Source organism: Brienomyrus brachyistius, chromosome 23 (genome assembly GCF_023856365.1).
Source record: "Brienomyrus brachyistius isolate T26 chromosome 23, BBRACH_0.4, whole genome shotgun sequence".
NCBI classification, from domain to species: Eukaryota; Metazoa; Chordata; class Actinopteri; order Osteoglossiformes; family Mormyridae; genus Brienomyrus; species Brienomyrus brachyistius.
The window spans coordinates 17310477-17432372 of NC_064555.1; the positions used below are offsets into that span (position 1 = coordinate 17310477).

Below are 121896 nucleotides of genomic sequence, written 5' to 3' on the forward strand. Positions count from 1 at the left end.
AGGGGCCCTCACTTCCGCTAAGAACGGCATCTGCTGGGGCCCTTGTTCCCACAGGCTGTCCGCTGCTTGCTCTTCCTGCCCATTCTTGGAGAACATAGCCGAGCTGGGAGCTGGTCTGGTGCTCCAGGTATGAATCAGCTGCTGATTGAAAGGCATGACTACGTCTGGCCTAACTGCCCCCAGACACGGCAGCTGTGGGCTGCCCCGCACCCCCCCTGGCATTGCCTCCAAGCCAGCATGACATCGCAACCTCTGATGCACAGTCCATAGACCTTGACAGCTCTGCGTCTTTACGACAGCGTGGAGGCTGGGACGGAGCCTTGGACTCCTGTGGGGGGGCGGGAGGCTGGCTGGCATCAGGCTTCGCACGCGTAGGTTGAGGGGGTGCCCGTGCGGTCCGTCTGTCAACGTACGTGCCATCCGACAGGCGGGCATCTGTGCCTTTGATCTCAGAGGGCCTGCTAGCGGGGCAGACTCTGACAAAACTTTATTAATAACACAGCGTGATGGTAATTAGTCGCCACAAGGCAGAAAAAAAAGAAAAAAAAGCCAGGACCTAGATTATTATTGTCAGAGATCACAGATAACAACAAAATAATTATCTACACTGCTACACAAGAGCTATTAGCATTTGTATGCATGTGTGCGAGTGTCTTGACAGTATGCAGGGCTCAAAGTTAGGAGGCGAGATGAAAAAGACTAGCGAGGAAACTTTCAGTGGTGGCTGGGTGCGTGTCCTGTCTGTGAACCTGGGAATCGCAAATCCCATTTCTGGTTTAGAGAGGAGAGAAGGGAACTGGGGGAAGGGATTGGGGGTCTGGCGGTTTAAAGGGGGGGGGGGGGGGCTGTGGATCAAGGATAATCTCAAATTGCTCTGAATCTCCCAGAAGATGTTTGCAGAGAGTGCATATTTGTGCCAGTTCGAAATTTACTGATTGAAAATAGGGTATAAACTGCAGTGGCTATGGCCCTGTAGGAGTGAGATGCTTGAGTGTGTGTTTACGTGTGTGTTTTTGCTGGTGTGTGTATGCATTTTTTGTGCTTATGTGTGTGTGTGTGTGTGTGTGTGTGTGTGTGTGTGTGTGTGTGTGTGTGTTTACATGTGTGTTTTTGCTGGTGTGTGTATGCATTTTTTGTGTTTATGTGTGTGTGTGTGAGTATGTGTGTGTGTGTGTGAGTATGTGTGTGTGTGTGTGTGAGTATGTGTGTGCCTGCTTTGAAGTGAGTTGACTAGCCATTTCAATACTCTGTTCATTTTTTACGAATTCACCCACTCAGTGTACCTATCATGGTTCCACAAAGCAGTACAAGCTGTAAACGAGTGTGTAGGATGAATTTTAAAAAGGCCACATAATTTATAAACAAGAAGTATATTTTGACGGTGTTTGAAAATGGTAGTTGTCATATAATGTGTTGGTAAGTCTGACGCCTGCAGTGGGCAGATAATGTCAGCGATGATGATGATTATGGTGGTGATGATGATGGTGATGATGGTGATGATGATGGTGATGCTGATGAAAGTGATGTGATGGTGATGATGATGATGATGATGATGGTGATGATGATGGTGATGATGATAGTGATATGGTGATGATGAAGATGGTGATTATGGTGTTGCTGATAATGGTGATGATGGTGATGATGGTGATGATGATGGTGATGCTGATGAAAGTGATGTGATGGTGATGATGGTGATGATGGTGATGATGATGATGATGATGATGGTGATGGTGATGGTGGGTTCAGTGGGTTTCCCACTGGGAACAGTTTGGATCTTCACCTTTACTGGACCTGAAATGCTCGCTTGGCCTCTCAGAACCACCCCTTAGCCGTTCACCCTGACCTCGCTGGTCGGATGGGAGAAGCCAGTTCCGAAAGGGGGACTTTCGTTAGCCGAGGTATCCCATGAGGAGGCCGCAGGACTAATGACCAATTAGAGTACCGCTGGTCTGGGGCCTGGCCCTGGGGACTGAGCGTGCTCAGTGAGCACTGGACCCTTCCAGACTGTGTTAAATAAGGAGTGTGGTTTAATCTAATGCCCTGTCGCTTGCAGGGATTGCGCGTCACTTTTGTCAGCTAATTATAAAATAGCCACACGGTATACTGACTTGTTCTTTCTCCCCCGTTATGGAGGACGAGCAGAACCTACAACTCTGCATTAATCTGTATGACTAATCCAAGCGGTCCTGGTATCTTCTGAAGGCTTTCAGCTCTATTTCTTCAAAGGACCTTTCTTTCTTTATGCCTGATGTTTTCTCCCTGTCTTCTCCATTATGGGCACTTTTCAGTAGGTTGGTCACAAGTCCCTTTCCCCAAAGCATTGTGGTGGGTGTAGCGTGGATCGCGGCGGGGTGGGCCCGCGCGGTCATGCTGCGGTCAGCGCAGGGGGCTCTGTGTTGGCTGCACCAGTCGGCATGGGGGGGGGGCACAGTGTCAGAGTAACACACTGTGGCCTGGACTCAACCATTGCTGGACATGAGGGGGAATCTGAGAGTCACACACTGAGGGCTGGACTCTATCATTCTTAGAACTTGGGGGGGGGGGTGTCAGAGAGTTACACACTGTGATCTGGACTCTTCTATTACCAGAGATGGCAGGGGGAGAAGTGTCAACAGCGACACACTGAGGGCTGGACTCATCCATTGCTGGGGATGGGGGTTGTCAGAGAGTCACACTAACGGCTGCTGCAAAACTTTGTGTTTGTTTGAAACCCTGTTTTTCTCTCGGGCTGCTCCTGGGGGAGGTGCGGCAGAGAGCTGTGAGTTGAGGCTGATGGGAGATCGCCCCTCTTCTCCTTCACTTTGTCTCATTCCCATCCCCAGCTTGTCACAGCCAAGATATAAGGCTGGGGGGGGGAGCTTGGCGCTGCAGATCTCTCCCCACCCTGGGCCCTCAGGCTGCGGCCCCCGTTCCTCATGTCTTTTCTAGGAGATGAGAGAAGTCTCTCTGGGATTCAGGCTATAGGCCTACATGTGAGCCGTGTTCAGGTTCAGCTCCTAGCTGCAGGGATTTAGCGGCTCCCACGTCTCCGACTCTCTGCCGCTTCTCTCTGTCTCCATGTCCTGCCTTTCTGTCTGTCTCTCGGCGACTCGCCTCGCTTTATTACGGAATCTTCACTATCGCCGAAGCCAGGCACGCCGTAATATAACAAGGCATCAGACCAACATCACGTTCAAACACCGAAAAGAATAAACATGAAATAAAGAAATAGCACTGGATTCCCGGATGTGGGACATGGGGAGTGGGATTCATCGCTCCCTTAAAGCTGATTCCTGATTATGAATTACGCTGGAGGAGACAGTCCTTTATCAGCAGCTCTGCCCTGATCCGGCGTGAGCCTGGATTGCCTGGCCCTTCCTTGTTTGTAGTCAGGGGCTGCATTGGCTTACCATTCATTCCTGTAATGGACACTGCTGCTTTGTGCGTGGTGTTAATGAGAAGCCTTAAGGCAGTGGTGAACTGTCTGTCTCTGTGTTTGTGTGAGTATATGTGTGTCTGTCTCTGTGTTTGTGTGAGTATATGTGTGTCTGTCTCTGTGTTTGTGTGAGTATATGTCTGTCTGTCTCGGTGTTTGTGTGAGTATATGTCTGTCTGTCTCTGTGTTTGTGTGAGTATATGTCTGTCTGTCTCGGTGTTTGTGTGAGTATATGTCTGTCTGTCTCTGTGTTTGTGTGAGTATATGTCTGTCTGTCTCTGTGTTTGTGTGAGTATATGTCTGTCTGTCTCGGTGTTTGTGTGAGTATATGTCTGTCTGTCTCTGTGTTTGTGTGAGCATATGTCCATCGGTCTCTCTGTGTTTGTGTGAGTATATGTCTGTCTCTCTCTGTGTTTGTGTGAGTATATGTCTGTCTGTCTCGGTGTTTGTGTGAGCATATGTCCATCGGTCTCTCTGTGTTTGTGTGAGTATATGTCTGTCTGTCTCTGTGGTTGTGTGAATATATGTCTGTCTGTCTCTGTGTTTGTGTGAGTATATGTCTGTCTGTCTCTGTGTTTGTGTGAGTATATGTCTGTCTGTCTCTGTGTTTGTGTGAGTATATGTGTGTCTGTCTCGGTGTTTGTGTGAGTATATGTCTGTCTGTCTCTGTGTTTGTGTGAGCATATGTCCATCGGTCTCTCTGTGTTTGTGTGAGTATATGTCTGTCTCTCTCTGTGTTTGTGTGAGTATATGTCTGTCTGTCTCGGTGTTTGTGTGAGCATATGTCCATCGGTCTCTCTGTGTTTGTGTGAGTATATGTCTGTCTGTCTCTGTGGTTGTGTGAATATATGTCTGTCTGTCTCTGTGTTTGTGTGAGTATATGTCTGTCTGTCTCTGTGTTTGTGTGAGTATATGTCTGTCTGTCTCTGTGTTTGTGTGAGTATATGTGTGTCTGTCTCTGTGTTTGTGTGAGTATATGTCTGTCTGTCTCTGTGTTTGTGTGAGCATATGTCCATCGGTCTCTCTGTGTTTGTGTGAGTATATGTCTGTCTGTCTCTGTGGTTGTGTGAGTATATGTCTGTCTGTCTCGGTGTTTGTGTGAGTATATGTCTGTCTGTCTGTGTTTGTGTGAGTATATGTCTGTCTGTCTCTGTGGTTGTGAGAGTATATGTCTGTCTGTCTCTGTGTTTGTGTGAGTATATGTGTGTCTGTCTGTGTTTGTGTGAGTATATGTCTGTCTGTCTCTGTGTTTGTGTGTGTATATGTCTGTCTGTCTGTGTTTGTGTGAGTATATGTCTGTCTGTCTCTGTGTTTGTGTGAGTATATGTCTGTCTGTCTCTGTGGTTGTGAAAGTATATGTCTGTCTATCTCGGTGTTTGTGTGAGTATATGTCTGTCTGTCTGTGTTTGTGTGAGTATATGTCTGTCTGTTTCTGTGTTTGTGTGTGTATATGTCTGTCTGTCTCTGTGTTTGTGTGAGTATATGTGTGTCTGTCTCTGTGTTTGTGTGAGTATATGTCTATCAGTCTCTCTGTGTTTGTGTGAGTATATGTCTGTCTGTGTTGGTGTTTGTGTGAGTATATGTCTGTCTGTCTCTGTGTTTGTGTGAGTATATGTCTGTCTGTGTTGGTGTTTGTGTGAGTATATGTCTGTCTGTCTCCGTGTTTGTGTGAGTATATGTCTGTCTGTCTCTGTGGTTGTGTGAGTATATGTCTGTCTGTCTCTGTGTTTGTGTGAGTATATGTCTGTCTGTCTGTCTCTCTGTTTTTGTTTGCATATGTCTTTTTGCTTGTTTCTTTGTCACTCTGGGCATGTCCTTGGGTCTCTGTCTCCATCCCTTTCTTCTGGCTGTTTATGTCATGAAAAATACACCATCCACAAAGAAATAAAGATGTATGCTGCTGTACCCGCACATGTGTATACACAATAACACACGGGCATTTGCATACGTTGAAGCATGTAGTTGAACACGTGCATTCAGACATGCAGAGGAATACAGCTCAATAAACAGAGCCATCCATCGACATGCACAGACACAGACATCTTTGCATACACAAGCACATACATACACACAAACACACACACACACACACATGTGTGTATGCACGCACGAGATGCCAGATAACATCCCTCTGGGATTGGATAACATCGCACATGGGATTGGATCAGATGCTGCAGGCTGCCCCTGGTGTTCAGCAAGATGTGAAATTGCATTTACTGCCGGAGATGGAGATGGAGGCTGATGTGTTGGAGTTCCTGCTGGTCAGCATGTGTGTCAGGCCCGCCAGAGGCGAACTCCTCACTACTTGTAGGGAAGAGGGATACGTCCTGTCTGCGGGGGCCGGGAGGAAAGACACGGAACAATGCCGGTGTGCACCCCAACACCCCTGAGCGGGTAATCTCATCTCGCGGGTGAAAGCGGGAGCGACAGGAGAGGGATTGGAGATGGTCATGGGGTCATGGTTGTGACCCTGACACACACACAATCCATAGGCATGGATGAGATTCTCTGTGAGAAAGCAGAGGTGCAGACAAACTGCAAAGCACAGGAGAGTCAGGCGAGGGCAGAAAGTTTATTGCAAGCTTCACAAGTGGGAGGGATGCAGATTGCCACCCTCTGATTGCTATGTAGTGTTTCATTGTCTTTCTTCAGATGCTTGAAAGTTTCAACATGATTCACTTCATTCTCATCTTAGTTTCCATTGTATCAGATCTTCACAAAGTAGCTTTCTTCTCCATTAACTGGAGTTGAATTAAGTTGCAAAGTTCTGCCGGTGGTTTGAACAGGTTAATGATTTGGTCTGCAGTAGGTGTCGCTCTGCAGAGTCACATTGTTTTACATCTGCTTGACTGTGATTCATCAGCCTCGTCATTCCACTGTTGTTTTCTGTTAATCATTGCTCCAGATAATGGCATTGATTAATCTTGCTTTCTTTCCGGATGTCTTTGTGTCAAGATATTTTGGTCAAATCAAACAAATAAAACTGAAAAATATTAGGAATCACCAGAGGTCTGCTAGAAGGGGGGTGGTGTGTGGTTCAGCAGGTTAGGACTACGTGCCTGTGATCAGAAGATTGTTGGTTCAAATCCCATAGCCAGCAGAGTGATGTCACAGTTGAGGCCTTGAGCCAGGCTCTTAACCACCCCCCTCCCACTACACAAAGGACTGGTTCACCCTGATTTTTTTGCAAATGTAGAAGCACACCATGAATGGAAATATCCTGTTTGTTAATCTCCAGCAGGCCTGTTCTCATCGTACTCCACCCTATCACCCACCACCAGCAGAATTTCCCGGTCAAGGTCTCCCAGCCGGGCAGCCCCTCCCACTTTGTAATTGCGCTTCTTGGTAGCGATCCAGAACAGAGAGTCATGCGGCTTTGGGCCAAGGACGACACGGCAGCTGAGTGACACATAAATCAGATCAGAAGAAGTGACGCCTCTTGCTTGGAAAAGACGCTCAGAAAATGTGACAGGAACCAGATAAATAAGCGGGAGGTGACTGCACGTGATTATTTGGACAATCAAACGGCTAGTGCTGTTATTTCTCTGTGAGGAAGGACATCCTGACCCTCTATCACACTTATCTTCTGGATTTCTGCTAAAACGGATCACTGTTATTCGCTGATGGGGGCACCCTCATTGACAACCTAGTGCCCTCACCACCCCCTCCCTGCTGGGGATATTGACTCCTGATCTAAAGGTTTGTGCTTCTTGATATGAACTAATAGAACTTTTTGAATTCCAGTAGTTGCACTGGTCTTATTGGGCAGCTGTCAACAATTTGTTTTATTTATCAACAGGCACAAACCCAAAGAAAACGCACGTATTACATTGTTCATGTTTTTACAGAAGACATTTCACTTGAGTGTCCGTCTCATCAGACTTCCTGTTGTGGCATGAGGCCAATCAATCATCTGGTGTTAGCACTGAGCTCACTAAAACACTGCCCATGATAAGTAGGAACAGTCTGCAGGAAATGCATGTAGAGGTTGATGCAGGCCATCACATGTAGCATGTTATCTAGGTTTTCTTTTTAGATGTCACATCTTTTAAGATCTGCACTGGCAGTAGCTGGGATGCATCGCAGACCCGTGGACCAGTGTTTCCCAACACAGTCCTCTGGGACCCCCAGACAAGGTAAAGCCGCCAAAAGTAGCCCGTCAGCTTGGCCCTGGGTGTAATCGCTATCGGCAGCTCTAATTGCTACGCTGATGATAAACAAAAATAATCCAGCCTCTTCCGGAATTGGGTCCCAATTGGGGCTGGTGAGACAGACACTAACTAACCCCTGTAGCACTGCTCAAGTGCGTAGTTTGTTTAGTCTGGTGTGTTACCAGCTTGCTTGTTAAGGCAGCAACACCGGAGACAGTATATGAAACTGAGCAGGAGACTGACAGTTATAATGAATGAGAGTTACAGAAAGTCTTGCACCTGCCTCTCAGCAACTCCTTCTCCGGGTTCTCATCACCTGTTTAAGCGTTTGTGTCGATTCCCCTGCTCAGGCCGGTGAGCAGAGTCTACCTCCATGCTGCTGTTGCAGTTGATCCTGTGCCTCTGAATGCCAGGCTGTGACTGAGGCACGTGCCGCTCGGATCCGCTGCCGTTTGGCCTCCTCGGCGCGCCATCCCCGCACTGTCACTGTTGAAAGGAGCTCAGCACCAAATACCAGCCACCTCCACTAGTCTCAGGAACCTCGGCATGCAAAGTTCGCCTGTCTACATGCCCGCAAATCCCCTCATTTTCTCCATCCCACTCCTTTTTCTGTGCATTTTGATGTCACTAGAACGAAGTCATGGTTCTCATGCCTTTGAACTCAAAGGTTTCATCTCCTCCTGTCCCTCTGCCCATCCACCTCTCACTCTCCCCCCCCTCTCCTCTGCCCATCCGTCTCTCACTCTTCCTCCCCTCTCTTCTTCCCATCTGTCTCTCACTCTTCCTCCCCTCTCTTCTGCCATGCTGTTGCTGTCTCCATGAAGGAGAGGGCATGGAGAGGAGTTTTCAGAGTTTTTCCTCTGCGCCCCCTTACCCTATGCCCTGAGTTTGCAGGCCCGTCGAAGCAAATCCTGGGATGGGGGCATTATATCTCTGTTTCATGTTGCCCCAAACCCTGTTTGGTAGGAGAAAAAAAAACAAGAAGAAAAAACCCAGTAAAACAAGGTAACAAAGGCTCAGCGCTGAGCAGCTTAAGAGCTTAGCTAGCATTAGAGATGCCCAATTTCCACAGGAACAGCTCCGCTGCATTGAGCAGACGAGATTTAAGTGGTGCACCCCGAAACAAAGCGGTGTCTGTTTGCTTTTTTTCATTTCTCCTCTTCAGTGTCAAAGCCATGTCCTCCCCTCCTCCAGAGCAGTTTCTTGGGCTGCTCCATCTCTCTGTTCCGGTCCCACGCACGTGACGCACTGTCTGTCACTCTCAGTCACTCTCACTCACCTATTATCTCACTCGCCGGGTCCCTCCCGCGAGAAACAAAGACACGCCATGTGTCATCGCCGGCGCCATGAAAAGGCCGTTGTCTCCTGTGCGCCCCCCCTATTGTGCCGCAACGCCCCCTGGCTCCTTTGTGCGTGGGTCTTTATTATGGGTATCATGCCGGAGGGGAGGCTTTGAGTAGTAGTTGTTTCGTCCTTGAGGTGTGATGGTTGGAAGAACAAAGCCCTGGATGAGAGGAGACGAAATTATAGGAGGAGAAGAAGAGATAGGTACAAGGGTGCGGAGCAGGTGGCAAGGCGGAGGCACTCGGAGAAGGAAGGAGGCCGGAGCAGTGAGGAGGGAGGCAAGCAGGGGAGACAGAAGGAAAGAGAGGGGAGCAGGAAAGGGAGCAGGAAAGTGAAGGAGGTGGGAAGGGGAGTGGCCAAGATGGCAGGAAAGAGAGGGTGGGAGAATGGGGAGCACGAGAGACAGTGGAAAAGGGAGGGAGGCAGGAACTGGAGCACGAGAGATGGCAGGAAAGACAGGGAGGCAGGAAGAGAAGCAGGAGAGACAGTGGAAAGTGGAGGGAGGTGGGAAGGGAAGCAGGAGAGATGGCAGGAATAAGGGAGGTAGGAAGGAGAGTGGGAGAGATGGCCGGAAAAGGAGGGAAGAAAGATGGGGAGCAGGACAGACGGCAGCAAAGAGGGGCTGGCAGAAAGCAGCGTGGCTGAAACAGTGAGAAAGAGAGGGAGGCGATAGGGGAGCCTAAGTCTAGGCGTGTGAAATGGAGGAAGTTCACGGAGAAGTCAAGGGAGGTGAGACAAAGGAGCAGGATGAGCGCCATGGCGGCAGACCAAGGAGCCGGTGCTTATACGCCTGGAACAGATCTCCCTTTGAGACGGCTTAAGCAGTTATCTCCTGTGCTTCACCACACCATTCGTGCCTTTATGCTAAAGGATGTTTCCTAACCTGCCGTTGCCTCATGCTTCCCCCTCCCGCCGCCCTGCCCCTAGCAATATAGTTACAAACATTAAAACAAAGTGAGCGAGAGGCATATAAATCAGCAAACACCGCCACCACCCTCCTGCTGGAGCAGATGTTTCACTGACTGGGGAGGTTTTCAATCTGTTTTTATGGCTTCAGATACCTTGGCGGTGGTTACCGTTTAACCCCCAGCGGCTTGCGCATTACCTCGGGGAGGGGTCACAGCCTCATGACTGTGTCCTTGGCCGCTCTCCGCTTCTCAGTACCAACATCACGACACCATTCTCTGACCTCTGACCGCGGGGTGAGCTGTCAGTGGCGGAAAGTTTCATTCACTTCATTACACGCTGAAGTCTTCAATAGCCTTGTTTGGCTCCCTCTATATCCTGCTGATTTTCGCATCCCAAATCCCCCCGACACCCCACCAGCCACGGGTATGTTTTCATTGCGCCTGTCACATTTGCAGTAAGCTCGTGGATGAGCATAACTCTTGGAATGGGGGGTCGGCGTAGTGTGTGGGACGTGTTGGCAGAGAGCTAATCCCGTTTTGCTGACAAACTGGGTTCCTATCAGCCCAGGAGGTGTCTGCATGCCTGCCTGTGTGTGAGGCTCTCAGATCCTGTGCAATCTGACTACACTGTTTGCAGAAGAACTGTAGGCATTGTTTTTGTAGCTAATGACTCGGTGTGTATCACTGCAGTTTCATGCCTGCAGGGCTGTGGGTTTGATTCCCCACCCCAGCTATGTGTGTGTGTGTGTGTTCGCAGTTTGCATGTTCCCTTTGTATTCTATGCTAGTTTTCTCCTGCGGCCCAAAAACATGCAATTAATTGAAGCATGTTCATTGGTGCACCCTTGTTGAACCCCCCCCCCCCCACCCCCCAGAAAGTGCCTTATGATTTCTGGGACAGGCTCCAGGCTTGGCGTGACCCCACCCAGAATAAGCGGTGGCAAGAAATGTATGGATGGCCATTACAGTCTTTTAGTACTAAGAGTATGACTGCCTGCAAAGTACTTTATTAAATCTTACATGTGTAATTACTCATCAGTGTCAAACTGTAGCTGCATGTGATTTGGGTTGTTTGTGTGGCTTGTCCTGAGCTCGTCTTGCGCACTTCCACACCGACAGAGCATCAACATCATTCTGGTTAATGGATTTCCATGGTTAGCTAGACAGTTATGTGTGTTTTGATAGTTTGTTCTAGAAGGAGGGTGTTTCGTAACGCCGCAGACTCCCATGCGGGTTGTCTGTCTATGGCTGGCCGTGTTTAGTGACCTCCTTGCAGCATAGGACCGGGATGTGATCTCTGCGACTGTGAGCATCACGGCATTGCCCCTTGGCCCTGCGCCTGCGTGCTTATGGAGGCCGTGTATATGTACGTGTGTCAGGTTGTGTGATTACAGCTCAGCTCGTCTTTCCTGGTACTAGGGGGGGGGGGGTGAGGGAGAGAGGAAGATACAGGATTTAGCTGCAGCCGTCCCGGAAGATTAATAAAGCGTCCTCGTTAGAAGAGGTCTGGCTAATTAGTCTCGCGCTCGCTAATATCGTGAGGAAGCCCTGTGAAGTGCAAGACTGACTCTTCCATGAACTCTGGTGAGCTCCTGGGGAGGAGGCTAGGTGACGGAGCCGCAGCCCCCAATGAGTAGGGACAGGCTGCCCCCGGGGCCCTCACTACACCGCATCGTCCCACCTGTTCACCGGGCGGCGGAGGAAAGCGAGTAGACAGACTCGCAGACGTGGTCAATAAAGCGAGCGCGTCGGCACCGAGCCCTACAAGTCTGCATCTGAGGGGTCTGTCCAGAGCGGAAAAACTTTACGTAGTTTGTCTGTGCCTGCCCCCCCACCGCTCACAGCGGGAGCTGTATAATCATAGCGGGAAAAGCATTGATTAAGTGCTATGCTGTACGCGTAATTCGCACAGCCTGGGGATTCTGCCCTGCGCCGCCATTATTCACGGTGCGACGTGTTGCCCACGCTCCGGTGTTTTTCCTGCGTTTGAGCCAATCGATGATGAAGGATGATCCGTCTGGCTGGGGCCTTTTTACGACACGGGGATCCCGTACCAGGTGGGCATGGCCTGCTGTGTTCTTTTTGGGGCTCTAGCTACACTTTTGCATTCATATTCAGATTTTTGATTTGACGTTATTATTCCTTCTTGCTAAACGGCCAGATTTACACTGATGCTGATTGGGGAGCAGCAGCGGAGATTTTCACTCAGACCCAGGACTTGGGCATTTGATCGACTGCTTCACTTAAGGATCCCAATTCCCCTAATTGGGCTCATTTAACTTTCTTACACTAGGAAGCATGAAATGAAGACTGGCATAAATGCCACTGGAGGAATGGGAGTGGTGTCCACAAGGGGGCGCTTGTGAGGTCCTCTGTAAACTGTGGACCTCCCCCCCCCCCAGGACTAGGAGCTCAGATATGGCCTGGGACCAGACTGCTTGTAGCTCCTCAGTGCTTTCCTAGTTATTCACAACGACGTGGCAGGACCACATGTGACTGGCCTGCATTAATGAGTGGATCTACAGCGTGATCCTATTAATGGCACACCGCTGGAGGAGGCTGCAGTTGGCTGCAGTTGGCTGGCGGAGCACGCTGCTCCACGGTGTTCGGGAGGACTTCACTGGCCCGGATTAAGGGTTATAATCGGCGGCGTGTCTTTCACAGCAGCTACCTGGCAGATGTTCTTTGAAGTTCTGTGCTGGAAAACATCTGTTAAAGACTCAGCTGAGAATAACTAGCAGACTTATGCATGTAGCTGTTTACAGGAAAGTAAGTTTTTGGATAAAGAAAGATTACAGTTTTTTTTTTTTTTTTTTGCATTAATCGTGGTTTGTTGAGTCTCGCCCCTAACGTGCTAATAAACTGCTAATGAGGCTCGTTTGCTACTAATCTGCAATGTAAACCTGTCAGACATAATCTGCTGCTCACACATCGACTCTGAGGGTCTCAGTTAGTGTCTGTTTGTGTGTGTGTATGTGTGTCTGTGTGTGTGTCTGTATGTGTGTGTGTATGTATGTGTGTCTGTGCGTGTGTCTGTATGTGTGTTTTTGTGTGTCTATATATGTCTCTGTGTGTCTGTCTGTGTACGCCTGTATGTGTGCCTGTGTGTCTGTGTTTGTCTGTGCCTGTATGTGTGTCTGTCTGCATGTATGTCTGTCTGTGTGTCTGTGTCTCTATGTGTGTTTATGTCTGTGTGTGTGTCTGTGCAGGTGACTGTGTGTTTTCATGGGGGGTCAAATTGTGTGGGAGTGTATTTGCGTGTGGGGTGTAGATTAGTCTGTGGGTGTGTGTGATGGGGTGCGAGGTGTGTGAAGCCCCCCGGTTGTGCATAGCCATCCGGTAAGCCAAATGCCCCCCCACCCCCACCCCCACAGCGTGCATGTGAGCTGCCCCTCCCCCCCTGCATAGACGGCTCTTCGTGTTAAACGGTGTTTGAAGGGTCAGTTTCCCACATGGCGGCTTGCCAGTGGAGCTCAGCGCTGGCCGTCATTAATTCTACTGGCGTCCCTGCAGCCATGCCGGCGCTTGCGAGGATAAAGGCAGCTCTCTCCTCCTACTCCTCCTTTTTTATGGTTGCTTTTCAACTTCCCATGGCCTGACTGCATGGCTGTTTATCTGCTCCTTCTTTCTTTTCTCAAAAAACCCCCTCCTGTTTGCGCCCCTCCCAGTTTGTGGGGGCTCAGAGAGCCCATGCCCTCTTCCTTTCTGTACCCCCCAGGTCGATGGATGCCCTCCGGGAACGAACACCCTGAATCTTCTCAGGTGAGCGGGGCTACACGTGGGCACAGGCTGATCTATGATCTGCAAGTGTGTACACCACCCACAGGCTTCTTTGGCTGATTGGTATACCAGGTACACACACACACACACACACATAGTCGCACATACAGACTCGTTTGTGTCTGTACTGTCTATGGCCGTTGATATACCAGGTACACGCACACACACACATAGTCGCTCATACAGACTCGTTTGTGTCTGTACTGTCTATGGCCGTTGATATAGCAGGTACACGCACACACACACATAGTCGCTCATACAAAGTCGTTTGTGTCTGTACTGTCTATGGCCGTTGATATACCAGGTACACGCACACACACACATAGTCGCTCATACAGAGTCGTTTGTGTCTGTACTGTCTATGGCCGTTGATATACCAGGTACACGCACACACACACATAGTCGCTCATACAAAGTCGTTTGTGTCTGTACTGTCTATGGCCGTTGATATACCAGGTACACGCACACACACACATAGTCGCTCATACAGAGTCGTTTGTGTCTGTACTGTCTATGGCCGTTGATATACCAGGTACACGCACACACACACATAGTCGCACATACAGACTCGTTTGTGTCTGTACTGTCTATGGGCGTTGATATACCAGGTACACGCACACACACACATAGTCGCTCATACAGACTTGTTTGTGTCTGTACTGTCTATGGCCGTTGATATACCAGGTACACGCACACACACACATAGTCGCTCATACAGAGTCGTTTGTGTCTGTACTGTCTATGGCCGTTGATATACCAGGTACACGCACACACACACATAGTCGCTCATACAGAGTCGTTTGTGTCTGTACTGTCTATGGCCGTTGATATACCAGATACACGCACACACACATAGTCGCACATACAGACTTGTTTGTGTCTGTACTGTACATAGCTGTTGGTATACCAGGAACACACACAAACACACACACACATACACACACACATACACATAGTCACACATAAAGACTGGTTTATGTCTATACTGTATATACCTGTTGGTATACCAGGAACATGCGCACATGCATTGTCACACATAAAGACTCTCTCTACCCCAGCAGCATGTGCCTCTGTCTCCATATGACCAGGCCTGTGGAATGTTAGAGGAATGTTACCAAAGTGCATGCGGGACTCTTAACGAGGTCTTAACGGGAAGATGGTGCCGTTGCTGTTGCAGACACGCAATAAAAAGTGTGACGACATGCTGACAAATATGCTGCCGTCGTCGCACAAGAAGCACAAACACACTCAGACGAATGTGTCTGCTGAATACTCCAGCATTAGTGAGGGACAGATTGCCAAAGAGGTCTTCATCCCGCCCCTGCAAGCACGTAGCCTGTACTCAGCCTGCCGCACGGCCCTGTGTCTCGGATGCGTCTGCTAGTGCCCAGAGGGATGTCTCTGATGAAGACTGAGAGGGAACGGCTCATCAACGGCTCAGCTGATAGCGTAGGTAATAGTCGTAATGAGGGCAATGAAGCGTAGGGGCCATCACCGCATCCTGCCTCGGGGGACACGATTTCAGGGTGTAAGAAGGAGACAGAACGAGGGGCTGGAGACAGGGATGGGGACGTGGTAGATGTCCCATCCTTTAATCCACGGAGCTGAGCCATAACCTCAGCAGTGCCTCAGCTTTTGTCGTAAGCAGGCATGACATCCTTTGACAGGCGACCTTTGCGTGATCCTGCAGAGGCAGAGAGCCGTTTCCACGGTGACAGTGTGACAGTGCTGACAGGTAAGGATTGATGGCTTGGGGCCTGATCACAGAGACAGACGGGCCGTGCTGAAGGGAAGCAGTGCGCCCCCTGGCTGTGACTGCCATTACTACAGTTATTACCCCTGCTACCAGTCTAGCCACATATTAGCAGAATGGGAATTATATTTTCCTTACCTTCTTCACGCTGTTTTCTTCAGGCTTTTGTGAGGATGTTCTCTTTGGGTGTTTCAAGACGTGTTCGCGATACAGCAGGCTACAGCATGCAGCTGGCTAGTGAGGACAGGGTACTTACTCACCATGGCTTTATCAGAGCTAATCTGGTCACTAGACCTTTTTATTCAGTGGTTTCTATAACAGAAAGCAAGCCAGTTTTCAGTTTGTTTTTAAATGAATCCTTTTGGCATTTTTTTGACCACTTTAAGAGGAATAATTTGAAATATTAATAAATATGATCATATTAGCACATATTTAATTGGTGGGGCGTTTCTAGTGGATTTCTTAACCCCTGCTCCCTCTACTGGCCTACTGTGGCATCAACATCCTGCCGTGTTTCTATGCTATTTCGGATGCCTTAGTGGCAGATATAGCTGTCAGTTAAGCTTATACAGAGAGAAAGAAAAAGAAGAATACAACAAAAATGTGTGTGTGTATTTGAGGGTTTGTATTTACTACATTGTGGGGACCAAATGTCCCCTAAATCTGGTAAAACATGTTTTTAGCTTGTGGGGACATTTTTCAGGTCTCCACAGTGCAAAACTCATTTTTATAAAAATCTGTGACTGCAGCCAATAAACTAAAGTAGCCAAAAGTGTTTGAATACTCTTCGTTAAGGATAGATCTGACAGGGGTTAGGGTTATCATAGGGTTATGCCCATAGAAGTTAATGGAGAGTCTTCTCAATGATAGGAATATGAACTGTGTATATGTGTTATAGGGCAGTGGGTAGCTGAGGCCAAGGTGCTGAAGGTTGCACTTGCTGTATTGAGTGTAGTTTTAGTCTATATAAGCTCCGCCTCTACTGGCTGAACATGGTTCATCCAGTCGAGATGGGACTCTATTTGGGGATCAGTGGGTGAGGTGGAATGGAAATGCAGTTTCACATAAGCGGCCTATAAATAAGGCCATTTATGCTGGAATCCTGGGTATGTGACTGGCAAATGGGTACGGGAGGTGTGTGTGTGTGTGTGCGTGTGTTTGTGTGATTGCACGCACCTGTGCATTTTTACATGTCAGTATGCAGATTTTTGTCTGTGTGTCTTTGCATTTGTACTTAACTTCTTGTACTTAATTTCAGTGTGGCATGTGAGTGTATGATCCAGTGAGTACCGTGCAGTGAGTGTGTGTGTGTCTGTGTGTGTAGCTTTGGCAGAGATCCATATAGCAGCAAGCAGATGACACTGGGAAGGCCTGGTCTGAACCCAGCTGGCCGATGGGCCTGGCGATAGGAGCACCCTGAATCTCTCACACACACACACACACACACACACACACACGCACACACACACACACGGCAAGAGAGGGAGCAAGGAGATGTCAGGTATATGTCAGGATGACTGCAATGAGGACTATTGATTTTCTTATTTTACTTTATTTTAGCAGTCTGTTATCTATAATATCTCTTTTAATTATAATATGTCTATACTATTCGGTTCCCTAAATCTGTCTTTAAGTAAAATTTGTAGGCAAGTCAGAAAAATAATAACACAGTAATGTGCATTAATAATAGAAGTGACTACATAGGGTACTGCACTGTACACTGAGCCAACAAACCACTGAAGCCGTGCAGTGTTTTCTCAAGCTTCATAAAGTTGTGCGTGCATTCTTATTGAACCTGGTTTTTTAATATAATAGACTTTATGTCAGTCTGTTCGTTAGTACGATTAGTCTGTGAGTCAGACGTTCTTAGCACAGGGACAGCCTGTATGTGTATTTTGTCTGTAGTTTTGTTTTGAGGCTGAGCAGAATCACTGTAACTTCTCCATGCAATCATGCAGACATCAACATTGTGGGATGTGTGTAATACAGGAGGAGAGAGATAGGAGTTAGGAAATGAGTGAGTGAGTGAGTGAGTGAGTGACTGAGCGAGCGAAAAGGGGGGTATGTAGAAATGGGGTCCTGTCCTGGCCTGGTTAGGGGCAAGTGGCTCGCTGAGCATCTCAGCTCTAAGCGTCCTATTATTGGGCCTTGCTGGTGACCTCATGTGTGTATCTGTGTGTCTCTCTAACCCCAGCTGTCCAGGCACGAGTCTCGGATCGTTCACTCATCCGATAAACCCCACGCAGGAAGTACAGCCTGAAAATGGCAGTCATGTGAGCAGAGAGTCCCTCCGTCAGAGTCGTGCGTTTCACGGGAACAGATGGCCCTTTCGTGACAGTTGCCCCTCCTCTTGGAGGGTGCGATCTCCAGAAGGGGCACTGCTGTTGTACCTTGAGGCGACTGTCCTGAATGGCTTCAAAAAATAACTGGCTAACATAAACCGGAAAATATTATGACGTATTAGGGACATTTTCCCCATAACTATTTAAAAATGCCATAATAATAGAGACATATTTTTGCTGTAGTTATAGGATCTCTGTGCCATCCAGGCCTCGTTTGGCACACGGGCGAGATGCATATTCCTGATATGGACGCCAGGGGTGCCCGCTGTGCCCTGTGGACAGGATGCTGTCAGGTCCGGGTTCTGGCCGGGCCGGTGTGACACGGCGCAGAGCGCTGCCATTCCCGCTCGCCCAGAGAGCCGGCGTGCCACGTAATCGCATCAGGCGGGCAAGCCGGCGCAGCAGCGGGCAGCAAATCGCATTGCAGCGCGGCCATTCGGCGCACGTACGTGTTTCATTTGGGTTTCATCAATGGAGATTCATGTTGACTGTCAAGCCGTAATGCAGTCACTCCCCATCACAGTGGTGATGTCATTCCTCCGGAGGGAGCTCCGACTCGCACCGTGTTTCGGGTCCTACCTGTAATGGGCTGACTGGCATTTCCACGTCATTAATGTTTGAAGAGCTTCCCCCCAGCCTCCCAATCAGCCTAACCTACAATGCCACTTCGGGGGGGGGGGGGGGGGGGGGCATAACACATCGGTGTGTGGAAGCTGCATTTACAGACACGTATGAGGAATATGCAGAGAGACAAGTGTGTAGAAACGGTTGCACCAAGTTTGGGAGACACCTAGATGGGTGCACACACACTCACACACACTCACACACACACACCCTCTCTGTCTCCGTCTAGCACACATGTACTCTCACACACACACACACACAACACACCCTCTTTCTGTCGCTTTTTCTCTCTGTCACACACATACACACACACAAACGCACACATACACACCCTCTCTGTCTCTGTCAAGCACTCATCTGCTCTCAGACACACACACACACACTCACACTGCTCTCGACTTTGTTTCATACTTACTTTTCTTTTCTCGCTGGCATGTCAGTCCTGGCCTCCCCGTGAATCTCCCACTGTGTTCCTCCTTCCCAGAGCCTCCTGGTCGTCTGTATCCAGCACTCTGCCTGCCTGCCCGCAAAAAAGAGAATTACTAATCAATCTGATGAAACCACTTCTGCTTCTCAGATGTCTGTGTAATTAACTTCATGTCCTCCTTGTAGAAACGGGCTCTAAAAACACATCTGTGTGTCTGTTTCTGTCTGTCTGTGTGTCTGTCTGCATATGTGTGTGCGTGTGTATGTGCGCTCCTGTCTGTGTTTCTGTGTGTGTGTGTGTCTACACACCTGTCTCTCTGCATCTATGTGCACGCCTCAATTCGTGGGTTAGGGGAAAGAGCAAATAATAACTGAATTAATTGGAAGCGATGCTGCTGGAGGGGGATTCTGAGGTGGGTGGGGTGGGTTGGGTTGGGGGTGCAGGTTTAATTTCCTCTGATATTCCACAGTGACTGAGCTTGCACATGTGAGCATGTGTGTGTGAGAATGGATTCTGCAGACAATAGAAGCAAACTGACTTTCCCGCTACCGTACCTTTGAGTCTAGCTCTGTGCATTTGCATACAAGTGCCAACCCCAGTGACGACTGTCCCCTTTCCGTGCCCCCCCCCCCCCACCACTGTCTAGGGCATCATTAGTGCTCCCATCTGCTTTGCTGCCAACCCACCCCCCCCCCCCCGCCCCAGAGGTGTTTCGGCCTCTACTACATCGTGCACTTCATACTATTGATTTCATAATCCAACAAATATTTTCCCCCCCTCCCCCTTTCCTGCTGCTTGTCCCGCTGAGAGATTCTGTCAGTTTTTCCGCGGCCTGCTCAGCTGCAGGTCGGCATCGTATGGGATTTCACTGCTGTCTGTCAAAAAAAATTTCCTTTGAAGTGAAGTAGCGTTTCATTTAAATACCAGGCCCAGGTCTGCGCCTGACCTTTTCCAGTCGAACTTTTTGTAAACAACCACTTCAACAAATTACACAAGTTTGCCTCCTGCTGCACCGTGATGGTTTTTGTTTCACAGCCATAATGCTGCATATTTAATGGGAAAGGAATCAGTGAAGTTCAGCCAAAACTGGCAAAGCGTTATTTTCTTTCCCATGCCTCAAGAAATCCCCATGAAGGCGCGCTTCACTATCATGAATATTCCCCCCTGATTTGCATGCGTTTAGCACGGCTTCTGCCTCTGCCCCCTCACCTCTTGTTATTCATGCATCTTTCATGACTCCGCCCCTCAGCAGCATCACTCCAGGAGAGATGCCAGTTCATTGGCTGATCACTGGCTCACTGGCACCGGTTGAGGATTGGTTAGACCTGAATCCCTGCATTTTATGAAAAAGAGCGTGTCGATTAAACTCTACGATAATCCAGCTCCTGCAGCTGTTTGCGACGCATTTCGCTGCTTCTGGGGATGATTTCTCCCCACAAGAAAACATACGCAGTTTTCCTTTGAAGAGATCTGAGAGCCTTTTTCGTGATGCTCCTATTGTTTGTCCAGCTGTACTTCATTCTCTTCTGCTTGGAAAAGGGCAAAAGGGCTCCCACATGCAAACTGAATTCATTGTAATTATTACAAATTTTTTGTAATGAAGTTTGCAATGAAAATGAATTTGTTATTATGGGCCAGAAACTCTGTACTTGACGCACAGATGGAGGATGGATGGATGGATGGATTATCATTATGGATTTCTTATGTTTACGTGCGGCTGATGATGGTCCATCCGTCTTCCAACCTCCTTTCAAGAACAGGGTCGTGGGGGGGATGGGAGCCAGTCGAAGGCAGGACAGAGTGCAGGGCAGCGGAACCTTCTACATGAGACCATTTAGAAATACCAGTTTACTTAAATGAGTGGGACTGCACGAGTAAGCCAGAGCACCCGGAGGAGTCCCCTGTGACACGGGGGAACACCAAACGACGGAGTCCCCTGTGACACGGGGGGGACACCAAACGACATGCAAACAGATGGGAGCCGGGACTCCAGCCCCAACCCGGGGCTACCTTATATTATTGTTAGATTATTATGATAATTATTCTCCTACAGCACGCACACGGCATGTTTTTGCCTTTATTAGAGCCTGTCAGCTCCCTCCATCACTGAATAGTAATTGGGGGGGGGGGGTGAAGCCAGCACCTCCAAAAGGCCATTATGCACACATGTAAGAGGCTGAGCCTCATCATATCAGGTTGGGGCATTGACAGGGGGAATGGGTTATATCGTGTGGGGGGGCCATGGCAGGGGTGCCCAGGGGCCCCTGCTTTGGTCCGACGCGTCGCTCACACAAGCGCTTTGTAAGACACTCCTGGTTGAACATGAAAGGGATAGCGAGTGGATTATTGTACGTGCTTCTTTATTCTGTCTGTTCCAAACCCAGCCTCCAGGGACGGCCGTCCTTCGCCTGACCACTGCGAGAGCGGACCTCGTCGTCTCGGCAACTTTGTGTTTGTCAGGCCCGCATTAATGTCACCGTGGGATAGCTTTGTCAAATGCGTTTGAGTTTTATTAATTGCCAAACATGAAGACCAAAGGAAACTGGGACGAGCAGCATGACAGGATGTGGCAGGTTTAAAAGGCGGGACAGGCTTGTGCACCGGCTGGTCGTCAGGTTCCGTCCCTTCAGAGGAACCAAATCCATTGTATTGTTTCATGTTAAAAATGCCTCTATATACTTATGACCCTCTTTCTGTCACCATTCGCGTTGTTTTTTTAAAATTTGTACACATTTACATGGTAGAAATATATGCGTTTAGGCATTAAATGTAAAATAAAAAAAGACAGGAATAAATGGAATATTAACAAAAATAATTGGTCAAAGTAATTGCTGTCCGTTTATCTCGTTCCCCAGTGTGTCTCCTCCACTCTTTTTGTTTTCTCTCTTTCTCTCTCTCTCATGTCTTCACCTTCTGTCATTTTCGCTCCATCTCCGTAGAGCCAAACCTCAGTGTGGTCAGCTGACGTGACCTGGTTCTAAGCCCCCGGTTATGGCTGCAGTGTGTGTGTGTGTGTGTGTGTGTGCGGAGACAGCGTCAAATAACCAAGAATGCAAGTATCTCACTCCTGATGAAACGGAGGTGAAACTTCAGACCGGATGCCAAAGGACCAGGAGGCTCAATGGGAGGGGGCACACCCCCCCCCCCCAGCAGCCACTGTGAAGGTCACAGTTTTAATCCTCCCCTGACTGTGCCTGAGCCTTGGGACAGACTGCTTCAGAAGCACAATAGTACAGCGATGAAACAACTGAAGGTTGCTGGTTCACGTCCTGTGAGACTCTTCCTATTGGTATCCTGCACAAAAGGGTTTTTTTTTCCAAAGCTATAAGCCAGTTTAGATAAAAGTGTTGACTAAGCAACAAAAATAATATTGTATAGCACAAAGCAGCGCCACACTGTACCGAAATATGCATAGAAACACGCAGTGACACTCACCCACACACATACGCAGATACCGCCTTCACGCGTATATCCCGTCACAGCGGTGCGCATTCATTCACGCACACACACACACGCACAAACAGATTCTCACCAACACTCTCCCACGGTGTTGTCTCGTTTTCGGAAACACACGCGCACACACACACACACACACACACACACACACACACACACACACACACACACTTGTTTGTATTCAAATCTTCAAACCAACAATGCCAACAGCCTTAATGCCAACAATGACACCCTTAACCCCTACCCAGCCCTAACCTTAACCATAACACAGACAAACAAAATACAAGGAATTTTTTGGTTTTTGATTGCAGTCACAGATTTTTATAAAATTGAACTTCCTCTTGTGGGGACCGAAAAAAGGGTCCCCACAATATCAAAACGACAGGTTTTTATCATGTTGCGGAATGTAATATATACATGACACACACACACACACACACACACACACACACACACACACAGACACACAGACACAGACACAGAGGCTCTAACGCCCAGTGGGGGTGAGAGAGAGAGAGAGTGGACCATTGTAACATCACAATTTGTCTTTCATGATAAATTCTCATTGGTGTCTCGTGCCCATGCTGGTCCGTCACCACATTTTTCACTCGGGCTCCGGCTGACTCTCGTCTTCTCAGCCCCCTGTCTCCTTCACTCTCAGTGAAGCTTCCCAGTCCTGAACTCTGAACTCCACCTTTGGATGTGGCTTCTGCCACTCGTCATCCCGTCATCGTCCGAAGCAGGTGCCCTGGGTGCCATGCAGCCGCACCTCGTCCCAGGGCCTTGAAAGCTCCAGTACAGCAGGGCCCTTCCCATTCCTCCCATTTCTGTGCCCCGTAACGTGGAAATACAGCAATTCCGTGCTGTGTGGGTGTAGAGGATTCGTCTGCTTGTGAGATCAAGCGTCTCTCTGGAGAGCTGTAACACCTGACCACTACGTAGAAACATTATTCAAATTTATTAAAGTGTTCGCATTAAAAAGGATCAGTTATTATGGATCAATGTGAAACCATTTACCTCGACTGATGAAGCCTAATGCTCTTTGGCTCTGCTGGGGCTTGTGTTCTGATGGATGAATGTCGTCTGACAGCTTTAAATGCCCAGGGAGAGAGAGGTGCTGTATTTGTTTGTGCAGGTGGAGGTGGTGCAATGGCCCCTCATTGATTTTTATGGAAATGAATCTGGTGTTGGAGGGGCTTGGGGGGGAGGGGGTGGGGGGCAGTGCCTCTCTGCTGTCTCCCGGCCCAGCGGAAGTCAGCTTGACACACTGGTCCCAGTGCCGCCCAGTAATCCTTTGTCCCCTGCGCGTCTTCCGTCGGCAGCTGATAAATGCCCTGGGACATTTAAATAGGAAAAAGTGCAGCTCACCTCCAAACAAACCTCGCCTTTCAATATAATCCTTTTCCTATAAAAGAGAAAAACTGAAAATAGAAAGCGGTCCCTCCCGGTCCACCCTCCCCCAGTCTCCATTGATATTTTTAAAAAGTTGATATTTCACGGGAATCTTCCAGTTCGGGATATCGTTTGGATTACATTCCCCGTGGGGCAGTCTCGGCCGCGGCACGTCAGGACGTGCTTTTTCAGCAAACGGAACATCCCGGAAAGTGCCCACAAAGGCCACGCTTATTCTTGCCGATTATTTAGTCACGCGGCTTATCTGCAAACTGCCACATGGCTACTTCACTGGGCGTAATTCGCTCCTTCCTTCTCTCTTTCTTCGCCTTTTTCTCTGCAGGTCCTTTTCCTTTTTTCTGCGCTCCGTCTCTCTCCCTGTGCATTGTTCAGACGGTTGGTCTCAGAGGGAGTGGGGTGAGCGTAAGGCTGTGTGTGCGCGTGAGAAATGCATGAAGCAGCGCGTCATGGTGTGTGTGTGCGCGTGTGTGTGTGAAGCAGGCGTGAGAGGTATTTTCACGCCGCAACTGTGTGTTGTGCCACCCCGCCGGGTCCCTGTGCTTCTGCACTGGGTCTGAGACAGCAGCTCAGGACTGGCTGGTGTCCATTACATATATCGACGTCCATGTGTAGGCCGGCAGTGACCTCTGAAGTCCGCACACCTCAGTCTATTAGCGATTGCTGCAACTCGTCAACCAATGAAATCTCAAGCCCTTCAGAGTGTATGGTGTCCCATGATGCATTTGTCATTAGTATGTCTGGTTCTGCATAGGTATTTCTATGCGGGGGCTCTGTCTGCCTCATCACCCTTATGAAATCTGTATGCCTGCCTGTAATTAACGCCCCCGGACGCCATCGTCCCCTCTGCCCAAGCTGACCTGCGCTGCAGCTTATAATGTGTCGCTTTGTTGGCCAGTAGCTCTCCTCCTCATTGTATATTCACGACCCTACATCCTTACTGCTTGTTAATCTCCTTGGGGGATAAGCGCTATATGACCCTGCTATCCTGAAAGCACAGCTTTCCTCACATTACGCGCAGGCATAATAAGAATTAATAAAAGGCGAGGTAAGCTGCCGGATTGAACGTCGCACCTCAGATTGTATAAGACGGGTTATACACTCCTCACCCTGTGCCCTGAGTAAGTACCATTTGTGTAACCAGTGGCGTGGACTTTCACTGTCCCCACTTGACATTGTGTGCTGGATGCCATTATTCCGCTCTGTGTAAAACATTGACTGATCAGATAAGTGCAGTTGATTTCAGGCATACCACACACTAGCCCCGCCCCCAGCACTGCACCTGGGAGGCCACGCCCAGGAAGTTACTGTTCAGATATAATGGTCAAACCCCCCCCACCCCTCCCCCAACTCATCACGCCCCCGGTTAAATCCATCCCAGTAAACACCACAAAGCATGGAAGATGTCTGAGAAATTGATTTCTGCTGAAACAACTGTCCTTCAGACTGTGAAGATTCATGGTGCGTGCACATTAATGCTTTTCAAAGGGCCGTACTATGGGTGCACATTTTTGGGGCAATAAAAAGCAGGCTTTATGATAGCCCCCTACCCCCCCCACACACACACACCCCTACGCAAACGTACTCCAGATTCTGATCCTGTGTTCTCTTCTGCCGACAACAAAATAACAACCCCTTATACAGTATTTCTTGATGCAAGGTCTGCGCTGCCAGTTGATAATAATAAAAATGTTTCTGAAGAGCATCTTGAACTAGGATTTCATGTTTGTTTCCTTATACTTGAATGGCTGCCAAAATAACCACAGAACAAAAGGTCAAGTGGCAGCTGTCTTACCCCTTGCCGTCATATTAAAGAATGCGGATGGATGATGTGCAGAATTAACCTAGCATGAAATGCGGCAGTGAGTCTTAAAGGATGAGGCGACGTGGCTTAACTTGGAGACGGGGGAAAATGACATGTCCATGGAACAGAGTTTTGCCTGGCTTCTTATTCCATGTGTTCTGTATCTTTTCGAGACAGGGAACACCTGAATCCAGCAGCCTAAGGTTTCTGATTAACTTTTTCATTGAGAACTACATTATGCTGATTACTTTAACCATATTGTATGCACAGCTATATAACTTAATGTCGTCTACATATGATTTGGTGATGAATTCTCATTCTTTCGATCTGTGCTGCGATGTAAGCGCTTGTATGTTTGTCCACCCGAGTGGTTCATTTTTGATTTGTTCTCCTTCCGTACTTCTGGGGGTCGGGGGCATGTGTTGACATGAAAACTTTATTACTGCCTACATTTTCTTCTTAATCCACACACGGGTCGAAGTTTAATCCTCCACAATAAGTCTAGTCGTTGTTATGATTTGCATTCTGATTGTATATTTGTATCTCACTTGTTTTTTTTTTGTTAGATATTTGCATAATATTTTGCTTTGCTACTCTTGCTTTCTTGTCCTTTCTGTCCCAATTTTACCTTTTACCTTTTCCTTATCTGCTAGCACAGGTGCTCATGCATTTGTACATTTATTTATTGTTATTTATGTGCTTCAGTGTCCCTTTTTGTATTCAAAACAAATTGCATGGGGAGTCGTGTCACTTCGCATACAATAAAAGCATTCATTTACGTTACATGTGTTTATTTAGCAGATGCCTATGTCCGAAGTGGCGTACAGACGGATAGCAAGCATGCAGCGTTCAAGGAATCAGATTTACATCCAAGCGTTGTTTGGTTCAGCTTACAACCAGAAACTAATACAAATCAGCACTGGAGCGAGACATACAGAAAAACAACAACAACAAAAAAAACACCACGAGGACTAGGTTCCTATGTGTAAAATCCAGGAAAAACGTGTTGCCAAGATACAATAACCATGAACGAGTCAGAGAAGACAGCAGTTCGACGGTAGGATGAGTTCCCAGAAGACACGGGTTTTGAGAGATTTCTTAGCAAGAGGAAGCAACCAAAAAGTTAGGAATGAAGTGCATTTTCGATAATGAATCGCTTTTAAATTTAAACATCGTTACTTTAAAATTTGTCATATGTTCATTTCTCAGTTTTCCGTGAATTGTGACGTCACGGATTGTAGGCGATTACACGTCCGAATCATTCTAATTCCGGCAGCGCTTCATGTATTACCTTGGAAACTTATTCTATGAGTGTGTGTTTTGGATCAGTGAACCAGTTCATCCCAATCGCCATCGAGGTCATTTCATTCACTTATATGATTATTTTAAAAAGAGCGACTGGAACTCACGTTATTTCACTCTGCTGGTGGTGGGTACCTTAAATATTTTTATGTTAATATTTTATAAAACGCAACAAATTGGAAACATTAACCATGTAAAATAGACCATGGTTTCAAGTGACCATACATTTAGACCCATTGGACGAAATGGAAGACGATTCACTGAGTGAACTAAATTAATTTACTTAAGCCTCAGTTCAGATGAAAAAGAACCAGAGTTCTTTTTCACGCAAATCCAGTGTACATTCGTTGCTCCTTTATGGTGCTTGTAATTGTTGGTGTGTGTGAGTGTAGGCCTGCGTCTTCTTGGAGAATTAAGTCACTTAGCATGGACGGCTCACATCTTTTCCCAATCAACTATCAACTCAACGACTAAAACATTCGCTTAGTTACGTGACAGACATTTTTAATCAACAGATGTTATGATGATTTCACAGTTATTCCATCGGATTTTTAGTAGACCCGAGACGATAGACCTTGTTTAAGACACATTCGATTTTTCGGATTCGATCCTTAACCTCGATCTATTCAAGTGTTAATTTTTCCGTTGTATTCAACAACAGCCCAGGAATGATATATGCCTACTAAAGCAAGCAAGGGAACTGCACGAACAGCAAGCTGATTTCAGTGGCTAAAGATTATTCACTGTTTACTCGTTATGTGTCAGATCAGGCGTCAATGTATTTGCATAATTCTTTTTTTTTTTTTACAGACAAAACATGTAACACATTCAAACTGTTAAAATGACCTTTCAGCTGACATTTAATGTGTGATTGAGATAATATATGTTTGTGTATGCCGTTCTTTTGACGACGGTGATAATTGTAATATTTTTGCGGGAAAAGATCAGGACGGAATTACTGTTTCAAAATTCACACGTCCAAGGAAACGAAGATGCGAAAAATACATCTGGATCACTCCTAAAGGTTTCACATGACTGTCAGACATTTTTTCGGTGTTGTCACCCCGCGGGGTGGTTGTTTTTATTGACATTAAGGGAAAATGAGCTAATCGCCTGAAACCATCTCGCGATTAGAGGTAAATTGGCATGTCACCAGATCCTCCGTGGCGCAATTTTTCAGCCTCAAGAAATCTCGTGTGATGCATTTTGCGGCCATTTGACTGCAATAACACGCTGTTAAATGAAAGTTTTCTTTCTGGTAAGGTGGCTGAATAAAATTGTAACATAACTAAAATCTATATTGCTCATTTAAAAATGGAGGGTGTGTGGATCGCACGAAATTAAATATATACAGATTTTCATTGTATAAAGACATTTCTCAAGCCAGTAGCAGTTTGCAAAATGCTGACTAGGTTTCTGTAACTCTGACTGCGCCAGTGCGCAATTTTTGGCAATGGGTATAGTCTCCAAAGTTATCTAGATCCGAACGGGTAGCAGAGTGAATGCGGCAAAAAGAAAAAAAAACAGTCGACGTATAAAAAATAGTGTGTAACACGTGTCTAACGAGTGTGTCAGGTAGTTGTGCGCGTAGAGGACTGTTTTAATGAAGAATGTATTACATATGGTTAAATCGGAATACGTGTATCAAGATAAACCCAAAACGTCTGTAGCACATCTCCGGTCATCACATACTGAACGTGAAGCACATCAGACTTAACATTTTTGAGAACGCAAACTATTTCTTTTCTCGATCTTAACATTGTCCTTGTACTGCGGTTCTCCATTCAATTGATTACGTCCGACTGAAAGCGCACGTGCCCGCAAGGTGCTGCGCGTGCCGCCGGAAAACGATCGAGTATTAATTTTGAGCAGTTATCAGCGCTCGCGACTGGCAACACAAGGCTTGTCGCCTTGGGGTGTTGTAGTTCATTTCTCGATTGCCTGAGTGTACGCATAACACCCCCCCCCCACTACAATCTATGCCAAAAAAGAAGCTCATTAAATTAAAGAGGCTCAAGATAATGGGAAAATATCGAGCGAAAACGCTTCGTTGTTCGCGCTGTGCTGTCTTACTTGACTTTAGTCTTTTGGTTTATCAAGCTGAAATAAAGTAACGTCGTAGTAAGGTGTTACAGTGGAAATGCATTCTATCTGGAAGCTTTGTGCCGGGTACCAGTTATATCAATTGCATATCTAAAATAGTCCTTGTGTCCTGTAGCCTATTTCAAATTAAGTTAACTATTTTACGGGATACGCTTTTGAAATGGAATGTATTTGAATTTTAATACTTGGCGTACTGACGCGCGCCTGTCATCCCCTTTACTCGTTAATGCGGTGCGAGATCCACTATTCAACAAACTTCCAAGTACTCTCGGTCCTTATGACAAAAGCTACAATGGAATGAATCCCCCCGCTTTTGGAGGGCGTTTTGCGCGGTGTAACACCTGGTCATTTAGCATAACTCTAAGCGTTCTGATTGGCGACCTTCCTATACCCTCGCACCGAATTCGATGTTCATTGCACTGTCACGACGTCAATCAAAGCGCTGCGCGCCCTCCCCCGAGATATGGAATAAGGCACGTTTGCCTTTGCTCCACAAGCCAGGACAGCTACTTCCCAGCGCTGTGCTGTATCAACATGACAAGAGCTCCGCGATCCTGGCTAGGGAAACATGGAGCTGTTTAAAACACTAACTCTCATGCTTTGGATATTACTGCTACAAAGGAGGCACGGCTGCCTCGCAGAAGAAGGTACGTTTACGCGTCAACGGCATTTTGGCAGCGTTTTTTTTCCCTAAATGATTTTTTCCTCCTCGGTTCGAGAGTTTACTTGCAGGTGCAAGCGCGGTTTCCGAGGGTATGACAGTTATGAAGTTGAAATTGACCGGGGTATGAATGGGTCGTAATGGGTTTTTCTTCTCCATAAAAGTCGGCGTATGAGACGCTATATTGCACTATTTACCAGCGCGTGACGGTATTTTTTAACGGCACAGATGGAGTTTCGGTGACTGGCGACGGTCACGGGTTACGCAGGATGAATGACGGAATTACCCTCGCCAGCCCTCCCTGTTTTATTTACTCGTAAAGCAGCTGCTGTGTCACTTTTATTCGGACAAATGGGTTTCTGTCAAGCCGACTTTTCTGCCCTAAGTATGACAGGAAGGCGTATTTACTTGACAAGGCGCTCTCCCTGTGTCATTTGACCATCATCCAGCTGCGATCTGCGTAACGTGCTCGTTTCAGTTGTTCTTTCAGCTGAAATTCTGACCTTTTTCCTAAACATTTTAACTGAATATTTTTACTGAGAATTTTAAGTGAGAATATAAAACTGTGAGTTGGCGGATATTTAGTGTATTATTAGTTTATCTTCAAATATCTTTATTTTTTTTAGATGCAAGATGCCGATTCCATTCCCCTGTATGCTAAGATTATTAGATTAGTACAGGCAGAGTGAAGAATATCACAGACTGTGATATCAGCAGGTATCTTTGAGGAGGTGTGGATTACACCTTGGGAAAAGCTCATCTGTTCCCTGACTTATTTCTGAGGCCAGGTTTTCAAGGTTTGTGGGGGGGGGGGTTGTAGTGACCGCAGCAGCCTGTTGTAACGTTACCGTAGCCTGCCCACAGACCATTGCCTTTGTTTCATGCGTGGGATCTTCGTGTGGCTCGTCTGTTCCACGGCACGATGGGTTATTGGTAAGGGGGTTGGGGCACTAGTGAGAGCGGGTCATGCCAGGCTCTTTCTTGCTCTCCCTCTCTGTCTTGCCCTCTCTCTCCCTCCCTTGTCATTCCTGGGGGTGTTGTGAGGCACCGGGCTTTGGGCGGTCATCATTGAGTCTCAGGTGAGAGCATCAAAGCGTCCTAATCAGAGCGGCGGCTCAGAAGGGAACAAGCGGATAATCCGCGGGATCCTGGTGGCGGCTGCTTCAGCGCGGCTCTCGTGGAGCTGGGACACGGCCGAGATTGCAACCGCAAACACAGACACACGCATGCAAACAGGATACACACAGCCTGTGTGTGTGGGTGTGTGTGTGTGTGTGTGTGTGTGTGTGTGTGTGCGCGTGTGTGTGTGTGTGTGTGCACACCCCAATTCTCTCACGGAGACCTTATGAATGAACGCCGTTTTCTCTCTGTCAGGACTTTGTCTGAGGCAGCTTGGTGCTCCAGGTACCGCTCAGATTAAATAGCCACGTACTGTAACCTGCTTTGTTTCACAGCTGGCTATCCAGCTGCGGCCCCTGCTCTGGGAGTTTGCCTCCCCAGGTGTGGATGGAAGGCCGGGTCCGAGTGTGGAGTTGGCCACATGTCTGGGTGCGTTGTTTGTGTCTTTTTTGTTGGGTTGTGTGTTAGGATTGATGTGCCGGGACATTGTTTGAACTTTTTGGTGTGCAATGGTCTTTGACTGGACCGCCTCTCCCTCAGCAGCCGCCAGCTCCCCCAAGCCCATGTGACATCTTTGCGTGGTTTTAAGACCCCCTGAACCGTAGTCCTTGTGCTTGCCCCATGGGCAGTATGCTTCCCAGCCTTGGTGACTCACCATTGGTCCATCTTTCTGCTGTTTTCTGCACATTTTACTGACCCCTGGATAGCCAGAACAGTCCAGCCCCTTCTGAAATGCACGGGGCTCTTCTTCTTTTTGGCAGAGTAATACCAGCCGGCTAGTACCGCTGAAAGAGGTACAAACGTTCACTTAATCTAGCTAAAGACGGATGAGTTGCTCTGCTGTGTTCTGTGTCCCCGTTGTGTTCACTGTCTCTGCTTTCCCCCCCTGTCCCTGCTGCCACTGCCGCTTGGCACAACGGCCTTGAGATGAGGAGGTGGCGTCTCCGCTGGGCGCAAAAGGTCACAGCGATTTGTGCGACCGGCGGTGTGACAGGCGTGTCGGACTGGGAGCGCGGCAGTGGTGGCAGGTAGCCGGGCCGCCGCCCACCTCTTCACGCTTTTCTGTCCATTGTGGGGGGGATGGGGGGGTGAGACCCAGCAGACTGAAAAAGGTGGAAAAGCAGGGGATGGATTTGGATTTTATCCATCTGGAATTCGAATGGGCCATGGGACCGTATGTAACGGAGCTGAGACTTTTGGATGGATAGCAACACACTAGTTGTGTGTGTGTGTGTGTGTGTGTGTGTGTGTGTGTGTGTGTGTGTGTGTGTGTGTGTGTGGGGGGGGGCTCACGTGGGGCTGTCCGCTGAGAGATTGCAGTGCCTTGCTGCTTTTCGCGGTCTGTGCTGGTTGGCGTGGATGGTCATTAGGGATTAAGTGATTAAGTGTTTATTTAAGTTTTACTTAGTAGAAAAATCTGCGGCTTGTTATTTACGGTTATGCCATTTCTAAATGTTGATTGTAGTTTTTGCCCATTTTTCATGTGACTTTTTGTGCCATTTCTAGTTCGGAAAGAAATTAATGATGAGGTTGAGCTCTGCTCCATGCCGGTCGATATTAATGAAGCAGGCATAAGCATGGAGGCCCATGCTGGCACACTGACGTGGTCGTCTGTGTGACCTGTCTCCTCAGTGTTCTTCACTGGGGCCTGTATCAGTCCTTCCTGCCATGGGTTAAGCCGTATGCTTTGGCTCCATGCTCAACTGGGGGGTGACACCCCCCCCCCCCATCTCGCTGAACGTGTGGAACAATAGACTATCCCCTATAGGCCTGTCCAGTGACCTGGAAACTTGTTTGACCTTCCAACTTCCTGTTCGTGTAGAGGGGAGGGGGGGAATTAATAACTGACCCTTTTTCACGCTCAACCCGTCCTCAACCCTTTGGTCTGGTCCTGTGTCTTCTGCAGTGTTGAGCTTTAGGGTCAAGACTGAATCCAGCGTCTGATTAGCAAAGCAACGGCAGGGTTAGCTCAGGGGTCATGCAGCAATCGACTGTCAAATGTATGGTTAAATAAGAGCAGCGCAGGAGGTGTTGGTTAAGGACACGGAACGGAAGGTCATAGCCTGTGGTCCCAGAGAGGGTTCTGCTGTAGTACCCTCAAGGAAGGAATTAAACTGGAATCGCTTGGTGCTCCCATAAAATATCTGCCAGAGAAGATGGGTGAAAACATCAGGTAAAAGCATTGACAAGCAATAAATTACATGGGAAAAAATGCAGGTTCTCTAACTTGGAAATGCGCGGCCGGTTCCAGGCTGCCGGCCTTGTGGTTCTGCTAATCCTCTGGGCCTCCATGTCCCGCTGGCTCCTGTCCAGTCTGTTTTTCTTGGGCAGCTCCATGTTAAAACTTGGCTCCTCGGTTACTGTCTGGGCACTCTTCTCCTTGCTTTTGTCTCCGAGCTCCCTGAGCTGTGTGCGAATCCGATTCTTCCGCAGCCTTGGCGTCTGGCGTCCATCTCAGGAAAGCATCCTGATGTGTTTTCCTTCCCTGCCGATGATGCTGCACCTGAAAGGCATCGCAGATAGAATGACGTGCCTCACAGGGGGGTTCCTGCTCTCAGGGACCCAACTTTAGTTTTTCTGTGTCCCTGGAATAGTTGGGGGTTAAGGGTCTTGCTCAAGGGCCCAATGGTGACATCATCCTGCCAACCTTGGGATTTGAACCAGCGGCCGTCCGATCACAGGCGTGGTGCCCTAACCCACTGAGCCACAAACTGCCCCTGTTGCGTTGTGTTGTGTGTGGGCAGCGGAAGGACGTTGAAGATTGAACTTCCTAGCAGAGGAAAGGACAAATATGTCACATGGCATTCCTTAAAATGCAGTGGGCGGGGGTGGGGGGGGTGCTAGGTTTTTGGACAATAAGGAGAGCTGATTTCCAGGGTTTGGAGGGGTTGTATTTAGTGTGAATGAAATAGATAAGATTAGGTGTGGATTGATGGGCTGGCCCCCCATCCTGGGTTGTTCCCTGCCTCATGCCCATTGCTTCCGGGATAGGCTCTGAACCCCCCGCGGCCCAGTAGGATAAGCGGTTTGGAAAATGGATGGATGGATGGATAGGTGTGGATTGAGATTTGGGGACTAATTCTGTGTAGCAATGTCTGTGAGCAGAGCTCCTCTATAGGATCTTGAGGTAGCAGGCCACCAGCTCACTGCCCTGATTGTGGCCTGGAAAGCCGCAGTCCATTTCCATGCGGGTTTCGATCCTATACACGCTGCTGGGTGGGGTGGGGGATGGAGGGTCTGGGATGGAGAGCATGTGTCAGAAGTGAATTTGAACATGATTGAGCAAGATAGAGGGCTGTGTGATTCTGGGGGGGGGGGACGCAGTGAGCCGTCAAAGGGATCTCCTCACCACCGACTGCTGCTGGAATCGCAATGAGCTACTGCTCCATCACTGATCAGCCAGAGGGGCTCTGACAGTGTGCTCCAAGCAGGTAATGTCTTTTTTCTTTGCTTTTTTCCTTAGACTCTGCCTGGAGCGTGTGGCTCAGCTCTGACCCGTTACTGTGCCCCAGAAGAACATTACCATTTATTATTATTTCATATTCAGCTGCCAGTTTTATCCAGACTGAGCAGTTAGGTGAAGTACCCACTCTAGGGTCTAACAGCATGCCCTCGTGGGTCTTTAATGGACAAACCTTCAGGTTATGTGTTTGTCCTTAACCCCAGTGTTCTACCTGATACTCCTGGATGCATATATCATGTCCCATTAAGTGGGATGGAAAGCTTTCTGGACGGCCCCAGCAACCGGAACAGGGGGGAGGGCCGAGGTCGTGAAGAATCTGGCATCGCATCACGTGGGGGGGGGGCGCTCTCGATCCAAGTGGGCGGCTGGGAGGGGGGCGTGGTTCCTTTTGGCCACTTTCCTGTCTGTGTGTGAGGCCGGCAGCTCTGTTCTGAGCATCCAATCGGTGTCCAGAGATGTTTCGGCGTGGTGTGAGCGAGTAAGCTGATTGGAGCGCTCCCCGGCTCTGTTTGCGCAGACCGAGCTGGACCGGCGCCACGGCGGTGCTTCTGGTCCTGCTGGTCTCGGAGCTGAGCTGGGCCAAGCTGGCAGTGTGGTGCGGGTGCGTGCTGGCCAGCTCCGGGCTTGGCACCGCCCTGCGGTCCATTGGGCTGTTTAATAGTACTGTGCTTTTATGAATGACCCTGATGTCACGACCGCGTCCCTCCTGTCGGGGCCAATCCGGCGGCAGATCAGGCCCCAGCGCCGGCGGCCCGGAAGTGCGCTAGCGTTCAGGCCGGCTCTGGCTGCTGGGGTCTGGCTTGGCGCCGGCCGTGACTCGTATCGGCGGTAATGTGGATGACTGTGTCTTTCTGCAGCTTGTGTGGGCGAGTCAGGCCATGCCGCGCTGACGGTTCTGTTGCCCATCCGGGTCGGCTCGTAAGTGTTGGCAAAACCGGATCCGCTGCCCAAGAACTTTCGGAATCCAGAGCTGCTAATTATGGACGCTTTGCCTGGTTAAATAAAACCCCCATATGATGCTTACATAACACAGCACCGCCCCGTCTCTCGCAGCTGTTTCCTGTGGGTGTGCGTGTGTTTAGATGTGCAGCCCCGTTACACACCCACACACACACACACACACACACACACACACACACACACACACGTAGACACACACACAGCTGCGCACACATCTGGGTTTCATACCCAAGACACGCCCTCCATGAGAGGCCATAGTGGCACCAGGCTGAGTGCGTTTGCACCCTCAGAAACCTGCCCCTGATTTAGTGCCACCCCCACCCACATTTATGATCTCTCGGGGGGGCTCCTGTACACAGTGCGTAAGAAAGATCCCATCAGCCTGCTCTTTCTCTCAGCCTTTTTACTCAACTCTATCCTTCTCCTCCTGCCCGCGGACATCCGGCGTTCCGAATCCCGCCCAGAGCCGAGCGCGCCAGCCTTCCGCACGCTGCCGGAAAGACCCGCCAGCGAGAAGAGCCTCATTTGCATTTTAATGCATATTCAATCACAAGAGTTCTTTGTTTTGACAAAACTTGCCTTATACTTGACGGTTCTTTTTCCCCCCTTTTTCTATTCTGTGACGCAGCCACTCCAAAACACACCCTTCCATCCCAATCTGCTGCCTCCCTGGCCGGGGAATCGGGATGAGGTCCTGCTGGCGTGCAGCGCGGCAGCCCTGCTGGTCTCTAAGCCTCCTTCTCGCGGGACTACAGCACGCTACACGCTTTCCGCGTGTTCCTGGGCCTCTCCGCGTGCTGCTCGCCTGCTCGTTTGGTTACAGTTCTCAGTGAACAGACGGAGACGCAGGCGGTGCAGGGATTGATGTTTCAGGCTCGCAGCCAGTGGGTTGCTGGTTCACATCCCGCTAAGGGGGCCATCGTTGTAGCCTTTAGCTTCATTCTCAGCTTGACTTGTTCCAGGGAATAAGCAGATGCGCCTAATAACCTGAATACAATAGAGCTCTGATGTGACAGGCATGTGATGTGATAGGCAGCGATGTGGCACGGTGTCTGATGAGGCTCTGCCCTCCCACCCCACTGGGGGTAGCAGCAAAGAAACCTCTGTAGCATTTCGCTATGTCGCAAATGTGAGTGCAGAGTGGCGCCACATGCAGTGGCAGAGGTGTAATTAGGATGCATAATTAAATCCAAACGAACCGACGGGAGACATCACCACTCGCATTTGCATAATTAGCCAAATTTGCCATTTTAAACAATGAGTTAACAGATTAGTGCTCTACCATTATCAAGTCAAATAAGTAAATAAACAGGGGTCTGAGGGAAGGTCCAGCTGCGCGGCAGTGAGGGTGCGGGGGATGGGGGATCCTCGGCCGGCCAGCGGCCGGGAGAGGTGTCGCCTGGTATGGTGGGCGAGGGTGGAGGAGGTCGGAGGTGGAGGCATGAATGGGAAAAGGGCCTCATTTCCCACTAGAATTCTGCTTTGATGCTGTTAATTACTGGCGTGTTCACACAGCGCCGCGCAATCTGAATTTCAGATTGTCTGCACCGTTTGTTTATTGCTTTGGTTTGATGAGTAGTACAATTGCTGAGGTCTGTGTGTGTTTGGTGGGGGAGGTGTTTTTCTACATTATGTATGTATATATATATAATATATTAGGGTTTTGCCCATAGAAATGAATGGATGGTCCTCACAACAAAATGCATGCAGGTCTGTGTGTGTGTGTGCTTTGCCTTTTCTGTTTGAGACCCTGCTGTTCTCATATGCTGTCATTTCATATCGTTTATCATTTCTTGATTTTATTATGTGGACTATTATTTAGTCGCACATTGGTTCAGAATGTCAATAATACGTCTATCAGAATTGTCACCAGCAGGACTTGACCCCAGCACACACTCTCGCTGTCTTTGCAGGCAGGAGTGTGTTTATCCGAAGCCAGCAGCTGTGCTCTTGCGCTGGAGGCCAGGCAGCCCGCGCGGGATCCGCAGTGTCGGTCGAGTGTTTCTCGGCGTGTCTGTTTCGGAGCTGCCGTTCCATTTGTGCACTGGTGGATGGATGGCCGTCCTCGTCCATCGACCACAGGGCCTCTGCGCTGCTGACGGATGGCCGTGTTGGCCACTGATTGATCGTCCATGCCGCCTATCGACCTGGGGGCCGCCGGGACGTGCTGATGGATGGCAGGTCCGGTCCATGCCGACAAGCCCGGCGCCGCCTTTAGTTGCCCAGCATCGGCATGTCTGGAGCAGTTGCCCGCTGGGAGCGTGATTGTGCGGGGGTGCCGTGGCCTCTCAGAGCGCCCGTTCTCTGTGATGGCAGCGTTTGGATGCTGCGTCTGTCCGTGTGTGGATACGCACCACCGGGGGGGTGTACCGGGTCTGATTGGGCGCCAGAGTGCTCCTCCCCATTACTCACAGATTTCAAACATATAATTGGCAAACGGGTACCTCATCTGTATAAATTATGGCCCCTCTTATGACCCCCACCTCAGAAAATCCTAGAATCACCCCTGCATGCCATCTTGAGCCTCCTCCATCTCTCTCACTCTCTCATTATCCCTTCTCTTTTTCCATCCTGTCATTTCTCTCTCCCTTCTTTCACTCCCTCTGGTCCTCCTCCCTTCCCTGGAACTTGCAGCCAACTGAGACAGGCAGAGTGTCTCTGTCCTCCCCCCACCACACGTTGTTATTATTGGTGTCAAATGCTAATGCACTAATGTGTGTGAATATCAGTTACGGCCCTTTTTATGGCTGCGGTAACGAGACGCCGCCGCTGCCAGTTCTGAGCGCGTGATGGAGCGGCTCTGATCTCCTATGACTGTGAGGCGCGTTGTGAGTGACAGCTATCAGTACCAGGCCGGCTCCGCGTGCCTGCAGTGGTTTGGCTGGCCTTTCTTTCTCTGCCTCTCTTTCTCTCTCTCTGTCTGTTTTTACCATGTTCTGTTCACTCATTTTAAATCCCAGCCTGCTTTTTTTTCCAGGTAACAACACGATTTTGGTGACAGCTGTCAAAATAGTAGCTGACCTTTTGTGGGTCCTTGGAATCATACACAGCAGGTCTAATTGTTGGATGATTAATGTTATTGACAGCAGGAGTCTGCGCGTTTGTTGATAATGCAGTCAGCTAGCAGCTGATCAGAGCTGTGTCCCTGTTTGTACAGTTTGCAGGCTCTCTACAAGTTGTGTGGCTTTCTTCCTGGTTTTTCTGCAGTTCAGAGAACTGTGTGTGCAGTTGGGTGAATTGGTGTCTCTGAATTGCCAGTAGTGTGTGAATTGCCAGTAGTGTGCCCAGTGCCCTCTGACGGACTGGCATCCTGTCAAGAGTGTCCCCTGCCCTGTGCCCTGTGATGGACTGGCCTCCTGTCCAGGGTGTCCCCTGGCCTGTGCCCTGTGATGGACTGGCCTCCTGTCCAGGGTGTCCCCTCCCCTGTGATGGACTGGCCTCCTGTCCAGGGTGTCCCCTCCCCTGTGATGGACTGGTCTCACGTCCAGGGTGTCCCTATCCCCTCCCCTATGATGGACTGGCATCCCATCCTGTCCCCTGTCTGGCACCAGGTATATGCTAGAGTGCAGTATGTACAAAGCCTCATGGTGAAGTGTCCACTCCATGAGGGGTCGGACAACCTTATGAGAGCTTTCAGGCAGGGTGCAGGACTGTTTCCTCTTCTCGAGGATCCTCTCCAGTAACATCATGGGCAGAGGGGACGAAGCTCGACCTGAAAGTGAAATGCTGACATCAGAAGCTGATCCATTACTGAAGGCGGAGCGAATAATTCAGTCACCCAGACTGGTCATCTGACACCCGACCGTATGGTCGGCCGTCCAATCACCTGTTTTGTGCCATTTGAAAACACGACACAGGACACAATGTTTGCTCTCAAACGTTTGAGTAGGTTTGAGTTTTTATCGCGCGCAACTCGCTTTTCTATTTCCGCTCTGGTCTTCTCCCAGTTGCAGTCTAATGTAAGTCTGTATTGTCTTTTTGCTTGAGTGCCTCGTGATGTCTGAGAGCAGAGTCTCTCTGAAACAGACAGCGTAGGTGGATGTGTCTGCTGGGGGGGCGGGCTTTTATTGGGACAGTTGGGGAAAGCAGTGGGGCAAAGAACCTGTGGTTTGTGCGGCTCGTTAATGAGCGTGTTTAATGCTGTGATAAAACTGGCAGGCGTGCATACATGTGTGTGTTTTTGTTGTGGTCTGTATATGTGTCTGTTTCATGTGTGTTTGAATACTGTTACGTTGCACTTTTTTTGCTATGTTGAACAGTTTTTATAAATTATTACTGTATTGGCTCGAATATAAGACGACCCCCCCCCAGTTTTTGGCAAGTATTTTTAGACAAAACGTTTTTGGAATACCTAATACTGCCTTCATAAGGAAAGCATTTTATTTGACGAGACCATGTAATAAATTAACCAGCAACTACAGCTTAAAAAGCAACCAAAGGTAATTGGATTACAATAAGTGTATTAAACAGCAAACATGCCAAAAGACAGATGTATCATTTTTTTTTGGGGGGGGGGGGGGTAGATAAGAGGTGTTACAAACTCCACAGCCCTTGAGGGTGCAGATGTATTTGATGCAAGAGACCCACATGAAGAGGGTAGAAAAAAATATATTTTGGTGGGAGGTTCATCTATATTAATAAATGATATGACGGCTCGTTTAAAATGGAAGTTGCTGTCGTTAACAGCCACTATCGGTTTAATACTAGTAACCGCGCAGCCGGGGAAACCACGACACTCAGGGATACACGCTGAACACAAGCTTTGCCAGCGTTGCCAACTCTCACGCATCTGGCGTGACACTCATGCTAGAAATCTTACAGCAGATCTATATTATGGTAAGGCAGAACACTTTACAAAATATCATGTTTGGCTCCTTCTATTCCCTTCTTGTCTAGACCCCGAATATAAGATGACACCACTTTTTCAGACATATTTTAAAGAAACGAGCCCCGTTTTGTATGTGGCCAGGACAGTACTTTGGTAATAGTTGTATATGTGTAGCTGTGTAGCTCCTGCTCTAGTCCTGCTTACACTTGTACCTTCGCATTCATTGGAAGCTCAGCCTAGCTGCACTTGTGCCTAGTCGGCTCTCTGACAGCTGTGTGTTTGTAACCTGCTATTTGCCTCACTTGTAGAGGGGTCATAATTCATAAATTAAAGCGAAAGCGTCTGCTAAATGTAAATGTTTTTGTCTGTGTGTTTGCGTGTGACTCTGCTCGTCTCCAGGCATGTCGGGATCCACAAGGACACCTTGTGAACTCGCACTCCTGCACCGTTCTCCGATGTATGATGCATCCCTGGCTTTGTCTTGGGTATTATCCGAACGACACGGTCTCCTTTTCCTGAGTCACGCTGTCTCATTTGGGTGGTGAATATTTAAAGGTGATTCCTGGTGAGGCGTCGGGAGCGCTCGGCGGTGTGGCCTGTTTGTGTGCCGGCGTGTGACACTGCATGCTCCAGTGACCCGGGTCACTGTGTCCGCACTCCATCCCCCCCCGACATGCTTCCTGTGGCGCCGCCTTACGTAACTGCTGGCCCGCGGCGTGTGGACGTCACACTCATCCGGCACACGGTCAGACCAGACCGCTTCCTCGACGCGATTCCGCCTGCGGGAGGTGGATGCTGACGTGGGTGCTGAAGCCGGCTGCTTATTCTCATCTGTCAGCCCCCCCCCCACGTCTGCGTGCGTGTGTGTCTGTGTGTGTGTGTGTGTCTGTGTGTGTGTGTGTGCCAGTGCATCGATGGGCGTGCGCGTGTGCGTTCTGCCCTGTCTCTCTTCCGCCTCTCTGCCTGGACATCGGCCCATCGCCTTTTGATGGCCGGGCCCTTTTGTATCGCATGTTACCTGAAACCTAACCTGGAATTACGGACAATAGCTCTGCAGAGCCTTGACAGGCTGCTCTCTGTCTCTAACCCGCCCGCTTCTTCGCCGCCTTGCACTCTCTGCCTCTGTTATTAACGCACATGGAGGCCGGCTGAGTGCTTTACTGCCATGGGGTGCCAGCACACAGACGGCCCCCCAGCGACCGGCCATCCCTCGCCAGGCTGGCCGCAGTCGCTCCTCACATCTTAGTCGAACCCTTCATCTTTCTGTCTCCTCCTGGTCTCCCTCCATCGATTATCAGCTGGAGATCATATGAAGCTGGAGACCTCGGTTCTGCTGTGGAGACATCTCCGCGGCATCGCTCATTAAAGTCCTCCTGCCTGCTAAGGTCACTGTGTTTTCCTATATCTGGTCGTTAGACAGCTCCACACCTGAAAGGTCGAGAGGCGCGATGCTGTCTGCTTTTGACCTTCACCCCTCTGTGGTGGTGGGGGGGGGGGCGCCTTCCCCCGAACCCCTCTGGACTTGCTGGAATTCATCATGTCAGACAGGCTCTCGGCCTCAGATCACGGTCCTGCTGATATCTGTTGGCTTCCGCTTACTTCCCATTGTGTGGGCGGTGGTTCCTAACGTTTATGGTTTTGTTTGTATATTCAGCATGTAATTGTACCGTTTTGTACTGTCGGTTTGTTTTTATGTAGCTCCTTCCATAACACAGTTGCCCTAAGGCACTTAACAGGAGTATGTGACAAACCATTATTGTTTTATTATTCTATTATTAGTACATGTACAATAAACTGTTTATTATACAAGATGAAATAGGAAAATGCCAGAAGATGACAGAGTAGAGGAACGAAAACCTCCATATCGAGAAGTAGGCAGCTCTGGGGGCTCAGCCCCTTCAGGGCGAGCTCACGTTATGTATTCTGAAGAAAATCTTTCTGCTTTTATATAAATAGATTGTAATGCGTTTATTTCACACTGATAGCAGCAAACACGCAGGACTAGCTGGTAAAGTGCTCGTGTTGATGATCTTAAAGTATGGCAGGTGATAAATACGCATTAATGTCAGACAAAGGTTTGGTGTGTGTGTGTGTGTGTGTGTGTGTGTACACGTGTTGCACCTCCCCCCACCTCTCTGCCCGCCCATCCGCTTACTCGTCCGCTCGGCCCGGTGACTGAAAGCCACTTACATCACTCGCTTGTGATTTTTTTTCTTTTTTCAGGACCTAAAAATGATAAGTTGGCTTGCTTAGAGCCCTGCAGGCGCCGCGTTTCAGGACGGCAATTAATTCCAGCAGAGCGTGAGGGATCCTCTCCGTCACGGTGAGAAATGAAGAGATATTCAGAGGATAAGACAGCAGGGTGACAGCGAAGGGCCCTTGCACAGGTGACGCAGATGCCCGAATCGCGGGAGAGTGCTACCGGCACTCAGTTCCCAGCTGGGATTTCGCATCCCTGATGGCCAGCGGGGCGCGCAAGGCCCACGCTCCCACATGCGGGCGGATGGTCAGACCAAGCAGGGGCAGAATGTTCTGGAGTTTCCTTCTGAGCCCCTGAGCGGGGTCTTCCTTCACGGAGTGTGATGCAGTACTAGCATGCGACTCTCAGCTAAGAGGTCACTGTGCTTGCGGGCTGGCTGGTGTTTAGGGGGGGCGAAGGGCATCCCTGGCATCACGTGTCCTCCATCTTCACAGACGGGGGCTTAGTGGCCCCTTTGATGTGTGTGCGTGGGCATGGGGCTGGGATGGAATCAAGCCTTTTAAAAAATACTGCTCGTTAGTGTAGATTGCATTGCCCTCCCCCACGTCACTGTGGATGGAAAAGTGGAGTGTGTTTGTGAGAGATTTGTTTTTGTTAGTCATTGAGGGTAGAATATCAAACCTGGGAGTGAGCAACTGTGGGGTCGACGGCAGGTGTCGCTCCAGACACCCCCCCCCCCACCTCTCTTAGTGCTGAGACCCCTGAGCATCACCCTGCTGTATTAATGCTGACTAGGAAGGAAGGAAGAACCCCCCTGGGCTGCGGATCACGTGACATGTGTTTGCTGTACAATCCCAGGAAGTTTGTAAGTTTAGATAAGCATTTTGCTTCATACTTAATTACATCAATAGCTAGCGGTCTAAATTGCTATAGAGCTGAATTTGTGTTTTGTATGTTTTTTTTTGTCAATGTGTACTTTAGAGTTTTGTTAGAGAGACACTAAACATTTGTGTTATTTTATGCTTTGTATTTAAAACTTATTTTTGCCTTTGATATTTTTGTTTGCTCTTTCATCTTTCAGTGTTTCGCAGTGGTTCTCAACATTTTTTACCGTGCCAGCTCAGTTATGACCTTATATCAAGTATAGGTTTAAATTCACGCTATGATCAAGCACGCAGTGCACTCTGAGGTTTTTGCTAATCAACGCCTATCGCACAAATCCGATTGGATGTGCCAGTGAATTTTAAATGAACTGTCTGTGGTTTGGTGTCTTGGATTGGTTGAGTGTCCTCTAGTTTTGCGCTAAGCATTTGCAAATCCAAGACCATTTTCCATCCATCCATTTTCCAAACCTGTTATCCTACTGGGTCGCGGGAGGCCAAAACCATTTTATATAGGTTAATTCTAGGATTGAGGCTGGGAAATTTGATCGTGGATCAGCATAGGACTCTGGTTTTAAAATGCTTATTTCCAACTCTGCCTTAGAACTTTCTATAACCCAAATTTGGGTCGCGACCCACAGGTTGAGAAATGCTGCAGTAACGGAACAATAAAATGTTTTATGTAAGTGGGGTCATTGTCTGCCAATGAACTGGCTCACTGCAGATTGCAGTGATGTTCCACTGCTATTTGCATTGCACCTCGCTATGCTGAGGGCTGTACGATGACCCCCCCACCCCGGTTGTGCCCTTGTACTAGTACCCCAACCCTGTCTTGAGTCTCTGTGCACTATGTGCAGTAGTTCTGGGGTATCTGGCCTGTGTGTACATGCACATGTGCGTGTGTGTATGTGTGTGATCCCTGCGCTTATCCTACCACGTGCTCTTTGGAGTGTGTGAGCCGCGTTGGCCAGTGAATGTTTCTGAAATACCCCAGTTCTGGCAGGGAGCTCTGGGTGTGTATCAACGGGAGCTGAACACACAGCCGGCAGCATTTTAAAGCGGGGGCCGTATCAGCAAGACCCCCCCTCCCCCCAGGCTGATGTCCTGAGTCCTGTGTCAGCCGTCGATTTCTTGACTGGGAGTTAAGCCAGCCTGCCGGCGTGTCGAGCTGAGAAAAGTGTGTTTGAGGCTGAAGCGGGAGGGGGGGGGCGTTTCAGATTAACTGGGAATTTGCATCCTGGGTTTAGGTTGGCTTACGAGTGACCTGCCTCTTGACTTGATTTAGTTTAAATGCAGGCAGCTTGGAGCTTGGGGTCCTGGAGCGAGTGAAACTGCTGCCCCTGTGTGCCAGGTTCACCCCTGTACCTTCACTGGAGCCGCACTCTTTATTGTTCTGGAATCAGGGCTTTAGCAGTGACTATGTAAGGCGCTGCCTTTCCTGTCACCTACCTGTCACACATCAGCCTCAGGCAGCTCTCCTGCTACCATCGTGGGGCCGTCCCCAGAGTGGGGGCCGCCGCAGAATGGAGGAGCTGATGCTGCTATGATTATGCAGGAAGCCGGGAGCTGAGAGAGGAGCAAGAGCTTGCGGGGGGGATTTGGCGTCTCCTGTCTCTGGTTCTGAAGTTGGGAGGCCTAGATGATGATATAATAACGCAGCTGCTGCCCCTGGTGCTGAAGCTGGAGAGACCTGGATGATGATGATGTAATTATGCAGTTGCTGTTCCTGGTTCTGAAGCTGGAGTGGCCTGGATGATGATGTAATTATGCAGCTGCTGTCCCTGGTTCTGAAGCCGGGAGGCCTGCCGATGAAGTAATTTATGCGCATACTATTCCTGGTGCTGAAACCTGGAGAGTTTGAGTTGATGTAATTTTGTAACTGCTGTCTGTGGTTCTGAGGCCGTGTTGGTATAATTTTGCAGCCGCTGTCCCTAGTTTTGAGGCCTGCTTGATGATATAATTGTGCCGGTTCAGTCCCAGGTGCTGTAACTGAGGTTGTGGTGTGGGAGCCCTTATGCTGATGAGCTTGCGGGGGCTGCTGTTCTCCATCCGGACACAGCCTTATATGATGGTTCTGTGCTGTCCCGAGCACAGGCAGGACCTCCTGGCCCCAGGGGAAGTGGGGCATTGATCGGCAGCTGGGGATTTTGAGGTGCCGTCACAGCATCAAGTTCTGCTCCTGATCCACAGATTCGTAACTGCCACTCGCTATGTGGCATGAGTTGGCCGACCTGTCCTGACCCGTGCACGAGCACCCGGCGTGACAAATGTGTTTGAAGTGTGACAGCCGTGCGTGGCGGTGTGAAGGAGTGCCCTGTGGGGTCACGGCGGTGCCCCCGCCGGTTCTGTTTGTCTTGTGCCCCCAGCACCCCCTAACTACACTCTGCTTTCTCATTCCCTCCAGTTGTCCTGCTCAACTCAAAGGAATCCCAGGCAGAGCTGGGTTGGACGTCTTACCCCGCAAATGGGGTGAGTATTACACACAGCCTCTGTATTGTCACATTGCCTGTGTGTGTGTGTGTGTGTGTGTGTGTGTGTGTGTGTGTGTGTGTGTTTGTGTGGTGCATTTCATGAATACAGTAAATTTATTTCCAGGGTACTTTCATATTTTAACCTTATTTTGAGGAAGGTCAGGTTTTCAGTTTCGTTTGAATCGGGGTGCCCTTTATCGCACTGTATTGTATCTCTCCTGCTGCTTTCTCATCCTGCCACCACATCGATCCCCTGCATGTCCAGCGCATGCATACTTGCATGAGCCTCAGCTGCATTCTGCATGCCTGCGGCTGCTTGTGCTCTCGGTCCGCATGTGGCTTTGTGCGGTCGTGTGACCTTGCAGCCGAGAGCCGACCCACTTAATGGCTTGGGCTCAGTTCCAGCGCGTCCTCCCCCCGGGATAAGCCCAGACCCCTCCCCTCCCAGATACACCCATGGCGTTAATGAACAGCCGAGGTAATCCCTGGGATTGCATCATAGATCATACAGTGGATGTCAGAGCTCGGGACAGAAAGCACCCCCGATCTGGATCAGAGGGCTGCAGGTGGATAACCATGCGGTTCCATTGCGCCCCTCCTTTACGTATCGGCCACGCCGCTGCTCCCATTATACTGTGGACCTGCTGCTGCCGCGCTTTTTCACTTTCTGCAAGCTGTTATTTATTTGCCTTCTTAATTCAGGACGCGGTGCTGATTAAATTCAGGACGCCGAATTCCCCAGCTGCTGTGACTGCAGCTGTGAGCTTTTGCTTTCGGTGCGGGGGCAGCCTACACGTACCCTCGCCTCCTGTAGAGACAGGCGCCTCCTGTGGGGCACCCCCCCCCCCACAAGTGCCGCATGCTACTAATAACCCACCTGAAGGTCTTCCTGAAATTCCTGTTGTCTCCGTAGAGGCACTTGTGTGAGATGCAAACCATCACATGCTCCTTCCAGAATAAAGTGTGACGTCCCCATGTCTCTGCTGGTCTGAACCCTTTACCTCCTGTCCTCCATCCATCCCGTGGTTCGGCCTCTTCGCACTACTATCTATTTAACCTCAGATTCTTGTGGCTTTTCACATTTTGCTGCATTTCTCCTCCTGACCTCTTTCCTCTCCCTCTATCCTCTCATTACCATGACTCCCCATCCCCTCTTCCCTCTCTCACTGCATTTCTCCTCCTGATGCCTTTCCTCTCTCTCCATCCTTCCGTCATTGCGACTCCCCGTCCGCCCTTCTCTCTCCATCTCTGCGTTTCTCCCCTTTTTCCCTCCTGTCCTCCTCCTCCCTCCATCTGTCAGTGGGAAGAGATCAGCGGTGTGGACGAGAAGTACAAGCCCATCAGGACGTACCAGGTGTGCAACGTGATGGAGCCCAACCAGAACAACTGGCTGCAGACGGGTTGGATCAGGCGCCAGGGTGGCCAGCGCATCTTCATTGAGCTGCAGTTTACGCTGCGTGACTGCAACAGCATCCCGGGGGTGGCCGGCACCTGCAAGGAGACCTTCAACCTGCTGTATGCCGAGTCTGACCTGGACCTGGGTCAGGTGACCCGCGAGGACCGCTACACCAAGATCGACACCATCGCCGCCGACGAGAGCTTTACACAGGGCGACTTGGGCGAGCGAAAGATGAAACTCAACACGGAGGTGCGGGAGATCTGGCAGCTCAGCCGGCGCGGCTTCCACTTGGCCTTCCAGGACGTGGGCGCCTGTGTGGCCCTGGTGGCTGTTCGCGTGTACTACAAGCGCTGCCCGTCCACCGTGCAGAGCCTGGCCGTGTTCCCCGATACGGTGGCGGAGGCAGCGTTCGCCACGCTGGTCGAAGTGCGTGGCGTCTGTGTCAACAACTCGGAGGTGGACCCCGACAGTGCTCCCAGGATGCACTGCAGCGCCGAGGGCGAGTGGCTCGTCCCCATCGGAAAGTGCAGCTGCAGCGCTGGGTTCGAGGAGGGCCACAGCAGCTGCGAGGGTAAGGGCCTCGTTTGTGGAAAGTGCTGGATATAGCAGTTATGCGGCAGATACTGAGCATAATTTAGTTTCTCTGATAAAGATGCTGCTCCAGTTTGCAGCATGAATGACATCGTCACTGCCCGTCGTCCTGCTCAGATATGGCCCCCCTGTGACGTGGCAGGATCAGGGTCCGGGGGGGGCACTGAACTCGCAGTGGAGATCCTTGGTTGCTACTCTGCTAGGGCTGTGGGGGGTGTTGTCGTGGGAAAAGGGAAGCAGCGTGGCTGAGTGGTCATTACAGGCATTACAGGCTGACGCACACAGACACCTGCTCACTGTACAGGAGGAGAAGGTAGGAATTAAAACCCACAGTGTGTCGCCCACACACTGGATTACAGAGGGAAACGGTGGGCGATGGACAGGCTTCACACAGGAATGACAAACACAGCTGCCCCTGACTGCCTCCCCCCCACACCCCCTGAACACGTGGCTGCCCATGATCGCCCCCCCCACACCCCCTGAACACGTGGCTGCCCATGATCGCCCCCCCCACACCCCCCTGAACACACGGCTGCCCATGATCGCCCCCCCCCCCCCACACCCCCCTGAACACGCGGCTGCCCATGATCGCCCCCCCCACACCCCCCTGAACACGCGGCTGCCCATGATCGCCCCCCCCCACACCCCCCTGAACACGCGGCTGCCCATGATCGCCCCCCCCCACACCCCCCTGAACACACGGCTGCCCATGATCGCCCCCCCCACACCCCCCTGAACACACGGCTGCCCATGATCGCCCCCCCCCACACCCCCCTGAACACACGGCTGCCCATGATCGCCCCACACCCCCCTGAACACGTGGCCGCCCATGATCGCCCCCCCCCCCCACACCCCCCTGAACACGCGGCTGCCCATGATCGCCCCCAACCCCACATACTGAACACATGGCCACCCCTGACCACCCCCCACACACCCTGAACATGCAGGTGCCCCTGACCCCTGAACACACATCACCTTTTCACTCAGGCCCCCCGGTCGGCGCCTCTGTCCAGTAGCTCGCAGTACTCGCTGCGCTGGGCCCCGTGTTTCTGACCACTGCGTTGTCCTCAGATAGCCTCATTAGGAGCTGGATTAAGTGACATTCATCTCTGTATTATTACGCTGTTGCTTGGCTTGAGACTTCATTTCAGTCTCGGGGGATGATGTGATGGATGGATTGGACCGCTGGGAGGGCTTGGGGGGGCCTGCAGCCACAGCAGCACCAGCACCCCTCTATTCCTGTCTCTCTCCCTCTCTCCATGTCTCTGCCACTTTATCCCTCACTCTCCCCCCTCTTCATCCTTCCTCTGTCCCTCTTTCCCTCTCTTCAGATCTGCCACTGTATGTCTCTCTCCCTTTATTTCCCCCTCTTTCTATCTGTGTTTCCTTCTCCCTTCCTCTTTCCCCATCTTTCCCTGCTTCCCCCCCTCTCTCCTGCTTATGCCTTTCTTCACCTCTACTTCTCCCTCTCTCCTCATCTCTCCTCCTGCTGTCCTCTCCCTCTCTCTCTCCCTCCTGATTTATCCCTCTCCACCTCTGTCTCTTTCTCTCCCTTTCTCTCTCCTGCTCTATCCCTCTTTTTCTCCCTCTCTCCTCCGCTCTCTCTCTCTCTCCTGCTCTATCCCTTTTTCTCTCCCTCTCTCCCCATCTCTCCCCCGCTTTCCCTCTCTCTCTCTCTGTCCTGCTCTATCCCTCTTTCTCTCCCTCTCTCTTTGTTTTTCCCCCGCTCTCCCTCTCTCTCTCCAGCTTTATCTGTCTCTCTCTCTCCCCTTCTATCGCCCCCTGCCTCCCATGCTCTCCCCCCTTTCTGTGTTAGGGCTGCCTCCACCGTGGTGACATGCATATGCGGCAGCAGGCCAGTCTCTCCCGAGCTGTGTCGCTATCGATCAGCGGTAATGCTCCGCTAAACTGTGGCATTAGACAGGACTCAGACTGCTCCCTCCCTGCGGAGGCCAGCGTACACGGCTCGTGTGTCTAACTACACGTGTAGGAGTCTGTCTGTCTGCGCCTGGCAGCTTAGGTGCTTGTCACTCAGTCAGACTCTTTACGCTCCGCTTTTGCACCCTTAATGTAACGAACTAGACCAGAAGATTTCTCTTTGAGAAGGAGGAGTTCATCTCCAAGTGATGCTCTCTGATGCAGCAGATGTATCACGAACAGCGTTCTCAACCTCCTACTAATTTGTGTGTGATACTGGCCTTTTTACAGAGTCTAAGGCAATTGGTCAGTCGGAAACCACAAGATGATAATTCAAGAACCAGGTGACAACTTGATTTCTTGATAACTTTGCCTTTTTGAGCCCTTGCTGGCCGCTAGTGTGTCGGTGTGCTGTAGTGCTTTGGCTTTGGTAGTGCTGGGGTGACAGTCATTCCCTGATTATCATAATTGTCATTTGCTTGGTAACAGGAGGTCACATGCATTCTGTGCTACATTCTGTGCTACAATGCTGTGTGTGTTGTGCAAGTATGTGTGTGTGTATGTGTGTGTGTGCGTGTCTGCTTTCTGTAGTAGGTCTCTGAGTATGTATGAGTGTGGGGCTGTCTGCCCATGCGTTTCGATAAACCCCCCCTGGATCACAGGTTGCGAAATCGGCACTTTGTAAATGCAGGTTGTTCCATCCGCTGAAATGAGAGGCCAGGGGGGCGGAGCCAGTGACCCTATAGAGCCCGTTAATGTGTGCTGAGTCATATGCCCCTTGCATACACTCACCCCAGGCTGCTGCTCCCAGCTTCTCGCCGCCTCCTACTGGCCGTGTCTCACCATTCCCCTTTATGGTGACATGATGCGGCAGAGCGCTCCGGTGTTATTGGTTGGCTGATGACGGGATCAGAGAGCTGTGTTTCCGCTCTGGGTTTGGTTTGTTCTTCTTTGAGGGTGTGATTAGGTTTACCTTGAAGTCTGGGTGGCATGACAGTGCATCTGGTTCGTCAGGAAACACCGGGTCCGTCCTCTGTCCTGGAATCTAGAGCTGGGCACTGGAGCGGGAAAGAGGGAATGAGGGAGAGAGAGAGGAAAAGGGAGAGAGAGAGGGAGGAAGGGGGAGAAAGAGAAAGGATGGAGGGGGAGAAGTGGAGAGAGAGAATGGGGAGAGAGTGAAGGAGAGAGAGAGAGAGAGAGAGAGAGAGAGCATGAAGCTCGCTGGTATCAGTCTGAGTGGTAGACATCTGTCTCATCGGAGTCAGGCTGTCCTGTGACGCCTCTCTTGCGGTGGGGGGGGTGCTGCAGAAGCATGTGTGAAATGAGTGTTTTCACCTGCTCGTTCTCATTTGTAACCACGTGTGGAGCATTTTACACTCTGCATCCTGCCTTGGAGCCTCACCGCCATATGTGCAACTCCCCGGCGGCGGCGGCGCATGGGGGGGTGTTCCGACCCCCATGCCGCACTGCCAGGCCGGCCGCCTTCCCGCCTTTTTAATTAAAGGTGACGACATGGCTTGCTGTGCTTTAATTATAGGCAGGCCGTTCCCTGCCAGCGCGAGGAGGGAGGCCCCTGTCCTCGTTCGTGCTCAGTGGCCCCGTTCCCTGTGCTGCCTGCCCTTTATGCGGGCCCCCTCACATGCATTGCCCAGGCCCCTGGGAAGGGACTCTAACCCTGGAGGGGAGGTTGCTTATGCTCAGTCCCATTTCATTGTTCCTGCTGGCTTGACTAGTTGTTTGGGTCTCCCTGATGTTACTCTTCCTCTTTTTGTTCTCCTCCTCTTCCTCGTCTCCCTTACCCATCCTCTACCTGTAGACCCCTCCCTATGCAACAAGCCTCCTTATCTCTTGTGTGCCCTGGAGACGGCGAGCTTGTGTCCCAGCCAGTGCCGAGAGCTGTAATGTACTCATCTGTGCCTCCTCTGAGTCGGGACATGGACTCCCCTGTGCTTTCAGGGAAATGCAGGAGGGTCAGGCCTGAGAGGAACCCCATCCCTTGTGCTGTCAAGGGAGTGGGAGTTTGCCACACTGGGTGAAATGCAGGAGGGTCAGGCCTGAGAGAAACCTCATCCCCTGTGCTGTCAAGGGAGTGGGAGTTTGCAGGAGGGTCATAACAGGATCAAAGACCTGTTATTTTGACATTTTCAGTCTCCATAAGGGGAAACTTGATTTTATAAAAAAGTTTTTTTTCATTGCAGTGATACAAACAATGTCAGTCTTGTATTTTATTTGGTTACTTATGGTTAAAGATAGGGCTGGCTAAGTTGTTCTTGTTAGGATTAGAAATAGAATGGATGGTCCCCAAAGTGATAGGAATATATGAACTGTGTGTGTGTGCGAGGGTACAGCAGTCTTCAGACACTATTGGTCAGAGAGACCGGTAAGGAGAAAGTGTGTGGCATGACAGTAGCTGGCCAGCGGAAGGGGAGGGGCAGGTGCAGGGCGGGGCCCTCCTTTGCAGGTAAGCAGGGGAGGGGTCACCACAGGGCAGCCCTAAACAGGAAACCAGAAAAGCCGATTCAGCAGACAGAAATGGGGCGTCTGGGGTGAAATAGACTAAATGGCCGGGCTGCCTGCTGGGATCGGCTTCTGGGTCACGGTCCACTGTCCCGGCGCAGAAATGAAGCAGAACACAGCAATTTATCCAGGCAGCGAGGGAGAGCAGAGACTAATCAGCAGCACAAACAGCCGCACCTGAGTCTCCAGCCGCAAGGCGGATGTGAGGTGCACTCTCTGCCCTGCAGATAGAGGCAGACGGACTCAGAGCAGACCTGGCTGCCCGGAGACCCTCCTGGTGACATGATGGTGTCACGGTGATGTCACAGCGCTGCGGAACGTGCACTATAAATCCAGAGGGAAAGTATGGCCGTCTGAAAGCACACGCATGGAGGGTGATTACGTTGAGGATGATAGATCTCACGCACACACCTCGATGGCTCCTCTATCCTCCTCAGCCTTATTTATTTTTCCTAGCCATGGATACGGGCCGATGGTCATGGTGTGTTTATGGAGCTGGTGACAGCGCACCCCCACGGGGCACCTGTGTCCCTGAGCGAGGCGGAGAGTCCAGAGGCTGCTGTCTGTTAGTGCCGGGGTACCAAGGTTGTGGGGCCTCACCGGTTGACATGGTCATGCAACCATGGAGAGTCTGGCCATTAGAAATCAGTGTCCGAGCACAGCGGCCTCCACGGCGCCCCCCTGTGGACTGGTTAAGTAAGCCATGTGCGTTGGTGTGCTGCTTCTATTTGGGCCTGGTCACTGGACTGAGAACCTGTAAATGTAGCAATACGCATCATTCTTGATAGCGCTGTTAGCAAAGCTCGTCGTTCGTTTCTACCTGCGTCTGTTATTACCTGCCCATTCTGGGCAGATGACGCAGAGGCCCACGATGGGCATTGATTACGGCTAAAACACCGGAACACACATCACTTTCTATCGCGTTTATGTAGCTTGGGGGGGTGGTCCGGAGCAGGGGGATGGTGGCATTACAGACGCCCAGGGTGATGTTTCACCTGCTGTGAGTCTCGGCCCCTCCGAGGCGCTGATGCTGGCTTTCTGCTTTTTCCTTCTCTGCTCATCCGGAGAACTTTCCCTGGCCAGTGTGGAACGGTCAGTCCTGCAGAGGGCCCACGGTTTATTACGTGCACGTCAGGGCTGTGACACCTGTCAGTTATTGATGGTTATCTCCTTTTCCTTATTGTCTGTTTGGTTTTGAAGCATCACCTTTCTTTTGCTGTTATTTCTCGGCTTGCATTAGATGACCAGCTATGGATTATAAACCGACGCCCACCGTGTTATTGATAAACTGGCCTCTCCCATAGCAGAGAGACCGCTGTTGCAAATTGGGGTCTTTCAATGGGGGCTCTCGTCCATGCTGCAGAGACAGACCGCTGCTGCAGATTGGTGCCTTTTAATGCAAGCTCTCGTCCATGCTGCAGAGAGAGACCGCTGCTGCAGATCGGCACCTTTTAATGTCAGTTTTCATTCACATTGTAGAGACAGATCGGCGCTGCAGATCAGAGCCTTTTAATGTGAGCTCTCGGCCTCGCTGCAGAGAGGAACCGGCGCTGCAGATTAGCGCCTTTTAATGCGAGCTCTCTGCGTTGCTGCAGAGAGAGACCGCTGCTGCAGAAAGGCCCCTTTTAATGCATGCTCTCGTCCATGCTGCAGAGAGGGACTATCGCTGCAGATCAGCGCCTTTTGATGCGAGTTCTCGGCCTCGCTGCAGAGAGGGACTGCTGCTGCAGATTGGCACCTTTTGATGCGAGCTCTCAGCCTCAATGGAGAAAGGGACTGCTGCTGCAGATCGGCACCTTTTGATGCGAGCTCTCAGCCTCGCTGGAGAGAGGGACTGCTGCTGCAGATCGGCACCCTTTATTGCTAGCTTTCTTCCATGCTGCAGGACGGCAGGTACGCATGTCGTTCGCCAGTTGCTGGAGCCGAGCTGTCAGAGTCGGGGAAGGAAGTGCAGAGTGAATGTTATCAGCCCACGGTTAAGTGGAACCCAGCCTCAAAGTGATGCAGTAAGGATCCAGGGGGGCCCAGTTGGACTCAGCCACCACTCACGTCCACTGGGGGGAGGGGATTTTAGTCTAGGTTGCCTGCTGGGGGCTTAGTGTCCTTTGAATGTTCTGCCCATGTAAAATAGATCTTCCAATACATTTCGATTTGAGTTAAGATGTCGCCAATAAACTTTTAAAGCTGCATTGGTCTCTCATCTAGCACCACTCTGCAAAAGAAGAAACTTCTGGCAAAGCATGTCCCACCACCCCCCCCTTTCACCGGGTCTGCAGGGTTCCGGCAGGATTCGGCTAGGATGCTGTGTACTAGCATTGAATTGTTCCTTCCCCCCTCACAGACAGACGTCACCACTGGGGGGAATACATTTTCGGTGACGCTTTGGAGCAGGAGAATCAATTCCCTTTGACACCTCAGATAAGGCCTCATGTGAGCTTGAAGACTGTAAATTCCAGCCCTGCCGGAATATATTACCCTTGACGGCGAGGTGGAACAGGCGGCTCTGACCTTCACGGGCCACCATTTGCATGTTATCAGGAGATGGTGCCGGGTGCTCCGAGCACGCGCTGGCGGGGCCGTCCCCAGGATCTCATCTCACATTCCTCGACCGCAATGTGAGATGTGATTACCGGCCCTAATGCGGTAATCTTAAAAGCACACACGCGTGTGAATTACACAAACACGCAGTAAAACAGTCCGGCACCCGCACCTCTGATTGCATAGGTGCTGCTGTGGGCAGGAGGCGGAGCTCGTCAGGGGGTTAGCTGCTGTTTTTTCGTGAAATGTGGCCGTTCTCATTTTAATAACGTTCCCTGGCAGGAGATACGCTTCCCCAAAGAGTACAGGAGGGGGCGGGGCACATATTTGCAGAATGAGGAATTTGCTGAAGCTGCTCTGGAGCTGGCCGATTCTCTCCGGGGAGGTGTAGAGATTCCCTCGGGGCTGACAGAGAGTCTGCTTCTTCCACGTTTTTGCAGAAAGCCCATTAATTGTGCGATTGGCATGTAGGTGTGCGCTGAGAGGTGCTGTTGCGAATGTCACATGGGGGTGACTCTTGTCATTGTCTTCCATTGATGCTGCGCCGGGGGGTGGGGCGCCGCGTGCTGGTTGAACTCTCTCTCTAATGCTTCTGCTTGGAGACTAGCAGGGCCTTTTACCGTGTGTATAAGTGTGTCGTTTCTCCCAAATCGAGTGCTTCGTCACCTATGACAGTTTCTCAGCCTGGTTCTCAAGGGATCCCCAGACTGGCCACATTTTTTCTGCCTCTCAGCTCTCAACCAGTCAGGAACGCAGAATGTCTGGCTCGGGTGTGTTGGGAGCTGGGAGGGAGATGTACGTTAGACTCTGTTAGCTGGTGACCCCATGTCATAGCCCATTTTGCGCCCAAACAAAACGGCCTCAGACATTCAGAGTGGTTCGCTTGCAGAGACACCAGTTCCCTCCCCCCCATGACCCGTACGATGGCCTGATTGCGGTGCTGGGGCGGGTGGGCAACCTTGAGGATGTAGGGAGTGAGGGGGATCGATTCGGACCCATGGCATGGCCCCGGAATCCAGTTTCTATGCATCAAGAAGCCAATTAGAACATCTGCTTCCTGTGCCTCCCACTGGCACCAGTCGATAATGCGGGGTGTGGAAGCCAATAGGCCAACACCCCCCCCCCGCACCCCTCATTTTGTGTGAAGTTACAGTCGCTCCAGTGTCCCCGGCTTAAGAGCTGCTTTCAGTGCCAACCAACAGCTATCAAAATTTCAGTAAAAAACAGGCACCTGCGCTTGAGAGAGAGACACGGGGAGATAAACAGTCCGGCAGATACAACGATCGATGTGTGAAAGAGCTGCCCACCGTCCCTGTAGGGCCTGTAGTGTCTCTCGGGCTCGTGTCCGGGCACTGCTTCGTTGTGTTCATTACGCCTCCTCCGCTGAAGGAGTTTGCCACGCGCCGGTCGAAGCTCCCCGTTCCACGCAAGTTCAGTCGGCTATCGACGCTTTTCCCCGCACCATTGCAACATCTCAGTCTGCCTCTGCTTTGGATGCTCCACAGATCTGCATAGTGCAGCTACTGGAAGCCATCAGGGACACGGTTCCGCCTGCTCCTCCCCGGGCCGGGGGTGTGTGTCAGTCCCTGCGGGTCTGGATGCGTTATGAGCTGCTAGCCTCATTGCCTGTTAAGGAGAGAAGGTGGATTCCTCATGGTGACCTAAAAGGCTAAGCGTCTGCCAAGGCTGCATGTGCCGGCCTCCTCCTGCATGTCCCTGTTTTATCCATGCTGCCATGTAAGTTATGGGGTGAGTGCCGGCTGATCAGGTGACCCCCACGTATAGCTGAATGGGGGGCTAGCTGAAAATGGGCGTAAAGTGTGTATGCCCCCCCCCGAGCGTCCGATTCCGCCATGCTCGCTCCACCCTGGCTTCTCCTGGAGGTGCATGCTCAAAGTGAAATTTAGTGGCGCGTACGGTGTCCATAAGGCTGACGCGCTCGCTGTGTGTCACTGGTCACTGACTGCCTTTAAACTGCAGATCGGTGGCACTGCAGCCGTGATCCAGCTGCATCTCACTTGACCGCTTTATTGAGCGCATTTGTGGAGCTGCTTAAAGGTGCTTTATCTGGACTGGGATGTCGTCACATCTCCGGTCTCCCCCCCATGTGTCTGTCCATCCATTCATCCGCTCAGCCGCGTATAACTGCCGCATTAATGCCGAGTTGCTGCGATCTCCGCTCTGCTCTGTTATTACTATTATTACAGCCTCTTAGCTGAGGCTGTCGTCCGATTTGGAATATGATTTGTACCCAGTGTATCACTTAGCTAATTCAGCTTTCCCATGACATAACAGGGCTCCTGGGGTCTACTGAGCCCCCTGCTCTGCAGGTGTTGAGTGCGAGTTTGAGGAATGAGGTGCTGGGGTGGGGTGGGGGGGGGGGGGGGGGGGGGAGATGGCACATAAATCCTGAACCGGTGCCTGTGGGGGTTGTCGCTCTGGCTCCTGTGCGCCTCTTCCTCTCCTCTCAGATTCACTTTCCGGGTGATCAGTGGCAATCTGTCCCCTCCGGAGGTCAGCAAAGCAGAATTTGGAGAGGCAGGGCGGCTGGGGGGGTTTTTGAGGACGACACCGGCGCGCTCTCCGGTGCGTGACAGCGGCGGAGTTCTACTGGAGCTCGCCGTGATGGGAGTAGCGCTCTTTGGACAGGTTATAAGGACTCGACTTTTCCCATTAAAAGTTCTGAATCTCACGCTGGGTGAGGAGTTCTGCAGTTCAGGAAATGACACATGGAATCCCCGGTGCGTGGCCCTGGCCAGCAGGTGGCGTAGCCGGGGAGTGGCCTTCTTGTTCTTTACACTGGGATTGGGAGAGGAAGACGGTACTCTCTCCAGACTGTGTGGTGAGTGCATCCAATCACACCTCCGGCAGGTATGTGACGGTCCGGGTGCTGAGAGAGGCGCTGTGCTCCTGTCTGGGTGCTTTTCCACCACACCTGGGATCAGACTTTTGGTACTTCAGGGTGACACTGAGCAGGCGGGTTGTGGTGACGCTGCCTGCAGGTTACGGTGACACTGAGCAGGCGGGTTGTGGTGACGCTGCCTGCAGGTTACGGTGACACTGTGCAGGCAGCCTTCCCAAACCTGCACCCGGCTCCCTCCCATTTTCCAGTTTCATTTTGTCAGCTTTCTTTTCCTCGTGTCCACAGGAATAACCTTTGTGCTGTACAGATGCTGACATCAGTGCAGATCTGGGAAGGAACAGGAAAGGCACACATGTAGGTGGCATGGTAGTCTTTGGGCTCACAGGTGTCTGTGATGAAGTTCTGCTGGTGTGGCTGATCATTTATGGGTCTGTGTGGAGGGGTGTGTTACTCAGTGCCGGTGTGTGTGTGCGGCCCCGTTTATGTGTGTGAGTACATGTACATGCGGAGCACTGGCCTGTGTGAGTGTGCGTGCGTGCGTGCGTGCGTGTGTGTGTGTGTGTGTGTGTGTGTGTGTGTCTGGATCACTGAATCATAACTGCTTTTTTGAGGAGAACTGGGCTGCTGTTTTTTTGCAAAGTCGTTGCCAGGAAACCCCTTTGTTTCCTGCTTCTGGATCAATATAATTGGCCAGCTCAGCAGTCACATGTCTTCAGGGTGCCCCTTGCAGCCAATCAGAGCTGTCGAGCATGCTCAGGCTTTAAGTACTTATATACAGTAGAATGAATAGAGAGGTGAATGAGCGTCTTGTAGATTATCGACCATGGTATGTTCTTTGTTACAGGTAATCTTATTGTGGGGGGGTTGAGGTTTCCAGCTCTGTGCAGGAAGCACCATAGTCAATGATCTGCGGTGGGCACGTTCTCCTCACTGCAGTCCTACAGCAAAAGGACTTGTCAATGGAAACAAACGGCGAAGAAATAAAAAAGGTCACAAAAGTCTGTAAACAAGCACGCTTGTGCTCTCAAATGTCGGTATTTATAGGCAGCGACACCGCAGTGATCCGTGAGATAAGTTTATTGTTCTCTGACAGATAACGTCTCGAGTCGGTGAAGATGCTCTCAGATCGAAATGTTGTCTCTGAGGGCACAATGGAGGTATCTCCTGGAGCATCAGAGTGTGTGGGATTTCTCCCAGGCTTCTGCTGTGCACAAAAGACAAGTGCACAGATTACCATTAAAAGAAATTGCTCTTTTATCTCTGGGCTTTTCTGACGATGCTGCCCCGTGACAATGGTTGCTTGGGCTATACCCACTGGACCTGCTGCTATTTTCTTTGTCGTTGTTTTTTTTTTTGGTCATGACAGCTAGAAGGGGCACTGGATGAAGAGAATGGCAGTCAATTCTGCTCCTTGTCACTGCATCAATACGCGGTTCATCCTGCAAAGTCCTTTGTGTGATACCAGCCTATCGACTGGCGTTAAATCTGTGGGAGCTGGATATCAATCCTTCTGCCTGAAATGAGTACCACAGGGTGTGCAGAGTCGGATTTCCGCTTCTGTCCTCTGTGATCGTGACCCTACTGGGGACACGCAGACACTGACCTGACCTTGTTAGGAGGAAACCCTCTTATTGGCTGTCAGCTCAGGCGACACAAGCAGAGCGAGGTTTCTCATGCTGATGATGTTCTGGTTCCGTGTCCTGCATGAGGCTACAGGAGTGAGGACCTGACCCAGTGACCTTCTGCTCAGAAGTCCGTATCAAATGGACATGTACTACAGAGATGAAACACTGAGCTAACATAAAGAAATAAAGGAGCCTCATTGTTACTGATTAATAATGTGATGATTACTGATAGATCTTGCTCATGTAACAGACCAGTGCAACCTCTATGCCTCCCCCCCGCTGTGCCTGGATTGTACTCTCCGTCTGTGTACCTGATTCTTGTCAGGGCTGTAATCCCTTTTGCCGGGCCCAGCCTGTGTCCGTCTGCTTGTCTGAGCTGGTCAGTATCTCTCAGGTTTGTCTGTTTCAAGTGCCCCATACCAGCCCCCCCCGTCCTGGATTTAGATGTCTCCGCTCAAGCCACTGTACAGGAAATGTTACCACAGTCACCAAACTGGGGGACTGGTGCAGACCCGTTCCCCTACAGCGCTTTGCCTGCTGGTCCAGTACCCCGTGTCCCCTATCTTTTGCCTGATGTCCCCTGTCCAGTACCCCATGCCTTGTCTTTTGTCCCGTGTCCTCTGTGTTTTACCCCGTGCCCCCTGTCTTTTACCCCATGCCCCCTGTCTTTTGCCTGATGTCCCCTGTCTTTTACCCCGTGTCCCCTGTCTTTTGTCCCGTGTCCCCTGTCTTTTGCCTAATGTCCCCTGTCTTTTGTCCCGTGTCCCCTGTCTTTTACCCCGTGTCCCCTGTCTTTTACCCCGTGTCCCCTGTCTTTTACACATCGTGCATGTCATTTGTGGGGCCTTCTTCAGCAAGTCTGTGTATTGCCAGCAGTTGTTCATCTGTGTTTTTGGGAGAGCTTGGACGTCAGCCGTGGGGGCTGCTGGTTTTCAGAGGACCTGCGGACTGTGGTGGGCCAGGCTGCCAGACGTGTGGCAGAGGCTCAGGCACTGACATCCGGCAAGGGCTTGTTTCCTGCTGCGCTGCCAGTCGGGCCAGCGTTGGACGCCGTTGATCTGTTTGTTTTCGGCCGTGACATGCTGGACCTCTGAGGAGAGACGTGGGCTTTAGGGCTTGGAGCCCATTAACTGGGAGCCCTGCATATGCTCTCTGCATGCATGTGTATGTTTGTGCGTGCATGTCGGTTTGTACACGAATGTGCGTGCGTGTGTGTGCGTGTGTGTGCGCATGCATGGAAGTTTTTTGTTCATCCTTGTGTGTATGCATGTCGGTTTGTACACATTTGTTTACGAGTGTGTGTATGGGTGTGCGTGTGCTCTTTGTGTGTTTGTGCGTGTGTACATGGGAGTTCTTGTTCATCCTTGTGTGTATGAATGTCGGTTCGTACACGTTTGTTTATGAGTGTGTGTATATGTACTTCTGCTCCTGTTCTAATTTAATTATTCACTGGCTGGAACAAGGACGAAGAGAGAGATGTGTGGATAGAGAGAGACAGAGAGATGTGCAGATATCTCTCTGTGGGAACCAGTGGGGTGGCGTAGTGCCACCTCTCCCAGCTTCATAGAAATGTCTCCGGTCTCAGGTGGACGAGCTGGAGGCCCACGTGATGTTCTCCTTATGATTGTGTGTTCGCCCTGCACCGGCCAGAGTCGTCCAGATCGATCGCTGGCTCTGAATTTGGTGTAGATTGACTGCTTTGATAGCAGGAGGCAGCGGCATCGTGCGCAGGCTGAGGCTTCATTCCCAGCTGCGTTGGTCTGCTCGTCCCGATTGATGACTGGGGCGGGTTCCTACCTTAGTGGGGCTCCCTCCACGCTGTCCTCTACGCAGATCGGCGCAGACTTATGGCTGAAATCCAGTCCTTTATTTACTTACCTGTATAGCATAGATTCTGAGACAGAAAAGCAGAGAGAAGGAAGATCAGCAATATGTGTTCTTATTTTACTTTGCTGGCCCTGCTTGTGTGTGTGTGTGTGTGTGTGTGTGTGTGTGTGTGTGTGTGTGTGTGTGTGTGTGTGTGTGTGTGTGTGTGTGCGTGCACACATCTGTGTATGTCAGTGTGTGAGCACTGCCAGGTGTAATCCTACCATGTTAGAGCCTCACCACAATGCTGGAGGAACAAACCACAGAATGTTGACCACACACTGTTGCATATGGTGTTGAGCACGTAACCTTGAGCGCACTGTGCCAGTCATATCGACCGCACGGCATGAACCACACAGTGCCAGCCGTATCGACCGCACGGCATGAACCACACAGTGCCAGCCGTATTGACCGCACGGCATGAACCACACAGCACAAGCTGTATCATCCATGTGGGGTTGAGCCCGTAATCTTGAGCAGAAAGTGTCGGTCCCATCGACCGCATGGAATGAACCACGCATCGGTGGTCTTATTGTCTGTATGGCTTCCAGCCCGTAATTTGAGCAGACAGTGACGGTCACATTGACCGCACACTGTTACTCACGCAGTGCCAACTGTGGAGCTGGTAGAGTTTCTGAAGGAGATGAAGGTGAGGACCACACTGCACAGGACGTTCACATGGCTAGTGTAAAGGGCAGCTATGTTAGTAGCACTACTATCAAGTAGCATCCGGCTAGCAGCGGTACTGCTGTGATGCATGTGCTGTTAGCTGTTGTCAGCTGTGATGTTAACAGTGTTGTTAGGGCCCCGTTACAGCAAGCTGTGTGTTCTAGGCCTAACCTCCCCACCGCCACCCTTCAGCAGTGTCGTTAGGGCCCCGTTACAGCAGGCTGTGTGTTCTAGGCCTAACCTCCCCACCCCCACCCTTCAGCGGTGTCGTTGGGGTGCCATCACAGCTGGGTGTGTGTTCTAGGTCTAACCCCTGACCACACACTCTTAACCATGGTGTTGAGCATGTAACCTTGTGCGCACTGTGCTAGTCACATCAACCGCACGGCATAAACCACACAGCGCCAGCCGCCCTTGACCAGCATCAGCAGGGCGCCATCACAGCGGGGGGTGTGTTCTAGGCCTCCCCCCCTCCTCGCCCTTCAGCAGTGTTGTTAGGGCTCCGTTACAGAGGGTTGTGTGTTCTGGGCCTGCCCCCCTCGCCCTTCAGCATTTCTCTGTATGGAACAAGCTGTCGATTGTTTGTTGTGCCCGTTGGTTGGCGTGGTGCCAGCTGGCTGAGCCTGTAGCTGCTGGTCGCTCTTTAGCATAACGGGGTATGACCCAGGTGGGCTGCACATGTGACCCGCACACGTGACCCGCACACACGACCTCCTGTTTGTTTCTCTACTCTCTTTGGATCCTGCTAGACCTGCGTGCTGCTGATATATACCAAATTAGGCAAGAAATGACATTTAACATATTTGCATCTTGGGTTACATTGTTTTTGCATGTATCTGTGTGTGTGTGTGTGTGTGTGTGTGTGTGTGTGTGTGTGTGTGTGTGTGTGAAGTGTGCCTTACCCTGCCTCCCAGGTCTCTGTGGACAGTCTGCTTTTGCCTGTGGTCTGGCCTGACCGTGGGGGGTTTCTAAACAATTCAGGAGAATGGATGGGCATGACAGGTGGAGAACCTTCCTCTGGTTCATAAGTGATGCTGAAGATGAGCCTGAGAGGGACGCCCGGGGTGTGCAACCTGGCCATTTCTGGTCTGCATAGACCCCTCTCAGTTTGTCTCGGCATTAGTGCTGTACAGCAGGTATGTATAGATACTATAAAACTTCTGATGTAGTCTGTGTGTGGGGATGGAGCGTGTGGGGTAGAGAGAGTGGGGAAAAGCAGTCTGCACTATGCAGTTTTAAGTGATACACACACGCACCCACAGACAGACAGACAGACAGACAGACAGACAGACAGACAGACAGACAGACAGACAGACAGACAGACAGACAGACAGACAGACAGACAGACAGACAGACAGACAGACAGACAGACAGACAGACAGACAGACAGACAGACAGACAGACAGACAGACAGACAGACAGACAGCCTCAGTGACCTCCTCACTCACTCAAGTCCTGCTCCCCCACACAGGAGACTTTTGTAGGAAGAGCAGAAATGTTTCTGCTCTTTATGCTAATTCTTGAGCTTCCATATGTTTGATTTGATGGTGTTATAATGAAACTTATGCAGCAGCCAGATTTTCATTAATCTGCACATTTAATTGCATGAAATCATAACTATTCAGAATATTCATTATGAAAGTATGCGAGCTTAAGGTTAAATGGCGCTTATGATTTTGTCCTTTTGTGAAACTTACACGCGTGTTTGTATCTGCATGCTGGCGCCTTGCCGAGACGGTGCAGTAGCAGGGCTCTTTCTGGGACTTAAACCCGTGACCTTCCTCTTAAGCCTGTTTGTGAGCGCAGCAGCTGCAGGGGGAATGAGGAGATCGATCGGAGCACCGGCGTTTGATGCGTGTGCGGGTTGTGCTGCGTGGGAGGCGGGCCTTTGAGCCTCCGACAGCGCGGAAAAGAGTGCCTAACCCGACCCCTGAGGAGGTGCGAAATGCCCTCTGGTCAGCAGGCTGGGAGAAGTTGGGCAGCAGTAAATGGGCAGCTTTGGAGGACAGGAGCATCAGAACGGTGGAGAGAGAGGAAGGGTGGAGATAAGATTGCAGGGAGAAAGAGGATGTGAGGACAGAGCACGTGGGGCAGAGGTTGTGGGGACGGAGGGCGTGGGGTAGAGCAGTGCTTCTCAAACCAGTCATCAGGAATTCTCAGACGCATTCAGAGGAGGAAGCAAACCGTGAACCTTTTGGGGGTCCCTAGGGATTGGTTTGAGGAACACTGGGACAGAGGGTGTAGGGTAGAGGTTGTGGGGACGGAGCGCGTGGGGCAGAGGGTGTTGGGACGGAGCGCGTGGGACAGAGGGTGTGGGGACGGAGCGCGTGGGGCAGAGGGTGTGGGGACGGAGCGCGTGGGGCAGAGGGTGTGGGGACGGAGCGCGTGGGGCAGAGGGTGTGGGGACGGAGCGCGTGGGGCAGAGGGTGTGGGGACGGAGCGCGTGGGGTAGATTGTGTGTGGATGGAGTGCGTGGGGTAGAGGGTGTTGGGACGGAGCGCGTGGGGCAGAGGGTGTGGGGACGGAGCGCGTGGGGCAGAGGGTGTGGGGACGGAGCGCGTGGGGCAGAGGGTGTGGGGACGGAGCGCGTGGGGTAGATTGTGTGTGGATGGAGCGCGTGGGGCAGAGGGTGTGGGGACGGAGCGCGTGGGGCAGAGGGTGTGGGGACGGAGCGCGTGGGGCAGAGGGTGTGGGGACGGAGCGCGTGGGGCAGAGGGTGTGGGGACGGAGCGCGTGGGGTAGATTGTGTGTGGATGGAGCGCGTGGGGTAGAGGGTGTTGGGACGGAGCGCGTGGGGTAGATTGTGTGTGGATGGAGTTCGTGGGGTAGAGGGTGTGGGGACGGAGCGCGTGGGGCAGAGGGTGTGGGGACGGAGCGCGTGGGGCAGAGGGTGTGGGGACGGAGCGCGTGGGGCAGAGGGTGTGGGGACGGAGCGCGTGGGGTAGATTGTGTGTGGATGGAGCGCGTGGGGTAGAGGGTGTTGGGACGGAGCGCGTGGGGTAGATTGTGTGTGGATGGAGTTCGTGGGGTAGAGGGTGTGGGGACGGAGCGCGTGGGGCAGAGGGTGTGGGGACGGAGCGCGTGGGGCAGAGGGTGTGGGGACGGAGGGTGTGGGGACGGAGCGCGTGGGGCAGAGGGTGTGGGGACTGAGCGCGTGGGGCAGAGGGTGTGGGGACTGAGCGCGTGGGGCAGAGGGTGTGGGGACTGAGCGCGTGGGGCAGAGGGTGTGGGGACGGAGCGCGTGGGGCAGAGGGTGTGGGGACGGAGCGCGTGGGGCAGAGGGTGTTTGGGGACGGAGCGCGTGGGGCAGAGGGTGTGGGGACGGAGCGCGTGGGGCAGAGGGTGTGGGGACGGAGCGCGATGCCCAGGCTGTCAGTGCTCCTCCTAAGCGCAGACGGCCTTACGCCTGAAATCCAGGCCAAACCCCGCCTGAGCCATTTGACGGTTGTGGCAGAGAGCCTCCTAGTGCTGGGACAGATTAGCACAGTCCTGCCAGGAAAGCAACGCCAAGCTTTCGCTTTCATGTGGGCAGGCCGTCACTGGACCCATCAGCTCCCCCTGCTGCCTGATTGTTTTTGAGTCGGGGGTCTGGGCTGACCAATAAAATGCCATTTTCTTGGGGGGCACAATTCTCAGATGGTAATGAGGGCTACTAGTGGTACAGGGAAGGAGAAGTGCCGGCTTTGTTTGGAGCTGCTTTTATGAGCCTCGTGCTGGTCCTCTGTCTGCCGCTGCTGCTGGGAGAGATGAGTCTGCCTGCAGCACCTGGGGTTAACCTGGTTAAACGATTACTTGCCATGTTGCTAGCAAATTTTACAATACAGAATACAAATACCATTAGATAAAATGGCAATAAACAATCAATACAAGCACCATCTTGGTTTAAAAGCGTTCGCGGCCTCAATGAGTAGCCTTGTCCATGTGTTCTACGCTTGCTTTAACCAAAGAGAATTTCATTTTTATTGTAAAACAGGGGTAGTCAATAATTTTTCCCCAAGATCCAAATTCCAGATGTTATCAGCCATGTTGGGGGGTGGGAGTGGTGGTAAGTTTTGCAGACCAAGGGGCGTTAGATTTGAGTACTTCTGTTATACAGCATTAAATATAGGCATAGCCGTACAGCTGGTGAGTTGTAGGTTGTTAAGGAACATAATCTGCAAATACCCATTATTTTCCTCGTCGACCTCAGCCTGTTGTACTTAACGCTCCACAGAATCTGCCCTTCCCTTCACGGACCTTTCTGGAGAGCGCCATGCAGTGTGCTCCTCCTTAACCTTGAGTACAATGTCAGAGTGGCCCTGTCCTCCTGGTGCGGACCTGAAATCCTCATGCTGTACTTGGGTTAAAATGGGAGGGGGGAGGGAGGACGGGGGGAGGGGTACTGCACACGGACACACGCGGCGATAGCGTGTCTCTTAATTAAAACATGAAAAAGTGGGAGAAGTAGCTGAGAAAGGGGCCTTAATTACACAACAAGGTCACAAGGCGCGTTATCTCCATGGTTTAATCGCCGGCCTGATTGTGCCGCTGCCTCATCTCAGATTCAGCAGCCGGCCTGACAAACGCTGCTAATTGTCCCTGTCTGATCTCCGTGGGCCGATGAGCGAGTGAATGAGCCTAACTGCAGGCCAGACCTGCGGGCTGCTGATTAGGAGTCACTGTAATGCTCATGGAGGGGGGGGTGGGCTGTAATTAAACACATAGGTGTCTGGGGGTCGAAGGGCTGTCATGTGCTTGTCCCTGCTTTCTCCACTGGGGGTCACCTTGCTGATGTTGTTATAGGTCTATCGACGCCGTTGGTTTATTGACCTTGATTTTCTCTAAAAGGACGTTCCGAAGATTAGTGTCTGACTGGGAGCCATAAGGCTTGCACTCGAGATTTAGGGCTGGCCATTCGGATGGGGGGGTGGTCGGCTATGCGTCAGATTCGGGTCGCTGGGCCTCGTCCCCTGGGCGTCGTGCGGGTCTCTCTCCTGCAGAGCGCTCGCAAGAAACCACCTTCTTAACAGATGTGCAAGCAGCCTTTGTACTTGCAGCTACAGGGTCACACCCCTCAGGGGACTGCAGTGAAACGCCCCCCCCCCCCCCAGTTAAAATGACAACAGCCCTTTTGCTGGAATGAGAGACTGCTATATATGCAGGATTGATTGCTAAATGCTTTACAGTTTTTTATTGCACATTTTTTTTTTGCTTAAATGGCCCCGTGTTATTTGGAGATGAGGAAATATTTGAAATTTTAATTCACAATTGATTCCTCTGCATGATAACTATGCAAATTCTCACATAACGGGATATTTTATGACCTTCAGTTGTCACATTTTGTCCCCAATGTAATGTCAACATTTCTGGCATTTTTTTCATCTTTGCCCTCAGACATGTGAATATAAATGTATCGATTACATGGGGAAATACTGAGGAGTTCAGTGGAAAATCACGAGTGTGTTTTTTTTAGAGATGCACTGATCCGATATTCTCTATCTACTCTAAGAAGATCATTCCTATCTCGTGTTAAATCTCTCTGTACAATCAATCACACGACCAGCTCTTTCACGTTTTAGACGTGTGTTTTGCGGCATTCAAGCTGAACACTAAGGCTGCCACTCAGCTGGTGTGAGCGCAGTGACTTACGCCTGCTGTGACGTCATACTCATACCCTTCACAGTAGGGGGAGCGTAACAACATCAGACAATTGACAATCTGGAAGTATTTTACGCTTTTAACAACAACTAGTAGCACAGCGATATGCAATCTTTGTGAAAACAAAGTTCTGAAAGGTGGGAGTAGCGTTTAGTGGAAAATCCCACTAAACAAAGTGCACGCAATTGTGCAATGCGAGTAATATGAAAAAAGCAACGGATGATTTGGGATTTGCTACATTGGGCTGTTTTCCACACTCTCTACAGTTTGTGATACAGAAGTGATTCCCCACGCTGTGGAGCATTTTAAGCGTTCGCCAGTTGCGTATTCTCTCTCAGAAGATATTTTAACTGAACTGCAAACACCTCAAAAAACGCTTAAAACAAGATGTACAAACGAGATGGAACAGCACGTTATGTATGTTTCTAGTAGCCTAATTAATCTTTTTTTGGCATACGTTAAATTTTTTTATCTGTATTTACTAGTTTTAAAATATTCTTAGTATAGAAAGTATACATTATATATTTAGTGTATTAAACTATCAAAGTAAAAAGAGCAGTTGTATCGCAATCTGTTTCAATATTGGCAGTACTGGATCGGAATCGGGACCGGAACTGAAAAAATGTGGATCGACCCATCCCTAATTTTTTTTTCCGCCATGGTGGTGGGTGTCATTTGTATAAGTTGAGTGTATTGCAATGCTTCAGTTTTCTCACAGCTTTCTCCTATGCGACACACACAGGTGAGAGTGATGCTTGGGCTCTGAGCCCAGGGTCAGCTATTTATCTGGCCCCAGGAGCATTTCAGGGGGCTAAGGGCCTCGCTCAAGGGTCCACTGGCGATATGGCTGCTCTGCTTACCGGGATTTGAACCAGCGACCTTCTTATTGCATGCACAGCATCCTAATTCAAAGAGCCACATGCTACCTCTTTAATAGAGTCCCACTGGGAAGCTGACTGACATGGAGGAAAAAAAATCCCATAATGTTATGGGTCACGGTTATTTAGGTTATTTGTCAGACACCGGAGGGGGCAGCCTGCCTTTGGGGGGGGGGGGGGGTCATTTAAATATTATTGCAGTAGACACCTAATTAGGTTTTCCACCACTGAAGTAACTCGGGTGAAGGCACCATTGGTAAGCCAGGCTGCTCTGTTGCTCATGCGCCTGAGATATTCAGCAGCTGGTTGTGTCTGTGCCCGGAATGTTCCGGCTAGGCCGCAGCCGTTTTAAGCCGTTAGCTGGCGCCGCCCGAGCTCGCTGAGCTTCATCGGCCGGCCCTCCAAAGCAGCACTAAATGCCTTTGACATTTAAATGCAAGCAAAGTGCTTCACACGTGGATGCATGCTCGCTCGCTCACTTGCACGCACGCACCTACACACCTACCCTCATGGTGCCGCTTGTGGTTCCGATGCAAATGAAGGGTGTATTTTATTCTGTTTAGTGGGGGCTGGGTTAGTGGTGGGGTCGGGGTGGTGCTATGTGTGAATTGATATGCTGAGACGCGTTTCGTGGGGGGTGGCTGGGAAATTGCAGGCTGTCCTGGTGCCAGGAGAAGCCAGCAGTGAAGCTCCAGCTCCTAAGTCTGCCGCTAACAGTAACGCACACTGCACACAGTCAGACACCCTGGTGCAGTGCAGGTGTGTGTGCGCAGTGGGGGACACTAGTGAGCAGGACTCCACAAATGTGCACAAATGGAAGGCCCCCTTGTTGGCCAGTGATGGTCGCTTTGCAGCAGATCCTTCCCCGTGTGCCGTGATGATTATGGCAATGCTGTAAGGTCCCCCCATGTGCTCCTCGCTCACTGGGGGGGGTGTTCTCAGGAGACGTGCCCAGCAGACTGTATCGCCGTTAAAGCAGTGAGGCGGGCAGTGAACGCTGATGGACAAGCGGGTGATTTACTGTACGAGCGCTGGAATTCATCAGGGGTCTGTGTAGAGGCTTCTTAGTATGGCTCCTAGGACCTGGGACCAGCCAGTGCTTATGGCTGTATGAATGACTCCTCTGGGTGGTTCCTGGAGGATGATGATGACTCCTCTGTGTAGTCCACTGATGACAGTGACGGTGACTCCTCTGTGTAGTCCACTGATGACCGTGAGGATGACTCCTCTGTGTAGTCCACTGATGACCGTGACGGTGACTCCTCTGTGTAGTCCACTGATGACCGTGACGGTGACTCCTCTGTGTAGTCCACTGATGACCGTGACGGTGACTCCACAGTGTAGTCCACTGATGACCGTGACGGTGACTCCACAGTGTAGTCCACTGATGACCGTGACGGTGACTCCACAGTGTAGTCCACTGATGACCGTGAAGGTGACTCCACAGTGTAGTCCACTGATGACCGTGAGGGTGACTCCACAGTGTAGTCCACTGATGACCGTGATGGTGACTCCACAGTGTAGTCCACTGATGACCGTGACGGTGACTCCACAGTGTAGTCCACTGATGACCGTGACGGTGACTCCACAGTGTAGTCCACTGATGACCGTGACGGTGACTCCTCTGTGTAGTCCACTGATGACCGTGAAGGTGACTCCACAGTGTAGTCCACTGATGACCATGATGGTGAATCCTTTGTGTAGTTCGCTGTGCATGCCACTGGTGTATAGCCACAAAATTAAATAAATACAGAAACTCTGCCCTCTAACAGTATGCCAGGAGCTGCTCTGAGATCAACTATGTGTTGTTAATCTTCAGAGGCTGGTGAAGCAACTTGCCTGAAGATTAACTGAATTACAGTACTGTACATGCAGCCCAGAAGTGCTGGTTTGGGGAAACCTTGCAGCTCTGGGCTTAGTTTACTGCCAGAAACCTCAGCCTGCCAAACAGCAAACAAAATCCAGGAGTGGCAATGGTGGCAAGTCCCATAGACACACCTCGAGATATCCTGGGGCATGGAAGGCGGGCAGCCGCCCAAAGCCACGGTCTCACTTCCAAAATCAAATTACTGCCTTTATATGAAGAGAAGGCAGACACACTGGTTAAGGAAGGAGTGAGGGACCGTGAAAGGAGAGAATGAATGATGGAGGACAAAGCCAACAGAAAACAGCCAGCATTCAGCTAGAACAGTGGCCAGAAGAATGGCAGCTTTCGGAGGTGACGGCGACAGCGTAGTGACGGAGGGTAGGCAGCTGAAAGGGAGTCCTCATGGGGGAGGGCAGGGGAGAGCCAAGGACGTGCACAGAGGGGAAGGAGAGGGGCAAGCTGATTGGCTGGACCAAATCACGTGGCTCGTGCTGAGGTCGCAGGCTTGTTCCTGGGGGGCTGGCCTCGGACTAAGGAGTGCTGGGATGGAGGGAGGTGACACAGGCGTAAGGGCCCTGTCACTGCTCCTGTTTAGCCCCCGGACTGGTCTCTGTCCCCTGAGGTGCTCCAAGAGTGGCTTTTTAATGTTAGAAATGTAAGTTAATAATGAAGCACTTGAGTGATTCGGGCGAGCGGGCCGTCCGCCGTCATGCGACACTGGGCAGCGTCTCCAAGCTGGACCTTTCACCGGCCCGTTAATGTGGATTTATTTCATTCGTTAGCAGGCCTTTCATAAATTAGAATTAACAGCATGAAGTCAGCGATCTGAATATGATGTCATGAATTATTGATTCTTTTCCCTCTCTTTTTCCCCCTTCCCGCGCCGACCTGCACCGCCGCGCTGACATTTGGGAAAAAGGCGGCGCCGAATTACAGCCTGAAATAATGAAGGCTGTTTGGGTCACTCCCCCCCCCCCCCCCTCCCCCACGAAGCAAACCTCTCTGGAATTATTAATATTCATTAATACCTTCTGTCAGAAGCACACAGAAACAATTTATTGCTTGCATTTACGGTATAAAGTGCCCCATGATTTATGGATGTACGTGAGTTTGGCTCAGTTATGAGAAAACAGTTCAGGGACTGGATAAGTCTGATAAAGTGAGAGAACTGGCAGGACTGGGGGGTTGGCGACTGTAGTGATGCGTTTTTGACTGCCGCCAGAGACCTGTGGCACCTGTGTGTTGTCGCCTCGTCCCCTTTGCATGCAGCGTCTTCGTGGCTTGCATAGCTGCACATCGCCTGGGTGCGAGGCGGGTGTCTTTCCTGTTCCTGCCATTTCTGAAGCTAATTAAATGCATAACAGAGAGCGATTAGCCTTTAGCTGGCTGGCAGACCCATTATCTTTTATTATACGGTAAAAGCTTAGCAACACGATAATGGTTGTTGGAGAAATTGAAGTTGTTTGAAGCGACGTGAACGTGGGTTTTGATCCGTGCCTCCTGTTTCATGTCAGGAAGGCTCGTTCCCTGGGGGAGTCCTTGGAACCCGCAGCTGAAACTCTTCACAGATGGAACTTCTGCTCCTCACCTCCGCTTCCTCATTCCCACGTCAGTGTCAGAGAAACAGAAACAAACACCTAAAAGAACAGGCAGAGAGAACTTGGGGAAGTCCAAGTTCACCCTGCGGAATGTTCCCTCAGCATTCCGGCTCCGCTTCTACAGACAGGACACATGCGGTGTTCTGGCCGCGAGGGTCGCCGGGGTTTCAGCCCAGGGTACATCATCCCACAGAGCTGTCTGCCAGCCTGGGGGAGGGGGGGGGGGTGAAGGCGCTAGCGGGTTTTCATAAAGTCTTGTGAGGACAGAACCCGGCCATCGATGGGCTGTTACAGGCGTGGGGGGGCGGTTGGTGCCATGATCTCAGCAGCAGTGCCATTCTTCCAAGCAAAGCAATTAATTTGGATTACTAAATTGATTAATTGAAGGAGGGTTATTCACATCCATTACTGGGAAGGAGTTGGGGTTATAAGGTCAGGTTGGCTTTATTTCAGAGCTGCCAGTGGGGGAGTGCACAATGCCAGCTGCCTTCCCTAGTTTGTGGTGTCGAGGCTCTGTGCCGGAACATTCCAGTGTTCCTCTGGCCTGTTCTATGTAATACTGTCATTTTGGTGTTTTTAGTCCGGAACCCTCGCTTTGATGCTTATATCACTTCCAGTACGTATCTGCCTGCTCTGAGGGATGCTGTTCTAGGCTTCGGTACCAAATTAATAACGCTCTTTTCTGTTCCTCTTGGAGATATCTGTTTCTTTCCCCCCTCGTCTTTCTTTATTAGTGATATCATTACCATACGCTTCTCTTCTCAGTTTTCAGTATTTTTTAGTATATCTCCTATGTATTATCTGAGCTACCCAGCAGTGTTACTGTGTCTAACCAGCAGGAATTTCACTATTACTTTCCCCTGACCTTGCTTAGTGATGTCAGTGTCGCTACATTCTCACCTTCAGGTACATCAGTGCGATATTCACCACAGCTAAAGTTATTGGGGTCTCACTCTCCTCTGGCCTCGCTGAATAGTTTTAGCAACGTTCTATGGCCTGTTAGTCTGAGTGTGACCCCCTCCTCTCTTTCAGCCTGCCCTCCCGGCTCGTACAAGATGTCATCCCAGCAGCAGGAGTGCTTCCCATGCCCTCGGCACAGCATCACCGAAGAGGAAGGCTCTGTGCTCTGCGTGTGTGAGAAAGGCCATTACCGGACGCCGCTGGACAGTCCGGCGTCTGCTTGCACACGTAAGGATCAGCTCTCATGCCTGCTCTACTTCCTTACCCTCATCTATCTGATTCATTGGCTTGTTTTAGAATATTTCTCCAAAAATACACTGTTCAAAAATGGCAACGGTGCTTTTGCTATGTGGAGATGGGCAATAGTGATTATCTTTGGAGAAGTGCTTCTGTGTGCAGTGTATAACAGGCAGCAGTGTTTGGTTTACAGTGTTTCTGCCTGCAGTGTAACACGGTCACAGTGCTTCATTTACAGTGATTCTGCCTATAATGTAGAACAGGCAGCGGTGTTTGATTTACAGCGATTCTTTATGCAGTGTAACAGGCAGCAGTGTTTGTTCTGCAGTGTTACTATGTGCAGTATGCAACAGGCAGCGGTGTTTGGTTTACAGTGATTCTGCCTGCAGTGTAAAACGGACAGCAGTGATTCATTTACAGTGATTCTATCCGCAGTATAGAACAGACAGCGGCATTCCATTTACCATGCTTGTCTGCAATGTAGAACAGGCAGCAATGTTTGGTTTACAGTGTTTATGTCAGCAGTGGAATTTGGTTTACAGTGATTTTCCATCTACAATGTAGGACAGGCAGTGGTGTTTGGTTGATAGTGTTTTTGTTTACAGCAGAGACAAACGCGCTGTGACTCAGTGGTTAGATTTGCCCAAAGTGGATGCACACACTTACACACGCATATGGACACGCTTCCCAGAGATTTGATTTCCCGCATCTCTCTCACACACACACACACACACACACACACACACACACACACACACACACACACACACACACTCCCCATTCATTTCCATGGGGAAAACCCTGTTCCCAACATGATGGCCTTACCCCACACCCAGCCCTAACCATAACCGTAAGTAACCAAACACATACAAGACTTGTGGTATTTTTTGTTTTTTTACTGCAGTCACAGATTTTTATAAAATTGAGTTTCCCATGGGGACCAAAATATGGTCCCCACAATGTCAGAATAACTGGTGTTTATCACATTGTACTGACCAAAGGTCTTCACGATGCAATGTATGCCTGGACTACACACAAACACACACACACACACACACACACACACACACACACACACACACACACACACGTACACAGTCGGTGAAGGACACGCAGTGGTGCCTGAGGCTCTGCTACTGCTACAGAGCTCCACTAACACGCACACACACTGCACAGCTAACACGCACACACACACACACACTGCACAGCTAATGCACACACACTGCACAGCTAGCACACACATACACAGACATACACACTACATAGCTAACACACGCACACACACATCTCGCATTTTTAGTTTTTTGATTGCATTCACAGATCTTTGTGGGGACCTGAATAATATAAAAAATGTCAGGCTTTTATCACATTGTGGGGACCCCATAATGTATATCTGACCCACACACACACACACGGCATGTAGTCAGTAAGCCATGCGTTTCCGGGCAGACTCTCCATCAGCCTCACTTAATTCCCAGCGCGAGGGCATAGAAGGACATTGCACAAACAGCTCATCCTTCATACTGAACACGAGAAGCACTTCAGCAGGTGAAAACGACCCTGCGTTATGTTTGGGAAACCATCACCTCTTCACTCTCATTTATTCATCAGTCTGCTTTTGTGATGTCGGCACATATTCTGCCGGAAAAAAATGTAATGCAGAGTGCATTTCATACGGTCTGTCTCCAATAGTGATGACGGATTATAATAAATATTTTGTGCATCTGACGGTGTGCTGCTTATCTAATAGCCTGACTTTTTTTCCCATTTCTTGTGTTATTACCCAAAATGAGTGTCTCCATGGGGAGCAGAGTCGTCCCTCTTCGCTGTGAATAAACAAAATGACTGTGGCTGCTTTGAGGTACTGACTGAAGCATCTGGAGAGTGGGAGGCGTGCTTACGGAGGTCTCCGGAAGGCAACCTAGAAGACACTGGTCCTATGTAGTGGAGCAGAGGAGTTCCTCAAGGGCTTGTGTGTGGGGGGGGGCACTAGCAAAGCCGGAGGGGGGCTGTTAATCCCGCTGTTTCGGAGCGGCCCCCCACGTGCATTAGTTGGCGGGAGGGCACTTCAAAGCCTTTCTGTTACAGCCGTTAAACAGCAGCAGACGCCAAAGTCATGCCTGTGTCTCTTCCTCCTGTCTTGTTCACTTTGTCTGCCTCCGGGGTCCCGTGGCTCCCCCCTCTAATCCGCCGTGCCACTTTTCCTCTCCGCGATGACTTTGTCAGTTGCTCTGTTTGTTCAGGACACATTTCTTTCCGCTGTGGCTGTTAAGGGAGCGCGCAGTGGCCGCTTAGCGTGCTGCCCGACCAATTACACACCAGCGTCGATAATCAAACGACGTGGGAGCGGCATGACGCGGAGGGGAGTGTTCGGTGACATTGTGCGGGGGATGAAAGTTTGGACCTCAGGTGTTGGACGTGCCCTTGGGGCAGAAGCATGTGCCACTCTCATGGAGAAGAAATGCTGAAGAAAGGCTTGAGGGAGGCCTTCAGTGCCACTGAGGAGCAGATGGGAACAACGTCGCATTTATGCTGAATTGCGGCTTGCGGTCTGCATGCTGGCATGTTTCTGCCATCTTCCTCTAATGGAGGGCTTTCACCGGGCTGATTATGACGATAGTGTTAACAGAGCCTCTTGCTGTCTGCCTCCCCAGGGCCCCCCTCTCCCCCCAGGAACCTGGTCTACACATTGAAGCAGTCCACACTGGTGCTGGAGTGGACCCCCCCAGCCGACACTGGGGGCCGCGGCGACCTGTCCTACAGCGTGGGCTGCATTCGCTGCCCCGGGCAGGGACCTGTGCCCCGATTGGAGTCAGCGGCTGGGATGGGGCCTGACCAGGAGGTGGGGTCTCCTGGAGAATGTGAGGCCTGTGGTGCCAACGTGGGCTTCCTGCCTCAGCAGAGCGGTCTGACAGAGCACAGTGTCACCGTGCTGCATCTGCTGCCCGGCTCCAACTACACCTTCACCGTGGAATCCCTGAACGGCGTGTCCGACATGCTGCGCAGCCTGAGATCCTACGCCCAGGTCCACGTGTCGACCGGCCTGTCAGGTAGGCTGAACGGTGCTGATGTGGGGAGTTTCTGCTCCTGAGCCATGGTGGAAGTACACGGTACCGGGAGCCGCAGAGAGCACAGGCGTCAGCGTTTGGTGCCACCGAGCGGATGGCATTGCAAACGGCTCCGTTATGTCATGCAGGAATTGCGGCGGGAAAATGCCGTGTGCTTGGCGGGGGCTAGCAGACACCCTCCTGGGCTCGGGTATGATGGCTGGAAATGCTTCTTTAAATTAGGTAATTAGTCACATGCGTTGACAGGGCATTAATATCTCCCTGACTGTGTGGCATTAATGGGTGTGTGTCTGTCTGTGTGTCTGTACACACTATATGACCAAAATGTGGACGCCCTCTAATAATTAGAGGGACTGGCTAATTAAGCTGCACCTTGCTGACACAGGTATATAATTAAGCATGTTGCCATGCAACAAAGAAAAGCAGTAGAATGTGTGGTTCTTCAGAAGAGGTCAGTGATTTTCCTCTTTGCATCCTCAGAAGACGCCGTCTTTCCAACAAGTCTGTTCTCCACATTTCTGCCCTGTTAGAGCTGCCCTGGTCAGCCTTAGGTGATGACTGTGAAGGTGAGAACGTCTGGGAGCAGGTTCTGCTGAGTAGTGGTTTGTCACATAAGCTCACAGAAAGGGACCTGATCACCCAGCACCAGTATGGCAGCAAGTCCCACCAGCCATGTTCCAGGATCTGATGAGAAGTCTTCCTAGAAGAGTACAGGCTATTATAGCAACAATAGGCTGACCAGCTTCGTCATAATGCCCTTCGGAGTGAGATGTCGGACAAGCTGATGCCTGCATACTATTGGCCATATAGTGGCCGTATAGTGTAAGCTCAAATCAGATTATTTATATTGTTCAAGGGTAAATCTGAATGTGGGTCTAGGCCATCAGTCCAGAGGATGTGCAGCCAAGGGACTGTGGAGTGGATGGGGCACATGGGCGTGGACATGCGGACACTGCCGTGTTTAGGGACACGTGCAGACGCTGAGCACACGGAGTCACACTGTCAGCACGATGTCGCACAGACACAGAGGTCACGTGGCCCCCAGGTGCAGCCCTGTGTTTTCGCCTGTGGGTGGCGAGTGAGCCAGTGTCTGTTTTGTGCTGCATGTGCCCCCCCCTACCCCCCGACCTTGTGAGGCCAAGCACCCTTCTACTGGGGGGTGGGCTGGGGACCTGCTTGTAATCTCTGTCCGACTGTCCGCTTGATATCTGCTGGACCTGGAGACTCGTGCCCTCTCTCCCGGCTCCAGGTCGCCTGATGTACTCTGGTCTGCATGGTTATTCAGGAAAGGGCAGTGGCTGTTGGGGGGAGTAGGGGGGGCAGAGTAGGCCGCAATGGGTGCTGGGCTTGCGGGTGTCCTTCATGTGCTCTCAGATGATGTGTCAGAAAATTAGGTGACCTTTATGAATATTGTATTCGCAGCTTTGCCAAAGGCCATGCCGAGGACCGGGTTCCATGTGCGCTGCAGTGGGTGTGTGTGTGTGATTGCTGTGTAATGTGTGTGTGTGTTTGTGTGATAGCTGTGTAGTGTGTTTGTGTGTGTGTGTTTGTGTGATAGCTGTGTAGTGTGTGTGTGTGTGTGTATGTAATAGCTGTGTAATGTGTGTGTGTATAGTGTGTGTGTGTGATAGCTGTGTAGTTTGTGTGTGTGTGATAGCTGTGTGTGTGTGTGATAGCTGTGTGTGTGTGTGATAGCTGTGTGTGTGTGTGATAGCTGTGTGTGTGTGAGCTGTGTACTGTGTGTGTGTGTGTGTGTGTGTGTGTGAGCTGTGTAGTGTGTGATAGCTGTGTACTGTGTGTGTGATAGCTGTGTACTGTGTGTGTGTGATAGCTGTGTGTGTATGTGAGCTGTGTACTGTGTGTGTGTGTGTGTGTGAGCTGTGTAGTGTGTGATAGCTGTGTACTGTGTGTGTGATAGCTGTGTACTGTGTGTGTGTGTGATAGCTGTGTACTGTGTGTGTATTTGTGTGTGTGAGCTGTGTACTGTGTGTGTGTGTGTGTGTGTGTGTGTGTGTGTGTGTGTGTAGCTGTGCCATGTGCAGACTGGGAACGGGACCCCTGTTAGGAGGGTTTCAGGTGCTTTCTGGTCTTTTCCGTCGTTGGCTCAGTAGATGGGAGGTTGGCAAACACTTGTACTACTTGCTTGTGTGAGAATCAGACGAAGAGGTTTAGTGAGAAGACCTGCTATACCTTAATCATGGCAATACCACTATTATTACAGGTAATAATATTACCACTGTTACTACTGATAATAATAATTCCACTATTACAATTGATAATAATATTACCACTATTGCTACTGATAATATTACCACTATTTATTGCACGAATAACATTTGAACAGAATCTCTCCGGTGTCTCCCGCTCTCTGAGCTAAACATGTGTGAGCAGCAGAATGAGTGCTTTCACAAACCGTTGCACCCCCCTCGTCCCCGCACAGAGCTGTAGTGGAGGCTGACCACTGCGATTCGGGCCAATGGGAGCACAGTACCTGCCCTGCTGCTCTCGCATTGGGAGAGCCATTGGATGACCTGAGCTACCATGAGCCGTCTGGGCGGCCGGCTGGTGTGAGCCAATCAGAGGTCAGCACTTACGTGGAGAAAGGAGCCAGGCCCCTGGGTGGCGGGCCTCGTTAGCGGCCCCAGCCCCTGTGCACGGACAGGCAGATGGTGCTGTGAGGGCCAGCGGTAGTGCAGAAAGGAAGAGCTTCCAGGAAGGTGGAGGGGCATCAACAGCATGCGCATCAACAAGGAGCAGGTGCAGGGTGCAGGTGCTGTACACCTTCCTATAGCTGAGCCCGGACTTGCAGCGGTAATCAAAGCTTATAGCTGAGCTTCAGGCATCTAAGCCGAGCTATGAACAGCAATTAGATGATGCTGAAGCGGCTTCAGTGTCCTGCTTTTATCTACCTGAAGCGGGATGAAAGGAGCCCGATGTTCTCTCGAGGCCTTTCCGTTACCCCAGCAGCCCCCCCCCCCCGCTTCAGCCTGTCACTTTCTCTCTCATCCACCAGACAATGGAAGTCTTACGATGCTGTAATGGTGATGGGCTGGCACTTTGGGAAGGGTGACAGCGGGGACGGAGAGGCCATGTGTGTGTACACGCACATGTGTGGGGAGGGTGTGTCTGTATGGGAGGGGTCTTCTGTCCAGACCACGTGGTCACGAGCTCTTATGTTCAGAGCCCACCCCCCAAATCAGCTGCTGTTTCATAGGATGACTGATGTAAGATAGACTCAGGGATGTATACATCACTCTGTGAGTGAATGCATCCACTCGTCTCACTTTGGATGTCCTCCAAAAAGTGGCCAAATAATCACTAGACAGGCTCATTCATTGGTGTAACAAGTCTGAATGCAGCATCTATTCTGGGAGTGGTGCAAGGTTAGCCACCTTAATGCTAATAGGTAACAGAGCGTTAGGCAGGACAGTGCTAGGAGATGACACTCTGGGAGTGTTAGCCACCTTAACGCTAATAGGTAACAGAGCATTAGCCAGGACAGTGCTAGGAGATGACACTCTGGGAGTGTTAGCCACCTTAACGCTAATAGGTAACAAAGAGCGTTAGCCAGGACAGTGCTGATAAGTGAGTGTATTATCTGTTGTACTGTAATTCTCGCGGGAATGCCCTGGATTGTCTGGACGACTGTCGCTGCTCTCCTTCCTGTGCTCCTCCCTGCTCTCCTCTCTGACTGCAGTAATTCTGCTCGACACCAACAGCTGGTCTGTTTTCACCGCGGGCTCGTAATTCTCGCCGAGCGGCTGCTCTGGATATTTGCCTTTTAATGTCACCGTTTATCTTCCGGTGCTCTTCGGAGGACACTGCGTGTGAAGGTCGCCCCAGTCAGCGCGCTCGGGCGCGTGTGGGGTGCGGGGGCCAGAGGCACAGTGAATGGCTTAGATAAGTCCTCGCCAGTTGAGCTGCTGAGTCAGTGATGCGCTGGTCCGTTTGCTCGCTCGCATTCTCACCTTCGCCCGCTTACACACTCACCCACTTTCCCTCACTTTTTCACACTCATGCACACTCCCCCTCCATTCCCAGGCTACACAGGTAGCTGCAGAGCTAAAGCCTTTGCATGATTGTGAGCATTAGATGGAAATGTCTGCTGGGGGGGGGGGGGGTACGCCCCCCTGTGTCATACCTAATCGGGGGCGGGGCTTCTATTTCCGAACACAAGTCACTTTTCCAATCCCACACAGTAATATACATGATAATATGGATGATAATACCTGCCTGTGTGTGACTTCTGGGGTTCTCCGTGTGTTTGGGGGAGGAGGAGGACAGATCTGGGGCAGATGCCAGTAATGGGGGGTGTCACTGTTCCCTAGCGACTGCAGTCTCGGCTGATTAGATTGGTGCCTGACAATCTCTGTGCCTCCACCCCCTTTCTGACCGAAATGTAGCCTGGACACAGTGTCGCCTCTTTGTGGGGTGTGTAGTGTCGTCATGCTGCTGGCAGATAGGGAGGCATTATACACTCACAGAGAGTGCGTGTGCACACAGAGAGACACGCACAGTCAGCATGTACGCACTCACAGAGGAGTGTGCACTCACACTTAAAGAGGCGCACAGTCGGCATGTATGCAGCATGAGACTTCGTCTGCATATGCGCAGTCTGCTTGTCTCTCCTGCCGTATGCAGGTGCTTGTCAAGCAGCCTGAATTAAGCTGTGTTTTTGACAGTGAGCTGTTCAGCAGGCCATGCATTATTCATTAAGCACACTCCAGAAAAGCCAGGTAAATGTGTTGTTTCAAGCGACGACTGCCAGGCCGTGCATGTGCCTGAGTCTGTATGTGTGTGCATGTCTGTCTGCACGTGCGCATATGTTTTTGTCTGTGTGTGCATTTGTGTGTGTCTGTCTGTCTGTGTTGTGTGTTTCTGTATGTCTGTGCGGCTGTGTCTATGTGCTTGTATATTCGCATGTGTGCCTGTGTGTGTATCTGTATGTGTGTTTGTGTGTCTGTGTTTTCTGTATATGTTTCTGTGTGTGTCTGTGTGGTTGTATATCTGTGTGTGTGTGACAGCTGAAGCAGGTGACAGTGCTTGTGTCACACTGAGGAGTTTCCTGTTATGTCTGTGCATTTATGGACATCCGCCGCCACCAGCAGAGCCACCGATGCAGCTGTCAGTCTGATACATCCCCCTGAATGATGGCTGTCTGGCTCTGCCCCGTTAATCTTCCCTTAATTACAAGCGGGGGTCCTTCCCGGTGTCACTGTAGAGCTGGGGGCATGTCATTGTCGCTGTGGCAACAGCAGATCAGGGGCACTTTCAGCTGTGGTGCGATGAAGGGCCTTCACAGCCCCTGTCAGCTGGACGATCTGGTGGGCGGGGCACCTGTGGAGGCCACCGTGATTGGCAGGGAGGAGCTCCAATAAAATTCTTTTTTTCCTCTCAGTTTTCTCCTTCCCAGCTTCTCTGCTTTTGTCACTTTGTCATTTCACGTAATTGCCATGACAATTAATGTTGCTAAAACAATTAACAGCACAAAAAAGTCGTTAATTGGATCATAATGAAGGTAAATGAGACAATATGAACTATCCCCACTGTCCCTGTGTGTCCAGGCGCATCTGCGGTCAGCGAGCTGCGTGCTGAGAAGATCGAGCAACGCAGTGTTGTTCTGGTGTGGAGAGAGCCGAGCCACCTGAACAGCAGCCACACCGAGTACGAGGTCAAATACTATGAGAAGGTGGGGGCCAAGTTACACTGTTACACGGTCACACAGACTGCACAGTCACACAGCTACACTCTTACTCAGGTTACACTGTTACACAGTCACACAGCTACACTCTTACTCAGGTTACACTGTTACACAGTCTACACAGCTACACTCTTACTCAGATTACACTGTTACGCAGTCTACACAGCTACGTTCTTACTCAGATTACACTGTTACACAGTCACACCGACTGCACAGTCATACAGCTACACTCTTACTCAGGTTACACTGTTACAGTCTACACAGCTACACTCTTACTCAGGTTACACTGTTACACAGTCTAAACAGCTACACTCTTACTCAGATTACACTGTTACGCAGTCTACACAGCTACACTCTTATTCAGATTACACTGTTACACAGTCACACCAACTGCACAGTCATACAACTACACTCTTACTCAGATTACACTGTTACACAGTCACACAGACTGCACTCGAATTCAGATTACACTGTTACACAGTCTACACAGCTACACTCTTACTCAGATTACACTGTTACACAGTCACACAGACTGCACTCGAATTCAGGTTACACTGTTACACAGTCACACCAATTGCACAGTCATACAGCTACACTCTTACTCAGATTACACTGTTACACAGTCACACCAACTGCACAGTCATACAGCTACACTCTTAGGTTACACTGTTACACAGTCACAGGCTGCACAGTCACACAGCTACACTCTAATTCAGGTTACACTGTTACACAGTCACACAGACTTCACTGTTACAAAGGCTACACATCTACACTGTTATACAGGCTGCATAGCTTCACAATCACTTACACAGCTACAGTCATACGCAAACACTTGCTTGGATACATAGTCATGCACAGAAACACGCACTCCATGGTCGCATACTCTCCATAGAGTTAGAGTAAACACGTCTACACACAGAAATATACACACACACACACACACACACACACACACACACACACACAGGCACTACACACATATGCACATTTGCAAAGGTATTGTGCACCAGCTGGTTTTCAGTAACTGTGCAACAGTTGAGCTAAGCTCAGCTGGGGCCACCTTGCCCCCTTCCCCCAGCCTCTGAGGGTCACATGCCGCTGACTCCCTGTCGGACTCACAGAAGTGACACACAGACACACAGACACACACACACGGGGTGGGGGCAGCTCTCTCTCTCTCTCTCTCTCTCTGATGTGCCGGAGCCTGTTAAATGCCAAGGAGAGCCTTCCTGTGCTTTGCTGCTCTTTGAGGCATTAGCACTTGTGAGGCTTTTGAAAGGCTCCTGTAAAACACGCCAGGTCCCGCATGCTTCATCGCATTAACCTGCGGCTCCTTGTGCCTGCAGCTGTGCAGTAATGGCCCATCTATCATCGACAAAAACAATCACACACGCAGCATAACACCAGTACAGTGTTGCATCTCGCTCTTCTCAGTGCATCTCTGCTCTGGTCCCCGGGCTGCAGGACGAGAAGGACCAGAGCTACTCCACAGTTAAAACCACCGCCACCCGGGTCAGCGTCGGGAACCTCAAGCCTGGCACCGCCTACGTCTTCCTTGTCCGGCTGCGCTCTGCCCCCTCCTCTTCCTCGCTGTCCTCTTCAGCCCTCTCCTCCTCCTCTTCCTCGTCGTCCTCGCTCTCCTCCTCTTCTCCCTCCTCCTTGTCTGCTTCCTCACTGCTGGATTACGGGGCCTACAGCGCCCCCCTGGAGCTGCAGACGCTGGGCGAGTGTGAGTTAGCCCCCTCTCTGGGGTGTGCAGCATGGCTGGGCGTCGTTTGAGATGTGGGCCGTGTGTCAGAGGGCCCGTTCTCCTGCTGTGATCTTTCTCCGGCTGTCACTCCGTTCAGTTATCCTGTTCCTCCCATGAGAAACTCAGCTTTGCAAGGCTGCTTTTCCCATTACGCCTGTTTTCCGAGGCTCTGTCTCCCATACTGACCCCTGTGTAAAGCTGCCCGCCACTGAGGCTCAGATTAGCTGGGCTCTTCCTCTCTCTGCCTCTGACAGATATAAGTTGCCTCTTTTCTTTGCTGTGCTTGAACTGTATTGTGTGCGATGTGGTATCTGATGGGTGGGTGGCTCTCTCTCTCTCTCTCTCTCTCTCTCTCTCTCTCCCTCTCTCCCCTTTCCCTGCCTGCCCTATCCCTGCCTCCCCCCCAGTGGCGCTGGCCTCCAGTGAGCAGAGCCCCGTGGTGATCATCGTGGTCGTCTCAGTGGCTGCCCTCATCATGCTGCTTTCTCTGGGGGTCGGCCTGCTCATCTGGAGAAGGTACTGGCACGCCCTCTGTGCTCCTATTGGCCCCCTCCCCTGTCCGTCAAAAGCAAACGGCAGTTTTAGAAATGCAGTCATCTGCTCTCTCAAGTCCAAGCAGCTTGGTAGGTCACGGAGGTGAAGGAAACGTGGTTAACTTGGAGTAACTAAGGGCCATTCAGGTCTTTATTGTCAAGTCGCATTCCACACAGCACCCCATTTGTGTTTTCTGTTAAAATAGGCTTTTAATTAATTATATTTAATTGAGTTGTTGATAGAATTAAATACTTATGCTTTCAGTTTTAAAGACTTTTAAATGAATTATGTCAAGCTGACTGTGTTAGCTGGAGACTGGCTTGACTTTCATTAACTGTTGAACTTAATTGTTGCTTGGAATAATTTAGTGATTAAAAAAATACTTTAGATATGTTTAGTGTTGCTCCTTTGATGAGGGTTTTCTTATTAATTAATTTAATAATTTTTTAATTTATAATTACTCGTTTGTAGCCTTTGTGTCCTTATCTAATGCTAAATAAATAACTGATATGTGACGGTTTGATGTAGTGTTAGCGGGTCATCAATTAATGCGTTCTGCCACGTGATTTGAATTGTGCAGGCGCTCAGTTAGGAGCTCAGCCAGGCCTGATGCATTAGCTCAGATGCACGGGCCGCTGTAATGGAGGCTGTGCTGTGACTTTGGGGATTCGGAGATGCTGCTGCAGTTTGCTCTTGTTCCTCTTGCTTGCCCTTGACGTGCTTCCTCATTGGCACTTTGCTTTTTCTCCTCGTCCACATGGAAATCCCCGCTGTGCTCCTGCTGGAGCTCCCCGCTGCTTACTCTTTATCGCGTGCATTGCAGGAGGCCGCACTTTATGTTCTGGTGGTGCTGTGAGCTTTGGCTCCTGCCCCTCCCTGCCCATCAAGCCCCATTCCTGTGTGCTAGAAAGCATCTGTCTCCTGGAATGAAGATGAAGCCAGACGGGGCCTCCTGTAACACTCCGGCTTGTTCCGCTGCCACGTGATGCTGAGGCTGGTTTCTCCACATCAGGCCGCCTCGCTCCTTGGTTGGGAGCTACACCACAGAGTTCCTCTGCTGGTGTTTCGTCTGCCACTTGTCAACGACCCGTTCTGGCAGTGCATCATACATGCTGTGATTCTTCAGTCGTACGGTGTGCACTACAGCGCCTCACCGCCGTGAACACGCGGCGCTTTGAGGCGTCGTGCGAGGCTGGTTCTTCCCTCGTGTCATTTACGCCGTCGCATGCCGGCCATGTGATGCGCCGTGTGACCGCTGTGTTTACCTGCTGCGCATCTGTCCCCAGCCAAGCGACGCTCCGGTTTTCCGACGTGTCCCTTCCATGTTGTGTGCCGAGATCTTCAGTCACGTTGAGGGTGACATCATCTCTGTCTGCTTTGCAAATCATAGCTTTTTGGTTTATGGCTCAAACATGCAGAAACTTTTTGTACTTTTTTTCTGCTGTTATCTAGAGTGACCTTATGTGGTCTGATAAGGACTGACAGGAATATCACACGTGCATAAATACATGCAAAGGAACATGACGAATGTTACACAGAGATACACGCAGTCTCTCCTGTGGTGGAGGCAAGATGGAGGAACCCCATGCCTGTGATGTCTGGGTGGGGGGGCCTGAAAAAGCGAAGCACCTGTACCTCCACATTAATCTCTGCGATGAAAAAAGATCAGAGCAAGCGAGTGTGAAATGGCCTTCATTCATTCCGAGCTGGGGAGTGCACGATGGATGCCAAGATGCTGTCAGTCACACAAAAATCCGGGCATGGGCTCACACGTGCACAAGCACACACGCACATCGCAGGCTCTCTTACATACAAGAGCACACGTGCACAAGCACACACGCACATCACATGCTCTCTTACATACAAGAGCACACATGCAGAAACACACACGCACATCGCAGGCTCTCTTACATACAAGAGCACACATGCACAAACACACACACACATTGCATGCTCTCTTACATACATACAAAAGCACACGTGTACAAGCACACACGCACATCGCATGCTCTCTTACATACAAGAGCACACATGCACAAACACACGCACATCGCAGGCTCTCTTACATACAAGAGCATACATGCACAAACACACACGCACATCGCAGGCTCTCTTACATACAAGAGCACACATGCACAAACACACGCACATCGCATGCTCTCTTACATACAAGAGCACAGATGCAGAAACACACACGCACATCGCAGGCTCTCTTACATACAAGAGCACACATGCACAAACACACGCACATCGCAGGCTCTCTTACATACAAGAGCACACATGCAGAAACACACACGCACATCACATGCTCTCTTACATACAAGAGCACACATGCACAAACACACACGCACATCGCATGCTCTCTTACATACAAGAGCAAACATGCACAAACACACATGCACATTGCATGCTCTCTTACATACAAGAGCACACATGCAGAAACACACACGCACATCGCATGCTCTCTTACATACAAGAGCACACATGCAGAAACACACACGCACATCGCAGGCTCTCTTACATAAAAGAGCACGCATGCACAAACACACACGCACATTGCATGCTCTCTTACATACAAGAGCACACATGCACAAACACGCACGCACATTGCATGCTCTCTTACATACAAGAGCACACATGCACAAACACACACGCACATCGCAGGCTCTTACATAAAAGAGCACACATGCACAAACACACACGCACATCGCAGGCTCTTACATAAAAGAGCACACATGCACAAACACACACGCACATCGCAGGCTCTTACATAAAAGAGCACACATGCAGAAACACACACGCACATCACATGCTCTCTTACATACAAGAGCACACATGCAGAAACACACACGCACATCGCAGGCTCTTACATAAAAGAGCACACATGCACAAACACACACGCACATCGCAGGCTCTTACATAAAAGAGCACACATGCAGAAACACACACGCACATCGCAGGCTCTCTTACATAAAAGAGCACACATGCACAAACACACGCACATCGCAGGCTCTTACATAAAAGAGCACACATGCAGAAACACACACGCACATCGCAGGCTCTCTTACATAAAAGAGCACACATGCACAAACACACGCACATCGCAGGCTCTCTTACACTGAAGAGCACACATGCACAAACACACACGCACATCGCAGGCTCTTACATAAAAGAGCACACATGCAGAAACACACACGCACATCGCAGGCTCTCTTACACTGAGGAGCACACAGGTTTCTGCCACAAAAGTTTCCATTGATTTAAACATTTTATAGTGTGTATATTTTGTACTGAAAACTGATGTATATACAGATAAAAAGGTCTGCTAGCTCTTGAATAGTCACTGATGGATGGTTCATGCAAATAACTAATGTACCGTTCAGGAATATTCTGAAATGGCCCGTATATCACATCTGTATATAGACGCGCAGAACATCATGTGACACATACATCAATCCTGAGCTGGTTGAGTGAGGCTGTGATATCTTTGTGCACATATACACTATCATGTGGGCATAACACGCATGTACATACAGCAACACAGGCTGTTAAATGGCTCTTTGGCCGATTATGGGATTCTGGACATACTGTAGAATATAAAATATAGAATAGAATAGGGTACAATAAAATAAAATAGAATTTCTTTATCCACTGAAGTACAACGAGATTCAGTTAGTAGCTCTCAATTCTATTAAGACAAATTTAAGATATAAAAAGATCATACCAGTGAAGTAGTATATAAATGATTAAAAACAGCGCCAGTCCAGTACAGCCCTGAAGATAGCAGTAGGTCCACATAGAGAGTCACGCACTGATGCTGATGGGTCACTGTCAGAACAGCCATTTCCATCTTCCTGCCTATTAAAATGTAACCTTCACTTGTTGGTCTTTCCTGTAGCTTCTTTCGATTAGTTCCAGCTAACCAGCCTCTCTGATTGGCTCATGCTCAAATTGATCCCGCCCCCCCGGTGTTTTCCCAGCTGCCCTGTGCCCATGGTGACAGTAGGGGGCGGGGTTCAGCTCTCAGTCTGCCCACCTTCTCCACCCTCTCTGACAGACCAAGGGCGGGGTCTCCTAACTCCTGGCCCCCCAGCTGGTGACCCAGCCCCTCCTTCTCTTCTCCAGCTCCTCCAACATAGCTCCAGCTAGCGTGGTGCTGCTCTCCACCTCCTCCTCTTCTCCACCTCTTCCTCCTCCTCCTCCTTCTCCTTCCTTCACCCAGCCTTCTCCCAGGTACAGGCATGCCTGCGCTCTCTCCATCCGTCATCCTCTTCCTCCCTACTTCCTCTGCTTTCTCACGGCCATGTTTGTCATGTTAGCCTAGCATCAGAAGGACAGAGAGGTCCTCGCCTCCTCACAGCCTCCTGCGCCCCCCTCCCCCACCCCAGCATGGCTTTCAGACACATTCCACCTTCAGGTTGAATGTGATGACAAGTTTCATCTGCCGGGTAATTCCAAGATCGAGCTTCACACGCAGAAAGTGCTGCCAGGTGCATTTTTCACCCGTGTTTAATGTGATAATGACTCAGGCATGCCTGTAAGCATCCGCCGTGTCTCTCTCTGCGGGGTGCGGCTGTGATTTTGAGTGGCTACGGCTGCATGTGTGTGAGTAAGTCTGTACACGTGGGAACATGTGAGGTTCACAGAGAGAGAGAGAGAGAGAGAGGCAGCCTCATACTCACACACGCACCCATGCATGTGCGTGTCACCCCACTCGCCATCCTCTCACCAGGTGCGTGCTTCACAGATATGAGCATGCTTCCCCAGTGCATGGGCTGCACCGCGGTCAGTGTCCCCTATCGCCTCCTGGTGGGAGTACCAATGACTTGCCCGCTGAACCCCTGCGTCGTGGACGGTTGTCCCCGCATCCCTGCATGATCATGGGGGCGGTCCTTCACCAGGGTGTCAGAAATGGCACAGCCGCCCCGCCCCCCAAAAAAGTCTGCTGGCCTGTAGGACGTACTCAGGAGCAGTTCTGGCGCACAATCAACAGCGGTAGATCTTTGCTTTGACCTTTATGTGACGTTTGACCCCTAGGTGTAAATGCTCAAAAGACACACGTCTTTGCGCTTGACAGATCTGATTGACCCCCACACGTGTGTGTCTGTGTGTATGTGTGTGTCTGTCTGTGTGTGTGTCTTTGTGTCTGTCTGTCTGTGTGTGTGTGTGTGTGTGTGTGTGTGTGTGTGTGTGTGTGTGTGTGTGTGTGTGTGTGATCGCTTGTGCCTGGCTTGTTCCTTTAAAGCTGTCCGTAGCCCTTCACCGTCCATCTGCGTCCGTGATGCTCCATGCCGGACGCGGTGAGGGGGGCTGGGCCTAGCCGCTTGCCGTTCTTTGTGGCATCTCTGAAGGCCCCCCCATCGCCCCGGGACAGCGCCTGGCCGCATGATTCCCTTGCGGGCTCGGGGTTGACCTTTCGCTGGGAGACACGCGCAGCCAGAGGGCGCTGAGCTCCGCTTTGTGGCGATTAGCGCGGCAGAACGCGCCCCATCTGTCCCGGTAACGCCGGGGGGGGGGGTGCGCTTCCTGTCCCCATGGAGGCTCTCTGTCCTTCTGTTTCCTGCCAGGGACACATGGTTTTATTTGTCTGTGCTCACCTTGTGCCCCGCCCCCTTCCCTACAGGCACTGCGGCTACAGAAAGGCCAGCCAGGAAGGCGACGAGGAGCTCTACTTCCAGTGTGAGTGCCAGTGCTGGCACCACCTACCTGTCCTTTGTGCAATGAGTTTGTTCCACTGGCTCGGGTTTGCTGGAGAACCCGGGACCCATGATCCGTGCTTCCCATTCAGGGCTCTTGCATGTATGCATGAATGCATGCGTGTACGTGTGTGTGTGTGTGTGTGTGTGTGTGTGTGTGTATACGTGTGTGTATACGTGCGTGCGTACGTGCGTGCGTACGTGCGTGTGTGTGTATGTGCGTGTGTGTGTGTGTGTATGTGTGTGTGTGTGTGTGTGCGTGTGTGTGTGTGTGCGTGTAGCTTCCCGTAAATGCATGACCCTAGAAGAAGACAGCTGCTCAATGTTGCCATTTGTGTGGGAAACTGTGGGACTGTCAAGCGATGCTGTTTTCCCAGCCTGGTCTGATTGGTGCTTAATGAACATCAGGGTAGGGCAGCTATTCACAAGGGGCGGGGTTTAGATTTCAATCAATCAATCAAAAAACTTTATTTGTTCCCGAGGGGGCAATTTGAGATCTTCCAACCAATGAGAAACTTAGACCTCATGAGACAATCTGCTTCGCGTAGACATATGCAAAGTGAGACGCGTAGACGACTGGGAAGCACGTTCATGCTTCATGCATGTGAGCGCCTGCACAGAGGCACCAGCCGGCGATGCATTTAAAAAGCAGAGCAGCGAGTTTGGCTGCAGCCTGGCGCTCTGGGAGATCCCCTCCCTGCCTGGGTAGGACAGCTTTTATTTGTACTTTAATTAGGATACATTCACGGCTGTGACTCTGCCATGTGAGTCTGTGCGTGTTTGACAGTGTGCGTTAAGCCGCAGTCAATAAGCGGTGAGAAAGGTGTTACATGAATGCGATTCGACAGGGTCGATGTAATGCCCAACACATGGACCAGACCCGACCCTCGAGTCAGTTCAGCCTTTGCTGGCCTCCTGGAAGGCAGCATGCGTATATGAGAGTTCTGTGTGTGTATGTGGCTGTGTTTTCCTGTGTGTGCCTGTCATGACAGCATTGTACATGTTCACCATGTACCCCTGGGAGATGCTGTAATATTGGCCATCCTAGTAAAGGCTCCCCGCTGTCCCCCCCAGTTAAGATCCCGACGCGGAGGACGTATATCGACCCTGAGACATGTGAGGACCTGGTGCAGGCTGTACATGTATTCACCAAGGAGTTGGACAACTCCAGCGTGAAGATCGAGCGCATCCTGCACACAGGTACCCCCCGGCCCCCAGATAACCTACAATGGCCGCTGAATGAGCACGTGACTGCAGTATAGGCAGCATATTTGATGAGCGAGGAAGAGTTATGTATAACATATTAGCGCAACATCTTAACGTGATGCCTTAGCATGATGTCTTAGCATAACATCTAAGCGTGATGTTTTAGCGTATCGCTTCAGTAAAACAGCATGGCATCTTAGCAGAACGTTACAGCGTAACACCTTAATGTAATATAATGTCTTAGCATAACATCTTAGTATGGCATTTTGGCATAACGTCTTAGCGAAATGACTTAGTGTAACATCTTGGTGTAAAGTCTTAGCATGACGCTTGGTGCCCTGGATGTCACGGGCACCACAGGATTGTTCGGCAGTTATGTCCTTATAAAAATTATAAATGTACACTGATTCGTTTAAATAGTGTGTTCTCATTAATTTTTATTAAAATGTATCAAAATGTGACACCACGTCTTCTAAGACCCAGTGCTAATATGCTAGGACGTTAGGACCCTGGGGAACTTCAGCAGTAATTGATTACTGACTCACTGGGGGCTGAGCCCCCCTGTGGGTTGTAGAATGGCCCATGCTCGCCTTTTCGAGCACACGGGTTCTGGGGCCGGGGGGGGCTCCACGCCACGGCCTGCTGAGTGTGCGATTGCGCCCCCTGCAGGCGAGTTCGGAGAGGTGTGCCGTGGCTGCCTGAGATTGCCCAGCAAGCGGGAGCTGCCAGTGGCAGTGAAGACGCTGCGGTCCGGCTGCTCAGAGAAGGGCCGGCACTGCTTCCTGAGCGAGGCTGGCATGCTCAGCCAGTTTGACCACTGCAACGTCGTGCGGCTGGAGGGGGTCATCACCAGAGGTGAGGGAGCATGGCCCAACATGCAGGGCACCTAGTTACGGATGCGATAAATTAGCTTGTGTTTGGAAAGGGGCCTGATCATTAATACTCACACCTGCAAAAATCAGGTGCCGTTATTATCCATCCAAACAATCACCTTAATTAATTAAGGAGTACTGAGACAGAGTGAGGGAAAATGCAGGCTGTGTGGCCAAGCTGCAGTTCTGCTGCCCCCTAGTGGAGTGGATGCGTTGGGGGGGGGGGGGGGGGGGCACGATTGTGCCGAGTTTTTGGGAAAATGAATGGCTAGCCGAGTATGAAAGGTACTGCGGAGGAGCAGAGCATGTGAACACCGTGTTAGTGGGGAGCAGCTGTTATCGTCCTGAACTGAATTGTTGATTAACCGTTTCACTAAAATCCAATCTGGATGAACATGAGGCTGTAAATCATTCACTGAAGGTGCCTACTAAGCATACAGGTGCAGTGTGGCGCTGGTGGGGGCTAGCGTGGGGGGGGGGTGTGTGAAAACAGAACGGCGAAGGGCCACCCTGGGAGGTGCACAGATGTTCAGGATGTGGTAATTGGCTGCATGGTCTCAGCGGGGCGCTGCAGATGAGCCTGACGTCCCGCTCCGCCTGCACCGAGTCGCTGATCCGACTGCAAATGTCAGCCTTTACTCTCCACCCCCCCGGAGCAGGGATTGGGCCCCAGTTATTCGGCCTGTGCCCCCCCCCCCCCCCCCCAGTCCTCACATCTGCTCCAAAGCCGCACCAGGTACCGCACTGGCACATGCCGCGATGCTGCTAATTAGCTGACTAAGTCGTCGTCTGATTAATCCAAATTCCTGCTCTGTTTTTTGCTGACACTCGGCACCAATGTGCTGTCCTTAGTGTAGCCGTGTTCAGTGCATCTTTGTGTTCAGTGTGGCCGTGCTCAATATGTCTTTGTGCTCAGTGTGTCTGCGCTCAATGCGACTGTGCTCAGTGTGTCTTTGTGTTCAGTGTGACCGTGCTCAATTTGTCTTTGTGCTCAGTGCATCTTTGTGTTCAGTGTGGCCCTGCTCAATTTGTCTTTGTGCTCAGTGCGACTGTGCTCAGTGCATCTTTGTGTTCAGTGTGACAGTGCTCAATTTGTCTTAGTGCTCAGTATGTCTGCGCTCAATGCGACTGTGCTCAGTGCATCTTTGTGTTCAGTGTGGCCCTGTTCAATATGTCTTCGTGCTCAGTGTGTCTGCGCTCAATGCGTCTGTGCTCAGTGCGTCTTTGTGTTCAGTGTGACCGTGCTCAATTTGTCTTTGTGCTCAGTGCGACTGTGCTCAGTGCGTCTTTGTGTTCAGTGTGACCGTGCTCAGTGCATCTTTGTGCTCAGTGCGTGCCATACGCCGTGCCCTACGCTACACCCTGTACTTACACTTCTGGGGAGGTGCTGGTTAGGCAGAAGCATAAATCAGCCTTTAGGAGGGGACTTCAGGAGCTCTGTGTGCTCCGAATCATGCAGAACGGTCAGAGTGGAAGCAGGATGGATGAGAGGAGCAGAGGATGGGTAATGAGAGTAAAGCAGCGTGTGTGGCTGCACGCCGCAGAGGCAGCACAGCTCTGCCGTGTGCATGACAGTCCACAACCCGCACTGCTGCCTGCGTGCACAGCAGCCGAGCTGACAGACCCTACTGTGCATTTACAGGCAGCACCCTGATGATCGTGGTGGAGTGCATGTCAAACGGGGCCCTGGATTCCTTCCTCAGGGTAAGAGTGTCTGTGTGTATGTTTGTAATTGTTGTATCACGGGGACTAGATGTCCCCACAAAAGTGACAAAAACCTGATATTTTGACATTGTGGGGACCACCTTTTCGGTCCCCACAAGGAGAAACACAGGTTTATTCAAATCTGTGACTGCAATCAAAAAACTAAAAATGATGAAAGACTTGTATTTTGTTTGGTTACTTATGGTTAAGGTTAGGGCTGGGTAGGGGATGAGGCTTAGGGGAATTCCCATAGAAATGAATGGAGAGTCCCCATAAAGATATGAGTATGTGGACTGTGTGTGTGTGTGTGTGTGTGTGTGTGTGTCTGTGACTGTCTCTGTGCTCCCTTTCTGTTTTGAGTCTCTGAGGTCACAGCTCTTTACTTCCAGTACATCTGTGATCCTCTTTTCCCCCTGCCTTGCTCTCGCCTTGGCCTCTTCCCGCCCCACCCTGGCCTTCAGAAGCACGAGGGCCAGCTGAGTGTGCTGCAGCTGCTGGACATGCTGAGCGGCGTCGCCGCCGGCATGAAGTACCTGGCAGAGATGGGCTTTGTGCACCGGCGCTTGGCTGCCCACAAGGTGCTGGTCAGCAGCAGCCTGGCCTGCAAGGTGTCCGGCTTTCGGCCCCCGCAGGACGACAGGCTGGAGGCGGCGGTCTACACCACACTTGTGGGTAGCGACGTGCGTCTGGGCCCCCCCTCCCTGCCCCCTTTGCCGCCTCGTCTGCTCTGTCCCCATTTGCAAGTCTCTGTGCGCCGGCCCGTGTCGCCTTCCTGCTCAGTAAATGTCTCCCTCTGCATCTTGCCTCGCCGCCTCAGCATGGGGGCAAGAGTGCTGTCTTGTGGATGGCACCAGAAGCCATCCAGTACCACCGGTTCAGCTCCGCCTCGGACGTCTGGAGCTTCGGCATCGTCATGTGGGAGGTCATGTCCTTTGGGGAGCGGCCATACTGGGACATGGGCAGCCAGGACGTGAGTATCCTCGTCTCGCGCCCCCCTCCCTGTCCCTTGTCGCTCCTGTGGCCTTCTTCCAGCCTTCTCTTTTTCACAATTTTATGCTTGAAGAAAAACGCAACTGGGGGGGGGGGGGGGGTCGCAGATGTTTGAAATTCAGCCCCGCCAGTTCCGAGTCGCCTTTAGCCCCGTGAAAAATGCCATTGTCATTCTGCCTATGTGCCCCCCCCCCCCCCCCCCCCCCGCATTCGGAGCTGCAGGCTGCCTAAACTATACGATGTCACGGTGAGTAAGGCAGGGCCAGCATCTGCCAGGCGGGCCGAGCAGATCGCAGAGCGGATAGGAGCCAATTACTTGCGAGTTTCCCAGAACATTTACCTCGCAGATGAGCTTTTCCGGGGAGTGAACTTCTTAGGGACGCAGAGCGGCTTCTCAATAAAAGAGAACACTGTAAAAAAACAAAATTCTTTTTTCTTTGCTGATATTTGTTTTGGTCAAAGACAAAGTGGGGAAGCTTGTTCTGAATACGCTGTGAAGAGAACGTGCTGCTTTATGAAACACCTCACCCTGTGATGTCATCATCAGGTGATGCTGGAAGCTGCTGCCACTTTGTACTGGGACTCTCTAGTGTGCGAACCTGACTGCACTTGTGCTCTCGCATATCCGTATTACATCATCTCCCATTGCCAGACCAGTTCCAATACTACAGTACAGGAGACAATTAAAATCCCCGGATGTCCTTCTTACCGCGCCCTAAAAATCAAAGATACGTTGGTTGCATCTGCCCCAAACGAGACCAATCCCATGTTTCATTGCACCCCAAGTTCATTATTGGGAGGCAAGTTAGCAAGACGGGTCTTTCCAAGACCTCAAGTACGATCTTCGTGTTCTTGGTATGGAGGAACACCTTCTATGAGGTGTACAGGTGTAACGTTGGTTTTAGCTTTTTAAACCCAGCAGCTGTGTTTTGCCGCTTACAGTGACCCTTTCTGTTTGAATGCCCCTCCCTTGATGCGCGTGTCCGTCTCCCGCCTAGGTGCTCAAGGCCATCGAGGATGGCTTTCGCTTGCCCGCGCCTGTGAATTGCCCCGGCCCCCTGCACCAGCTGATGCTGGAATGCTGGCAGAAGGAGCGTGCGGAGCGGCCCAAGTTCAGCCAGATCCACAGCGCGCTGAGCAAGGCGGCACGCAGCCCCGAGGGCACCACCGTCGCCGCCACACTGGCACGCACCAGGTACGCGTCTCATTGTCCGGGGATGAGCTCGGGCTCAAGCCTCATTGGTCGAGGTAACCTGAGTGCTGAAGCTCATTGGTGTGTTCTGTACCTGTTGGCGGGGCGGACTCAGCCCTCCGTCCAGGTCCCCCGCCCGGCTCAGCCGGCTCTCCTCCCAGTGAAGCTTCTCCCATGTTCTGACAGGCTCCTAAGCTCCTCCATCCCGCTGTCGCAGCGCTCTGTAGCCTCACTGCCCTCCTTCAGTTCCGTGGGCGAGTGGCTGGACACGGTGGACATGGGCCGCTACAAGGACAGCTTCACGGCGGCCGGCTACTGCTACCTGGAATCTGTGGCCCGCATGACTGTCCAGTGAGTCACTGCGTGTGTATGCGTGTGTGTGTCTGTGTGTGAACCTGTGTGTCTGTGTGTTTCTGTGTGTGAAAATGCATATCATGGTGAATAACATGTAACCCTTTGTGTGTGTGTGTGTGTGCGCGTGTACGTGTATCTGTGTGTCCCTCAGGGACGTGCTGAGCTTGGGAATCACCTCCTTGGAACACCAGAAGCAGATCCTGGCCGCCATCCAGACGCTGAGAGCTCAGGTTATTCAGATGCACGGCCGCGGAGTGCAGGTGTAGCAGACAGATGGAGCGAGAGGAGGGACCCCAGGGCCCACTGTGAGGGCCCGTCTGCTGCCAGGGGGACTCACCAGCGCCGCCCGGCCACTGAGCGGCACCCTCCGCCCATCTTCCTCGTCCTCCCACATTTCCTTATCACCTTTCTCTTCCTCAGACCTGGAAGGGAGTCCACTTGGTACGGCAAGGGTTAACTCTGCTCGGGCGCGTTCTCTCACAGGAAGTCACGTGACTGTGTCTGTAAACGGCAGTGTCCTGGGGAGACTCTGGTGCGATCGGGGCTCCCTGATTTCGGGCATGAAGACCTGAACCCACAGAGAGCCGAGCCCGACCCGCGTTCAGATCTGTGCCAGACACGACAGACACAGCCCATCCAGCACTGCATGATGGGATACGGCAGGCTCCAAGTCACTGCAGTCACATGATCAGTGGTCACATGATTAATTGGCAAGGCTACCTGCACTGCGGTCAGTGCGGTCGGAAGCTTGTGTTTGCTACAGTCATGGATCAGTAGGCAAGACATGGACCTCATTTCAGGTAAACGTGTTTGGGTGTCGAACGCCGGAAATGGATCTTTATAAAATCAAAGAAGGTTTTTGAGTGGCACTCGTTCCTCATTTTGCCCACCTCTGCACTTGTGACAGACATACTCACGACAGCACTCGTCCTTTACGGAAAACTGTAGATAGTCAAGGCTGCTCAAACTGGCAACATGATAGTGAAAATCAGTGTTTTGTGGTGAATATTTTATTGATATGCCTCAGAGTTCAGATCCAAAACATGCAGTACAGCATTCTCCCTCCAAAGTGCATATTCCGACTTGGCTGTATCACCAGAACACCCAGTGTGGAGATTTAAGGTGTACAGCTAAAGGCCGCTTCCTAACACACTTTTGACCATGAGGAGATTAGATTGTTTTTCTGGTTTGCAGGTGCATTTTACAGCTTTACACTGGCTCACTCGCATAATGGAGTGTTTCGCTATCACAGGAGCCTGACTGAGATTTCAATCTGTGACCTTTCAGTCATGGTGCTCTTCATGAACCACTCCGCCCCCTGCTGGCCTGGTGAAGTGCTGCTGTCCGCTGTGACACGTCCCCGCAGCTTTCTGACAGAGTCCTGGGGCCACGACGGGGGAGCGGCTCCAGCTCACAGCAAGCGGCATTTTTCATATTTATTCCTGTTTTTGAGGGCTTGGGATCAAAAAGAACTTTAGCCAATAGCGAGTCTTTGTGAACTTCCAGAACAGTCTGTGCTTTTTTTTTTTTTTTTTTTGTTAAATCTTACCCTTTGAAAAGATTTGTCTACTTTTAACACTGTAACATTTGATTTGTCTTAATTTCTCCTGTGTTGTGCCCTGTGATTAGGGTATGCGCAACACATTAATTGTTATTAGTTTCTGCAGTTGTTTGATGGCCACCCCAGGAGTGAAATTGCGCCACCTGGTGGTCGACATGAAGTTTTGGGCATCTTCTGTGGGTTTTCCCTTAACAGCTTTGCTACAGTAGGAGTGCATCGTGTAAAATAGCAAAGAGCCAGATAGGGGGTGTAAGCAGACCTGGGAGCGTACATTGGGGGGGAGATGATCGGAGCCCAGTCCTCCAAAGCACTGCTTCTCCTTTATTTATGGGTCTGTGGTTGGGCTTTCAGCGAAACCTGAGTTGGCAGCTGAGCGACCCAACGGGCTCCGCGTACCCAGAGCCTTCCGCCGACGCTGCTGTTTCACGGGCTTCGATCCCTCTTTCATTAATCAAACGCTGATTGGTTCCAGGCGCCAGATATGGCCGAGTCTCCTCTGCGCAGCGCTCTCCCTTCCAAACCACCCCAGACCCGATCGGCGATTCCTCTTTCTTCGCCCACTGTGCTGAATCTCGTGTCTCTCCGAGCAGCTCAGAGTGACAGCCGGCTGCTGTGCTCTGCGCTCGTGCGATCCCCGCAAATCCTGGCCGGCTCTGATTTGGTGAATGCTGCACCCCACCGTATGAACCGGATATTTCGGTTTGAAGGCTGAATTATGTGTGATGTCGTGTGTGTGTGTGTGTGTGTGTGTGTGTGTGTGTGTGTGTGTGTGTGTGTGTGTATCTGTCTGTCTGAGGACTGTGTGGAGAGACTTGCTTGGGCAGGCCGTGTCATGCAGGAGGGAGACACACAACTGCACATACTGGTACACTGCTGTCCTTACCTCACCACACCTGTACAGACTGCACAGGCTCTCATGACGCTCTGTGCATACACACACTCACTTAGGCACACTGACACTTTCCCACATGAACACATCCATTCACACTCACACACTCTGACAGCCCTGTTTACCCGTCACATCTCATTCTCCAGTAGCAGAGTCTTTCTCCTCATCTAGTTTGGACTATGTGCTCATCACATCATAATGATCATATTGTCTAATAATGTAAATATATATTTGAAAATGAAATCTATTTTTCTAAGTCGTTTGAAGAACGTGTTGAATACGTCTGCTCACTGTGTTTGGATTTTCCTGTTGCGATTAGGGACATTGCCAAGGGACTCGGATGTTTGGAACTGTTTGTTTTTTGTTTATTTTTTTTTCTGATGATTTGTACTTGTTATAACACAGATGGCTGTTGCAATATGAAATGTCTCATTAAAAAGGGCATTGCAGTTCACAACTTGGTTCATTGTGTTTGGCTGGGAATTGTGGGTGATGTAGCCCCAACAAAGCAAATGAAGCATCTGGGATCCGACCCCAGACGGAATGCACTGCTGATAAGGATTCTGTGGTTCTGTTGATGGGATGTATATTACCAGGAGTGGCCTGGTTTGTGTCACTCCAGGGTTATGGGTTCGATTTCTGCCCGGTTTAGTGTGTGGGGATTGCATGTTCCCTCCCACAAATACAACGGAGTATTATAGAAATAAATCTAGAATTATGCCCCCCCCCCCCCAATACTGTATGGTGCTGTAAGGTGGGACAGTACAGTGCAGAGAGAGTGAGCTGTCTTGGTGCCCTCTCACCTGGGTACTTCGGGCTGCCTGGACAGCAAACGAGTAGCGGTGAGCCTCTGAAAGCCCCCGCCACACATCATGGGCAGACAGGCCGCCTGCTGAAGATGCTCCTCTGCTGGAGCCCAGGCCAGGCCTCTACACACAGAGTACGCCTTCCAAGGAGTCCAGGCTCAGTGTTGTGACAGAGCTCAGCTTCCTCGAGTCCATTTAGCCCACTGGCCTGCCCCACCTTAATGCTACCTCCCCACAAAGAGCAGCAAAGGGTACAGCTCCGGCTGTGGCGGCTCGGGAGAACGTGTGGGGCGGTTTGCAGCACACAGGCAGCGAGGACGGTCCACTCTGCGCTTCCCAGCAGGCTCCTTTTGCGTCGCCATGCGGTCCGGCTTACCGTCGATGCAGGTACGTACATAGCTGTACTACGTCCACACTCACGGTCAGCAGCTCTGCCCTGCCTGAAGTCCCTCCCCAGCTGCTCTGTCTTTCCGACATCGAGGAGGCGCAGGTGCACAGATCCATCTTTCATCACCTGATAAAACACTGTGCTTTTTACCAGCACATCGCTCACTCACAGGATTATTGGAGAGCAGGGCTGCTGTCTCCGAGTCGGGCTTATGGTGCGTGTGCGTCTGCCATGTGACGCACCACAGTCCAATGGATGTGGCCCCTGAGACCCAGCGTCCTGTGACCTTGCATTAGTTAAGTGGTTGGAGGAAAATGAAACAAATGATCATCCATAAAATTTTCATTTTTTGCTCAATAATCAGATAAATGGCCACCGGCGTGCAGATTTCCTTTCCTCATCTGACTCCTGCTGCTGTCTCTCCTGTCTTGCTCCTTTGTGTATATAATTTTACTTCAAAGCCACTTGAACACTTGCTTTACTGGTGGAATTTCAATTTGTTATGTTTCGGCTACCCACAATCTTCCTGATTTTGTGTGTGTGTGTGTGTGTGTGTGTGTGTGTGTGTGTGTGTGTGTGTGTGTGTGTGTGTGTGTGTGTGTGTGTGTGTGTGTGTGTCTTTGTGTATCTGTGTGCGTGGGTATTGTATATAGTATTACATCATTGAGACCAAATGTCCCATTTTTACGATCCCCGCAAGGGGGGGAACCTCAATTTTATAAAGATCCGTGATTGCAATCAAAAAATCCAAAAACTTCAAAAGACATATTTTGTTTGGTTACTTTTGGTTAAGGGTGTTATTGGGATTAGGATTTTTGCCATAGAAATTAACGGATGGTCCACATTTAGATAGATAGGTTCATCAATTTGTGTATGTGTGTGTGTGGAGCTGCAGGAAAATAAATGTTTTTTTTTTATTTTATTGAGGTTTTGTTGAGGTTTAGGAGGGAGCTGTGAATTAATGAGTTTTATCTTTATGTTCCTTCTTTGTCCAGGTAGCCACCTCCCATGTCAGCACGAGCACACAGGTGCAGCCAACCCTCCATAAATCATGAGTCTGCCTTGGACTCCAAGTGTCACAGTTTTATGTGACTGATGCCCCCACAGTGCCGTTTGTGTGCGTTGGGGACCTGCGGGTGGAAGAGCATTAGGGCACATTGCCGCTGCTTTGTGTGCGAGTGAATCTGAGGGTATCCAGGGGCATTTCAGAGAAATTCCGACAGCGGCACCCTGCGCACTGCAGATCTCCATAGACCCTGGGCGTAAAACACTGTAATTCCCGCTCGCTGTGACTGTTGGCTTAGATCTGGCACTGGCCTGCACAGCACACTGCTCCTGCTGAGTAAGGTCAGAGGTCACGGCATCATCATCAGCAGCCAGTCAGGGGTGTTTTACATTTAACCCAAGCTGCTGGGAAATTCAGAAACACCTAGGAAGGGCAAGTGTGCAGCGGGTGGGGGGCAGGAGACAGAGGGCGAGTGAATTGCCGAGCTTAGAGTATGGAAGCCTTTGAGGTTCAGTGTCAAGAACATAAAGGCCTGGAGAATCAGGGAGCCAAACCCAATGAAACTGCACCCTAACTCCCCCTGTAGGAGAGCGGCGGTCTCTGCAGGGCTTCCTCAGAAAACCGTCTGAATCCGGCAGCTGAGGAACTCACAGATGCTGATCTTAAGCACCGCAGTGCCCCCTTCAGACAGAAAGCGAGTGCAGGTGAGCCCCCCCGTAGATTAATGAGGGTTTGTGCTGTACCTCTATCTCAGTGTGAAGGAGAAGCGATCCAGCGGCTTTCTAAGCTAATCTGGCCCCTTCTGGGGTGAGACAGCTGGGGTGTCTGGGCCTCTTAAGCTAAGTCTTCCTGGGGAGGGACCTACCCCTAGGGCCTGAGATCATCCGGCCGTGGGGCAGAGTGACAGGGAGGAAACAGGTGCCCGGCTACAAACACACACAGCAGAAATACACCAGAGCTTTCCAGAAGCTGTACAATCTACTCATCCAAAGCCTAACTGCCCCCTCACCCCTGGCAGCAGAGGCTATGGTCACCCTCCTGTCCTGCTGTTATGCAAACACCTTTCAGCTCCTCTCCTGTTCCTCACCGGAGTCTCCTCCAGTGTGCACCTGGCATCACTAAGCGCCATCAAAGCTGCGGAGGTTGATGGTGCATTTGCTCACCGAAGCGACCAGCATTGTGACTAAGGGTGACATTTAAGCCCGGCATGGTTGTTCTCTGGGGGCCACCTGCTTTATTTAACCGGTAAGCAGTGATTGGGCAGCATTTCCGCCGTTCGCCGAGCGCTCGAGTTCAGGAGCTCTCCGCGAATGTGTTCACGCACTGCCATCTGGTGGCTATCTCGCGCATCACCGCTATTCCTCGCAATATCAGTTCGCGTGTGCGCGGTAACAACCGGCATTCTGCCACCATCTACAGTCTCTGATCTATTTGCACCATCGCATACATGGGTCGCTATTAAAGTGCGTTTTCTAATCAAATGTTTAAATGGCATGAAGGAAAGCGTTTGTTATTTCTACCCAGTCATTTAATTCCATTGTTATAGATTTTTACTGAATAATTTAAGGTGAAATCATGGGTAAAATTCCCTTTACCTAGGTAATATTTACCCACAACAGTGCTCTGAATATGCATCTGGAAGTTGAATGTATAATATCTATAATAAAACAGCATGAGTCATCGCATTATGAGGAGAAGTGCTTTATGGTAAATTGCTTTGGCTTGAGTCTCATAAGACCTTGTAAGAATTACAGTAAAGGCCTATAAAAGCACATGTAGTTATTATACTTTTCTTAGTGATTTCAGGAGTATCGAGGTTGAAATTTGGCACTTTGAATGTGATAAATGGGAATGACCTGGACCCCCCCCCCCCCCCCCACCATGGTATCATTCCCTCATTGTATTAAAATGGCTTGTAAGCACACATCTGACCTCCAACTCCTGCTCCTAACTCGACACCTGCTCTACCTTCATCTTTACTCCTTCCATGAGAGGCCCAGGGTCTGTGCAATGAAGGAGAAGATATGAGTATATTCTAAGATGGCCTTGGCGGTCGGCTTGCCCGCGCCATGCCCGCTGCGGGTGTCCACCCGAACCATCAGCGGCTGCCTCTGCCCCGGGCTGTTCCCCACGCTGTGCTGCAGGGCAGCACAATACTTCAGCGTGTGCAGAGGAACCACACGGTCGTCGTGGTCAGCTGTGAGCAGCAGCATGGCGGGGTAAGGGGGGCCCTGATATGGGGCGGGAGGCAGGTTGTGCAGGGGGGAGTACCTGGGGAGAGATGGAGGAGAGTGTGATGGAGGCAAAGGGATGGGGAACACGAATGAGACAGGGATGTCGAGCGTGACGGAGGCAGATGGGTGGGGAGCGTGACGTAGGCAGAGGGATGGGGAGCGTGACGTAGGCAGAGGGATGGGGAGCGTGACGTAGGCAGAGGGATGGGGAGCGTGACGTAGGCAGAGGGATGGGGAGCGTGACGTAGGCAGAGGGATGGGGAGCGTGACGTAGGCAGAGGGATGGGGAGAGTGACGTAGACAGAGGGATGGGGAGCGTGACGTAGGCAGAGGGATGGGGAGCGTGACGTAGGCAGAGGGATGGGGAGCGTGACGTAGGCAGAGGGATGGGGAGAGTGACGTAGGCTGAGGGATGGAGAGCGTGACGTAGTCAGAGGGATGGAGAGCGTGACGTAGGCAGAGGGATGGGGAGCGTGACGTAGGCAGAGGGATGGGGAGCGTGACGTAGGCAGAGGGATGGGGAGCGTGACGTAGACAGAGGGATGGGGAGCATGACGTAGGCAGAAGGATGGGGAGAGTGACGTAGACAGAGGGATGGGGAGCAGTTTGTGTGTGTATTATGTTTATAAACCCTGTTATTTTATTTTGTGTGTGTAGTTGTGCATCATCAGACTCACTTTGTCAGCCACTGAAATTGTTCCGGATCGTCCGCACAGCCGTAGTCGGTTGTCCAGGCATGGCCGATAGTGAACTTGTGAAACTTGAGCATGTCCATGACGCCCACCTCAGCCACGGCACAACCGAAGAGCTCTGGCCTCTGGTTCACACAGGCCCCTAATCACGGGGGGTGGGGGGTGGGGAGGGGTTAGCACATTGGCACAAGTGGATCGGGCATTTTACAGTGCAGATCACATGAGTTAAAGCAGGACCTGAGTTAGAATGTGATGAAAATAAGAATGAATGGAAATCAGTTGAACAGGATATTGGCTGCCTGAGGTAGCGTGCTGAGTCACCTCGTCGCTGTTCTACTCCGTGTTCATCTTGAGCGTGTGAAAGTTTCAGCCGTATAAGCTAAGAGCTCAGCAGAGACACCGGTTCTCACATCAGCATGATTTAGGGAAGCGGCTGTGTTTGTAATAGGGCTTTATTCACAGCCATCCTTCTGGTTAAATCGTTCAGTTTGCGCTTATTTCCTGTCTGTATGGAGATTGCTCAGAAACATGAGAATAAAATGTAAATTTACTCGAAAGTGGAGCGTGTAACTGTTACAGGCCCAAAGTGATGAATGCAGCATTGGAGACAATGACAAAGCGGAAGTAACGGCACAGTCCTTCACTGTAGACGTCCCTGTACAGGTAGCTGCTGATGTCCCTCAGCTGATGTCAGCCTAACCCTTACCCACGAGCAGACCCCCGTTGGAGGCCCCGTTGATGGCAATTCGACTGGCAGATGTGTAACCCTCACGGATCAGGTACTCCGCTGCATACTGGAAATCATCAAAGCAGTTTTGTTTTTTCCCAAGGGAGCCAGCTGTGTGGGAACAAGGGGGACATGGTGATGTATAGGGACCAATCAGAGGTCATAAAGAGGGACACGGTGATGTATAGGGACCAATCAGAGGTCATCAAGGGGGACATGGTGATGTACAGGGACCAATCAGAGGTCATCAAGGGGGACATGGTGATGTACAGGGACCAATCAGAGGTCATCAAGGGGGACACGCTGATGTATAGGGACCAATCAGAGGTCATCAAGGGGGACATGGTAATGTACAGGGACCAATCAGAGGTCATCAAGGGGGACATGGTGATCTACAGGGACCAATCAGAGGTCATCAAGGGGGACGCGGTAATGTACAGGGACCAATCAGAAGTCATCAAGGGGGACAAGGTGATGTACAGGGACCAATAATAGGTTATCAAGGGGGACAGAGTGATGCACAGGGACCAATCAGAGGTCATCAAGGAGGACAGGGTCATGCACAGCGACCAATCAGAGGTCATCAGGGAGGAGCCCTATATAGAAAGTGAGGCGCAGGGCTGTCAGCTCTGGCTTCTGCACTGCTCAGCCTGCTGAGACCGCCTCTGCCCTCAGGGTACCTTTGTGCCAGGTCTGTCCATATTCTCCTCCGCCCCGAATGTTGGCCACAGCCAGGATGCCGCCCACGTGTCTCACGAACAGCAAGTAGGCCACACTGGGGGGTGTGATCAGCATATAGAGTTAGACTTACACAATACAGATATAAGCAAATATATATTAATCTTCATGTGCTTCAGTACTGGTCGCTGACAGACAAAACAAACGCTTGGTGGTGCTGACTTGTAGTAGGGCTGAATACAGTTTTCAAAGCCGCCATATCCGTAGAGGAAGACGGGATGCGAGCCATCCTTCTGGATGCCACGAGCATGCACCAGGAACATGGGGATCTTGGTGCTGTCCTTGCTGGGGTAGAACACCTGGAAGGCAGGTAGGCAGATACGCTCCGGCATATGTGTACTGTGTGACCCTCACTCCGCTCGCAGGTGAGTGCGTCCTACCTGGACGGTCTCGTAGTCGGTCCTCACGATGCCCTTCACCTCCACCTGTCTGAAGATGGTGGGCTCCAGAGATGGCAGGCTTAGGTCGCAGTGATAGATGATCCCTACAGCGCGGAGCGTAGCAGATAAGCACATCAATGCCTAACCTTCATCCATCCTGCATATCCGCCTTTCTATCATGACCATTGTTTTGCTGGAACTGCCCTAGTGTCCAATTCAAACCTAGAACCCTCAAAACTGTTAGGACCAGACCCAGGTAGCACCCATGAGGGCCTTCTGTCCCACCTCCCTCTGAGGGGTCACCGCTCTGATGCTGAGCGACGTGAAGGTGGATGGATGCAGTGGAGTTCCTGAGGGTGCGCTGTGTCTGACTTCCTGATGGGCTGCATGCATTTGCGCAATAAGTGGGAGAAAATGTGTGGCTGCAGTATTGGGTGGGGGCTGTGATGGATGGTGTCACAACAGTAGATATGAATGGCAGATGGATGAGGTACAGTTCCTGGATATTTGGGGAGTACGAGTACCTGGGGTGGTGAAGGATGTAAACTTGTAGAAGAAGTCGGCGTGTTTCTTCTTGCAGCTGAGGCCGACCACGGTGCCCAGGTCCAGAGGCAGGTTCTTCAGCAGACGCCCAGATGACAACTCAAAGAGCTGCAGGATATCCTTCACGTCATGCATGTAGTTCACCAGCAGGAAGTTCTGATTGATACACGACACGAACCCTACACACAAACACACACAATTTAGGTGTCTATATCTCTGTGGGGACTCTTCGTTCATTTCTATGGGCATAACTCGAATCCTGACATGACGAGCCTAACCCAAACCCAGCCCTAACCATAAGTAACCAAACCAAAAACAAAACTTTTGGCATTTTTAATGTTTTGATTCCAGTCACATTTTTATTAAATTAAATTTCCACTTTTGGGAATATTCCTTCCACAGCTGACTGGTGATTTTCCACTTTGGAAAGTAGATAGCAGGACTCCTGTGTGCTGCGGAGCGGTCCGGAGTCTGACGCCCCGCGGCTCTCCCCGTGGCTCCCTGGCTGTCATCTTGCGTTTGGTCATGAGGAAGCCCGGCCCCGAGCCACTTAGTTAAGGGCTGAATCACTGCTGCCTTCGAAAGCCGCAACAGGCGTAAGATCACTGCTTTGTTAAGCAAAGATCAAACACTGAACTGCCTCAGCTCAAAATCCTACCAAATAAACACTTAAAATGACAAGCTGTACTGGCTAAAAAGTGCATTTAATTTTAAAAGCAAGAAATCATACATTTAAATATTATCCAACTAAGCAGACTAAAATGCATTTCTGGATTACAGTACTTGAGGTGGGATACAAGGATAAAGGCTGATTAACAAACATTGTGTCTGTTGTCATGGAGACATGACTCACTGTTTTGTATTTCTTTGCCCACCCCCTTTCACTCTGCATTATCTCGGCCCATCTCTCCATGATTCATTCACGTCTATGCAGCAGCATTCCTGTACCAGGAATTTACTGGTGGGGGAATCCAGCATTTACCGTATCTCTCCTGTTACCTGCAATCTGTTAAATCTTCACGGTAATTAAGTTTCACTGCTGATTTGCTGGTATCTCATTTCCTGGGTCTGGGATGTCTTTTATTCCATTTTTTTCCCTCTGAAATATGTTTTTTTTCAATTACAGTGGAAATTTCATATATATAACTATATGTTTACTGATAGGGACCTTACAGCTTTTGACTACTACTGTACTCCTTTAATATTCCTTCTGTTTTTTTGAACCCTTGCGTTACGCCCCAGCCCCCGTGGCTGGCCTCTCACCCAGCACATCCTTATCGTGCTGCGGGATGAGGCTTCTCCACTTGTCTGGCTCAGGCTTCTGCAGGTCGATGTTGATGACTCTATACCGGGGCGCCTGCAGATTGGTGCGGAAGGTGAAGACGCTGCCCTCATTGGTGATGTAGGTGTACTGCGCCTCAAAGTTATCCACCAGCTTCACCCACGGCAGCAGGCCTGATGACAGAGGGAGTGGTATGTTGGTTTTCCTGCAGTGGAGAGGACTCTGTGTGCGTATTTGCCTTAAACACACCCATCATGTGAATATGTGTGCATGCGTTGGTGAAAGGATCAGTGAGAGTTGTTGACACATCTAGACATCACGGACCCCCCTGAGAAAATATCACCTTGGGCCCCCAAAGTGCTGGGCCGGCTGAATCTGTCACGGTATTCATGCCTCTCCAATGCCTCTGCCCGTGTGTCTTTCTCCATATTCTAATTTGCTGTCAAACGTGTCTGAGCTCTCGGCTGGGTTGGGTGCGATGCGGCTCACCTGTGATGCCGTTGGGCAACTGCTGCAGGTCACAGTACCACAGCTGGTTGACGGGCTCACAGCCTTCAGTGATGGACAGCATGGCGTACCTGCCATCGTCGGACACCTGTATGCAGCGGGGGGGGGGGTATGTCAGCGTCTGTGACGATAATGCCGCAGACGGGAGGCTGCGTACGGCCAGCGAGCAGTTTACCGTGACTCCACTATGCCACTTGGGGTGGTCTGGAAACTCCGCCACCAGGATGTCCTCTGATTGACTGGTGCCTATCACATGGTAGTAGAGCTTCTGGTTGAGGTTAGAGGTTGTCTCTGTGCCTGAGATTGAAACCAGAACAGTGGCTGGGTGGAGATGTTGAGCTGGAACTGAAACTCGCTCATTCCAGGCCACTGCAGGGCACCACCCCATAAATATGCCATAGAATTTTGCTTGGAATTCCTATAAAACACTAAATCGTTTAGGGCATAGGGAAGACAATAGGGCACAGAGCATATACACAAATAGGTCCCAAAATTCCCAGGGCGTTTTGGAAGCTAGTAGTATATTTTCTGTGTGGGCTGGTTTCTGCCTCAGAATTTCCATGACCTCTCCTACTTCTCGCCATCTTGAAGTAAAGCAGCCGTTAATTTTAAAGAGCCGCGTACAGTGCTGTCATTGTCATTGATTCTTCATAATGCTGCTGGTACGTCACGTGTTAAATGATCTGGGATTATAAAGATTTTTAGGCAGTTGTATAAACCTATTTACTATGAAGGACCCCCCCCCCCACACACATACACACACACACACACACACACACACACACACATACCGGTGACCCCCCCAGCCTCACCATCAGCCTTGCCATCCTGTTGGGGGTAGCAGTTGTAGAAAATGCCGCAGGCATCGTGGGTCCAGGCCAGGCAGCTGAACTTCACCCTCTCCAGGGTGTCGGGGAGGGGTGTAAGGTCCGTGGCTCTCATGAAGTGCACAGTGACCCAGTCAGAACCAGCAGAGCTCAGCCCATAGGCAAAGTACTCACACTCCTCAGAGAGGCGGGCCACTGCAGGGAGCAGAAGACAGTATGGTGGTCAGCACAGTGTGCACAGGACATGACAGAGGACGGTGTGGCGGCCAGCACAGTGCGTACAGGACGTGACAGAAGACGGCATGGCGGCCAGCACAGTGTGCACAGGACATGACAGAAGACGGCATGGCGGCCAGCACAGTGCGCACAGGACATGACAGAAGATGCCGTGGTGGCCAGCACAGTGAGCACAGGACATGACAGAAGATGCCGTGGTGGCCAGCACAGTGAGTACAGGACATGACAGAGGACAGCGTGGTGGCCAGCACAGTGCGCACAGGACATGACAGAGGACAGCGTGGTGGCCCACACAGTGCGCACAGGACATGACAGAAGACGGCGTGGTGGCCAGCACAGTGAGCACAGGACATGACAGAGGACAGCATGGTGGCCAGCACAGTGCGCACAGGACATGACAGAGGACAGCGTGGCGGCCAGCACAGTGCGCACAGGACACGACAGAGGACAGCGTGGCGGCCAGCACAGTGCGCACAGGACACGACAGAGGACAGCGTGGCGGCCCACACAGTGCACACAGGACATGACAGAAGACGGCGTGGCGGCCAGCACAGTGTGCACAGGACATGACAGAGGACAGCGTGGTGGCCCACACAGTGCGCACAGGACATGACAGAAGACGGCGTGGTGGCCAGCACAGTGAGCACAGGACATGACAGAGGACAGCATGGTGGCCAGCACAGTGCGCACAGGACATGACAGAGGACAGCGTGGCGGCCAGCACAGTGCGCACAGGACACGACAGAGGACAGCGTGGCGGCCAGCACAGTGCGCACAGGACACGACAGAGGACAGCGTGGCGGCCCACACAGTGCACACAGGACATGACAGAAGACGGCGTGGCGGCCAGCACAGTGTGCACAGGACATGACAGAGGACAGCGTGGTGGCCCACACAGTGCGCACAGGACATGACAGAAGACAGCGTGGCGGCCAGCACAGTGCGCACAGGACATGACAGAGGACAGCGTGGCGGCCAGCACAGTGCGCACAGGACATGACAGAAGACAGCGTGGCGGCCAGCACAGTGTGCACAGGACATGACAGAGGACAGCGTGGTGGCCCACACAGTGCGCATAGGACATGACAGAAGACGGCGTGGTGGCCAGCACAGTGCGCACAGGACATGACAGAAGACAGCGTGGCGGCCAGCACAGTGCGCACAGGACATGACAGAGGACAGCGTGGCGGCCAGCACAGTGCGCACAGGACATGACCGAGGACTCCTGCCTCCAGCCTCCAGCCTGCCTCCAGCTCCTGCCTCCAGCGTGGTGGCCCACACAGTGCGCACAGGACATGACAGAAGACAGCGTGGCGGCCAGCACAGTGCGCACAGGACATGACAGAGGACAGCGTGGCGGCCAGCACAGTGCGCACAGGACATGACAGAAGACAGCGTGGCGGCCAGCACAGTGCGCACAGGACATGACAGAGGACAGCGTGGTGGCCCACACAGTGCGCATAGGACATGACGGAAGACGGCGTGGTGGCCAGCACAGTGCGCACAGGACATGACAGAGGACAGCGTGGTGGCCAGCACAGTGCGCGCAGGACATGACAGAAGACAGCGTGGCGGCCAGCACAGTGTGCACAGGACATGACAGAGGACAGCGTGGTGGCCCACACAGTGCGCATAGGACATGACAGAAGACGGCGTGGTGGCCAGCACAGTGCGCACAGGACATGACAGAGGACTCCTGCCTCCTGCCTCCAGCGTGGTGGCCCACACAGTGCGCATAGGACATGACAGAAGACAGCGTGGCGGCCAGCACAGTGCGCACAGGACATGACAGAAGACAGCGTGGCGGCCAGCACAGTGCGCACAGGACATGACAGAGGACAGCGTGGCAGCCAGCACAGTGCGCACAGGACATGACAGAGGACAGCGTGGTGGCCCACACAGTGCGCATAGGACATGACGGAAGACGGCGTGGTGGCCAGCACAGTGCGCACAGGACATGACAGAGGACAGCGTGGTGGCCAGCACAGTGCGCGCAGGACATGACAGAAGACAGCGTGGCGGCCAGCACAGTGTGCACAGGACATGACAGAGGACAGCGTGGTGACCCACACAGTGCGCATAGGACATGACAGAAGACGGCGTGGTGGCCAGCACAGTGCGCACAGGACATGACAGAGGACTCCTGCCTCCTGCCTCCAGCGTGGTGGCCCACACAGTGCGCATAGGACATGACAGAAGACAGCGTGGCGGCCAGCACAGTGCGCACAGGACATGACAGAAGACAGCGTGGCGGCCAGCACAGTGCGCACAGGACATGACAGAGGACAGCGTGGCAGCCAGCACAGTGCGCACAGGACATGACAGAGGACAGCGTGGTGGCCCACACAGTGCGCACAGGACATGACAGAAGACAGCGTGGCGGCCAGCACAGTGCGCACAGGACATGACAGAGGACAGCGTGGTGGCCCACACAGTGCGCATAGGACATGACAGAAGACGGCGTGGTGGCCAGCACAGTGCGCACAGGACATGACAGAGGACAGCGTGGCGGCCAGCACAGTGCGCACAGGACATGACAGAGGACAGCGTGGTGGCCCACACAGTGCGCATAGGACATGACAGAAGACAGCGTGGCGGCCAGCACAGTGCGCACAGGACATGACCCAAGATAGTAATAATAATATCTGTACACATGATTGGCAGTGCCCCTGGGGAGACTCACTCTTCAAGGCGACGGTGCCGTCCTCAGAAAGCTTGTTGGGGTCAAAGAAGACAGATGCAGGTCCATCCAGAGAGTCTTGGACATAAAGAACGTCCTGATTCTGTAGGCCCTGATTGTGGAAGTAGAAGTACCTGCGGATGGGACACAGCAAGGTAGGGGTTGTTACGGGGCGTATGGGTGTCCTAGGCCTGGGTGAAGTCATGTAACCCTGATATCTGACCTTGCTCTCACCTGCAGCTTTTCGTCCCTCGTACTTTGTAAATATGTAAGATTTATGTGAAGTTTGTAATTTGACATCAAAGTATAGACATTACAAATCACAGTTTGGAACACTTGCAGAAACATTATATAAGTACATAGTAAACAATGGTGGAAGTTTGTTTATATACAGCGGGTCCCAAGATTTTTGGCAGGATGTAGGATGTAACTGATGTTGATAATAAAAATGCTCCATACTCCCCGGTCAGAGGACGTTGTTGTATAGATTTGGTTGTTTTTTTTATAACTGTTCATATATTTGCACATCTGATTAGTTTTTGGGCTCAGTTTACATTTATTTGTGACTCAAAGTTGAGAGATTTTTGTTGAATTTGTTTTATTTATTCAGTTCTTGTTCTACTGGAATAAAACATTTAATGCATATAAACTTATTTCATCGTACAATATATCCGTTAATGGGTCTTTGGGTGTGGGCGGGATATTGCGGGAGTGACAGAGACAGACAGTGGGAGCGGGCAGGAGTGACAGAGACACACAGTGGGAGCGGGCAGGAGTGACAGAGACAGACAGTGGGAGCGGGTGGGAGTGACAGAGACAGACAGTGGGAGCGGGCGGGTTGACTGAGACAGACAGCGGGAGCGGGCGGGTTGACTGAGACAGACAGCGGGAGTGGGTGGGAGTGACAGAGACAGACAGCGAGAGCGGGCGGGTTGACTGAGACAGAGAGCGGGTGGGAGTGACAGAGACAGACAGCAAGAGCAGGCGGGTTGACTGAGACTGACAGCGGGAGCGGGCGGGTTGACAGAGACAGACAATGGGAGCGGGCGGGTTGACAGAGACAGACAGCGGGAGTGGGTGGGAGTGACAGAGACAGACAGTGAGAGCGGGCGGGTTGACAGAGACAGACAGTGAGAGCGGGCGGGTTGACAGAGACAGACAGCGGGAGTGGGTGGGAGTGACAGAGACAGACAGTGAGAGCGGGCGGGTTGACAGAGACAGACAGTGAGAGCGGGCGGGTTGACAGAGACAGACAGTGAGAGCGGGCGGGTTGACAGAGACAGACAATGGGAGCGGGCGGGTTGACAGAGACAGACAGTGAGAGCGGGCGGGTTGACAGAGACAGACAGCGGGAGTGGGCGGGTTGACAGAGACAGACAGCAGGAGTGGGCGGGAGTGACAGAGACAGACAGCGGGAGTGGGCGGGAGTGACAGAGACAGACAGCGGGAGCGGGCGGGTTGACAGAGACAGACAGCAGGAGTGGACGGGAGTGACAGAGACAGACAGCGGGAGCGGGCGGGTTGACAGAGACACACAGTGGGAGCGGACGGGAGTGACAGAGACAGACAGCGGGAGTGGACGGGAGTGACAGAGACAGACAGCGGGAGCGGGCGGGAGTGACAGAGACACACAGTGGGAGCGGACGGGAGTGACAGAGACAGACAGCGGGAGTGGACGGGAGTGACAGAGACAGACAGCGGGAGCAGACGGGAGCGACAGAGACACACAGTGGGAGCGGGCGGGAGTGACAGAGACACAGTGACAGAGACAGGCAGCGGGAGTGGGCAGGAGTGACAGAGACAGACAGTTGGAGCGGGCGGTAATGGTCAGAAATTCTGCAGAAGCGGGATTAAAAAGCAGTCCCGTGCAGGGCTCTACTACACGCCCCCAATGCAGGTAAAACAAAGTAAGGTGACATGGTTTACTTTCTTTGCTGATTTAACTTAATTTTAATTTTAAAAGTTTTAATACTTCCGACAATTTATGTTTTAAAAAGAAGACAGATTACGGATTTAGTCAGCGTTTTTTTTAATGTTTCTACAATAAGATTTCAGCGAGTTATGAATTGAAATATGCGAGAAAGATACGCGGCATCGCTGACGATGTCGTCGACTCCAGAGGGCCCAGTGGTGACATCACTCTGCCGGCTTGCCAGTTTGAACCTATGACCTTTCGACCATAGGCACTGTACCCTGACCTGCTTTTTTGCCCCCTATATCATATGTGTCTGGGATTTGCCTACCTGTCTCCCCGCTTGTAGGGACAGCTGTACTTAGGATAATCAAAAAGATCCGTCAGCCGCTGGTGAAACTTCTCCCTGATGGTGCACTGCTCCAGGTAGGGCATGGTCAGCTTGTTCTGCTCCTCCACGAAGGCCTGGACCGCAGCGGGACAGGACCCATGCCTTGTTACATGGGGGAGGGTTTCTCTGCTCGCATGTTCGGCCCCGACGATGCACATACCTTGGTCTCCTCGCTGTCGAGGTCCTCCAGCCAAGCATAAGGGTCAGGCACCTTCACGCCGTGGTACACGTCCACCTACGAGGGAGATCAGGACCTGTAGTATAGGTGGGGTGTGCAAAGTGTGTGTGCACAGGGATGTGCACTAGCAGCATGATCCCTGCAGACATAGGTAGTAAAATAGGATATACTGGTGCATACACACATGCACACACACATTCACAGGGCTGTAAAGTACAAACACACAGTGAGAGGGAGGAGTAATAAGTACAAGGAACAAGGCTGTGACTGCTCAGAAAGAGCATCCGCCAGGGGGGTGGGGGTGGTAGGAGTCATGCAGACTGACAGACATTAACATTAACCCGTAGGCAACATTCCTCGTGCATTTCCAGCGAACGTCTGAAGAAAGGGGATCTCTACAGTACATGCACCAGGATCCTGCCCTGTGGCCAAAGGTTCCTCAGAAATGCACAAGAAAAGGTGCAGCCCAATGCGCTGGGCCAACTCAAGAACGGGCGTGAGGAGAACCAGAAAATCAGGCTCCCTGATCACGTCGCCTCACTGAAGGCGTGTGAATCTGTGTCCCAGTGGACCGATTGTGCACTGTTAGTGCAGGGCTGAGGCCTATGCTTTGCCTGCTCCTGCTCTATCTCCTTACATATTTCTTTAAGGATCCCCCTCCCTCCCCCCCACATCCAGGCCAACCTTGCTGTCGTCCCTGCGGACGGCTGGGTACTTGAAAGCCATGGTGACCAAGAGCGCTCGGCGTGTCCGTCTGTCTGTCCGTTCCCCAGGCAGCGTCCTCAGAACCGCGGTACCTTCCTGTTGATCTGACTCCTGCTCAAAGTGAAAGTGGAAGCAAAACTTCCACCGCATGGGCGGCAGACAGGAAGTGACATTATTGGAAGGCTCAGCAGGGGGAGGGCGGCCCTTTGGCCAAATACACACACGCCCCGCCCTCGCGTTCGCTTGAGCAACACAGCTTTCGGCTTTTTTCCAAATCAGGGGTTGTTTGTCTGCAATGATTCATTCTCCTTTTTAGCAAAAAGCGCTTCTGCCCCTATTTCCTCTCTTCCCGTAGTGAAACTCACAAATGAAGATCAAAACAAGCGGTTTTTGCTGTTGCACTCCTAAGTTTTAAAACACTGATGCACCGTTACGTTTCTCAGTCCGTGTGCAGGTTAGCACAGTGTTTCTCAGCCTGAAGTAATGATACGCAAGCAGTTAATGTGATTCTGCAGCTCACTGCTGCTTCCTGCCCCCACCCGAGCAGCTGAGTAAAGCTGTCAGATGTCGTGTTTGGTGAGAGAGGCTCGGCTGTTCTCGTTAAGGAAAGTAATGGGGAACAAAAGCTAAAGAGAAGTCACTGAACGAGATGATCAGCAGACAGCACCTCACCCTGTGATGTCCACGCTACTCTGTCTGAAAAGTGTGAGAACAGGGAAATGTGAGTGCATGTTACCCAGCCAGTGGTGACAGCAGTGTGTGTTTCTGCTCCTCGTTACCGTGGGAGTTTGGGCCAGGTTGTGATTTTCTCCTGTTGAGAAATACAGGCATTTGCCCAACTGCCAGTCCTGGCTGTAGCCCTGGATTCTGGTAAAAGACAGGGACAGCAGTGGGAGATCCTGCCTGAGGTCAGGCCCTTCGCTCTGATGAGTCATTGCATTTTTCACAATGCATTCATCACCCTGCTTTCATTGTGGAGTCACACCTCTCCATGGTGATCAACAGCAGTGTTATCCAAGGAGCAAAAAGATGCACTGTCTGGCAGGGAGCTGGGAGAGAGCAAAAATGTGGGCGGCCTGTGGGCGTCTGAGGACCAGATTGGGAACCGGTGACCTAAGGGAATGATATTCAGATGCGGTGTGCAGCATGCACAGTGCTCATCACAGAGAGGCGCATGCAGCGAGCTGGTGTATCGGCCCTGGGGGCTGGGTCTATCACTGGGCCTGCATCTCTGGGCAAGGCAAGGCTTTTAATGTAACTGCACCAGAGAATAATCTTGCTGCCGAAAGAAATAGCGCAAAAGTCCTGATTAGTAGATTACTGATTGCACAGAAGAACGGGCTAACTAATCAAACTTGTAACCTGATACTCACAAGTGTATTGAACAGTATAAGTGAAGAATTGTAACCCTTCGTCCGCTTGCTGGGGGGTGTGCCGAAGCTCATACCCTCCTTGGAAGCTCAACTCTGTTTGCTGCTCATTCTCCATGAAGTGAAGGACACAGTTAGTGTCAGTGAATCTGTGTGTCACCCACACACAGAAAAACACCCCAGGAAAGAAAAAACCCACTGAACCAAACACATTCTTTATTTAGTTATCAGTTTAACAGTGTTACTCAACCCAGTCCTCGGGGACCCCTCAGAAGGTTCACATTTTTTTGCTCTCTTCCTGTAGCAGATATTTGGTGTTCTCCATTGTCTGGGAGCTGGGGGGGGAGTAAAAATGTCTGGGGGTCCCTGAGGACCAGGTTGGGAATCACTAGTTTAATGGTAAGTTATTTGTGGTTAAAGTGCATCCTAAGGGAGGTGGAATGGGGTCTCCTAGAGAGCAGAGTCCATGTTTACAGTGGTGTGGCACTGCGTTTCATCATGGAGAGCCTCCTCTGTCAGATGTTCTGCCTCAGTGCTTCTCTGAAGGCTTCTTGTGAAATATCTGCGTTCTGCCATCTGCTTCGCATGAAACACGGTCAGACAGCGAACTCTTTCCTGGAAAGGAGCTGCGAGATTAATAAGGGCACGGCTGAAAATGCGATCATTGTCAACTACTTGAAATCTGTCAGAATGTCACTGACACCGCAGGGGAAATCTGGTAATAGTCTCTTTTTTTTAAAAAACACATGAAGTGAAAGTTTCCAAGCAAAAAAAAAAAAGAAGCATCACAGTGACCATTTCTTGATCCTGTCAGACCTTGTCTCATAAATTGCAATCTCTCATATTATTTCTGAGTCAATAATGTATCATTTCAGGGTATTATGGCATGGCATTGGTTCACCTTAATGCTGTGACGAGCTTTGTGCCGCATCCTGCCGGCGACCCACCCTTGGAGTGATCGAGAGGGTGAGCGAGTAAGAGAGAGGGAGAGTCACCTCAGCCTCTGCGTAACCTTCACACTTTCTCGCTGACGGATGCCCTGTCGCAGCAGCTGAAGGCGCAGCGACAGACAGACAGAGGGGTGGCTGATTCCGTTTGGGTTCTCGGGAAAGCTGCCGGTGTGGCCCATAAGGCCCATAAGGCCACACCGGCCTCGGATCGGTCCCGGCATGCAGCGGCTTAAAACCTGGCAGTGTGTCGGCCAGCCGTTCGTTACCTGTCAGGTACGCCTGCCTGTCTCGGCGACACCTAGCAACGAGAGAGCACTTTCTGTTGCTAAAGTTGCATCCACCCTCCTTAAAGCCCATGTATATGTGTGTGTGTGTGCGTGTATCCAATCAAAGGCATCAAAGAAGGCTTTAAACAAACCTGTTCAGAAGTACGTGATGACCCAGACCACAGTCACCCACAACCTGCCATCGGACCCAGAAAAGAGGAATTGAAAGCCCAGACTTGGAGACGTCTCTCCGTTTAGCCAATGCTGCGTCTATTTCTGACTGCACGTCGATTTGCCTAGCCATTTCAGAATTACTGGCATGGCCCCGAGGGAGGGTCAGAGAGCGAGCGAAGCCAGTGAGGCATGGAGCGCGGCACTTCATGCACAGGTAATAGTCTGCTTCACAAAAATGGATGCAGACTGGAAGAGGAGTGAAGCAGAGGAGACATGCAGAAGGTCATGAGGTCAGAGCTCTCACTGCTTTCCAAGCGCTGCGTGGAGGGGGGGAGGGGGGGGGGGGCACTGGTCTGGATGCTGTGTATCTAATGCTCCAGATGTGCCTTATAACCTGCATGGGCCTATTATCAGGCACCAGCCTATATTATACTCAAAGGAGGTGGGAACTCAAGATAAGGGTTCGAGTGCTGACCTCACATCAGAGCCGAGCACGACAGGGGGCTTTACAGGCTGGGGGGGGGGCTTCCTGCGAGCCTGTCGGGGGGGGGGGTGGACGGCTTGACATGGAGGAAGAGGAGAGGGACACTGCAGTGGCCATCCCCTGATTAAGCGCAGTCACAGACAACCCCCATTGTCACACCCACATAACATCTTATATACTGGAGGGGGGCTGTGGACTTACCTGAGCCCCCAATATTCAGGCCTGGCTGCCTTCTGCTCTTTCCCAGTTGGTCAGGGACACGGCAGGGTGGGCCGTGTAGTGTAAATCTGCTCACAGAAAGGACACCCAAGATCAAGCCTGTGATCCAAGGAACCAGCGGAAATCGGTGACCGGTCCGGGAACAGGGTCAGGGTGCGTCCAGAGGTCCCGGGGAGCCAGACAGCAACCTAAACGTGGGTAAGTGAAACAATGGATATTGATAACACCCCCCCCCCAGCTTCTGCAGAGCCATACAGCAAAGGAAGCTTTGGCAGCACTGTGCTATGGCAGCTGTGATATTACCACTCTGTGTCCGTGCCCCTGTGTCTGTGTCCCCATGTCCGTACTCCTGTATCTGTGTCCCATGCCTCTGTGTCCGTGCCCTTGTGCCTGTACCCCTGCATATGTGTCCCATGCTCCCATGTCTGTGCCCCCGTGTCAGTGCTCTCATGTCATGTGCCCTCGTGTCCTGTCCCCCGTGCCCATGTGCCCTCGTGTCCTGTCCCGCGTGCCCGTGCTCATGTACCTGTATCCGGTGCCAGCGATTTGATGATTAACAATCTTAGAGCAAACAATGAGAGCAGACAGGTCTCTGTTCTCAGAAACGAGCCGCTGTGTTTTTTTCAGCTTCTTTTGTTTTTCATTCTGAAAGTGAGTGAAGCACAGCCCCCCCATGTCAGGTCTGTTGTTCTGAAAGTTTTCTGCTTCACTGAAACCAGCACTGTTTTATTTGACTTTTATGACATGCATAAGATGAGGCTTTCATGGGCAATTAAACTGGTAAGGGATGGGAAAGTGACTATGAATCACCTTTCTGTTTGATACGATAGGTAAATAATTACTAATCAAAATGAATTATTGTAACGTCTAATGTCATTTTTGACATTATAGTAAATAATAATCATTATCAATAATGACAAGTGACAAGGAGGACATCAGGTAAATACCACCACCTGCCAGTGGGGGGAATTTCATGGGAACTGCCACTCTATCACCAGACTTAGGTGTCGATTAGAAAATGGTGAGGTGCTTCCTGTCCGGAGATGGGCAGGATTGAGGCTCAGTGGGTTCCTGCGCTGTGTCTGTGATTATGAGGTAGCCGGTTCTAAGCCCATGGCTATGCCGTGTTTCGGAGCCGCACTCCGTCAACGATTCTCAGAGCCTGAGAGCAATGGGCGCTGGCCACGGAGATTGACACGACAGTCCGGTCCAGACAGCTTGGATCGCCGTGAGAAACAAAGAGCAAGAGGCAGATTAAGTGAGGAGATCTGGGTCAAAGTGTGGTGGAGGTAGGGATTGGGGTCAGTGCTGGCAGTGTGGCGAGAAAGATTTCAGAAAGAAGGGAACAAAACTGAGGTGAAGATGACGGTATAGAGTCCGGGAGAGAACTGTGTCTGGGGATGACCCAAAAATATGCTCTCTCATGGAGAGAGATGGGATGCGTGAGAAGGAGCCAATTTACCCACTGAATACAGAACTACATGAAGTTGCCAGTAAATGTCTGTAAGTGTGATTGCATGTTTTTTGGGGATTGCTTTGTGCATGACTGGTTTGACTTGCAAAAAATCGCATATAAATCAGTGTGCGTGTAATCGGGTGTGTGTACTATGCCACTGCTGGCCTGAATCTTTTGAGGGTCAAATGCTTTTATGCAAAGGTCATGGTGGAGCAGGTAACCCCCCTCCCCCCACCACCAACTTCTTCCTGTAACACTGCAGACACGCCACTGCAGCTCAGATAGCGGGATATTAATATCCCCCAGCCTGTCTTTCCTCCCCTGCAGCAGTGCGGCTGAAGGTGTGAAAAAGCAAGCGGGGCTGTTATTCGAGGCCCAGTCGGCCTTCCTGCCCCATGAAGATAGACATGGTGATAAAAACAACCACTGCCATGCCTGCCACTCTAATCTCACCCACCCTACCTGCCACCCTGGTCTCAGCCCCCCCTACCTGCCACCCTGATCTCAGCCCCCCCTACCTGCCACCCTGATCTCAGCCCCCCCCCCCCCCCCCCACATACCACTGAAAGACCACTCCGGGTTTTTCGGGTTACCGACAGCAACTCACCACACATGAGTGAAGTGAATCATCAGTGCAGGCCATGTCATGCCTGTTCATTGTGAGAAATTATGAATATTCTTATTTTTAAACATACAGTTGAGGGTCACTAGATAGATAGATAGATAGATAGATAGATAGATAGATAGATAGATAGATAGATAGATAGATAGATAGATAGATAGATAGATAGATAGATAGATAGATAGATAGATAGATAGATAGATAGATAGATAGATAGATAGATAGAACTTTATTAATCCCTCGGGAAGGTTCCTCTGGGAAATTCTAGGTAACTATTGCTCAACACAGTGGCATGTTGTGTTGCATCTAAAACTAAATAAAGAATACACAAAATAAAAAGTAAAATCCAGCCACAAAATCATTGTTGGTGATAAATTGTGTCACATTCGTTTCATTATCTTCAGCATAGCTGTGGGTAGCAGTTAAAAATGGGCTGATGAATATGTACTAGTTGAATGAGGACTTATTGTTAAGTTTCTAAAATAGTCATTGAATTGGTAAAAATTAGGTGTTTAACAACCTGTTAAAAATACACCAAAATGCAGGAAATGGCATCTGATTCATTAAAAAATTTCTGGGGGAGGGTCCCCCGACCCCCTGCCAGTGTGTCCCTCCCACATTCAACAAACAACAACAACAAATTTATTTATATATAGCGCATTATCACAACATTACATTGTCTCAAAGCGCTTTACAGCATCCTCACCCAAAGTCCCCAGTGAGTAAGCCAATGGCGACAGTGGCAAGGAAAAACTCCCTCGAAGGAAGAAGCCTTGCGAGGGACCAGACTCAAAGGGGGAGCCCATCCTCCAGGGGCCAGCAGGGATAGTCAAATACAGAGATGGTTAAGTGCCAGAGATGGGAAAGCGCCAAGTCACATTGTCCCAATCATAAGATTTGGGAAATAACTGGAGAGCAAGGAAGATGACAAGCCAATGCCGATGCCGAGTCTTCTTCCAATCGCCAGGCAACCAGAGGTAAGGCAGCGGGTCATACATGGAAGATCAGAACGGTGAGCTGGATGCAGGGACGTCACTGGTGGTGGCGACGTCACATGTAGCCGGGTGTGCTGGATATCTTGATAGATTGAGGTCTCCAGGCATCACCCCCCAGGAGGAGTAGGGGAAATAAAATGTACAATTAGGCAAAGTAGAGGAGGCTATTGGCTAAAAGCTAGGTGAGTGCAATATGAAGTGCAATCTGCAGCTCCGGCAGATATGGCTATGGCAGCATCAGTAGGAGGGAGAGGCAAGTGGGAATGCGGGCATGGGGAGTCCCTGAAATGTCAGCACTCCAGTTCCACAAGAGATTGCGTAGCTGGAGTGACAGCACTGACAGTCCAGGTTATCCAAAGCCAATGGCACCGATCCCCACCCAGCTCGACACCTCACACTACAGGTCTAACTGGGAGTGAAGAGTTAGCTAGGGCTAGAACTAGTGTCCCTATACGCTAAACTAAACAGGTGTGTTTTTAGTCTGGACTTGAATATTGAGAGTGAACCTGAAACCCGCACATCCGGTGGAAGACCATTCCACAGCTGAGGAGCTCTGTAGGAGAAAGCTCTGCAGCCTGCCGTAGCTCTTTCTACCCTAGGCACTAACAGATATCCCATGGCTTGAGAGCGAAGCAAGCGTGGAGGGTTGTATGTGGTCAGCAGATCACTAAGGTATTCTGGTGCAAGGCCATTTAGTGCTTTATAAGTTAATAGCAGTATTTTATAGTCAATTCGAGACTTAACTGGCAGCCAATGAAGAGAGGATAAGACCGGTGTAATATGATCAAATTTTTTAGTGTTTGTTAGAACTCTGGCTGCAGCATTCTGTACCAACTGAAGTTTATGCAAGGATCCGGACAGGCAACCTGATAGGAGGGCATTACAGTAATCCAGTCTGGAACTTAGGAAGGCATGTATTAGTTTTTCTGCATCAATAAGTGAGAGCATCTTACGAAGCTTGGCTATGTTCCGTAGATGATAAAACGCAGTTATAGTAATACTTCTTATGTGAGCATCAAAGCATAGATCTGAATCGACAAGAACACC

General features: G+C 51.0%; 3 protein-coding genes and 1 long non-coding RNA gene across 9 annotated transcripts; 2 read left to right on the plus strand and 2 right to left on the minus strand.

Moving 5' to 3' along the window:
- Nucleotides 1-29255: 29255 nt before the first annotated feature.
- On the plus strand, nucleotides 29256-98537 carry LOC125719396 (ephrin type-A receptor 10-like). Of its 6 annotated transcripts, XR_007385074.1 has the most exons (19): nucleotides 29257-29465; nucleotides 45335-45399; nucleotides 46702-47371; nucleotides 72399-72554; nucleotides 75218-75613; nucleotides 81196-81320; nucleotides 82797-83061; nucleotides 83490-83598; nucleotides 87742-87849; nucleotides 89240-89295; nucleotides 90387-90512; nucleotides 91188-91373; nucleotides 93033-93094; nucleotides 93556-93762; nucleotides 93912-94064; nucleotides 95083-95279; nucleotides 95463-95627; nucleotides 95782-96430; nucleotides 96918-98537. XR_007385074.1 is itself a non-coding variant. In XM_048994115.1 (18 exons), exons 1-18 carry the CDS (start codon nucleotides 29387-29389, stop codon nucleotides 95894-95896), a joined length of 3240 nt encoding a protein of 1079 aa, XP_048850072.1. In that variant the 5' UTR covers nucleotides 29257-29386; the 3' UTR covers nucleotides 95897-98537. The 6 variants fall into 6 exon arrangements, 5 of the variants coding, with proteins under 5 accessions (XP_048850074.1, XP_048850075.1, XP_048850072.1 ...); XM_048994115.1 differs by having other exon boundaries at nucleotides 95782-98537; XM_048994116.1 differs by lacking the exon at nucleotides 87742-87849 and having other exon boundaries at nucleotides 95782-98537.
- A 3428-nt stretch (nucleotides 98538-101965) lies between these two features.
- LOC125719238 (prolyl endopeptidase-like) lies at nucleotides 101966-114487 on the minus strand. The gene is made up of 15 exons (XM_048993828.1): nucleotides 114293-114487; nucleotides 113591-113665; nucleotides 113371-113504; nucleotides 111131-111261; nucleotides 108196-108405; nucleotides 107559-107680; nucleotides 107366-107471; nucleotides 106858-107049; nucleotides 105576-105773; nucleotides 105052-105155; nucleotides 104834-104970; nucleotides 104614-104708; nucleotides 103913-104044; nucleotides 103192-103348; nucleotides 101966-102551 (listed from the first exon to the last, which is right to left on the minus strand). The coding sequence occupies exons 1-15, from the start codon at nucleotides 114461-114463 to the stop codon at nucleotides 102257-102259; spliced, it is 2259 nt and encodes a 752-aa protein (XP_048849785.1). The 5' UTR covers nucleotides 114464-114487; the 3' UTR covers nucleotides 101966-102256.
- Nucleotides 104052-104467, plus strand: LOC125719239 (uncharacterized). The gene is made up of 3 exons (XR_007385043.1): nucleotides 104052-104134; nucleotides 104177-104302; nucleotides 104345-104467. It is a non-coding gene; the product is annotated as an uncharacterized LOC125719239 (long non-coding RNA).
- A 1283-nt stretch (nucleotides 114488-115770) lies between the features above and the next one.
- Nucleotides 115771-117343, minus strand: LOC125719322 (uncharacterized). The gene is made up of 3 exons (XM_048993984.1): nucleotides 117052-117343; nucleotides 116679-116931; nucleotides 115771-116298 (listed from the first exon to the last, which is right to left on the minus strand). Exons 1-3 carry the CDS (start codon nucleotides 117279-117281, stop codon nucleotides 116134-116136), a joined length of 648 nt encoding a protein of 215 aa, XP_048849941.1. The 5' UTR covers nucleotides 117282-117343; the 3' UTR covers nucleotides 115771-116133.
- Between the last annotated feature and the right edge of the window lie 4553 nt (nucleotides 117344-121896).

What these genes read in the sequence shown, in the direction of transcription:
- LOC125719396 (XM_048994115.1), top strand. Translation starts at nt 29,387, where the DNA reads ATGGAGCTGTTTAAAACACTAACTCTCATGCTTTGGATATTACTGCTA. An exon ending in CGTCTTACCCCGCAAATGGG is followed by an intron (nt 45,400 to 46,701) that starts GTGAGTATTACA and finishes TCCATCTGTCAG; the next exon opens with TGGGAAGAGATCAGCGGTGT. An exon ending in TCCGGCGTCTGCTTGCACAC is followed by an intron (nt 72,555 to 75,217) that starts GTAAGGATCAGC and finishes CTGCCTCCCCAG; the next exon opens with GGCCCCCCTCTCCCCCCAGG.
- LOC125719238 (XM_048993828.1), bottom strand. Translation starts at nt 114,463, where the DNA reads ATGCGGTGGAAGTTTTGCTTCCACTTTCACTTTGAGCAGGAGTCAGAT. An exon ending in ACAGGATGGCAAGGCTGATG is followed by an intron (nt 107,681 to 108,195) that starts GTGAGGCTGGGG and finishes TTTCAATCTCAG; the next exon opens with GCACAGAGACAACCTCTAAC. An exon ending in AGTGGCATAGTGGAGTCACG is followed by an intron (nt 107,472 to 107,558) that starts GTAAACTGCTCG and finishes CGCTGCATACAG; the next exon opens with GTGTCCGACGATGGCAGGTA.
- LOC125719322 (XM_048993984.1), bottom strand. Translation starts at nt 117,281, where the DNA reads ATGAAGTGCCGCGCTCCATGCCTCACTGGCTTCGCTCGCTCTCTGACC. An exon ending in CATCACGTACTTCTGAACAG is followed by an intron (nt 116,932 to 117,051) that starts GTTTGTTTAAAG and finishes TCTCGTTGCTAG; the next exon opens with GTGTCGCCGAGACAGGCAGG. An exon ending in AAGGTTACGCAGAGGCTGAG is followed by an intron (nt 116,299 to 116,678) that starts GTGACTCTCCCT and finishes GCTCCTTTCCAG; the next exon opens with GAAAGAGTTCGCTGTCTGAC.